The sequence below is a fragment of the Salmo trutta genome, chromosome 22 (genome assembly GCF_901001165.1).
Source record: "Salmo trutta chromosome 22, fSalTru1.1, whole genome shotgun sequence".
NCBI lineage: Eukaryota > Metazoa > Chordata > Actinopteri > Salmoniformes > Salmonidae > Salmo > Salmo trutta.
Window position 1 is genome coordinate 11019822 of NC_042978.1, and position 120764 is coordinate 11140585.

Consider the following 120764-nt stretch of genomic DNA (forward strand, 5'->3'; position numbering starts at 1 on the left):
TCCTGTGTATTTTATCTAAGATCATGGAAAAGATTATGTTCGAGCAGATTGATATTAGCAGATATTTCCTTACATAACCTACTATATGAGCTCCAATCTGGCTTTAGGAAATCCCATTCCACCAATACTTGCCTACTATATCTAACTGACTACATCAGGAAGGAAGTAAATGGAGGGAACTTTTGTGGTATGGTTATGTTAGCTCTCCAAAAAGGCGTTTGATACAGTGGATCATGAGATTCTGTTTAATCAAACTAAGAGCCATGGGCTTTAATAACTTAGCCGTAAAATGGGTTAGCTCTTATCTGCAAAGAAGAAAACAGATGGTGAATGTGGATGAGACCCTGTCTAAACCCAAAATCTTGAACTGCGGAAAATCCCAAGGGAGTGTGCTGGGTCCACTTTTCTTTTTGTTGTATATAAATGATCTGAAATCTGCCTGTACATGTGACCTTTTCCTCTATGCAGATGATTCTCCGCTGTTGGTTTCCCACAAAGACAAAAATGTGGTTGAGAAAGCCCTCAGTGCTGAACTTCGGAATGTCAGTAAATGGCTATAAGCTGTCACTTCACTTTGGAATGTCCATCTTGTTCGGCTCCAAAGTGAAAAATCCCCTGATTTTAAGGTGGTAGTAGATTACTTAGTAGTCACAGCAAAATACTGTTAATTATCTTGGATGTGTGCTAGATAACCATCTGACAAAAGAGAGGATGGCACAAAAAATCTCCAAAGTGAACCATCAAATTTGGTTTCTGGCAAGAACCTCCAAATATCTGGATAAGAATGCAATGGTGGCATTGGCAGGGGCTCTTGTTCAGTGCCACTTCGACTATGCGTGCTCTTCCTGGTACAATAGTGCCCCACAGATAAAGGTAAAGCGTGATTTAATCTTGACCATTCCGACTTTGAAAGCCTTAGATTGCTCAAAGTGGAACGAGAGAGTCTCTCAGATTAAATTGTGTCTTGTCCATAAGATTGTCCACAGTATGGTCCTCAGGTACCTATGTAACTACTTTAACTTGGTGAAACTGAAAGAGTGAAACTGATATTGTCCATTTTAGATTTAATAGTGGTATGGGGAAATTCACTTTTTTTACTCAGCTGCCATTCTTTGGAATAGTCTTCCAAATAATTTGAAACTTATACCTTCAATGGGTAGTTTCAAGTTCTCACTGAAAAATTTGCTAAACAGTAGCATGTCTCGAAAGTGAGTAGAAAGATAATAGTACGTGGCTGAGAAAGAAATGCCCGGGATAGCATATGGTCTGCCTTTTGGTGCCTATTGTGTGTCATATTGTGAATGTCTTGTATATATATTAGGGATTGATTGTTTTATATATTAAGGGTATGTGAGACAAGGGAGATGTACCTATAGTTGTTTATTAGGAATGGAACTGTACTAATTAGCTCATTTTATGAAACAAACAACAATTCTGTCTGTCATTGTCTGTTGCAACTACAACTGCCGCCTAAACATGCTGCATCCCCCGTTCCCCTTCCAAAAGAACCGCAATGGAAATAAGCTTTTAAGCTTAGTGTTATCCTTGATGATTTTCTTAAATTGAATGTGGAGGCGTCACCAGCTGGAGCACCCTTATGTACAGTATGTATTTAAAAAAATTGACTAATAAATGAAATCAATCAATCAAAACTGTTGCAAAAGCAGCAGCTACTCTTCCTGGGGTCCACACAAAACATGACATAATACAGCACATTAATAGACAAGAACAGCTCAAGGACAGAACTACATACATTACATTAAAAACGGCACAAATAGCCTACATATCAATACATACACACAGAATATCCCAGGGACTTCCATCAGATTCTGTTCCCCAGAGTGTTTTATTGTAATATAAGGCTTTGCGCCCCATCATATAGATATTGTTCCACCATCACATCAAATCAAATCAAATTGTATTGGTCACATACACATGGTTAGCAGATGTTATTGCGAGTTTATCGAAATGCTTGTGTTTCTGGTTCTGACAGTGCAGCAATAGCTAACAAGTAATATCTAACAATTCCACAACAAATACCTAATACACACAAATCTAAGTAAAGGAATGGAATGAGAATTCCTAAATATATGGATGAGCAATGTCAGAGCGCATAGGCTAAGATGCAGTAGATAGTATCGAATACAGTATATACATATGAGATGAGTAATGCAAGATATGTAAACATTATTAAAAGGGCATTATTAAAGTGACTTGTGTTCCATTTATTAAAGTGGCCAATGATTTCAAGTCTGTATGTCGGCAGCAGCCTCTCTGTGCTAGTGATGGCTGTTTAACAGTCCGATGGCCTTGAGATAGAAGCTGTTTTTCAGTCTCTTGGTCCCAGCATTGATGCACCTGTACTGACCCCATCAGATCAGCCTACAGTCCATTACCCTGAGTAGGTTACGTTGCCCTGATTGCACAATAGTGCTTACAAATGCAATGTCATTACAAAAAGTTTTTTTTTTTTTAAACCTGTCACACACACATATTTCTGATTTATTGTGATATGAATGAAACACAGAAACATGCTAATGGAAGCCTATCGGCATAATGCAAATCTTTCGAAATAAGGTTTTAAATATAACAACGTTTTCTTGGTTCCTCATTTAAAAATCTAGTATGAAAAGTTGACAAAATTACAATTTAGCTCACAGTTTTCCTTTATAGGAAAGACATATAGGCTACCCCATGTCATTTTTTTCATATGCAATAGAAGGCTTTGCATATGAACGAAACACAAAAACATGCTAATGGAATCTTATCGGCATAATACACATTTTTGGAAATAAAGTTTTCAATTTAACAACGTTTTCTTGGTTCCTTGTTTAAAAATATAGTAAGAAAAGTTGACATAATTGCAACTTAGCTCACAGTTTGCCTTTATAGGAAAAACATATAGGCTACCCCATGTAATTTTTTTCATATTCTAGTAGAAAACTGAAAAGGATTGCAATTTTATCAACTTTTGTTATGATCAGAAATGTATTCAAATGAACCCCTCAATAATGTCATGCACTTTTGGTCAACTTTAGACTGAGTTTGGTAAAAGGAAGGTACAACCGGCAATATGAAGAATCTGCCAATGTATTCCTCTTTTTGACCACTAGATACCGCCCAAGCTCTGGATAAGCAAGCTGGACCTCAATGCTGATGGGATGAAATCAACATTTCTGTGTAGGCTGTTGAATAACATAAATAAAAGCCAGTACGTAGTTTTAGAAAACATAATTAAGATTGGCTATACATAATTGGGCTGCAAACACTACAAAACATTAATTCTTCCACTGTGAGAATAGTGCTGCAAGTGCTGGCCCACTGTGCACAGATGTCAATTCAACATCTATTCCAAGTTGGTTCAACGTAATTTCATTGAAATGATGTGGAAACAACGTTGATTCAACCAGTATGTGCTGAGTGGGGGTGAGCATATGGGGGTCTATAACTGAACCATAGGCACTCTGAGCCATTTCCTGCTCTTCTGGATTTTATTACAAAAGAATACTGCATGAATCCCAGTGAGGATACCACAGTATGGCAATAAGGGCATCCTGGGAAATAACCATCATCTCAAGTTTGATAACTTCATGTGCTTAAAGAAAGATCGAATGAAGTTCCTGTCCTCCTCCATGTTTCACACCAACACTATTTCCCTCCTTTGCCAAGAGAAGGATTATGTCTGTGCTATATATGTTATATGTTATTCAATGTAGGTGTCATGGACAATGCATTCATTGTGTCTATCTGCTGAAATAAATGAGAAGAAATGGGGAAAAGTGGACTAGTAGGTGACAAAGAGACACTTCACAAACATAAGAGCTGTTGGATTCTGAGATAATGAACCAACAAGCGTAGGTAATGATGAGAAACTGGGCGTAAGGACTGAATATCAAACAGTTGAAAAAAGCGATGTTTGTGAACATAAAAACTGTACTTCCAGAGGGGACATGTTTCCATGGTAACTGTGTCTGTTGATCCAAATAGGCACAATTATCTTGTTGCCTGAGTTACTAAGAACCAGACAGGCCCAATAAGTGTCAGCACTGATAAAATCCAAGTACTGATTGGTACAAAAAACAGTGGGGGGGGGGGGCCTAAAAAGCTAAACACCCATGACCATCCCGTAAATTGCCACTGGGACGATGTTGACTGTTTTAACAGGATTGATTTAGTTAAGAAATTGTTTTTCTGTGTGATTTTTGTACATTTTTTGTTTAAGTATGGGAACTGGCATCGAAACTGGTTGTGACGTTGCAGTGCCATGAGTTTGTTACCCATGCCCCCCAAAAAATCACTTAATGCCTACCCTTCATTTAGCCTCTGAAATTGTAATCCTTATTCAACTGTTGGTACACTTAAGCCCAAGCAGGAAATAAGTGACAATATCTTAAAATACGTCTTTCATTCAATAACTTCATGAATATGTATTACGACAATATGATAACAAGTGCTTTGTTTGGAAAAATAACACATAAATCGTGACTGGCAATGAATGGCAAACCCATGTTCTTCTGGTCTCATTAACATGAAGTGGTCTGGAAAACAACAAGCCACTTGATCTTGTCTAACACATAAAACAGGAACAAATTCATGTTTTATGTCTACAGAATAATAGATGCTCCTCAGATGTACAAATGTACATGAGGTTATTTTGTAAAAGATCCTGTCACACTGATTCTGTGTGTCATCTGACATGAATGCACATTATCCAAGGGAGACTAGCATGGCTCTTGTGCTGCCTAATAGGTACTAGTCTGTTTCTGCATAAGCCAATTCTATTGTCACTGTGTTGCCTATGTTCTAGAATCTGAAAATAAATGTGCCTTTTTCAAAACAACCATACAAGACTGTTTTGGTATTATACTACTGTGTGTGGGATGTAACATCACGTGGCTTACCCAACCTTGCCAGGATTCCTTTTCGGCCCTTGTGTCCATGGTACGAGCTATGTGTTTAACATCTTGCATTGTGCATTATTGCAAAATCCATAGTAAATTTTGTGTATAGCACAGTATAGAGCTGGATAGAGAACTGGAGTGTCCTCCTGTTGAGAAATGGCCCAGATCTGATGTTTTCATTATCAGACCACCATCACATAGTTCATCTTTCCAAAGGCAAGTCTGACTAGCACAACTGTGTTTACCTTGGCACTTCTCCAGCAACCAGACACTGGGTCAGAGTGTAAGTCAGCCTGGTTTTAGTTTGCACACATCCATTTCTAAAAAGTCCTGAAGAATGTGAGTCTCTTCCTTTACAAGATGGTGAAAATCACAATCTAAACCATCAGTTATAGAAACCACCTCTTTTGTGCTGAAATCGTTTGTTGTGCTTGTGATAAATTGGCATACAAATGCGTGCATGTCAAATTTGTATTAGTGAATTTATGAGATCTAGTTGCCTGTCCTATAGTGATCTTAAAAAGGCATGCATTGATGTCCATTTGACCAAATGTTTAGTTCCCTCGTTCACAGGGAGAAGCATACACAAGGACTTCTAGGTCATCACAAATTATGCAGCATGTTGTTCTCCAAGAGCAGAGAACACAAAGTACGGTACAGATTTCTGCTTAAGTAAGCATGCAAGTCTTGGCCAAGCATTTCATTCATCATTGCTTCAACTACTTTAACCAAGGCAGGAACATGGCAAAGCAAAGTTTCCATTCAATGGGTCAAGCTGGTACTTCCGCCTAAAATGCTCAGTTCCACCGGAGATAGCTCTTTAATCAACCCATCTGCAGCAGGCAACAGGAAAGCAAGCATAACTTCGGTGTCACTTTGAATACTCATGTGACCTCTGTATCCTGGCCATGTTGTTATTTAGAGACACAAGTGCTTGCTTTCCTCATTGATTTTCATGAGGAACTTACTTGGAACTTCAAACATGCATGGGTCAGCAAGCTTTGGTTAGGCCTCAGAGATCTGGGGGAGGGCAGGGGGAACATGCAAGAGGGAACGTGAGCACACGGGTAATTGGAAAAAATAAACACCCTACCTCCCTTTTACTCCCTTACATTTGTCTCTCTTGACACATTTTCAGACATTTACTGACCAATAATAATGATTGTTTTAGAAGTGCACTCACACAAAGAGTAAACTGGCGAGCATTGTCATGAAATATTACAAGTCAATTGTAAGGCAGTGCCGGCTCAGCCAATAAGCGACATAAGCAGTTATTATTATTTTTGGGAACTCAGCTGGGGTCTCAACTTACTGTAGAGGAATGATAATAATAGAATCCGCAAGATGCAATTTTGAAATTTGGTAGTGCATCAGTAGTTCTCCTCTTGTTATGTCAGACACTGACAGTCAGTCAAATATCCCATGTCAGCTAAAATGTTTAGATTGCTAGGTAAATTAGTCTAGCCAGCTATTTAAAGTTTGTAGTAATCATGGCCAATTTACTGACCGGGCACAAAGGGCACCTGCCCAATGGCCCTGACCTCTATGGGGCCACCATTGATTTTGTTAGTCACTCAGAGATCATATGAACATGGAATAAGTCATGGGAAAATATGTAGAATTGCAAGAAATTAGCTTTAAAATTGCAACATTTTCTCTGCACCCTATGGCAAAGTCCCGAAACTGGGACGGTTGTTGCTAAAGTGCGCTAATGAGACTAGAATGATGTTGTATACAACAGCCAACTTTCCGGGACATAGACATGTCTTATATGGGCAGAAAGCTTAAATTCTTGTTAATCTAACTGCAGTGTCCAATTAACAGTAGCTATTACAGTGAAAAAAGACCATGCTAGTGTAACCGATGTGAAATGGCTAGTTAGTTAGCGGTGGTGCGCACTAATAGCGTTTCCATCAGTGACGTCACTCGCTCTGAGACCTGAAGTGGTTGTTCCCCTTGCGTTGCAAGGGCCGCGGCTTTTGTGGCGCGATGGGTAACGATGCTTCATGGGTGTCAGTTGTTGATGTGTGCAAGGGTCCCTGGTTCGAGCCCAGGTTGGTGCGAAGAGAGGGACGGAACCTACACTGTTACATTGATGCTGTTGACCCGGATCATTGGTTGCTGCGGAAAAGGAAGAGGTCAAATGGGGGGTGAGTGTAACCGATGTGAAATGGCTAGTTAGTTAGCGGTGGTGCGCGCTAATAGCGTTTCAATCAGTGACGTCACTCGCTCTGAGACCTGAAGTGGTTGTTCCCCTTGCGTTGCAAGGGCCGCGGCTTTTGTGGCGTGATGGGTAACGATGCTATGTGGGTGTCAGTTGTTGATGTGTGCAAGGGTCCCTGGTTCGAGCCCAGGTTGGGGCGAAGAGAGGGACGGAACCTACACTGTTAGACTATTGTTTGAGGAGAGTGCACAACAACAAAAAACTTTTATCACAGCAACTGGTTTGATACATTCACCTCTGAAGGTAGATAATGTACTTACATTCAGTAATGTTGCTCTGATTTGTCATCCTGAGGGTCCCAGAGATAAAATGTAGCATAGTTTTGTTTGATAAAATCTATTTTTATGTTCAAATGTAGGAACTGGGGTCTACAGAAAGTTATTGTATAAGCTAATGATCCATCATGTATGACATTCCTGGGAGTGTGTAAACTTAGATTTTTCATTACCATAGCATTTTTGTATGTTCTCTATAGTTATTGTACTTGAAAATGTATCAATTGACCAATTTGGCACATTTGGGCAAAATCCTGGCAGACTTGATACAAAATATTGTGCAGTAATGTAATTCTTCACTGGATCAGTCTGAAACTTTGCACACACACTGCCGCCATCTGGTGGCCAAAATCTAAATTACACCTAGACTCCTATGTGAAAGTATGGCCTTTCTCTTGCATTTCAAAGATGATGGAACAAAAAAGAAAAGAAAACACATCATTTTTATGTTTGTATTATCTTTTACCAGATCTAATGTGTTATATTCTCCTACATTAATTTCACATTTCCACAAACTTCAAAGTGTTTCCTTCAAATGGTATCAAGAATATGCATATCCTTGCTTCAGGTCCAGAGCTACAGGCAGTTAGATTTGGGTATGTCATTTTAGGCGAAAATTGGAAAAAAGGGCACGATCCTTAACAGCAACATTTCTCTGCACCCCTTGGCAAAATGTTTAAATATGCAGCTAATTAGCTATAAACTTATTTTACTTTAATTTTTAGATTTGTGTGTATTGTATGGACTTGTTAGACACTATTGCACTGTTGGAGCTAGGAACACAAGCATTTCGCTACACCCGCAATAACATCTGCAAAATATGTGTACGTGACCAATAAAATGTTGTTTGATTTGAACTATAATATCTTCTCTCCGCCCCATGGTAGAATGTGTTGAATCGCAGTTGATTAACTTTAAAGCTGCACATTTTTCTCTCCACTGCCAAATCTCGCTTAGAGCCCCCAAAAGGCTGCTTGCTCTGTTGTAATGTATGCTGTAAGTATAAACTATGAGGAATTCTCATCCAGTCTTGTCGTACAAACAAGAATCAAAATCAGGTGTGCTGGAGTGGAGAGCGACAACCCAAACCCGGACGACATGCCCCCTGGCAACCAGGGTTCAAGCTCTGTCTTGGCCATGCTATCTGTTTCCCAATTCACCCCTTTCTACTTTTCCGATGTCCTGTCTGACAAAATGAATAAAAATATGAAAGGAGGTCAGAAAACCAGATCCCCTTTACAAAGAAGGGGGGAGAAGATAGTCAAAAGCAGGTGTTTTGTTTTAATCAACAGAACATAATACACGGGGGAAAATATGCTGGCACTACAGATATGTTGTTCAGATAATCATTGTGTTGGAGCCCAACAGTTAAATTAGCCCTCCACATGAAACATAGCCTGGTCCCAGATATTGTTGTGTTGTCTTGCCAAATCCTATAGTCATTGGCAAAACAGCAAAATAAGATCTGGGATCAGGCTGTATGAAACGACCCTGGGTCAACCAACATCTGCTGAATCATGGGGGTCCCCCCCCATAAAATTATTGAAGTGGAAGTAAAAAAAACATCAACTCTAGATAGCAGCTTCAGTTCGTCTAAGCAAAACAGCAAAGACTTGTGCCTCCCGTTCCAGAGGCCAGGAAATATCCCCAGCACAAATCATTGTCCCCAAGTCAAAGATGGGTGAACATCTGCAGAACATCCTTCTTTGGTCTTACATAATTTACACCATTTCTTCACGACAAGGTTAATGGTCATTGGGATCCAGTATGACACTTCAACACAACTCAAGGCTCCCCACAGGAAAGCTCTTTAAAACGGAAAAGCACTTCAAGTGTTAGCTGCAAGAGATTTATCTCCTTTAATTGCCTCGGAAGATGAATAGTCTGAAGCAGCATAAGTTGTCCAGTTCATTCCCCTTTAATACCACTATCCACCATGTCACAGGACAGTGAAGAAAGAGGAGCAGCTCATGTGCTTCACCATGTACAGAAGTGTAATGTACTCTCATTAAGGTTTTGAGTGTGTGTCACAAGTGACATTGACTCTTATTCAACTAGAATCTGCCATTGTTTTTATATTACTTATCAGCAGGTCTTATTATTTTATATAATGTCTATTTATGAGTGCCTTTTAATCATGTGTGCTGTGTGTTGGTTTTCCTTGGCTTTGACTTATTAATGCATGACATTCTCACCTGTGAAATTGAATTGCATGAACTATTTGTTTGATTGCATGGTGTGCTGTGATCCCCCAGATTGGCATAGACTACGTTGACTTGAGACAGTTGTTGCCAATTCCTTATCACCTCCTACCCAAACTAATTGCTAAACATTCCTCAGAACTAGAGTCAAAAGGAACATACCGTCAGGACGCCATTCAGACCAGGGGAACTTCTCGACCGACAGACGTCCACCTCGTTGCTGCTGCATGCCTACTCTGTTAAAAATATACAAATCTATAGCACTACTAAAGGAAGCACTTGTTTCAAACGTGTGAGTGTGACTCCAATTGTTGGCCAGTACATGCTTTAATTGTATGTTTTGTGTCCCCCACGACTACAGACACGGGGGATAGGCCTGACACACCTGCGAGAGACAACACCCAACACTACAACCCAGCAGGCCTGGCGTAGAGCGAGAGAATGCCCAGCAAGCAGCCACCGACAACCGAACCTGCCATTGATGACCGAACCAGCCATCGACTAGTCATCAACTAATGACCCCTGCTTGGGAGGAACAGCCGAATCCTGCTCAGGTAGAGCCAAACGAACAAACCCTGCTTGGGTAGGGCCGAACAAATGAACCCTGCTCGGAAAGAGTAGGACGAACATTGGCCACCACTCCATGAGTGAATCAACTGCTGTGTTAGTTTGCCCGGTGCTCATAGCCCTACATCCCAGCCTTTTTACATGTAATAATACTCTGTATGTTCATTGTTGTACTTTGGCCTGTCTCTGTGGTTGTTTGCTGTGGGATTTTAGAACTCTGCTTGTGACACGTGTGTTATTAAAGTACATGTTCTGTTAGCTAAACTCCATTGATTTTATCATAGCTAATTGGTGAAAATGCTTTGTACATCTGATTATCTACTTTGAAAAAGTCCTTTCTGGAACTCTTAGAGTAAGGCTGACCCTAGACTGGCCAAGTGCATTCTTGAACAACACCACTATCAATGCCCGCCCCACATGCCCAACCTTTTCGTGGCTGTTTATTTACCACCACAGACAGAGGCTGGCACTAAGACCTCACTCAGTCAACTGTATAAGGAAATAAGCCAACAGGAAACCACTCACCCAGAGGCGGCGCTCCTAGTGGCCGGAGACTTTAATGCAGGGAAACTTAAATCAGTTCTACCTAATTTCTATCAACATGTTAAATGTGCAACCAGAGGGGAAAAAAATTCTAGATCACCTGTACTCCACACACAGAGTCGTGTACAAAGCTCTCCCTCGCCTTCCATTTGGTAAATCCGACCACAACTCTATCCTCCTGATTCCTACTTACAAGCAAAAATTAAAGCAGGAAGCACCAGTGACTCGATCTATAAAAAAGTGATCAGATGAAGCAGATGCTAAACTACAGGACTGTTTTGCTATCACAGACTGGAACATGTTCCGGGATTCTTCCGATGGCATTGAGGAGTACACCACATCAGTCACTGCTTTATCAATAAGTGCATCGAGGACGTGGTCCCCACAGTGACTGTACGTACATACCCCAACCAGAAAGCATGGATTAAAGGCAACATTCACACTGAGCTAAAGGGTAGAGCTGCCACTTTCAAGGTGGTGGACTCTAACCCAGAAGCTTATAAGAAATCCTGCTATGCCCTGCGACGAACCATCAAACAGGCAAAGCGTCAATACAGGGCTAAGATTGAATCATACTACACCGGCTCCGACGCTCGTCTTATGTGGCAGGGCTTGCAAACTATTACAGACTACAAAGGGAAGCACAGCCGCGAGCTGCCCAGTGACACGAGCCTACCAGATGAGCTAAATCCCTTCTATGCTCGCTTCGAGGCAAGTAACACTGAGGCATGCATGAGAGCATCAACTGTTCCGGACGACTGTGTGATCACGCTCTCCGTAGCCGACATGAGTAAGACCTTTAAACAGGTCAACATACACAAGGCTGCGGGGCCAGACGGATTACCAGGACGTGTGCTGAGCAACTGGCAGGTGTCTTCACTGAAATGTTCAACATGTCCCTGATTGAGTCTGTAATACCAACATGTTTCAAGCAGACCACCATAGTCCTTGTGCCCAAGAACACGAATGACTGCCTAAATGACTACAGACCCGTAGCACTCACGTCCATAGCCATGAAGTGCTTTGAAAGGCTGGTAATGGCTCACATCAACACCATTATCTCAGAAACCCTAGACCCACTCCAATTTGCATACCGCCCAAACAGATCCACAGATGATGCAATCTCTATTGCACTCCACACTGCCCTTTCACACCTGGACAAAAGTAACACCTATGTGAGAATGATATTCATTGACTACAGCTCAGCGTTCAACTCCATAGTACCCTCAAAGATCATCACTAAGCTAAGGATCCTGGGGCTAAACACCTCCCTCTGCAACTGGATCCTGGACTTCCTGACGGGCCGCCCCCAGGTGGTAAGGGTAGGTAGCAACACATCTGCCACGCTGATCCTCAACACTGGAGCCCCCCAGGGGTGTGTGCTCAGTCCCCTCCTGTACTCCCTGTTCACCCACAACTGCATGGCCAGGCACGACTCCAACACCATCATTAAGTTTGCAGACGACACAACAGTGGTAGGCCTGATCACCGACAACGACGAGACAGCCTATAGGGAGGAGGTCAGAGACCTGGCCGTGTGGTGCCAGATTAACAACCTATCCCTCAACGTAACCAAGACCAAGGAGATGATTGTGTACTACAGAAAAGGATAACTAAGCACGCCCCCATTCTCATCAACTGGGCTGTGGTGGAGAAGGTGTAAGTTGCTCTGGATAAGAGCGTCTACTAAATGACTAAAATGTAAAATGTAAGGTTGAGAGCTTCAAGTTCCTTGATGTCCACATCAACAACAAACTAGAATGGTCCAAACACACAAAGACAGTCGTGAAGAGGGCACGACAAAGCCTATTCCCCCTCAGGAAACTAAAAAGATTTGGCATGGGTCCTGAGATCCTCAAAAAGTTCAACAGCTGCAACATCGAGAGCATCCTGACTGGTTGCATCACTGCCTGGTACGACAATTGCTCAGCCTCCGACCGCAAGGCACTACAGTGGGTAGTGCGTACGGCCCAGTACATCACTGGGGTTAAGCTGCCTGCCATCCAGGACCTCTACACCAGGCGGTGTCAGAGGAAGGCCCTAAAAATTGTCAAAGACCCCAGCCACCCCAGCCATAGACTGTTCTCTCTACTACCGCATGGCAAGCGGTGCCGGAGTGCCAAGTCTAGGACAAAAAGGCTTCTCAATAGTTTTTACCCCCAAGCCATAAGACTCCTGAACAGGTAATCAAATGGCTACACGGACTATTTGCACTGTGCCCCCCCAACCCCTCTTTTACGCTACTGCTACTCTCTGTTCATCATATATGCATAGTCACTTTAATCATATCTACATGTACATACTACCTCAATCAGCCCGACTAACCGGTGTCTGTATGTAGCCTCTCTATTTGTATAGCCTCGCTACTGTATACAGCCTCGCTACTGTTATTTTTCACTGTCTTTTTACTGTTGTTTTTATTTCTTTACTTACCTATTGTTCACCTAATATATTTTGTTGCACTATTGGTTAGAGCCTGTAAGTAAGCATTTCACTGTAAGGTTTACATATACACAACACATAATGAGGGAAATGAGAACAAGGTGTGTGGGAAAACGAGACAAAACAAATGGAAAATGAAAAATGGATCGGCGATGGCTAGAAGACCGGCGACGTCGACCGCTGAACACCGCCCGAACAAGGAGAGGCATCGGCGTCGGTAGAAGTCGTGACAGTACCCGCCCCCCGACGCGCAGCTCCAGCAGTGCGTCAACACCGGCCTCGGGGACAACACGGAGGGCGAGGCGCAGGGCGATCCGGATGGAGACGGTGGAACTCTCGCAGCAGAGAAGGATCCAACACGTCCTCCACCGGAACCCAGCATCTCTCCTCCCAGACCATACTCCTCCCAGTCCACGGGATACTGAAGGCCCCTCACCCGACATCTCGAATCCAGTATGGAACAAACGGAGTACGCCGGGGCCCCCTCGATGTCCAGAGGGGGCGGAGGAACCTCCCGCACCTCAGACTCCTGGAGTGGGCCAGCCACCACTGGCCTGAGGAGAGACACATGGAATGAGGGGTTAATGCGGTAATCGGGGGGAAGCTGTAACCTGTAACAAACCTCGTTCACTCTCCTCAGGACTTTAAATGGCCCCACAAACCGCGGACCCAGCTTCCGGCAGGGCAGGCGGAGTGGCAGGTTTCAGGTCGAGAGCCAGACCCGGTCCCCCGGTCGTCTCACTACGGTGATGGTCTGCGCCAACTTTCTGGCTCAGCACGGCGCGCTGAAGGTGAACATGGGTGGCGTCCCATGTTTCCTCCGCACGCCGGAACCAGTCGTCCACCGCAGGAGCCTCGGTCTGCCAAGGAGCCAGAACCGGCTGATACCCCAATACACACTGGAAGGGGGTGAGGTTAGTGGAGGAGTGGCAGAGTGAGTTCTGGGCCATCACTGCCCAGGGAACGAACGCTGCCCACTCCCCCAGCCGGTCCTGGCAATAGGACCACAGAAACCTACCCACATCCTGGTTAACTCTCTCCACCTGCCCGTTACTCTCGGGATGAAAACCCGAGGTAAGGCTGGTCGAGACCCCCAGACGTTCCATGAACGCCTTCCAGACCCTCGAAGTGAACTGGGGACCTCGATTAGACACTATATCCTCAGGTACCCCATAGTGCCGGAAAACAAGGCCTCCGCAGTCTGTAGGGCCGTAGGGAGACCGGGCAGAGGGAGGAGATGGCAGGACTTAGAGAAACGATCCACAACAACCAGGATCGTGATGTAACCCTGTGATGGGGGAAGATCGGTCAGGAAATCGATCGACAGATGTGACCATGGCTGTTGTGGAACGGGTAAGGGATGTAACTTCCCTCTGGGCAGGTGTCTCAGAGCCTTACACTGGGCGCACACCGAGCAGGAGGAAACATAAACCCTCATGTCCTTAGCCAAAGTGGGCCACCAGTACTTCCCGCTCAGACTGTGCACCTTCCGACCGATGCCTGGATGACCAGAGGAGGGTGACGTGTGGGCCCAATAGATCAGCCGGTCACGGACAGCAGACGGAACGTACAGACGTCCAGCGGGACACTGGAGGGGAGCGGGCTCTGCACGCAACGCCCGCTCAATGTCTGCGTCCAGCTCCCACACCACCGGCGCCACCAGGCAGGAGGCCGGGAGTATGGGAGTGGGATCCATGGGCCGCTCCTCTCTGTCATACAGCTGAGACAGTGCGTCTGCCTTCACGTTCTGGGAACCTGGTCTTAAATAAAGGGTTAAAACAAAACGGGTGAAAAACATGGCCCACCTTGCCTGGTGAGGGTTCAGTCTCCTCGCCACCCGGATGTACTGCAGATTGCGGTGGTCAGTCCAGATGAGAAAAGGGTGTCCATGCCTTCAAAGCCTTTACAACAGCCGGTCCCCCACGTCATAGTTCCCCTCCGCCGGGCTGAGCTTCTTTGAGAAGAAGGCACAAGGGCGGAGCTTCGGTGGCATACCCGAGCACTGAGAGAGCACGGCTCCTATCCCAGCCTCGGACGTGTCCACCTCCACTATGAACGCCAAAGAGGGATCCGAATGAGCCAGCACGGGAGCCGAGGTAAACAGAGCCCTCAGGTGACTAAAAGCCCTGTCCGCCTCAGCTGTTCACTGCAAGCGCACCGGGCCCCCCTTCAGCAGTGAGGTAATGGGAGCCGCTACCTGACCAAAACCTCGGATAAACCTCCGGTAGTAATTGGCAAACCCTAAGAACTGCTGCACCTCCTTTACCGTGGTGGGAGTCGGCCAATTACACACGCTGCAATCTGGTCACTCTCCATCTACGCACCAGGTTGTGAGCGCTCCTGAGATCTAGTTTGGTGAAGAAGCACGCCCCGTGCATTGACTCTATCGCTGTGGCTATGAGCGGTAGCGGGTAACTATACCTCACAGTGATCTGATTCAGACCCCGATAGTCAATACACGGGCGCACACCTGCCTCCTTCTTCTTCACAAAAAAGAAACTTGAGGAGGCGGGTGAAGTGGAGGACCGAATGTATCCCTGACGCAGGGATTCAGAGACATGTTTCCATAGCCTCCGTCTCCGCCTGTGAGAGGGGATACACGTGACTCCTGGGAAGTGTAGTGTCTACCAGGAGATCTATCGCACAATCGCCCCGTCGATGAGGTGGTAATTGAGTCGCCTTCTTTTTAGAGAAGGCGAGAGCCAAATCGGCATATTCAGGGGGAATGCACACGGTGGAGACCTGGTCTGGACTCTCCACCGTAGTAGCACCAACGGAAACCCCTAAACACCTACCTGAGCACTCTCGCGATCACCCCGTGAGAGCCCTCTGTGGCCAAGAAACAGTGGGGTTATGACAAGCTAACCAGGATAGGCCCAGCACCATGGGAAATGCAGGAGAGTCAATAAGGAAGAGACTAATTCTCTCCGTATGACCCCCCTGCGTCACCATGCCCAAAGGAGCGGTGACCTCCCTAATCAACCCTGACCCTAATGGTTGACTATCTAAGGCGTGAACGGGGAAGGGCACATCCCGAAACTATGGGCAAATGATCTGGTAATAAAATTCCCAGCCGCGCCTGAATCAACGAGCGCCTTATGCTGGGAATGTGGGGGAAACTCAGGAAAAGTAACAAACAAAAACATGTGTGCAACAGAGGGCTCTGTGTGAGAATGGTGCCTTCTCACCTGGGGTGACGCCAGAGTGCCCTGCCTGCTGCCTCAAACCCTAGAGGAACCAACACGGCACCGACCAGCAGTGTGACCTCTGCGGCCACAGATGGTACACGTGAAAGCCCCTCCTCCGGTCTCCCTGTGCGCAGCACCTCCCAGCTCCATAGGCACCGGAGCGGTGGTGCTGGGAATGGGAATCGACAGAGCCCTCTCTGGACATCCACGGGTGACCAGCAGGTTATCCAACCGAATGGACATGTCCACCAGCTGGTCGAAGGTAAGAGTGGTATCCCTGCAGGCCAACTCCCGACGGACATCCTCGCGCAGGCTGCAATGGTAGTGGTCGATGAGGGCCCTGTCGTTCCATCCCGCTCCGGCGGCCAAGGTCCGAAACTCCAGTGCGAACTCCTGGGCGCTCCTCGTCACCTGCCTCAGGTGGAACAGACTCCGTGAAGTCCTTCAACGCCGCATCTCCTTCTCCCCACACGGCGTTGGCCCACTCCAGAGCTAGAGGAGGAAATGAGAACCATGTGTGTGGGAAAACGAGACAAAACAAATGGAAAATGGATCGGCGATGGCTAGAAGACCGGCGACGTCGACCGCCGAACACCGCCCGATAAAGGAGAGGCATCGACTTCGGTAGAAGTCGTGACACTATTTGCTTTTTCAACCCTTATTCAGGAATAAGTACAGGGCTGCTTACATCGGAAACCAATAAAAGCACACTCAAATCAAGAGGTATAATTTAAAGAGTCTTTATACAGTGCATTCAGAAAGTATTCAGACTCCTTGACTTTTTAAATATTTTGTTACCTTACAGCCTTATTCTAAAATGGATTCAATCGTTTTTTTCCCTCATCAATCTACACACAATACCCCATAATTATGAAGCAAAAACAGGTTTTTAGAAATTGTTGCAAATCAACAACACAGAGTTACACATGGAATAACAAGCGTACAGTCAATGACACAATAGAAAAAAAGAAAGTCTATATACAGTGTGTGCAAATGGCATGAGGAGGTATGGCAATAAATAGGCCATAGTAGCAAAGCAATTACAATTTAGCAGATTAACACTGGAGTGATAGATGAGCAGATGATGATGAGCAGATGGTGTGTAAGTAGTGATACTGGTGTGCAAAAGAGCCGCAATGTAAATAAAAACAATATGGGGATGAGGTAGGTAGATTGGGTGGGCTATTTACAGATGGACTATGTACAGCTGCAGCGATCGGTTAGCTGCTCAGATAGCTGATGTTTAAAGTTAGTGAGGGAAATGTAAGTCTCCAGCTTCAGCGATTTTTGCAATTCGTTCCAGTCACTGGTAGCAGAGAACTGTAAGGAAAGGCGGCCAAAGGAGGTGTTGGCTTTGGGGATGACCAGTGAGATATACATGCTGGAGCGCATGCTACGGCTGGGTGTTGTTATCGTGACCAGTGAGCTGAGATAAGGCAGAGCTTTACCCAGCATAGACTTATAGATGACCTGGAGACAGTGGGTCTGGCGACGAATATGTAGCGAGGGCCAGCCGACTAGAGCATACAGGTCGCAGTGGTGGGTGGTATAAGGCGCTTTGGTAACAAAACGGATGGCACTGTGATAGACTGCATCCAATTTGCTTAGTAGAGTGTTGGTCTGAGTCCGTTGGGTGCCTTTTGACGAACTCCAAGCGGGCTGTATTTGTATTTATTATGGATCCCCATTAGTTCCTGCCAAAGCAGCAGCTACTCTTCCTGGGGTCCAGCAAAATGAAGGCAGTTTATACAATTTTAAAAACATGACAATACATTCACAGATTTCACAACACACTGTGTGCCCTCAGGCCCCTAGTCCACCACTACCACATATCTACAGTACTAAATCCATGTGTATGTATAGTGCGTATGTTATCGCGTGTGTGTGTGTGTGTGTGTGTGTGTGAGTGTGTGTTGTGTATGCATGTGTCTGTGCCAATGTTTGTGTTGCTTCACATTCCCCGCTGTTCCATAAGGTGTTTTTTTTAATCTGTTTTATAAATCTAATTTTACTGCTTGCGTCAGTTACTTGATGTGGAATAGAGTTCCATGTAGTCATGGTTCTATGTAGTACTGAGTGCCTTCCATAATCTGTTCTGGACTTGGGGACTGTGAAGAGACCTCTGGTGGCATGTCTTGTGGGATATACATGGGTGTCCGAGCTGTGTGCCAGTGGTTTAGACAGACAGCTCGGTCCATTCAACATGTCAATACCTCTCATAAATAAAAGTAGTGATGAAGTCAATCTCTCCTCCACTTTCAGCCAGGAGAGATTGACATGCATATTATTAATATTAGCTCTCTGTGTACATCCAAGGACCAGCCATGCTGCCCTGTTCTGAGCCAATTTCAATTTTCCTAAGTCCTTTTTTGTGGAACCTGACCACACGACTGAACAGTAGTCAAGGTGCGACAAAACTAGGGCCTGTAGGACCTGCCTTGTTGATAGTGCTGTTAAGGCAGAGCATCGCTTTATTATAGACAGACTTCTCCCCATCTTAGCTACTGCTGCATCAATGTGTTTTGACAGTTTACAATCTAGGGTTACTCCAAGCAGTTTAGTCATCTCAATTTGCTCAATATCCACATTATTTATTACAAGATTTGTCATGTGCCTATTACTGAGGAGTGGCTTCTGTCTGGCCACGCTACCATTATGGCCTGATTGCTGGAGGGCTGCAGTGATGGTTGCCCTTCTGGCGGATTCTCCCATCTCCACAGAGGAAATCTGGAGCTCTGTCAGAGTCATCATCGGGTTCTTGGTAACCTCTCTGACTAAGGCCCTTCTAAAATGCAACCATTTCAAGGATTTTACTGAGTTACAGTTCATATAAGGAAATCAGTTCATTGAAGTAAATGTATTAATCGCTAATCTATGGGCATAGGCCCACCCACTTGGGAGCCAGGCCCAGCCAATCAGAATGTGTTTCCCCCCAGACAGAAATACTCCTCAGTTTCATCAGCTGTCCGGGTGGCTGGTCTCCGACGATCCCGCAGGTGAAGAAGCTAGATGTGGAGGCCCTGGGCTGGCGTGGTTACATGTGTTCTGCGGTTGGGAGGCCGGTTGGACATACTGCCAAATTCTCTAAAACGACGTTGGAGGTGGTTTATGGTAAATAAATGAACATTCAGTTCTCTGGCAACCGCTCTGGTGGACATTCCTGCAGTCAGCATGCCAATTGCACGGTACGTCAAAACCTGAGACATCCGTGGCATTGTGTTGTGTGATAAAACTGCACATTTTAGAGTGGCCTTTTATTGTCCCCAGCACAAGGTGCACCTGTGTAATGACCATGCTGTTTAATCAGCTTCTTGATATGCCACACCTGTCGGGTGGATGGATTATCTTGGCAAAGGAAATGCTCACTAACAGGGATGTAAACATATGTGTGCACAAACATTTGAGAGAAATAAGCTTTTTGTGCGTATGGAACATTTTTGGGATCTTTTATTTCAGCTCATGAAACATGGGACCAACACTTTACATGTTGCATGTATATTTTTGTTCAGTATAAATCAAGAGCAGTATTTTCTACCCCATGAATGTCAACAGTAAATGTATCTCAATGGAACCGCTTGCAAACACTAACTCATTCCACAGAAGGACTTTGCTGGTTATTTTCACATTCAGCACTGCATTACTAACCCATACTCTTTGGATCCCAAAATAGGCCTACACCCAAGGAGCTCCTCTTCACACCTAAAACGGGTCTCTCTACATTTGGAAGACCGCAGTGGCCTGGAGAAACCTTGTCTCTTACTTTGCCACCTCTCTAAGACAGACCTCAATGTTCCATTTGCACCTCCCCTACTCTCTCACACATCTTTGTCCTCTGGGTATTAACAACCCTGACACCCCTCTTTCCTTCTGGAGCCAAGCTTTGGGACTGTTTCCATGGTGACTAGCCATTATGGAGGAAAGGGAAAAGAGAATCAATAGACAATGTGCTGAAGAAAGGAGCTGAGAACATGATACAGGCTTGTTAAAGCAGTAACGCTTGGCCCTCATTTATCCGCCCTCGTTTGTTTGCCCTATTAAGCACATTGAGAACGACTATCAGTGTCTATGGGGGCTCAATATGTGCTTGATTCACGACATCAATGGCTATCTTTAAAGACAGAACATGGAAGCTCATGGACACCAACGATGTTGAAACTCAATGATTCACCAGTTTAGTTTGGTGTGACACTTCCCCAGCCAACTAGGGGCTCTATTCAACCTGTCTCACTGAAGTGTTACAGATTGCGTGATAGAAATGTAAATGTATTTTCCGATTCAACCAACATTTGCAGCATTCACCCTGAATGCAGTCTCCGCTAACGCGGGAACATTGCCATTACGTTTTCAGCACATTTCAATCATGCTGTAAAGCTGAACTGCCGTGATACGGATTGAATAGAGCCCTAGGTATGAGGTAAATTTCATGAAAATAGAGCTCTTTGGCCCCGCACATCAGTGGTGGGTGTAGAGTCTAAATGAGAATGCATTAACAGCAACCCCATACCTACTGTAAAATATGGTGGTTGATCTTTGATGTTATGGGGCTATTTTGCTTCCACTAGTCCTGAGGCCCTTGTTGAGGTCAACGGAATCATTAACTTTACCAAATACAAGGACATTTTAGCCAAAAACCTGGTTGCCTCTGCCAGGAGGCTGAAACTTGGCCGCAAGTGGATCTTCCAGCAACACAATAACCCCAAGCACACATCCAAATAAATGGTTAATTGGTCGCAAAATCAACTTTTTACAATGGCCATCTCAGTCTCCGGACTTGAACCCCATTGAAAACCTGTGGTTTGAATTGAAGAGGGCAGTCCATAAGAACAGACTAAGTATATCAAGGATCTGGAAGGATTCTGTATGGAGGAATGTTCTAAGATCCCACCAACTCATAAACGTCTCAGTGCTGTTATCCTCGCAAGGTGAGATATTAAAAGATATTGAAAACAGGGGTGTCAATCATTTTGACCCCTGACTTTTTTAGAAAACAAAATATTATTTGTTAAAATAAATCTCTCTCTGAATAATTGTATTAGTATATAATAATATAATTTCCCAAAAAAATTGAACATACAATATAGCTAAGGTTTTTATTATTTATTTTATACAGTCATTAATGCTTAGCTTTATCAAGGGTGTCAATAATTTCAGACTGTACACTTCTAACATCCGTTCATTATTGACCCGTGACAATTTTCAAGTACGTTATCTTGTTGTCTGACTAGCTAGCCAAATGGAATGAATAACAAGGCTGCAAGCCTGTAGCTAGCCAAATGGAAGGAATAACAAGGCTACAAGCCTGTAGCTAGCCAAATAGAAGGAATAACAAGGCTACAAGCCTGTAGCTAGCCAAATGGAAGGAATAACAAGGCTACAAGCCTGTAGCTAGCCACTGCCAGCCATAGCTAACGATTTGTCCACATGTTTTTAGTAAACCAAGTGCTTGTCACGCCCAAATAGGCCATTGTGATTTTAGTCCCATGACGAATGTTTCCAGTTAGCTACATCATTGTATTTAAACCAGGGACTCGTGTATCCACCATGATGACACAATGACACTCTTACACGAGTCCTCTGGATTACATTTGTAACTTTTCTTAATTTAAACTCTTAACATATTGTACGAGTAAAAGGTAGGAACTGCCTTTGTTTAAAATTCTATACATTTTTTTTCATTTTTTATCTATAGATTTTTTTCCCAAAAAAAGTTTTTTTTCAATACTTAAAGATGCACTCCTGGATCTTAAGCAAAAGAAATGTGTAACATATTGTACAAATTGGATTCTTAATATATTATACGAATTGCAAAAAAAAAAAACACATTTATAATAATTTGCAGGACGTAACATATCAGACTAAATGGATGACATAGTACACAATTTGATGACATAGTACACAACAAACGGGGACCACTGTTGGCTTGTGAGCACCACTTTCAAAACTACTGGCTGAAATTATACAAAACGTTCAACAACAAAAAAACTATACAAACGTTCAATCTTTAAGGTGTGAAATTGAACCCATACCTAGGACTCTCTGAACTTGCAATCAGATTTCGAAAGCCAAGTGGGGCGCTTTTCATTAGCTTTTCACTATGTAATTGAGAAACTCAATGTTCCCTGTAATTAAGAATAGATACTATAATTAAAAGAGGTTGAGTTTTTCCTGAAAGCTGTGGTCGATTCAATACATTGGTTAAGATATCGATTTGAGTTCATAGTCAAAAAAGATTTTTCCACAACAAGGCTTGATCACTGACTTGAATTTCAATGTTTCATATCCATTTGCCCTTCTCCATCCTCACCTTGGATTGCAAGTGGGAGACAATCACAAAAGTGAGGAAAGAGAGTTTCGCTCTAACTAGTCACAGCACTCATAGTACTACTTCCAGGAACTGAAAGTGAAATTCATGCTGAACATGCTGACTCACACACAAGCCCCCATTAATTGTCTTCACTTCCCCTGGCTTCTCCACTGCAACGGGAGATCCCAAAACCCAAAGCTACTATTTCAATGAACAGCTTTTAGTTATGGAAATAAATATTTATTAATAATGAAACAAACTTACAATTCAAACACAACTCACAGAAAATAGGGAAAAACTTTTCACCGCTTCAATAGTGATTACGAATAGTCATAAACAAAACAAATAAAGTTATATACAGGCTTTGATTAAAAAAACAACTGCTTTTTAAACACGTACCAAACCGGCTCTCATATCCCACAAAAATTAAGTAAATGGTGGGGAACAAAAATACCCCACACACATTGCAACCTCTCCACACATACAAACACTTCTAATAAGGGTAGCCCACATTAGAGACCTATATAACAGTCAAAACAACGAGGCAAATACGTGTTGCTTTCATATTGTATTACATTACCACAACACTGTCTATTCCTTTCCTTGGGAAACCATTGTGTTGTTTCTGACACACATCATACTGATATAGTTCAAAGTTCATATATACAATGTCAATACATTGTATTCACTTTTTTTAAGTTCAAGTTCTTATCACTGCTAATTTCATTGTATGATTTAGTTTGAAGAAACGTAACATATTGCATTCATCCTACTGTTGTGACACTTAGACATCAATGGGTTTAAATGAAAGCTGCCAAGAAATTATAAAGGAGCAAATTACAGTGAGATGCAGTTAGATTATTACACCTATTACAGATTTTTTGCGTCGGTTTCTATAGAAATGGGAACCTAAGGCCCAACGGATATACACCGTAAAACACAAACATACACACTAAGTCAATGGTTGACGCATACACACATATCCAGAAGACCCCACATCCAACCACAAAGGTGCGTCTCTATTTCTTACCCTGCTCTAGTCACTTCCAAAGGTCATAAGGCCTTGTCCTCTGTCCTTTGACTGAGGTCGTGTCTACACTTGACACTTACATGCGACTTCTGCTATCAGAATACGAAGATCGCATTGAAAAGACTGGTCTAGATGCACAAAAGTTTCTTTGTGGTCTGATTGTGTTCAGATCGAGAGGCACCTTTTCATTGTAACGTTATAGGAAATACGTTCCTAGCGTGCGAGGAACGTGTTTGCTGGCCTCAAAAATGCTAGCCAACTAGCTAAAATTTAGAAAATTTATTTTTTGTTTGACTAGAGATATGCTAACCCATTTGCAATCCCTTTAGCGTTGCTTGTTAGCTTGCTGTCTAGCTACAGACGTTAGCTGGCTAGTTAGCTAGAGTAGTTAGCTACTGCCATCAGTTGTTGTGATATTTTCATATTTAGCTTATTCCACCGTTTGTAGAATGCATACTGACATTTGAATATAGCGCAGGGAAAGGGAATCCGGACACACTGTGGACACAGTAGACACATTTATATGTAGGTACAGACGCATGACACGTTCGGAATTCCATGATCAGAACTCTATGATCAGAATACTAAAGCTGCATGAACTGTCAAGACTAGACACTGCCAAAGGCCTGGACACGGGACAATGGGCAAGCCTCTCGTCTGTACCCTTTCAGGCAAGGAGTTCACCCCAGGTGAGTCTGTCCCTTGGTATGTCTTTACACCAGGAGGGTCAAAGTTATTTTGCCTGAGGAACCATTTTTAGACAGTACATGTTCATGTTGGTCGCACAAGTGGGGGCTGCAATCTGGCTCCCGGGCCACAGGTTTTAGACACCTCTAGTCTATGCAGTGCCGGGCTTACACTTGGCTAGCTCATAGGAGCCCTTCCTCCTGGCTCTCCTAAGATTGTCCAGGACTAGGACTGTGGTGGTCACCATCATACCCACGCAGACAGCAGGAATGACTATCTGGTTCCAGTCGGGTGAAGGACTGGAGTGCTTCTCTGTAGGCAAAGGGAAGATGGGAAGAACAGGGAGACAGTGAGGACGAGGCATACTGGCCAAAAATAGCATTTTATGTTTTTACAGCTTTCGAGTCAAACGACACCAGTGTTTGTTATGGGTGGATGGAATTTTCTTGACTTTTTAAAGCTTCACTGTTCTCAAATTCCACTGTTGTTTGTTTTGGGGAGATAGCGATATCTCCGTTCTCTGTTTCCAATTTCTCAGTTGAACATGGGGTTCAAAGCGGTGAAGGGAAATAAAGTGCTCTCTACACTGAACCATTTCACTCACCCATGACGTTAATGCTGAAGATCTTAGTCTCGTAGCCCAGATCATTGGTCACATTCACCTGGTATAGGCCTGTATCGTTGGGCGTAAGGTTCACCAGCAGGAAGTTCCCATCCAGGGAGTAGAGCTCTGTGCCATTGTCCAGTTTTCTTAAAACCACAACAGGTGGGGGGAAACTAACAGAGCGACAGCATATGGTGACATTTTGGCCCTCCTGAACCTCAGTGGACGGATAGACCAGAACTGTTGTATTCCTAGGAGGTGCTGGACAAAAGTTAAATAGAACACACTTGAATACTGAGGGAAAACACTGCCTTGAGAAAACAAATTAAAAACAAATATGAATATGGTGCAGTGCAGTGCAGTTATAGTGCGAAATACTGTAAGACATTCAGTCTTTTAGCAGTTTGCAATACAACATAACATTACCGTCCGCTATAAAGTAGATTGCTGAGCAGAATGTGTGAAATTACTGACAGCAATGTGTGAAATGTCAACGAGACAAGCTCTATAGAACCATTATCTAGAATTACGTTATGCCATTTCATGTTGTTGAGTTCCTGTGCAGTGTTAAGTGTCATATGGTGTGACAACACTACAGCCAATGGCTAACTTAAACATCATGTTCTTAGATACCGACAGCTGTGACATGACAAGGAAAAGGCCACGCTCCAACCCATGAGAGAAAACAATACTAAACAGGAAGTGAAAACAAAAAAGGTCTGTCGGTGTAGAGAACAGTAACTTAATTAAAGAACCAAAAAAACGAACTGGGGTTAGGGAAAGTTTCCTGCGGTTGCCAGTACGAATGCATGGTAGTGAAATAAAAGAAGAATGTGGTGTGTGTGTGCCGGAAGCCTGGCACCCACCTTTGACTGTAATGTGTGTGCTAGCTCTCTGGCTGCCGTGCTCATTGAAGGCCTCGCACTGGTAGAGAGCAGAGTCCGCTAGCAGGGCAGAGGACAGGGTGAAGGAGGTGGAGGAGCCGTTGTGGGACTGGAGCTTTACATCCTGGTCCTCAGAGAGTCTCCTCAGCACCATCCATCCCACTGGAGCGCCGTCTGACAGGCAGGACACCGTCACGCTATCCCCTTCCTTCACCTCACTGGCTGGGCTCACTGTGATGGTGGTTCCCCTGGGGGCATCTGCACAGCAAACATCAGACTCAGTTTAGGTTTCGAAAAACACATATAAGGCTTCCGAAAACCGCACTACACAACCGCCATTAACACCTCAAGGACGAAGTTCGGCATGACAGAATCCCTAAATGTAAAGCTCCAAGGGCAGTGTGTGGACACCCCAGGGTAAACACAAGTGATTTAAGCAATCAACTGTTCATGGTCCTCCATTCAGAACACAATGACTGGATCAGGTGTGTTATGATGCTGGGGTGGAACAAAGGCCTGCACCACCCTGCGGCTCTCTAGGACCATCAAGAAACGTATCCACTCAATGGCATCAAAAATTCATGATTAGACTTCAATAATATGTACAACCACTTACAGTGGAGCTCCAGTACAGTCACCGCCTGCCTCTCTCTCCGGCTTTGATGGACTACGTCCATCTGAAGACCGACTCTGCAGGTGATCCGTCTCCCCTGATCCTCCGGTTTCACCAAAAAAGATAACGTTGACGTCGCATTCTGGAGCTCACTGGAGTTCTGACCCACCCCGGAGCGTAGCTCAGTTTCCCCATCGAGCCATTGAATCTGCAAGTGACTTGCTGGGTAGACATCGGCTACAGAACAGTATAAGGTGGCCTTCCCGTCTTCCAGAAAGGGTCCAGGGTTCTCGATGATGGGGTCCGAGGGGAAAGCTGGGGGAGGAGAGAGAAATGGGTAGATGAAAATATCAATATGTGACTAAAAGTACATAAGACCAGATAGAGCTGTGAGCGAGTTAGTCAGTCATGTTAATGGGTAGACTCTTCACTTTGAAGGTTTAGAGATGGGGTGTTTCAGATTGTGACGTGCCGATATGGGGAACTGACACATTTCCATAAGATAGCAGACTTTTAAAAAGACTGCGAGTAAGGGAGGCATTAATCAGCATAACTTGTGGAACAGCCATTTCCATTGAATCATGTGAGTCAATGGCCTAGAATGCACTAAAGCTTATACCCATTTTATTGCAATGACAACACTTCTGCGAAACTCTGCATTTCACCGACGGGAAATATGAGAAGTCTTCAGTGACCCTGGAGTACTTTTTATCATTCTTAACTTTATGTTAATCTCTCTCCCACATTGAACCAGACCACTGATACCAGTGCATTCCGGCAAAAAACAAACTGGACTTCTGCCCATGTTGTGTGGGAGAGCAGCATGGTTTCGAGTGATCATTCAGGCTTTAAGTCTTAAGTTTGGTTTCATAAGAGGATGCTTATTCTTCCAACCTCCTACAAAGGGTCACTGTACTCTTTCCAAGTCAGTGAAGTGAACCTTAGCATTACCCCACACTGAGCAAAACAGTTGCTATATCAACATAAACCTGTAGAATGTATTGTGCCACGCTTTGGTACCACTGAACAAGTGTAAGGCAAATTCCAATCAACCCCGACTAACTTTGTTTTCATCTGGACATTTTCAAACAAAACGTAATAAATTATATCAAACTGGCATTGGACTTCTGTAAAAAAGTGGCCAATGACAAGCACATTTATTTTATTTATTTCTAAGCACATTTCTTTCTTGCTTCTCATAACATACAAACTCACAGTAAATACATTGAACTAAACGAAGCCAAGTCATCTTTCTGAGGATGTACAGTATACCCACAGAAGACCTTGACCTCTGCTTGCTTGGCCTTGATGACAGAGCCACACTTGGCCTCACAGGTGTAGGCTTGCTCATGGGCCAGCCCAAGTGGGCCCAGGTGGAGCTGGGAAAGGGAGTCCTGGTTGCGTGCGTGGCTGTGGACGGGCATGTCCAGCATGCTCCTCCAGGAGAAGGCTGGCTGGGGACAGCCCGAAGCCAGGCAGGAGAGCACCAGGTTGGATCCTATCTCAGCCATCACCCCCGATACCATCTCCACCTCCAGGGGATACGCTGAGAAAAAAGAACCACAGGAGAGAGGATAGATGACTCCTCTGCTCAATTCAGTTGAATAGAAATCAAGTTCTGCTCCATTTCAGTTCAATTCAGTTCAGTTAATCAAATTCAATTAAAACCAATTCACTATCCCGCAAAGAAAATCTCTTACCGAAATCAAATCTAGCCACAACTTAATCCACAACAGAAAAAAAACGAAGCAAACATAAGAGTATATTAAAAAGAGTCAAACTACATCGCAAAGGCAGGTATCATTATAGAAGTCAGCTGATCGGTAAAACAATGAACATTTACCCAGAGCCCTCTACTCCACATGATCATGATCATTATTATAATCTTTATCATCTACTACTTCATCCCAGTAATGGTTTTAATTATTACTCTGAGTATCTCCTGTATTCAAACCCACTCATGTCATCATACCCGGAGGTGGGAAACACATACACGGAGTAAAAATAACAGCAATCCACATTGGAGTCCCTCAAACGTCTGTATGCATGTGTACAGAACATTGGCTGTTTCTGTTATCTGCCGTGTCACTTTTCTAGGGCTCTTGTACACAGAAGAGGGTGGTGACTCAACACTCAGTTTGCTCCCCAGGGAAATTGGGTTTCAATGCGTTTACTAAGACACATTTCCCCTTTTCTTCAGGACATTTCTCTTACATGATTTATCTGTACATTGTTATAGTTCAACTGAAGGAGTATTTTTGCAGAACAACAGTACAGCTTTAGGTTACACTTTACATTTAAATATATTATGCAGTTACATGGGTGTAATTAGGCCTACATGTAATAAACTCTAACTATACTGGCAACTATTTTGAAACATCATTTTTCCAGTTTCCATTATTAGAATCCAGCCATTGTTTCATGTACAACGCTACAATTGTGTAATTCTAATTTGGTTACCAAAAGTAGTTACAATAACTACTGCACAAAGCCTAAGGTCAACTTACAATGTTATGTTACCCAAATATACATTTAAAAAAAAAAATCTCACCTTCAACGGAGAGCAAGGTGCTGACTTTCTGGCTGCCGTGCTCATTGAAGGCCTCGCACTGGTAGAGAGCAGAGTCCGCTAGCAGGGCAGAGGACAGGGTGAAGGAGGTGGAGGAGCCGTTGCTGGACTGAAGAGTTACATCCTGGTCCTCAGAGAATCTCCTCAGCACCATCCGTCCCACCGGAGCTCCGTCCGACAGGCAGGACACCGTCACGCTCTCCCCTTCCTTCACCTCACTGGCTGGGCTCACTGTGATGGAGGTGTTTGTTGGGGGAGCTGCCAGAGGGCAGACAGAAGTTGAGCTCGCTATTTAAGAGGTTGTTTTATTGCGATTGCTCCCCCAAACAGACTTTTAGACAAAGCTAGAAAGATGACTCCTTACTATTACACTATCATAGAGTGACACCAAACAGAACTTATCCAAAATACAAGACCGAGGAGAAATTCATTTTCATTTTTAGAAAGTCAGGTAGTTATTATCCTACCTTCAACAATGACGTTCACGCTGGCTGTGATGTTTCCAATGGTGTTGCTCGCCACACACTCATATTGACCAGAATCCACCAGTGTCATCTCGGTGAGGACAAGCTCCTCGCTCTGCCCCACTATGACAGCCTGTCCGTGCGGACCGATGGCCTTCCACCGTATCTCTGGTCTGGGGTTCCCTTCAGCATGGCACAACAACGTTGGACTGGAGCCAACTCTCACAACAGTCAGCTCAGATATTGACGTAATCTGTGGTGCATCTGAAAAACAATATATAGAAATGATGCTGTTGTTGTAGGCCTCAGTTGTGAACTATGGATGACATTTGGTCGTTGCAGAATAACTGCCTAAACAACACTGACTTTAAGATCAGCGCTTATATGGGTCATTTGATATTAATCATATGTCAACCATGCATCAATGCATCACTAGCAGCTTCCCTTTGCCTAACAGTCACGCTGCAGTAGTAACTTACAAAGCACTGTGAGGGAAACAGAGGTTTCCTTGGTCTTCTCATCATCGGGCACACCATCCTGATCGTGAGTGGCTCTGCATGTGATGCTCGCCTCTTTGTCCTCGGGGGTGGGCACGAACGTGTAGGTGGACACAACAGACTCTGCATCTGTCTGGAGCGTGCTGTCCCCTCGCAGCCACTCAAGCTTCAGGTGCTCTGCAGGATAAGCATCTGTCACCTCACACGTCAGAGTGTTGGTCTGGCCCAAGAGAAGTCGGTCATGGCCTGATATGACAGGGGCCTCTGGAAATGCTGGAACATCAAATTGCGATCTTATTGCATGCAGTGTTTGAAATTCAAATTCAAAGGCCTACTTTAAACATGTACATTTGAAACGGATTAAACTGGACTGATTTAATTCCGTAATTACTTTACAATACATTGCATGATTATTAAAGCATTAATAAACAATGTATTAATACATTTGTATTTCGTGTACAAGCATTTAAGCATGATAAGCATTACAATTCATAAGCATTCAGAATATGTATAACAATGAATAAAGAACTTATAAGCATGTATTATACATTTCTATTGGCTTATAACAATGGCTGATGCTGGCTTATTCTGAATGAAGTTGATTGGACGTACAGTATACTTTGACAACCGCACGGTGTTGTTTGGTCGATTCTCCGCAACTGCCTTTGCAGAGAAGTGTGTCATCATGTGCTGTCGCCACAGGGTCAAAGACCGCCACTGATTCCGACCCGGAGGTGTGTATTTTTGCAAACATTGGCTTATCCTCCAGCAAAGCCCAGGAGATGGAAACCTTTTCATTGCAATCCTTCACCGAGCATTGCAGCTCATGCCTATCACCAACTTTCAAAAGTGCACTCTTTGGTTTGAGCTCCATGTGAAATGCAAATGCTGAAATGAAAAATAACAATGAATTAGAATTCACATTCATAATTAATAACATATTTCAAAACTATAAAGTAGGTTAAGGAAACTTCATGATTGTTTATTATTTTTTTATTCAATTTGAATTCTAGGTTATAAGCCTATTAGTAAATGATCATATTTCGCCTACTACGGCTGCATTTAAATATGTACATGTCGTTAAGTACAATACTGACATTTTCAGGTGAGTTTACATCCCAAGGCTACCCACAATCCTATTAAAATGCCATACACTGCCACACAGTAGGCTACCTACAGTACATAGTTTGAAGGCATGTCACATTGATTGTGAAATGTTAATGATAAAAATAGAATCACTGCTTACCTGTTACTGGTAGTATCAATACCCATAACAGAATGAGATACATTTTTGTGTTGGATAGGCTGAATAAAAAAAACTGTAAGGAACTGATTTGAGCTAGACTGTAACTTCCCTTAGTCCTGCTATGCTGTGCTGTGGATGATGGGTCTGGTCAGCCCAGAGTCCAGAGTCTGTGGATTTATAAATTGGAATAGGGAGGGATACCAACAGGGTGAAAAAAAAAATACATTTAACACACCCACTTACAATTCCAAGTATGTCACGGAGGAATTACCCCACTACTGGCCTCTCATTGCGTGGCCTTTAGTCAGTCTCTCTCTCTCTCCTATGGTTGTGAATAACAACCCCCTCTGCTGGTTTAAATCAAACTCAAGATGGTTTCCTTAAAGGTCCAATGCGGCAGTTGTTATCTCAATATCAAATCATTTCTGGGTAACAATTAGGTACCTTACTGTGATTATTTTCAAGAAAAAATGGTCAAATAAAAACAAATATTGCTTTTTATAAAAGAGCAATTTCTCAAAACAAATTCTAGGACTGTCTGGGAGTGGTCTGAGTGGGGAGGGGAAAACTGAAAAGTAGCTGTTATTGGCAGAGAGGTTTGTTGATTAGCTAATTAGTTAATATTGGTCTATTAACTAATTTACCACATGGTGACATCACCGTGGAAGGACAAAACTCTATTCCACTACAACAGGCTGAAATTTCAGACGGCCTTTTCAAACAGCTCTTACACATAAGGGGCATTATCATAATTTTCAGAATTTCACAGTATTATTCCAACCTCATAGTGTGGAAACATATACAGTTGAAGTCAGAAGTTTACATACACCTTAGCCAAATACATTTGAACTCAGTTGTTCACAATTCCTGACATTTAATCCTAGTAAAAATTCCCTGTTTTAGTTCAGTTAGGATCACCACTTTATTTTAAGAATGTGAAATGTCAGAATAATAGTAGAGAGAATAATTTATTTCAGCTTTTATTTCTTTCATCACATTCCCAGTGGGTCAGAAGTTGACATACACTCAATTAGTATTTGGTAGCATTGCCTTTAAATTGTTTAACTTGGGTCAAACTTTTCAGGTAGCCTTCCACAAGCTCCCCACACTAAGTTGGGTGAATTTTGGCCCATTCCTCCTGACAGAGCTGGTGTAACTGAGTCAGGTTTGTAGGCTTCCTTGCTCGCACACGCTTTTTCAGTTCTGCCCACAAATCTTCTATAGGATTGAGGTCAGGGCTTTGTGATGGCCACAGTCAATACCTTGACTTTGTTGTTCTTAAGCCATTTTGCCACAACTTTGGAAGTATGCTTGGGGTCATTGTCCATTTGGAAGACCCTTTTGTGACCAAGCTTTAACTTCCTGACTGATGTCTTGAGATGTTGCTTCAATATATCCACATCATTTTACTTCCTTATGATGCCATCTATTTTGTGAAGTGCATGTGTCCCTCCTGCAGCAAAGCACCCCCACAACATGATGCTGCCACCCCCATGCTTCACAGTTGGGATGGTGTTCTTCAGTTTGCAAGCCTCCCCCTTTTTCCTCCAAACATAAAGATGGTCATTATGGCCAAACAGTTCTATTTTTGTTTCATCAGACCAGAGGACATTTCTCCAAAAAGTACGATCTTTGTCGTCATGTGCAGTTGCAAACCGTAGTCGGGCTTTTTTATGGCGGTTTTGGAGCAGTGGCTTCTTCCTTGCTGAGCGGCCTTTCAGGTTATGTCGATATAGGACTCGTTTTACTGTGGATATAGATACTTTTGTACCTGTTTCCTCCAGCATCTTCACAAGGTCCTTTGCTGTTTTTCTGGGATTGATTTGCACTTTTCACACCAAAGTACGTTCATCTCCTTCCTGAGCGGTATGACGGCTGCGTGGTCCCATGGTGTTTATACTTGCGTACTATTGTTTGTACAGATGAACGTGGCACCTTCAGGCGTTTGTAAATTGCTCCCAAGGATGAACCAGACCTTTGGAGGTGATAATGATTTCAAATAGCCTATCAGAAGCTTCTAAAGCCATGGCATCATTTTCTGGAATTTTACAAGCTGTTTAAAGGCACAGTCAACTTAGTGTATGTCAACTTCTGACCCACTGGAATTGTGATACAGTGAATTAAGTGAAATAATCTGTCTGTAAACAATTGTTGGAAAAATTACTTGTGTCATGCACAAAGTAGATGTCCTAACCGACTTGCCAAAACTATAGTTTGTTAACAAGAAATTTGTGGAGTGGTTGTAAAATGAGATTTAATGACTCCAACCTAAGTGTATATAAACTTCTGACTTCAACTGTATAAAAACACAGGAAAGTCAAGTTTTTGACTGCACTGGACCTTTAAAAACATGTAATGAAATGATCTTTTAGCTGAGGAGAATCACATTTAAGATCCCTTTGAAAATCATAGACATGCTATGTTAATTAAAATATAGATATTCCAAACATGAACTATATGGATTTATTTTATCTTTGCCTGCTTGTCTGTCATATACAAGACACATATTTTGCTCAAGTCAATCTCCATTAGCCTGAACACATCAAAGTATAGCACACCCATAGTATATAAATGGAATGTATTTCTACGACCACACCAATGCATCTGAGGACAAAGACACCCATGTGATAAGAGCAGCGTGCTCTCCAGACTGTAGTGTTCTCCCACATATGCATGGCCTCTATTGTGGGCCATGTAACAGGTTCCATTGCAGACCCATTCATGGTGATGGAGACACCACATGAAGCCGGTCACTCCTTGTCCTGTGAAGAGGCAGGAGAACATGACATATGATCAATCCACTTCACTCTGTCACTGAAATACTGTGACCTAGAGAGAAAGCTGTTCATGTGGTCACAGTGAAACAAACAATCAATAGGACAACCTTGGAAATCTAGATGTGTGTGTTTCAAATAAAACAAGGCATATTAGGGAAGATTAGTGGTTGATATTTTATTATTTGATATCTAGAAGCCTTCAAATTCAATACAACAGTGTTGGAGCTCCAGATCCAGACTTGCATAGATACATCAGAAATGGTGAGCACATTTAGTTTAAATCATGTGTAAATCATTGATATTCTTTCTGTCCTCACCCACACCAGCCAAAATGGGACAGACGTGTTACCGACAGTAATATAACACACACACACACACACACACACACACACACACACAATACCAAAACAAAGCATACTTTATACTGTACATAGTGTACATTTTTTCAAAGACCATACTCTGATGTAGCATAAACATTATATTTTGTCAATTACAACTATCCTCAAAAGAGCTTAGGTTGAAAAAAAGTCTTATGAGGGAACTCTATTTAACATAAGTACCATCATAGTTCAGTTAAACGTTATGTAAATACTGTTGATCTTGGTGGTATAAAACAGAACCATTCACCAACTTGATTAAACTCATCTCAACCCCCATTTCTAAATATAGTCTAAAGTGCACTTTCGTTTTGACAAAGCAGAGTTATGCAACCGGGACAGCATCAGAGGAAAGTCCAAGCATATTGTATCAGAGTAATGACTATTAGTGTTCCGTGGGTCAAGGGACAATGGAATTTGCTATGAACACTGTGGTTCTATCAACAAATAGCTGTCCTCACAGACATAATGTGATGAAGTGGTGTCTGATACTGCCAAGATTCTGTCTCCTTTCACACCAATGGTTGTTTTGATGAATAAGAAAGGGTTTCATGAAAATAATGCTGTTAAATTGCTGAGGTAAAATAGTTTAAGAAATACTTGATTTTTGCTGTTATAGAACTATCCCACTGGGGACAAAACAGGTTGAATCAATGTTGTTTCCATGTCATTTCAACAGAAAATATCTATGTGAGGACATTGAATCAACATGGAAAATGTATTGGATTTGCAAAAAGTCATCAATGTAAGGGCATTGTCTTTTTTTCACCGAACTTTGAACCAAAATCCAATGACATGGTGAAATGTTTTGTTGATTTCATGTTGAATTCATGTTGTTGACAACTCAACCAAATGTAAATCAAAACTACACGCTGAACTGACGTCTGTGACCAGTGGGTAGTTTATATAAAACTATACTGAACAAAAATATAAACGCAACATGTAGTGTTGGTCCCATGTTTCATGAGCTGAAATAAAAGTTCCCAGAAATGTCACACTGGTGTAAAGGATTTGGAGACAGGCGCAGGAATACATCATCGGGGTTTTTAATACACCCAAAACAAACACGTATACAAAACACTGGGATGTACCCAAACAAAAGAGCGAGGGTAAACCTCGTAGAACGACACGGGACGAGACCCGTAAAAACACAAATGCACAAAACACGCAGCACAGGCTGAGACAACGCATAGGTACTCACACGACCAACAGACATGGGAACAATAATCAACAGCCAATGGGGAAACAAAGTGCACATTTACACAAATACAGTCAGTGAGGAATTGGAACCAGGTGTGCGTAATGACACAGTTCATTGCAGCCTAGAAGGCCGGTGACGTCGACCTCAGGAACCGGTGAACAGAATGAGCAGCAGTACCGGGGGGATCCGTGACAAGAAATTTGCCATACACACAAAAATCTTATTTCTCTCAAATTTTGGGCACAAATTTATTTACATCCCTGTTAGTGAGCATTTTTCCTTTGCCAAGAGAATCCATCCACCTGATAGGTGTTGCATATCAAGTAGCTGATTAAACAGCATGATCATTACACAGGTGCATCTTGTGCTGGGGACAGACTCTAAAATGTGCAGTAATGTCACACAACACATGCCAATTGGCATGCTGACTTGCAGGAATGTCCACCAGAGTTTTTCCAGAATTTTCTCTACCATCAGCTGCCTCCAACCTCATTTTAGAGAATTTGGCAGTACATCCAACAGGCCTCACAGCCGCAGACCACGCTTAACCACGCCATCCCAGGACCTCCACATCCGGCATCTTCACCTACGGGATCGTCTGATGAAACCTTGGGTTTGCACAACCAAATCATTTTGGCACAAACTGTCAGAAACCGTCTCAGTGAAGCTTATCTGCGTGCTCGCAATCCTCACCAGGGTCTTGACCTGACTTCAGTTAGGCGTCGTAACCGACTTCAGTGGGCAAATGCTCACCTTCAATGGTCACTGGCACGCTGGAGAAGTGTGCTCTTCATGGATGAATCCTGGTTTCAACTGTAAATCAAATCTTATTGGTCACATACACATGTTTAGCAGATGTTATTGTGGGTGTAGTGAAATGCTTGTGCTTCTAGTTCCGACAGTGCAGCAATATCTAACAATTTCTCAACATATAGAATATATAAATATGGACAAGCAATGTCAGAGTGGTATAGACTAAGATACAGTAGAATAGGATAGAATACAGTATATTCATATGAGATGAGTAATGCAAGATATGTAAACATTATTAAAGTGACATTATTAAAGTGACTAGTTTTCCATTTATTAAAGTGGCCAATTATTTAAAGTCTGTGAGGCAGCAGCCTCTCTCTGTGCTAGTGATGGCTATTTAACAGTCTGATGGCCATGAGATTGAAAAATAGCTTCTATCTCTCGGTCCCAGATTTGATGCACCTGTATTGACCTTGCCTTCTGGATGATAATGGGGTGAACAGGCAGTAGCTCGGGTGGTTGTTGTCCTTGATGATCTTTTTGGCCTTCCTGTGACATTAGGTGCTGTAGGTGTCCTGGAGGGCAGGTTGTTTGCCCCCGGTGATGCGTTGTGCAGACCGCACCACCCTCTGGAGAGCCCTGCGGTTGTGGGCAGTGCAGTTGCTGTACCAGGCGATGATACAGCCTGACAGGATGCTCTCAATTGTGCATCTGTAAAAGTTTGAGGGTTTTAGGTGACAAGCCAAATTTCTTCAGCCTCCTGAGATTGAAGAGGCGCTGTTGCGCCTTCACCACACCGTCTGTGTGGGTGGACCATTTCAGTTTGTCGGTGATATGTACGCCGAGGAACTTAAAACTTTCCACCTTCTCCACTGCTGTCCCGTCAATGTGGATATGGGGGTGCTCCCTCTGCTGTTTCCTAAAGTCCACGATCATCTCCTTTGTTTTGTTGACGTTGAGTGAGATGTTGTTTTCCTGGCACTACACTCCCAGATTCCTCACCTCCATGTACGCTTTCTCGTCGTTGTTGGTAATCAAGCCTACTACTGTTGTGTTGTCTGCAAACTTGATGAATGAGTTGGAGGCGTGCTTGGCCACGCAGTCATGGGTGACCAGGGAGTACAAGGAGGGGGCTGAGCATGCACCCTTGTGGGGCCCCAGTGTTGAGGATCAGCTAAGTGGAGGTGTTGTTTCCGGCCTTCACCACCTGAGGGCGGCCCATCAGGAAGTCCAAGTACCAATTGCACAGGGTGGGGTTCAGACCCACGGCCTCAAGCTTAATGATGAGCTTGGAGGGTACTATGGAGTTGAATGCTGAGCTATAGTCAAAGAACAGCATTCTTACATAGGTATTTCTCTTGTCCAGATGGGATAGGGCAGTGTGCAGGCGATTGCATTGTCTGTGGACCTGTTGAGGCGGTAAGCAAATTGAAGTGGGTCTAGGGTGGCAGGTAAGGTGGAGGTAATATGATCCTTTACTAGTCTCTCAAAGCACTTCATGATAACAGAAGTGAGTGCTACGGGGCGATAATAATTTACTTCAGTTACCTTTGCATTCTTGGGTACAGGAACAATGGTGGCCATCTTGAAGCATGTGGGGAGAGCAGACTGGGATAGGGAGAGATTGAATATGTCCGTAAACACATCAGCCAGCTGGTCTGTGCGTGCTCTGAGGACGCGGCTAGGGATACCATCTGGGCCGGCAGCCTTGCGGGGGTTAACACGTTTAAATGTCTTACACACGTCAGCCACGGAAAAGGAGAGCCCACAGTCCTTGGTAGTGGGCCGTGTCGGTGGCACTGTAACTACCCTCAAAGCGGGCAAGGAACGTGTTTAGCTTGTCTGGAAGCAAGACGTCGGTGTCCGCGACGTGGCTGGTTTTCCTTTTGTAGTCTGTGATTGTCTGTAGACCCTTCCACATACGTCTCATGTCTGAGCTGTGGAATTGCAACTCCACTTTGTCTCTATACTGACGTTATGCCTGTTTGTTTGCCTTGCGGAGGGAATTACTACTCTGTTTGTATTCTGCCATATTTCCAGTCACCTTGCCATGGTTAAATGCGGTGGTTTGCTCTTTCAGTTTTGCACAAATGCTGCCATCTATCCACGGTTTCTGGTTAGGGTAGGTTTTAAGTCATAGTGGGTACAACATCTCCTAAACACTTCCTGATAAACTCACTCAACATCTCAGTGTTTACATCAATATTATTTTCGGAAGCTACCCGGAACATATCCCAGTCCACGTGATCAAAACAATCTTGAAGCGTGGATTCCGTTTGGTCAGACCAGCGTTGAATAGTCCTTAGCACGGGTACTTCCTGTTTGAGTTTCTGACTATAGGAAGGGAGGAGCAAAATGGAGTTGTCAGATTTGCCAAAAGGAGGGCGGGGGAGGGCCTTGTATGCATCCCGGAAGTTGGAGTAACAGTGGTCGAGTGTTTTAGCAGCGCGAGTACTACAGTCGATATGCTGATAGAATTTAGGCAGCCCTTTCCTCAAATTTGCTTTGTTAAAATCCCCAGCTACAATAAATGCAGCCTCAGGATACGTGGGTTCCAGTTTGCATAAAGTCCAGTAAAGTTCCTTGAGGGCCGTCGTGGTATCGGCTTAAGGGAGGATACATGGCAGAGACTATAACCAAAGAAAGTTATATTGGGAGATAATACGGACTGCATTTGATTATGAGGTATTCTAGGTCGGGTGAATAAAATGACTTGAGTTCCTGTATGTTATCACAACTACACCATGAGTCGTTAATCGTGAAACATACACCCCCGCCCTCTTCCCCGAGAGATATTTATTCCTGTCAGCACGATGAACTGAGAATCCAGATGGCTGGACAGACTCCAACAGTATATCCTGAGAGAGCAGTGTTTTTCATGAAACAGAGCATGTTACAATCCCTGATACTCAGAATCGGTGGGAGGTGTGGACCAAAAGACCGCTCCGAGTACCTCTCCTTCACCGACGTTGTTCTGGGTCGGCCTCTGGAATCAGTTCAATTGCCCTGAGTGGTGCGATCAAAGGATCCGCTTCGGGAAAGTCATATTCCTGGTCATAATGCTGGTAGTGCTGGAAGTGCTGGTGAGTTACCGCTGCTCTGATATCCAATAGTTCTTCCCAGCTGTATGTAATAACACATAACATTTTCTGGGCTAGCAATGTAAGAAATAATACATAAAAAAACAAAATACTGCAAAGTTTCCTAAGAACTAAAAGCGAGGCAGCCCTCTTTGTCGGTAGCATTTTTAGATATCGGGCAGATGGCAGACGGGTGGGCGAGCGGATTGCTGATGTCAACGTTGTCATCAGAGTGCCCCATGGTGGCGATGGGGTTATGGTATGGGCAGGCATAAGCTACAGACAAGGAACACAATTGCATGTTATCAATAGCAATTTGAATGCACAGAGATACCGTGACGAGATCCTGAGGCCCGTTCTCGTGCCATTCATCTGCCGCCATCACCTTATGTTTCAACATGATAATGTATGGCCCCATGTGGCAAGGATCTGCACACAATTCCTGGAAGCTGAAAATGTCCCAGTTCTTCCATGGCCTGCATACTCAACAGACATGTCACCCATTGAGCAAGCTTAGGATGCTCTGGATCGACATACTGACTGTTTTTCCGAAGAAAAAAAAAGATATGTGACAAACAGATGCATATCTGTATTATTTCAATTGACTGATTTCCTTATATGAACTGGAACTCAGTGAAATCTTTGAAATTGTTGCATGATGCGTTTATATTTTTGTGTATAAATAACAAATAACAAAACACTGGCAGCTAAAAATACAGTTGCTCATCTGAGAGAAAAGACACTTCGATCTCTTGCTACTTGGTAGGAAACAACTGAAAGGAAAAGGACCCCTTGAATGTCTTGCTTCTGAAAAAGTCTCTTCCTTCAACGTTTGTGCATCTAGATTACTCTTCATACACCCATGTGCCTATAATATTCTTTCTTTGAAACATATACAAATATAAGAAGTGTATGTTTGGGTTGGGGGATGGGTGCCTATCATACTTGCAAAAGATATGAACTAGCATTAAAGTAACACCCATGCGCATGTTGTCATAGACTGAGTTTTAATTACTTCTGTTGAAAACAACCAGCAATAACCATTACATTTAGTCAGTATATTAATTTCATGAAAAATATGTAATTTATTTCATAACAGCTTGTTATCATTAAAATAGATACAAATATCAATATGGACAATACCATACAGACCAAAAAAACATTTCCTTTAATTAATGAAGCTGGGCATCTGAAAAGGACTTCAGTCCTTAGTCGTGCAGACCATTGCAATATCTATAGTTTCTTAGAACAACTAAACAAACAAATTGCTTCCTGGCTCACTCTTCCACCCACAGTGATTGGTGACCATATACACTACACGGCCAAGTGTATGTGGAAACCCCTTCAAATTAGTGGATTCGGCTATTTCAGCCACACCCGTTGCTGACAGGTGTATAAAATCGAGCACACAGCCATGCAATCTCCAAAGATAAACATTGGCAGTAGAATGGCCCGTACTGAAGAGCTCACTGTCTTTCAACGTGGCACCGTCACAGGATGCCACCTTTCCAACAAGTCAGCTCATCAGATTTCTGCTGCTGCCCCGTTCAACTCTAAGTGCTGGTATTGTGAAGTGTAAACATCTAGGAGCAACAACGGCTCAGTCGCGAAGTGGTAGGCCACACAAGCTCACAGAACGAGACTGCACTACAGCATACAATGACATTCTAGACAATTCTGTGCTACCAACTTTGAGAAAGGCCTTTCCTGTTTCAGCATGACAATGCCCCCGTGCACAAAGCGAGGTCCATAGAGAAATTGTTTGTTGAGATCGGTGTGGAAGAAATTGGCTGGCCTGCACAGAGCCCTGACCTCAACTCCACCGAACACCTTTGGGATGAATTGAAACGCCAACTGCGAGCCAGGCCTAATCGCCCAACATCAGTGCCCGACCTCACCAATGCTCATGGCTGAATGGAAGCAAGTCCCTGCAGTAATGTTCCAACATCTAGTGGAAAGCCTTCCCAGAAGAGTGGAGACTGTTATAGCAGCAAAGGGGGGACCAACTTCATATTAATGCCCATGATTTTGGAATGAGATGTTCGAAAAACAGGTGTCCACATACTTTTGGCCATGTATCCTGCCTGTTTGGCCCTGTCCGGGGGTATCATCGGATGGGGCCACAGTGTCTTCTGATCCCTCCTGTCTCAGCCTCCAGTATTTATGCTGCAGTAGTTTATGTGTCGGGGGGCTAGGGTCAGTCTGTTACATCTGGAGTATTCTCTTGTCTTATTCGGTGTCCTGTGTGAATGTAAATATGCTCTCTCTAATTCTCTCTTTCTTTCTTTCTTTCTCTCGGAGGACCTGAGCCCTAGGACCATGCCTCAGGACTACCTGGCATGATGACTCCTTGCTGTCCCCAGTCCACCTGGCCATGCTGCTGCTCCAGTTTCAACTGTTCTGCCTGCGGCTACGGAACCCTGACCTGTTCACCGGACGTGCTTGTTGCACCCTCGACAACTACTATGATTATTATTATTTGACCATGCTGGTCATTTACGAACATTTTAACATCTTGACCATGTTCTGTTATAATATCCACCCGGCACAGCCAGAAGAGGACTGGCCACCCCTCATAGCCTGGTTCCTCTCTAGGTTTCTTCCTAGGTTTTTGGCCTTTCTCAGGAGTTTTTCCTAGGGAGTTTTTCCCAGCCACCGTGCTTCTTTCACATGCATTGCTTGCTGTTTGGGGTTTTAGGCTGGGTTTCTGTACAGCACTTTGAGATTTCAGCTGATGTACGAAGGGCTATATAAATAAATTTGATTTGATTTGATTTGATTTGATGTAGTGTGTGTAGTACAATAACTAGGATTAAACTTAAGTACTTTCAGTATTAGCCTCTATACATTGCTTATTACAAGCATAGCTGCCCATTGCAGGCAAAATTACGTTTTTCCACATTTTTATATCATATCGTACAGCTGATGAATCGAACGCTGTAAAAGTATGCCAACCTTTGATCAGAGTTATTTCCTGATCGGTGGCGATCGGTGCCTTTTAAGATGAGGGAGGATTATATACTGCTCAAAAAAATAAAGGGAACACTTAAACAACACATCCTAGATCTGAATGAAATAAATAATCTTATTAAATACGTTTTTCTTTACATAGTTGAATGTGCTGACAACAAAATCCCACAAAAATAATCAATGGAAATCCAATTTATCAACCCATGGAGGTCTGGATTTGGAGTCCCACTCAAAATTAAAGTGGAAAACCACACTACAGGCTGATCCAACTTTGATGTAATGTCCTTAAAACAGTCAAAATGAGGCTCAGTAGTGTGTGTGGCCTCCATGTGCCTGTATGACCTCCCTACAACGCCTGGGCATGCTCCTGATGAGGTGGCGGATGGTCTCCTGAGGGATCTCCTCCCAGACCAGGACTAAAGCATCCGCCAACTCCTGGACAGTCTGTGGTGCAACGTGGCGTTGGTGGATGGAGCGAGACATGATGTCCCAGATGTGCTCAATTGGATTCAGGTCTGGGGAACGGGCAGGCCAGTCCATAGCATCAATGCCTTCCTCTTGCAGGAACTGCTGACACACTCCAGCCACATGAGGTCTAGCATTGTCTTCCATTAGGAGGAACCCAGGGCCAACCGCACCAGCATATGGTCTCACAAGGAGTCTGAGGATCTCATCTCGGTACCTAATGACAGTCAGGCTACCTCTGGCGAGCACATGGAGGGCTGTGCGGCCCCCCCAAAAAATGCCACCCCACACCATGACTGACCCACCGCCAAACCGGTCATGCTGGAGGATGTTGCAGGCAGCAGAACGTTCTCCACGGCGTCTCCAGACTCTGTCACGTCTGTCACGTGCTCAGTGTGAACCTGCTTTTATCTGTGAAGATCACAGGGCGCCAATCTTGGTGTTCTCTGGCAAATGCCAAACGTCCTGCACGGTGTTGGGCTGTAAGCACAACCCCCACCTGTGGACGTCGGGCCCTCATACCACCCTCATGGAGTCTGTTTCTGACCGTTTGAGCAGACACATGCACATTTGTGGCCTGCTGGAGGTCATTTTGCAGGGCTCTGGCAGTGCTCCTCCTGCTCCTCCTTGCACAAAGGCGGAGGTAGCGGTCCTGCTGCTGGGTTGTTGCCCTCCTACGACCTCCTCCACGTCTCCTGATGTACTGGCCTGTCTCCTGGTAGCGCCTCCATGCTCTGGACACTACGCTGACAGACACAGCAAACCTTCTTGCCACAGCTCGCATTGATGTGCCATCCTGGATGAGCTGCACTACCTGAGCCACTTGTGTGGGTTGAAGACTCCGTCTTATGCTACCACTAGAGTGAAAGCACCGCCAGCATTCAAAAGTGACCAAAACATCAGCCAGGAAGCATAGGAACTGAGAAGTGGTCTGTGGTCCCCACCTACAGAACCACTCCTTTATTGGGGGTGTCTTGCTAATTGCCTATAATTTCCACCTGTTGTCTATTCCATTTGCACAACAGCATGTGACATTTATTGTCAATCAGTGTTGCTTCCTAAGTGGACAGTTTGATTTCACAGAAGTGTGATTGACTTGGAGTTACATTGTGTTGTTTAAGTGTTCCCTTTATTTCTTTGAGCAGTGTATTATTTTTAATGAGCATGGCCATATTTCTATTACAGCATATTGGATGACTGTCATTCATATTCCATTCATCCAGCTCAATGTAACATCGATAGGTTTAGGCTACAACATGATACTAAAATGTTTCCTGTACCCATCATGAGGTTGCTACAACCTAGCCAATGAATGAAAGTGTACAATGTAGGTGCAAATGTTGAGAGAATTTTGAGTAATCAAGGTGATCGTGTTACGCTCAATACCACCTTGCACACTCTTGCCTGCATCTAGCTAATCTAGGGTGTAATCATTAGTCCAACAGTTGCAAACAAGAGTTTATATTTGACAAATTCAGGTATGTTTATCCCCATTTCATTGTTTGCTTCCATTTAAGAAATGTTTTCCAACAGAATCGTCGGAATGAAAACACACCAGATCACACGCAAACAGTTCACTTTCATAGCAGCCACAAAAACAGCATGCTCACTTTGCTTGTTTTATATATAATTCCTTCTCGCAACTATCTATGCACTCTCCTCCTCTCACGTTTCCCCTTTGCTTGTGGACTTCGATGAACAACTCGTCAGCCCAAAAAAACTTTCCAAGCCAAACCTTCATATCATGACCGCTAACCGCTACACACAGCCTACATCGTTGTCACGTCATAGTCAACTAGAACTACTAGAACTAACGTGTTAGTAAACCTGGTACAATCATGCAGTACAGTGTACAGTCAGAAATTAGTTTAGCAGTTATACCGGTGGGCCCCAGTGGCAATAAATTAATCAAACCAAAAGCTTACCTTGACTTGTGTTGGATAGCCATAGCCAGCTAGCTAACATAGCATCCCTCTCGGTTTGAGCCGGGTGTTTGAGTAGGCTAAACTAGTTAGCTGCATTTGCTAGCTAAGTGAAAGTTTAAACACAATAATACAATCAAAGCTCTCTGTCTCACAATTTTTTATTAATTTTGGAAGAAATTAATGTTCAAAACGGTTTTCTTTTTCTCTCTCTGAGTCAACTACTCACCACATTGTTTGCACTGCAGTGCTAGCTAGCTGTAGTTTATGCTTTCAGTACTAGATTCATTCTCTGATTGGGTGGACAATATGTCAGTTCATGCTGCAAGAGCTCTGATAGGTTGGAGGACGTCCTCTGGAAGTTGTCATAATTACTGTTTAAGTCTACGGAAGGGAGTGAGAATCATGAACCTCCTACATTTTGTATTGAAGTCAATGTACCCAGAGGAGGACAGAAGCTAGCTGTCCTCCAGCTACATTTTACATACATTTACATTTTAGTCATTTAGCAGACGCTCTTATCCAGAGCGACTTACAGTAGTGAATGCATACATTTCATACATTGTTTTTCCCGTACTGGTCCCCCGTGGGAATCGAACCCACAACCCTGGCGTTGCAAACACCATGCTCTACCAACTGAGCCACACGGGACCGCTACACCATGGTGCTAACCTACAGAGTGCTGCTGAGGTTACTATAGACCTGAATTGTGTTTTAATAAATTATTTGTTGACATGTGAACATATTTAGTTTAGTTTTATCTTAAAAGGATAACTTTTAAAGTTTCACAATTTTTATGAAATTCATTGAGGATGGTCCTCCCCTTCCTCCTCTCAGGAGCCTCCACTGTTCCTGATAGTTGCTGTTTGAAAATACATTGAGTATACAAAAACAAGTTTGGATTTCCCTCTAGGTTGGGTTACGGCAGAGTCCAAGGGAGATGCTTTCTTCTGAGGGATGGATGGATGAATGCTCTTGACTGCAACAATATCTTGTACAAGTGTATAACAATAGTCTAGAATTTACGCTGCTCTTTCTGTGACAGACTGACCAGGTGAAAGCTATGATCCCTTATTGACGTCACTTGTTAAATATACTTGAAATCAGTGTAGATGAAGGGGGAGACAGATTAAAGAAGGATTTTAAAGCCTGGAGACAATTGAGACATGGATTATTTGTGTGTGCCATTCAGAGGGTGAATAGGCAAGACAAAATATGTATGGGGGTATGGTAGTATGTTCCAGGCGCACTGGTTTGAGTCTGTCAAGAACTGCAACGTTGCTGGGTTTTTCCACACTCAACAGTTTCCCATGTGTATCAAGAATTGTCTACCACCCAAAGGACATCCAGCCAACTTGACACAACTGTGGGAAGCATTGGAGTAAACAAGGCACAGCATCCCTGTGGAACGCTTTCAACACCTTGTAGAGTCCATGCCACAATGAATTGAGTCTGTTCTGCCGGCAAAAAAAGGTGGAATTCGATATTAGGAAGGTGTTCCTACTGTTTTGTACACTCAGGGTACAATCTATACAGGAGCTTCTAATCATCAGGTTTGCATGGGCAGGAGTTTGGGCTTTCCGTGGTAACATCACCATGCGGTAAATTGGTTAACAGACCAAAAACAAAGAGTTCCAAACCTCTCAACCAATAACAGCTCGTTTCAGTTTCCCGCTCCCAATTCAGACCACTCCCAGACAGTGCTAGCAAATTTCTTGCTCGATTTTTTTGCTAAAAAGATATTTTTGCCCATTTGAATGGAAATCTATTTCAGTAAGGTACTTAAAATTATTACCCAGAAATGATTTGATATTGATATAAAAAACGGCTGCATTGGGCCTTTAAGCTTCTTCGCTGTATGAATTGTAAATGTTAATAATCCGGTGGCCATTTTGGTTAATCGTTCAGCAGTCTTATTTATGGCTTCTACCACCAAGCCATAAAACAGACAAAAAAATTTACCAAAATGGCCACCGGATTATTTACATTTACGTGTAGTCACTTTACCTCTACCTACATGTACAAATTACCTTGACTAACCTGTACCCCCGCACATTGACTCGGTACCGGTACCCCCTGTATATAGCCTCGTTATTGTTATTTTGTTGTGTTACTTTTTACTTCAGTTTATTTGGTAAATATTTTCTTAACTCTTTCTTGAACTGCACTGTTGGTTAAGGGCTTGTAAGTAAGCATTTCACGATAAGGTCTACACATATATTCGGCACATGTGACAAAGTTTGATTTGACTGTAGGCACTATGGATGAGACTGAATGGCTCAAGAATAAATCCCACACAACGAGGTGATTTAAGGGAACATCAGTTGAGCCATTTAGCCAGCATGAATCTTGCCACGGACCCTCCAGTGATTCCGCTGACCAGACAGCCAGTCATTGTAGCTGCCAACTGAGTGGACGCCTTAGACTCGGGCTATGCTGCAGGGACAAAAGAGGGACACCAGTTCGATAACATGGCATTTCAGGGAATGCGGTGCAAAACATGCACAAGCCTGTATTACTAAGATGTTTAAAGATGTAGAACTGGCAAGATTAACAGCATTAAGCTCTGACTGGTTAGTCTTCCAGGTTAAAACCTGTTTCCTTTTTACAATTGACTAACAATTCATAAATCAGTACTCTTTGACCACTTATTTCCTTGATACCGTTTGCTATCATAATACTTATACATTTGTATAAAATGCTATGCTTTAAGGAATTTATATCAATTTATTGATTGAGGAAATTATTACAAGGCAGCAAATACAGTATGACAATATACTGGTGGCTACTTCGTACCTTGTACAGAGGCATTAAAAAATGCTCCCTCTGTATTCCCACCGTGGTGACTCACTCTACAATCGGATGCCTTTGTGGTGCTTTTGGAAGTTCTCAATGATTGAATGGCTGTTTGTAATCATGGCCTCTTTGGGTAGTATCATATCTGGGATCCTGGTCCAGACGTGTACTGCTTGGCTTTGGGGTGCATGTCCGACAAGCAGGTCAGGTTCAGCTGAACCTGTAGGAAATGGTCTGCAACGGGTAGGCCTGGATACTCGTGTTCGCTTATCCGTCTACAAAGAGCGCAAACAGGCTGTGAAAAACAACATAAGTGATATGGAAGCATATACCTGTCAAAATGCTATCATTTTAAAATGCAAATTGTAAAATGATTCATCAAAAGATGCACTGTCGTAAACAACGACCGTTAGGGATATTATTTCCAATACCATCATCAGATGAGGCATGCATACGCTTAGAGATGTTGCACCCCTGGATGTTTGCACTGATTAAAGTAGTAAGTAGTTGTACAGTTACGTTGCACCTCCAGTGTCATCTCTTCCTTGACTCGGACAACACATTCTTGGCCACACACTGGTAAACTATTGAAGCCAGCCCGAGACGGTTCCATTTTTGTGTCGGTGAAAATTCTGGGGCAAGTGATTCCCTTTTCTCTCCCACTCAATGGTAAAAGGGGGGTGGCCATCCCTGCTGCTCCCAGATGAGAAAGCACTGATGGTGACCTCAGGTGCATCTGGACACACAAGGACACTGCACCTAGTCAAGTGTAATAGGCAAATGTGACAAAATGTTGGTTTTTTTGCACTTTCATTTTCAGCTTTATTCAAATGAACACATAAGCGGATTTACAATTTGCATAAAGGCTTAGTACAACCATGGTGCATAAAAATGTATATAGAAAAATACATGAATATAAACAAAAACGAATTTGATACATAATGTTTTACAAACTATTTGTTCATTTGTTGAGCTTTCTTCTGGTTGACCTACAATTTATTGCATAATGGCACTACATAATAATACTAATAATATTAATAATAATGATTATACCTTAACAGCATCACTAACGTTTTACAAATCTGAGCAACCAATAGCGTCATTTTCAATTGAGTTGCCAGGTAAGCTTTCTAAAACACTGTAGGGTTTGTATCCTTACAGGGACCAATGTCATTGCAGTTCAGATGCTGTTCAATTTATCTCAGCCAAAAATGCCCTTCTACTGTTTTGTCTCGGCAGAAGGTGAGATATTGTATTAATTGTGATGGGCTCAACCCCAACTGTAGACCCTCTCCAAAATTCTCCCTTGAGCACGGATCTGAAAGATTTTCTAAACTCCTCGTTCTTCCACGTGTAGAGAAAAGGGTTTGTAACAAAGAGAGTGCAGAAAAACATCCATGAAGAAGTCCTTAGTGCCAATGGCACTGTGGTAAAAAGTGCTACTGATAACACCCAGAAAAGAGGCTGTGTAGTGAGTATGAATATGAAACACACTGCCAACACGTAGAACCCCAAACGTTTGTCCTTTCTGGGGAACGAATAGGGAAGGTTATTTACTATAGGAAAATGTAATATGCTGACCCTCTTCACACTGATCTGCACCCTTCGAAAGATTTTTAAATAGCAATACAGAACAACCATTGTCTGACCAATAATAGTCAACGCCAGGGTACCAGCTGCAAATGGGTCAGAGAAAATGGGCTTCCCTCCTTTGAGCAGTGATGCTGCGGAAGCCGGGAGATATGAGCATCCTTCCTGTGGGTAACGTAAAGATGTGATCCAGGGTAAAATAAATCCCAGCGCCGAAAGCCACGACGCGCTTATCATCCATTCTGTGCGTCTTTTTTGGTAGATGGACAGATAGGTCACTGGTGATTTGGTAATCAACACGTATCGGTTGACGGCGATCAGGGAATGGGAGAGAAGAGAGACAGTGATGCCGAGGAATAAGAGTGCATCTTTGAAGGCTTGGTACCCAGCCGGGAAAGGGCTTCCAGAATAAATTCCCACCGCCTCGTTCGGCATCCAAAATGCGCACACCAACAGGTCGGCTATACAGCCGTTCACAATAAACGCATTGCTAGCCGTCCGAAGTTTCTTAAATGTCACGACCAGGTAGACAACCAAAAGGTTTAAAATGGTCCCAAACAGGCACATGAGAGAATAGAGTACCGCAAGACTGATTTTGGCATTGTGTCCCACATCGCAGTCTGCCAGTTGCGCCGAGTCGTTTTGCATGTTCGAAGAATAAAATATGTTTTTCATACGAAAAAACGGTAAGTGGTCATTTTGCAATATTGTTGATGTTAGTCTGTTCTCCCTCAGTGGAAATGAGTTTCCATATTGAGGCAGCAGTCAGTTGCATTGAGCGCCTGTGGTGATGCTGCAGACACTAGATCAACAAAGACGTATGAGAAGACTGGAGCAGAGAGCAGGTTCATGATAACACCTACCCTAAACATATAGCCTACTGCATGTGGCGTGTTAATAAACATTGAATGATTTTCATGTGCTATTTCCAATAATTATGATGGAAATGCAAATAGGCCTATATCATACATTAAAGGAATACAGCATAGGCTATCCTACTAAACTTGAATAAGGAAAATCCATAATATGTGATTATATAGGAGTTGAGTCACAAAACCAATGCATCCACATAGAATGGCTGGCTGCCTGACATTTAATGAGGAGAGTCAGAGAAGCCTTTTGAACATCTAGCCAGGCTAAAACATCCATTTGTTGAAAAATAATATATTCTTAAATTTAATAAAATGGAGATTGACTGTTTTCTGTAATCCCTTTTTATTATAGGCCTAGAATATTAGTCAAATGTCTTTCCACCAACACCAAGGCTGGTTTTCAATCAGTTGCAGATTGGCCATTTCCAGAAAGCGTTTTGAAGAGTGTTTGATTTGATACAGCAGGATGTCCTGGAAGGAGGCCGAGGGGAGTTAACACTTGATTTAGAAATGGGCATAACCTGTTCAGTTGATGGCAAACCTGACTGAGAATTCATCCAGCGCACAAAAATGAGACAGACCCGAATACCTAACTCTCCCTCCATACTGGACTAACTGCTGTGCAAATCTAATGCACTTATGCAAGCAAAACATTTGAAATGCACCATTTGCCAGATTGAAACGCGGCCTATATAACAGGATGGAAATGTGAACACCACTGATTTGATAGATCATTGAAGGGTGTATACAAAGGCAAAACCCATACCAGTCAATGGCATTCCTCTTATTATCCACCATGACTGCAGCATTTCAATAGCTACAAGACACTTATATGAAAGATTATCAACATGGCCTGGATTGGAACAAACTGAAATGGGAAGGGCCCCATGCATTTGGATGTTTTAAATGATTCAACAAAGGGTTTCGAACCATACAGTAGCTCACACAAAACAACTTTGTATAAAAACACACAAATAATCATACTGCAGTGTACATTATAGGTTACACCTTACACAATCTCCAATGGCTGATTTAGAGCAAATTATGTTCTCTAAAAATAAAAACCACCAACAGTCCTATTATGTGTACCTCATACAGGTAACCCCTTGTATATAGCGTCGCTAGTGTTATTTTATTGTTGCAACTTAATTATTTTTCAATAAAAAGATATAAATGTTACTTCAGTTTATTTAGTAAATACTTTAACACTTTTCTTTCTTAACTGGATTGTTAGATAAGGGCTTGTAAGTAAGTATTTCACTGTAAGGTCTACACCTGCAGTATTCGGTGTTTGTGACAAATACAATTTGATTTGATTCCTTTACAAGGCAGTTTCACGTACACAGGAAGACTCTCTAAACATGCTGTAATGAGAAACGGAAACTGTCCAAGTCACACCCAGGAAATTATCTAAGCTCTCACTATAGTTTTCTACAAAAACAAAAATAAACAAAAACAACCACTTTATTAAGGGAGAAAAGTCGAGAGAAAACAGGAAAGAACAAGAAAAGTCAATTTCACATATTTTTTTTTGTTATAGTTATGTAATCAAAACAGGGCTGTTTGGCACCAAGCTATGAAGCTGTGAAAAACTAAACGTCATTAGCAATTCAAACACATGCAGAATTCATTACTGACTTGTCCCTTTATAGACTGTGCTCAGACACACACACAGGAGTACCAATTGGTAAAAGGACAGGCAGAAACAAAAACTATTTAAAAAAAAAAAAAAAAACCTCCGTCACTGCTGTATAAAGGGAACGTTCACCAAAAAAAATGCAATGCTTCCTTATCTTGAAATGTATCTTTATGAACCATAAGAAACTAATTGACTCTTGATTTATTTAGTAATGAAATTAAAATCATCACATGTACACATATGGCAAATATAGTTAGACTAGAAACAATGCTTCCAAAAAGTTAGTTTCTTCGTTCAATATTTTACAATTTTGTATTTGGTCATCGAAGATAACAATTGTCTCTGGCTGTTTCCAATCTCTTTCAAGATAAGAAATTCAGGTGAACTACCCTGCCTAAGCAAAGATGATACAAAGCCCTTTATTGCAATAGAAGGCTCTGTGTTGATGTGCCTAGCTAGTCATTTGAAATAAGTGCACTATTTTTAAAAAATATGCTATGTTCGGTTAGCGTTTTCAAACAAATTATTCACCTGTTTGACAGCTGAAAGGCTATACAGCTGTGAAACCAAGACAACCAGAATCAGTCAGAGCTTGTGTTCCTTCCTTCCTTAAAATACAAATGTATTCTTATCTGTCAAGATGGCAAGTTCTGAAGAGAAAAAAAGGGCAAGTACAATAAATAATTTACAGAGGCAAGAATCTTTAAAATGCGTTTTTATTTTGTTACTTCCTTTAGAAACCTGCATTAACTGTAAATGTAAAATATATACACTGAACAAAAAATATACAACGCAATATGTTAAGAATTGGTCCCATTTTCATGAGCTGAAACAAAAAGATATCAGAAATGTGCTATACGCACAAAAACTTATTTTGCTCAAGTTTTATGCACACATTTGTTTACATCCCTCTTAGTGAGCAATTCTCCTTTGCCAAGATAATCCATCCACCTGACAGGTGGAGCATATCAAGAAGCTGATGAAACAGCATGGTCATTACACAGGTGCACCTTGTGCTGGGGACACTTTAAAATATGCAGTTGTGTCACACAACACATGCCAATTGGCATGCTGACTGCAGGAATGTCCACCAGAGTCAGTGAATTGAATGTTCATTTTCTCTACCATAAGCCACCTCCAACCTCATTTTAGAGAATATGTCTGTATATCCAACCGCAGACCACGTGTAACCACGCCATCCCAGGACCTCCACATCTGGCTTCTCACCTGCGGGACCGTCTGATGAAACTGTGGGTTTGCACAACTGAAGAATTTTGGCACAAACTGTCTCAGTGAAGCTTATCTGTGTGCTTGTCATCCTCACCAGGGTCTTGACCCGACTGCAGTACAGCGTCGTAACCGACTTCAGTTGGCAAATGGTGACCTTCGATAGCCACTGGCACGCTGGAGAAGTGTGCTCTTCATGGCTGAATCGCAGTTTCAACTGTACCGGGTAGATGGAAGACAGCGTGTATGAAATCGTGGGGGTGAGCGGTTTGCTGATGTCAACATTGTGAGCAGAGTGCCACATGATGGCGGTGCGGTTATGGTATGGGCAGGCATAAGCTATGGACAATGAACACAATTACATTTTATCGATGGCAATTTGAATGCACAGACATACTGTGACGAGATACTGAGGCCCATTGTTATGCCATTCATTCGCCGCCATCACCTTATGTGTCAGCCTGATAATGCACGGCCCCATGTCGCAAGGATCTGTACACAATTCCCGGAAGCTGAAAATGTCCCAGTTCTTCCATGGCCTGCAGACTCACCAGACATGTCACCCATTGAGCATGTTTGGGATGCTCTGGATTGACATGTACAACAGCGTGTTCCAGTTCCTGCCAATATCCAGCAACTTCGCACAGCCAAGCCATTGAAGAGGAATGGAACAACATTCCACAGGCCACAACAGCCTGATCAACTCCATGCGAAAGAGATGTGTCGCGCTGCATGAGGCAAATGGTGATCATACCAGATACTGACTGTTTTTTTTCTGGTCCATGGCACTACCTATTTTTTAAAGTACAGTATCTGTGGCCAACAGATGCATATCTGTATCCCCAGTCATGTGAAATCCATAGATTAGGGCCTAATGCAATTATTTCAATTGACTGATTTCCTTAAATGAACTCAGTAAAATCTTTTAAAATGTTGCGTTTATATTTTTGCTCTGTGTACATACAGTAAGCATACTAAAATGCAAATGTGTCTACTGTATGAAAAATACTGATCTAAAGTTATAACATTTTCTTTACATACTGCTTGAAAAAATATATGCAAGTAAGAATTTTTCTGCTATTAAAATTGTACATTTCATGGAGGTAGAATACCTGCATTAAGATTCTCCCATTTTGAAACAAAATAATTTCACTGCCAGGAATGTAGAGGCCTAAAATAATAACAAAAATGATAAAATCAGTGATAAACAGACGCTTCTGTACTCATTTTCTTTTTTTTACCCAAATCAACTTCAATATTCTACTACATAAAATAAAAAAATAAGAAGCATCCAAATATATGGATCCATTGTTACAAGGTCCAACAGAAAATGTACTTAGTTGGGCCACAGTATGCCATACTCATTGGTAGAAAACCAGCTTTGATAATGACCGCTGCATTGTGCACCCAATGACATCCAGCATGACATTCTAAAGAAAGCATTTTTGGGGGAACAGTTGTGCTTTTCAGTTTTTCTTTTAGGAACCTCTACCTGCAAAGCTGAAAGGTTCTCGCCATCTACAAGCTAAACTAATTATAATACACACAAGCCAGGAAAAAACAGTTTCTGACTTGTTTTTACATTCAACACAAACACGCCACACAACATGGAAATATTTCAGTAATAGCGATGAACTTCCACTGCGTCTTAATTATAAAACAACTAACATAATTGGTTCTACAGTAGTGTGTGTGTGTGTTTAAAAATAGGCTGCCACGAATCAAGTTTCGTAATCTACAGCGAGTCAATGTGGGCCGAATAACACTGAAAATCTGCTCATTAAAATCAAACATTTTCCCTTTAAAAGAGCATGATTGCAGTGGAATCCTGTGTCTGTGGAGAGGGTTGCTGAGCTGCCTGGCATGAACAGTATACTGTAGGGACTGAGGCTTGCGTGGTGTCAGTCCAACACCACAACTCAAATTTCCTCTAGTAATGACCACGGTTTGAATCATCCGTTTAGTTCGTCATGCTAAGCATACAGTACATAGTCACAAGGCCTACACAACGCTGCTTGAAGGTATGACTTTAGTTATCATATCATGATAGCATAAATACTATCGTTGCCCCATTTATATGCAAATCTCCTGTAGGCTTGCAACAGAGGAGAACATTATTAATTAGTTCCAATTGAAAAGGGGGTACCAAAACCCACCAGTCGATTGAATTGATTTAATCAAAAACAAACAAAAAATATTTTTAGAATAGTGAAGAGACAGCATTCATTTCTTCCCTATATGTAATTCTCTTCCATTCACATCTCTTTGCTAGATCCCATCACCAGAGGACTGCACACATGATCTCTAGACAACCCCCTACACACACGGTCACCACTCAATCTCTTTCATGCACACGCGCAAACACTCGCTCACATGGGCACATATGTACATATTCTCATAGTCTATGGTACGTAGATGCTACGACTCGCACACGTGGACGTACACCCTCAGAAAACACTATCGTAAATAGGAGAGCACTTTACCCTGAGCCTGGTCCTGTAAATACTTTGTTGATAAGGAACACGGCTCGCAAAATACCGTACGCCGCCTCTCCATTAATCGCACATATTTTGATCTAGATATATTGTTAGTGAAGTAGTTACACTCAGAGACAAAAATAGAATTGTCATAAACCAAAACATGTTCTTTAACCCACTTCTAAATAAACATTTCTTTATCCAGGCAACAAAATTGTCATATTTCATGTATAAAATCCTTTCTCGTCTAAAAAAGAAAATACATTTTTTTCCCTCCCAGTACAAGTCATGTGTTGTGTATACAGTATTAGCACATAAACATATAAAAGAAAACAGATATGTGACGCAGGAAAGCCTAGAACCTACAGCCTACGTATATGGCCGGATCTCAGCTTTAAAGAAAGAGCACTCACATAGTCACAGCCTGGCCACGCCTAATTATAGCGCCAGAAACAAAAAAGAAAAGAAAAAAGCTAAGTAAACAAATTGCCCTTTGTAAGCATTATCCAAACAGTGACTGCAGTTAGGGTGGATCGAGGCCGTCTGAAGCAGACAGAAGAAGCCCAAAACTCAAAGTTCCATGAGCCCTTGGGAGTTTGTGGCTGTCGATGTGCCTGTCTCCAAAGACCACACCCATTCAGATGTCAAGGTTTATTAATTTTCCGTTCAGTATGCGGGAGAGAGTGGGGGAGATATTGAGAGAGAAAAAGGGGGTGGGAGACTCCATCCCATCCAGGTCAGAGGTCCAGTGTCAAGGTGTCTGTCCGGTCTTGGTCAATGCAGAACCACCGCTTTAGTATTGAACATATTCAGATTGAAGGGACTGCAAGAGACGGAGAGGGGAGACAAAATATGACAGTGAATCACAGTGGATTATAACACAGCCTCTGGCTCTAATGCAAATAGAAAAGCAAATCACTGCATCTAATTGTTCAAGTGTTGACGACAAAAAAAACAAAAGGGTGAAGGTTGTTATCTAACAAGCCTGTGTGAAATATTCTATTCCTAACAGGTTACACTTGAACAGTTGGTTACAAAGGTATAGAAAAGCCATTAAAATAGACATCATTTAAATGTCAAGTGCATTTTCCTGGACTAATGAATAGATTTATGGTGGACAAGACCGACAGGGTGTCTGTGTGGGCAAGAGTAGGAAGCTGCGAGGTAGAGAGCAGGAATTAGCAGGACTGGCAAACAGATGGGGATGAGATGAATTGTGCAAGAAGGGAGAGAAGGACATGGGATTCTGATAGGGTTTTGGAATTCTGATAAAGGAACAACTCCACTGGCTGGCAAAACAAGGAGACATTAATACAATATTCTCCATTCTCAACCAGCCCCTCTGCAGTGATGTAAAGTACTTAAGTAAAAATACTTCTTAAGTAGTTTTTGGGGTATCTGTACTTTACTCATTTATATTTTTGAGGACTCTTACTTCACTTCATTCCTAAAGAAAATAGTGTAGTTTTTACATACATTTTCCCTGACACCCAAAAGTATTGGTTACATTTTGAATGCTTAGCAGGACAGGAAAATGGTCTAATTCACACACTTATCAAGAGAACATCCCTGGTCATCCCTACTGCCTCTGATCTGGTGGACTCACTAAACATACATGCTTCTTTGTAAATTATGTGTGATGGAGTGTGACCCTGGCTCTCTGTACATAAAAAAAACAAAAAACATTAAAATAATAATTTACTTTACTTTTGATACTCAAGTATATTTTAGCAATTACTTTTACTTCTGATATAGTGCATTCTGAAAGTATTCAGACCCCTTGACTTTTTTGTTACATTACAGCCTTATTCTGAAACATATTTTTTTGTTAAATCCCCTTATCAATCTACACAATACCCCATAATAACAAGGCAAAAACAGGTTTTGCAAAAACATTTTGAAAATGTATATAAAAAAAGAAACTACAATATCACATTTACATAAGTGTTCAGACCCTTCACTCAGTATTTTGTTGAAGCACCTTTGACAGCGACTACAGTCTTGAGTCTTCTTGGCTATGACGCTACATGCTTGGCACACCTGTAATTGGAGAGTATCTCCCATTCTACTATGCAAATCCTCTCAAGCTCTGTCAGGTTGGATGGGGAGCATCGCGGCACAGTTATTTTCAGCTCCCTCCAGAGATGTTCAATCGGGCTCCAGGCCTTGGCTGGGCAACTCAAGGACATTCAGAGACTTGTCCCGAAGCCACTCCTGTGTTGTCTTGGCTGTGTGCTTAGGATCATTGTCCTGTTGGAAGATGAACCTTCACCCCAGTCGGAGGTCCTGAGTTCTCTGGAGCAGGTCTTCATCAAGGATCGCTCTGTACTTTGCTCCGTTCAGCTTTCCCTCGATCCTGACTAGTCTCCCAGTCACTACCGCTGAAAAACATCCCCACAGCAGAATCTTATTTCTCATGGTCAGTCCTTTAGGTGGTTTTCGGCAAACTCCAATCGAGCTGTCATGTGCCTTTTACTGAGGCGTGGCGTCCGTCTGCCCAGTCTACCATTAAGGCCTGATTGGTGGAGGGCTGCAGAGATGGTTGCCCTTCTGGAAGGTTCTCCCATCTCCACAGAGGAACTCTGGAGCTCTGTTAGAGTGACCATCGGGTTCTAGGTCACCTCCTTGACCAAGGCCCTTCTCCCCCGATTGCTCAGTTTGGCCGGGCAGCCAGCTAGATCAAAGAGTCTTGGTGGTTCCAAACTTCTTCCATTTAGGAATGATGGAGGCCACTGTGTGAACGGGAACCTTCAATGCTGCAGACATCTTTTGGTATCCTTCCCCAGATCTGTGCCTTGACACAATCATGTCGCGGAGCTCTACGGACAATTCCTTCAACCTCATGGCTTGGTTTTTGCTCTGACATGCACTATCAACTGTGGGACCTTATATAGGCAGGTGTGTGCTTTTCCAAATCATGTCCAATCAATTGAATTTACCACAGGTGGACTCCAATCAAGACGTAGAAACATCAAGGATGATCAATGGCAATAGGATGCACAAGCTCAATTTCAAGTCTCTTAGCAAAGGGTCTGAATACTTACGTAAATAAGGTATTTTTTTAATTTTAATACATTTGCAAAAATGAAAACAAACTTTTCGCATTGTCATTATGGGGTATTGTGTGTAGATTGATTAACATTTTTTATTTAATACATTTTAGAATAATGCTGTAATGTAACATTTGGAAAAAGTCAAGAGGTCTGAATACACTGTACTTAAGTATATTTAAAACCCAAATACTGACTTTTACTCAAGTAGTATTTTACTGGGTGACTGTTTTATTTGAGTCATTTTCTATTAAGGCATGTTCACTTTTACTCAAGCATGACAATTGGGTACTTTTTCCACCACTGTCATAAGCACTGTCTGTCACATCACTTGTTACCTTCTTTTCACACCGTTTGTGGGCTGGTGGTTGTGGCTGCTAGTATGGTATGTGTGTTACCATCACCTAGGAAGGGTGAGGGGTGTTTATTGGAAGATATTATTCATTAATTCATCTATCCTTTACTTATTTAGTAGGCATAGGCAAGGTGATGGGGATTGAACGTGAATTAACTTGATATCTGTGCAAGAGTAGCAGGTTTTGAGCCAGTCAATCCTAAAATGTTAAATGAATGATAACGGTGCAACAATCTAGGTTGGCTGAGAAGCAGTGGGTGAGAATTCTGGCACTGGCGTTGCTGGCGCAAGTGTGGGAAGTTCCAGGAACTAGCCTCAGATGTCAGGCTCTTGTGGTCAGGGCCTATGAAAGGCCTTCATGAGTTCATGGTAAAGGAAGGAGGAGAATTACTGGGCTCGCATCTCAGGAAATGAGTGAGCTCTATAGTATGACTGAGTCTGGCACTGGACCACAACTAACAACTGCTTTTTGGAAGGGAGGTTAGGATTTCCCTCTGGGTTGGGCTAAGACAAAACTGAGGGAGATGCTTCCTTCTGAGGGATGGATGAATGCGCTTTACTCCAATAATAGCTTCTACAAGTGGATAACAACAGTTTAGAATTTGCACGGTGTACAAAACATTAGGAACACCGTCTCTTTCCATGACAGACTGACCAGGTGAAAGCTATGATCCCTTATTGATGTCAACCATTAAAATCCACTTCAATCAATGTAGATGAAGGGGAGGAGCCTGGTTAAAGAAGGATTTTTAAGCCTGGAGACAAATCAAATGTTATTTGTCACATGCGTCGAATACAACAGGTGTAGACCATACTGTGAAATGCTTACTCACAAGCCCTTAACCAATTGAGACATGGATAGTGTATGTGTGCCATTCAGAGGGCAATGGGCAAGAAATAAGATTTAAGTGCCTTTGAATGGGGTATGGCAGCAGCTGCCAGGCCCACCGGCTTGTGTCAAGAACTGCAACGCCGCTGTGTTTTTCACACGCAACAGTTTCCTGTGTGTATCAAGAATGGTCCACCACCCAAAGGACATCCAGCCAACTTGACAACTGCGGGAAGCATTGGAGTCAACATGGGCCAGCATCCTTGTGGAACACTTTCGAGGGGGGGACACGTGGGCTGTTGAGAGAAAAAACGATGAAAAAAGGTTTGGCCACACTAAGCTTGCAGTCACACAGATCCACAGCGTAATTGCGCTCCCCTTGCGTCTATCAAACAGCAACACGCGTTAGAAGTTAGTGTCATGTTTAAAAAGTGTTGTTAGATGTCTCAGTTATTACATTTCCTTATGTTAAAGCCAGAAACCTGAAGGTACCTCATTGACATCCAGCCAATCAGAAGGAACCACATTGACATACAGCCAATCACCCAACCAGGAGGAACCATATTGACATCCAGCCATCACCCAACCAGAAGGAACCAGCCAATCACCCAACCAGGAGGAATCATATGAGGCCAGTGCACAAAAGCCCTTTGTTTATACAAAATCAACCTGGTTAGTAGTTAAAGCGCATTTCCAGTTTAGTGTTTTTTCTGTTGCGGAGCTTTATTATTTTTAAATGGTATGTGATGCTAGAATCCCCTCAATAGAGGTGAATAAGATGAAGGGATAGTTTGGGATTTTGGCAATGATTCCCTGTATCTACTTCACCAGAGTCAGATGAACTCGTGTACACCATTCTTATGTCTGTGTCCAGTATGGAGGAAGTTAGAGGTTGTTCTGCAAGCCAATGTTAACTAGCGTGTGCTAACGCTAGTTAGCAATTGCGCTAGAGTTATTTAGCAACTTCCATCAACGGCAGGCAGAGACATACAATTTTTATCCACAAGTTCTGGGGAAGTAGATAAAGGGCCTCATTGCCAAAATCCCCAAGTATCCATTGAACAGGTCAGAAAAGAACAAAGTGAATTAGCAAAATGTCTCCCCACCAATACACAATGGAAGAGGAACTTCATTGTTCATAACACTAATTAGGGTTCTGCCCAAATGTTCCAGTAAATGCTTTCAACTCTAGATGGGTGGCTGGTGGGAAATGGCCTAATAGCCGTAGTTGGTATGTATGAAGTAGGCATTTAGAGTGGAACTAGGCCATTGTAGGTCCTTATTCAGCACCATGAAGACAACAGACAAGGAATAGAGTTCAGTGGAGCCGCCAGAGAGTTAGACACACAGACAGCGGAGAAGCTACAGCAGCAGCAGGAAGAGGACGACTGGCTACGATCATAACATGACAACATCCACACAAAAAGGAAGGAAACTCGTGTTTGACGGAGAAGTGCAGAGGGGAAACACAAGAGGTCAAAAAAAGGGTCACAGTGGAAATACCAAAAAGATGCTACTGTTGGAGTTTTGTTTTTTCAGGTGGTGAGCACACACACTTACGGGGATTGAGCGACTGAGGTAGCGGCCAGAGGGTCTGCTCAGGCCGGAGTAGCCCCCTTTTTGGGATCTGTAGGGGCCATACTCCTCAGGCCCGGGCCCCAGCCTGCCTGCAGCATTGTGTGGGGCCCCCGCGAGGCCACCGTGGCTGAAGATCCCGGCGGGGGGGGAATTATACTGATTGTTGTTGGCCTCGTGGTGGTGGTAATTGGTGCCACGCGTGCCATTAGCCACGTAGCAGGAACCAGGAGCCGTCCGGCCCGATGGAGTGATGGTGACGATGGACGAGCTTGAAGAGGAGGGTGGTGATGAAGTGGGAACGAAAGGCGGCTTCTTATTGTCCTCACCGCCGTTGGCTGCATACAGGTTGCCTAGGGAGCTGGCTAGCCTGGAGTTGATGGAGGAGCTGAGATGTGTGGGGGGGTGGACAAATATATGGAGGGAAAGGTAGCAGGAGTGGGAACATGTAAATACACAGGGACACACCCCAAACAAACACTGACAAGGGGATAGCCACTGCCTTTGCTTTCACAGGCTAAGGAGAGGGCAGCTGCCTTTGGGTACATTGGCTCTGATAGGCGACTGATTAACACACAACCAGTTTATACAATCAGCTAACAGTGGAATAGGGGATTGAGTCAGACATAGACAATCTATATTGTCAACATGCAGTCTGATACAGGAGCCTGACTACCCCATGTTAGTGTAATGCACACCTTCGGCACTGCAGGCATTTTGCCAGATTCACCAGGGGGGAATCTGGAGTTCTCATTGCCATGGCTACCTACCTACACATTCACAGTTATATCACGCAGTAGAATAGAAAAAGAAACATTCACAAATCCTCCACAGAGCAAAGTAGATCCGGTACTGCTCAAGGGGGAGAGGTTGATGATGCATCTTTTCTCGGTTATGTGCATCTGCCTGTGCCGGTCCCTTGCACAGCAAAATGCGGGGGATTTAGATTCGGTCTGTTGGGAAAGCGCACTGCCTGCAACACATCAACCCTCTATGTGAATCGGTCTAGTGAGCCCCCCACACACACACACACACACACACACACACACACACACTGTTCTGCCCTGCATATCCTTCCACTGGTTCTCAGGGCATTGGGTAGTCACAGACAGGCAGAAACACAACCAGGGGACTGAGACAGCCAAGAAAGATATGACAGGACAGGAAAGAGCAGGAAAGAGGGGGAAGAGAGAAAGGTTATAGAATAAACCAATCTACAGGAGGCAAGAGAAAGGGTAAGTGGATAAATGGAGGGATGGGAGGCTACGCAGGATGAAAAGGGAAGAAAGAAAGAAGTGTTTAGATTTAAAAAAAAAAAAAAAAAGGAATAAAGGGTAAGAAGTTTCCGGGGAGGGGTGCGTAGGGGGGAGGGTGCAGGCTCACCTCTTGAGGTTGGACGCCGAGGAGGAGGAGCTGCTGCCGATTCTCTTGGCGCTGGCCGAAGCAGAGGATGATGGGACTTTGGAGGACTTGAGAGGGGAGATGGTGCCCTGAGTGCCCACTCCGAGGTTCATCCTGCTGGGAGAAAGAAAGAGAAAGATGATTTGGACGCAAATATTGTGAGGTGGAGTAACAAACTAAACAGCTGTTAACAGAAGTAACAACTTTTGCCAACATACACAATAGTTTCTTCTACTACACACATAGAAAACATGATCTTGGTCGGGCACACAAATTGGATAGTGTACACCCCTTAAAGACATTAAGGACCTACAGTGCAAATCCCATTGTTAGAAACAAACAACGTATGGGCAAGACTTTAACGACGACACCCAGTGAAAGATGTACCCAGTAACACCAGACAATGTTACAGAACGGTATCTGAAGGACTATTTATTAGGTAAGGCACTTCAACAGCACCATAGTTGAATCTTTGATATTAGTATAATATAATTGAAGTGTGAAGGGAGTGGGAACGAATGAGATAATAGGAGACAGAAAAAAAGCTGGTTCTGGTACGAGGCATCACTCCCAGCTCCTTCATAAAAGCAGTCTGTCTTTGCTGCTCGTGGTCATCTGTGAACTATCAGTCTGTACTGGGCTGAAGGACGCTCTTATTTCAGGAGAGTACAACAACTAGAGGAGATGTGCTAGCGTGAGTATCCTCTGCCTTTCAGTGACACACACACGGAGACACACACCTTTGAGTAGGTGAAAGGAAGATGGCTAAAGTAGTGGGAGGAGAGAGCTGTCGAAGAGCACTCTTCGCTCGCTCCTCTTTGAGGAACACTTATTAAGGGCTGTACTCTAGCACAAAAGAGGGAGTTCAATTTCCATCCCCTCTTTTCACAATCCAAGCCGCCTCTCCTTTCCAAATCGGTCACATACACGTGTTTAGCAGATGTTATTGCGGGTGTAGTGAAATGTTTGTGCTTCTAGTTGACAGTGCAGCAATATCTAAAAAGTAATATCTAACAATTGCACATGTACCCAATACACACAAATATAAGTAAGGAATGGTATTAAGAATATATAAATATATGGACGAGCAATGTCAAAGTGGCATAGACTAAGATACAGTAGAATAGTATAAAATACAGTATATACATAGATGAGTATCGCAAGATATGTAAACATTATTAAATTGACATTATTAAAGTGACTAGTGTTCCATTTATTAAAGTGGCCAATGAAGTCCGTGTATATAGACAGCAGCCTCTCTGTGCTAGTGATGGCTATTTAATAGTCTGACGGCCTTGAGATAGAAGCTGTTTTTCAGTACCAGCTTTGAAGCACCTTTACTGACCTCGCCTTCTGGATGATAGCGGGGTGAACAGGCAGTGGCTCGGGTGGGTGTTGTCCTTGATGATCTGGTTAGGGTAGGTTTTAATCATTCCAGTGGGTACAACATCTCCTATACACTTCCTGATAAATTCAGTTACCGTTTCAGTGAATTCGTCAATATTATTCTCGGAAGCTACCCGGAACATATCCCAGTCAAAACAATCTTGAAGCGTGGATTCCGTTTGGTCAGACCAGCGTTGAACAGTCCTTAGCACGGGTACTTCCTGTTTGAGTTTCTGACTATAGGAAGGGAGGAGCAAAATGGGGTCGTGGTCAGAATTGCCAAAAGGAGGGCGGGGGAGGGCCTTGTATACATCCCGGAAGTTGGAGTAACAATGGTCTAGTGTTTTAGCAGCGCGAGTACTCCTGTCGATAAGCTGATAGAATTTAGGCAGCCTTTTCCTCAATTTGCTTTGTTAAAATCCACAGCTACAATAAATGCAGCATCAGGCTATATGTTTTCCAGTTTGCATAAAGTCCAGTGAAGTTCCTTGAGGGCCGTCACGGTATCGGCATGTGGGAAGGTGTACACAGCCGTGACTATAATCAAAGTAAATTATTTTGGACGGTAATACGGTCGGCATTTGATTATGAGGTATTCTAGGTCGGGTGAACAAAAGGACTTGAGTTCCTGTATGTTATCACAATTACACCATGAGTCGTTAATCGTGAAACGCACATCTCCACCCTTCTTCACGGAGAGATGTTGGCGCGATGAACCGAGAATCCAGATGGCTGGACTGACTCCAATAGTATATCCCGAGAGAGCCATGTTTCCATGAAACAGAGTATGTTACAATCCCTGATGTCTCTCTGGAAAGAAACTCTTGCCCTGATCTTGTCAACTTTGTAATCCAGGGACAGAACATTAGCGAGTAATATACTTCGGAAGCGGTGGGTGGTGTGCACACCTCCTAAGTTGTGCCAGAAGACCGCTCCGAGTACCCCTTTTCCGCCGGCGTTGTTTTGGGTCGGCCTCTGGAATCAGTTCAATTGCCCTGGGTGGTGCGAACAAAGGATTCGCTTCAGGAAAGTCGTATTCTTGGTTGTGCTGGTGAGTTACCACCGCTCTGATATCCAATAGTTCTTACCAGCTGTATGTAATAACAACATTTTCTGGGCTAACAATGTAAAAAATAACAGAAATAAACTAAATACTGCAAAGTTTCCTAAGAACCAGAAGCGAGGCAGCCCCCTTTGTCGGCACCATCTTAAAAAGTTACTCGGCGTACACATCACTGACAAACTGAAATGTTCCACCCACACAGACAGTGTGGTGAAGGCGCAACAGCGCCTCTTCAACCTCAGGAGGCTGAAGAAATATGACTTATCACCTAAAACCCTGAAAAACTTTTACAGATGCACAATTGAGAGCATCCTGTCTGGCTGTATCACTGGTACGGCAACAGCACCACCCACAACCGCAGGGCTCTCCAGAGGGTGGTGCGGTCCACACAACGCATCACTAGGGGCAAACTACCTGCCCTCTAGGACACCTACAGCACCCAAAGTCACAGGAAGGCCAAAAAGATCATCAAGGACTACCTCTCTGTCCATCCAGCACTGTGCTGGATGTAGTCTAGTTCGAGCTTCAGTTGAGTTGTGCTTTACTTTGCACTGAATTGAATGACCGAGATGTTAATGCCACTTACAGTGAGGGAAAAAAGAATTTGATCCCCTGCTGATTTTGTACGTTTGCCCACTGACAAAGAAATGATCAGTCTATCATTTTAATGGTAGGTTTATTTGAACAGTGAGAGACAGAATAACAACAAAAAAATCCAGAAAAACACATGTCCAAAATGTTATAAAATTATAAGCATTTTAATGAGGGAAATAAGTATTTGACCCCCTCTCAAATCAGAAAGATTTCTGGCTCCCAGGTGTCTTTTATACAGGTAACGAGCTGAGATTCTCAGCTTGTTACCTGTATAAAAGACACCTGTCCACAGAAGCAATCAATCAGATTCCAAACTGTCCACCATGGCCAAGACCAAGGATGTCAGGGACAAGATTGTAGACCTACACAAGGCTGGAATGGGCTACAAGACCATCGCTAAGCAGCTTGGTGAGAAGGTGACAACAGTTGGTGCGATTATTCGCAAATGGAAGAAACACAAAAGAACTGTCAATCTCCCTCGGCCTGGGGCTCCATGCAAGATCTCACCTTGTGGAGTTGCAATGATCATGAGAACAGTGAGGAATCAGCCCAGAACTACACGGGAGGATCTTGTCAGTGATCTCAAGGCAGCTGGGACCATAGTCACCAATTAAACAATTGGTAACACTACGCCGTGAAGGACTGAAATCCTGCAGCGCCCGCAAGGTCCCACTGCTCAAGAAAGCACATATACATGCCCGTCTGAAGTTTGCAATTGAACATCTGAATGATTCAGAGGACAACTGGGTGAAAGTGTTGTGGTCAGATGAGACCAAAATGGAGCTCTTTGGCATCAACTCAACTCGCCGTGTTTGGAGGAGGAGGAATGCTGCCTATGACCCCATGAACACCATCCCCATTGTCAAACATGGAGGTGGAAACATTATGCTTTGGGGGTGTTTTTCTGCTAAGGGGACAGGACAACTTCACCGCATCAAAGGGACGATGGACGGGGCCATGTACCGTCAAATCTTGGGTGAGAACATCCTTCCCTCAGCCAGGGCATTGAAAATGGGTTGTGGATGGGTATTCCAGCATGACAATGACCCAAAACACACGGCCAAGGCAACAAAGGAGTGGCTCAAGAAGAAGCACATTAAGGTCCTGGAGTGGCCTATCCAGTCTCCAGACCTTAATCCCATAGAAAATCTGTGGAGGGAGCTGAAGGTTTGAGTTGCCAAACGTCAGCCTCGAAACCTTAATGACTTGGAGAAGATCTGCAAAGAGGAGTGGGACAAAATCCCTCCTGAGATGTGTGCAAACCTGGTGGCCAACTACAAGAAACATCTGACCTCTGTGATTGCCAACAAGGGTTTTGCTACCAAGTACTAAGTCATGTTTTGTAGAGGGGTCAAATACTAATTTCCCTCATTAAAATGCAAATCAATTTTTCACATGTGTTTTTCTGGATTTTTTTGTTGTTATTCTGTCTCTCACTGTTCAAATAAACCTACCATTAAAATTATAGACCGATCATTTCTTTGTCAGTGTGCAAACGAACAAAATCAGCAGGGGATCAAATACTTTTTTCCCTCACTGTATATTGATGAGACTGTGTCAATTGTGTGTTTTGTGACAGCAGTTCACTCTGTGTGAGTGAAAACTGGGAAAACAGACAGACAAACAGCAAAGTCAACACAATTGTAATGGTACCTAAAAGGTTGGGACGGTGACCTGGTGTGCATTTTCATGTCTTCAAGTCTGAAAAAGAAAGAGGGAGACAAAGATGGAGGGTTCACACGTCCAAAGGCAGCATGTTTGCACACGTATATTTACTTGGAGCATAGAGAAGGGGGAAAGTAGTGATTACTAAGTCATTTTGGAAGAGAGCATCCAGTAGGCTACATGACTAAAACAAAAGCTTAAAAATGACTTTCTAGAAGAAAACCAAATCGAGTATTTTTCAACAGAAACCCCAGCGTGAAACAGAGCCATTATCCTGAAAATCCTGCCCTGCCTGGCAGTGCCTGTGTTATTTCAGCTAGATAACCATGGAAACCTGTGCCCCAAATCAGATCAGAGCCACAGACTGTCTTACTTGCTGGAACAGTGATCCCACATCTTTTTTGAACCGTGGCCCACCTTGACATGATATAAAATTCTGCAGCACACCTAAAACGTCCCAATTAATATATATATATATATATATATATATATATATATATATATATTTTTTTTTATTTTTTTTTATATAGATTAAATACCTTTTATTTGAAATATTTTCATAGTTCCTTACTCATAATGGTTAATGTGTGTACCTCTTTAAGAGTGTCCTGAAATCTGCGCCAGAATGTGCCATTGTTTTAGGTCAGGTAAAATAAGTCTTTAGTAAGCAGTTTATGCTAGAGACTAGCAGTTTTCTTCATTATAAAAGGTGCAACCACAGACAAAGTCATGTTCTGTTTCTTTCTATGGCAAGAGGCTGTGGTATAGAGTAAGAAATAAATGACTCGGGTTCAGCCTAATCAGACGTGCCCCTGTGCTAACGGTTTTCACAGATGAAGTAAAACAATACAGACTACTTCGCTCGTGATGCGCGCCCATCAAATGATACAAATGTAATAACAGCCTGAGCACACTGGACTTACAGGTGTAACCATGTACCATCGAATGTATTATCTGACTGGCACTCGCGCTGCCAAGTCAACATTCTATGTGCATTCCACATGTGCTGTTTATAAGTGAGCGTTTAAAAAAAATCACGATTAGGAAAAGTTTCGCGGCACACCTGAGAGTTCCTCGGTTGGGAACCACTGAGCTAGAAGACGGTGCTAGACAGATAAATTCAAATCATTCCACAGTTTACAACTGTCCGCCAGCGGGGTGGTTTTCATGCCTCCCAGAATTTTTTCCATTTGGGTTATAACCTTAAATATGCATTACTTTCCATAGTGAAGAGGACAGAGTTCATCAAAACGTGGAAAGCTATACCGCTAAGGGAGGAAAGGCTGAATTCCTCAACTGAGATCTCAAAAAGGTGCCAACTAATAAGGCTGGAGGATCTTAAAGGGGAAGTTTGAGGTATCCATGGCAATTCTTACCTTAGGGCTCCCGTTGTGGCCGACCTGGGCTGGCGCCGGCCCTTTAAGGCACGCAGTTTATCTCCTTGGGTCATGCAGAGCCCGTTTTCCCCAATGTAGTCGTTCTGTGGAGACAACGCATGAACCCGTAAGATGTGCGCCTAAGCATGTACAGTAGATCACGATGAAACAAAGCAAAACATGGCCGTGTTGTGTATAAGAAGAACAGCCGTCTACGGAAATAGTGCTCCCAACCCTATAGTATGTCTAGTGCTGGTTTGATAAATAAACTCAGCAAAAAAAGAAACGTTCTCTCACCATCAACTGCGTTTTTCCCCAGCAAAGTTAACATGTGTAAATATTTCTATGAACATAACAAGATTCAACAACTGAGACAAACTGAACAAGTTCCACAGACATGTGACTAACAAATGGAATAATATGTCCCTGAACAAAGGTGGGGTCAAAAGTAACAGTCAGTATCTGGTGTGGCCACCAGCTGTTTTAGGTACTGCAGTGCATCTCCTCCTCATGGACTGCACCAGATTTGCCAGTTCTTGCTGTGAGATGTTACCGCACTCTTCCACCAAGGCACCTGCAAGTTCCTGGACATTTCTGGGGGGGGGGGGGGGGGGGGGAATGGCCCTAGCCCTCAGCCTCCGATCCAACAGGTCCCAGACGTGCTCAATGGGATTGAGATCCGGGCTCTTCGCTGGCCATGGCAGAACATTGACATTCCTGTCTTGCAGGAAATCACACACAGAACGAGCAGTATGGCTGGTGGCATTGTCATGCTGGAGGGTCATGTCAGGATGAGCCTGCAGGAAGGGTACCACGAGTGAGGAGGATATCTTTCCTGTAATGCACAGCGTTGAGAGTGCCTGCAATGACAACCAGCTCAGTCCGATGATGCTGTGACACACCGCACCAAACCATGACGGACCCTCCACCTCTAAATTGATCCCGCTCCAGAGTACAGGCCTCGGTGTAACGCTCATTCCTTCGACGATAAACGTGAATCCGACCATCACCCCTGGTGAGACAAAACCACAACTTGTCAGTGAAGAACACTTTTTTCCAGTCCTGTCTGGTCAAGCGAAGGTGGGTTTGTGCCCATAGGCGACATTGTTGCCGGTGATGTCTGGTGAGGACCTGCCTTACAACAGGCCTACAAGCCCTCAGTCCAACCTCTCTCAGCCTATTGCGGACAGTCTGAGCACTGATGGAGGGATTGTGCATTCCTGGTGTAACTCAGGCAGTTGTTGTTGCCATCTTGTACCTGTCCCGCAGGTGTGATGTTTGGATGTACCGATCCTGTGCAGGTGTTGTTACACATGGTGTGCCACTGCGAGGACGATCAGCTGTCCGTCCTGTCTCCCTGCAGCGCTGTCTTAGGCGTCTCACAGTACGGACATTACAATTGATTGCCTTGGCCACATCTGCAGTTCTCATGCCTCCTTACAGCATGCCTAAGGCACATTCACGCAGATGAGCAGGGACATTGGGCATCTTTCTTTTGGTGTTTTTCAGAGTCAGTAGAAAGGCCTCTTTAGTGTCCTAAGTTTTCATAACTGTGACTTTAACTGCCTACTGTCTGTAAGCTGTGTCTTAACCTCTCTGGGGTATGTGGGACGTGACCGTCCCACCTGCGGGACACACTATTCAACAGCCAGTGAAATAGCAGGGCGCAAAATTCAAAACAAAAATCTCATAATTCAAATTTCTCAAACATACACTTCTCGTTAATCCAAGCACATTGTCCAATTTCAAAAAGGCTTTACGGCGAAAGCATAGCATTAGATTATGTTAGGACATCACCTTGACAAGAAAAACCACACAGCCATTTTCCAAGCAAGGAGAGGCGTCACAAAAACCAGAAATACAGCTAAAATGAATCACTAACCTTTGATGATCTTCATCAGATGGCACTCATAGGACTTCATGTTACACAATACATGTATGTTTTGCTCGATAAAGTTCATATTTATATCCAAAAACCCCATTTTACATTGGCGTGTAATGTTCAGAAATGTTTTGCCTCCCAAAACTTCTGGTGAATGAGCACATCAATTTACAGAAATACTCATCATAAACGTTGATAAAATATTAAACTGTAATTCAAAGAACTATAGATACACTTCTCCTTAATGCAACCGCTGTGTCAGATTTCAAAAAAACTTTACAGCAAAAGCACACTTTGCAATAATCTGAGGACAGCGTTCAGACACGAAACCAAACCCGCCATTGTGTGGAGTCAATAAAACTCAGAAATAATATTATAAATATTCACTTACCTTTGATGATTTATCAGAATGCACTCCCAGGAATCCCAGGTCCACAATAAATGTTTGTTTTGTTCGATAAAGTCCATAATTTATGTCCAAATACCTCCTTTTGTTCGCGCGTTCAGTCCACTACTCCAAATGCAGGAAGCGCGCGAAAATGTCACAACGGAAAAAAAAGTTATTATATTATATTTACGTTCGTAGAAATATGTCAAACGATGTATAGCATCAATCTTTAGGATGTTTTTAACATAAATCTTCAGTAATATTCCAATGTCTTCAAAAAAGAAAAGGAACACAGCTCACACTCACGTGAGCACGTGCCTCTGAGCTCATGTCATTTCCTCACTCATCTGACTCCAGGCCCTCTTGTTCGCTCCATATTCACAGTCGAAGCATGAAACAAAGTTCTAAAGACTGTTGACATCTAGTGGAAGCCTTAGGAAGTGCAAAATGAACCCTAAGTCACAGTATTAGGGAATCACTTGGAAAAACTACAAGCCTCAGATTTCCACACTTCCTGGTTGGATTTTTCTCAGGTTTTTGCCTGCCATATGAGTTCTGTTATACTCACAGACATCATTCAAACAGTTTTAGAAACTTCAGAGTGTTTTCTATCCAAAACTACTAATAATATGCATATCCTACCTTCTGAGCCTGGGTAGCAGGCAGTTTAATTTGGGCACACCTTTCATCCGGACGTCAAAATACGGCCCCCTACCCGAGAGAAGTTAACCACCGTTCCACAGGTGCATGTTCATTAATTGTTTATGGTTCATTGAACAAGCATGGGAAACAATATTTAACATCTCTGGTACAAGTGTTCCGCAGGCGACCCACCTCGACAACATCCATTGAAATTGCAGAGTGCTTATCTGAGGACAGCGCCCTGCTTACAAAATCATACAAACCTTTTCCAGCCAAGTATAGGAGTCACGAAAGTCAGAAATAGCGATAAAATGAATCGCTTACCTTTGAAGATCTTCATCTGGTTACAGTCACAAGAGTCCCAGCTACATAATAAATGTTTCATTTGTTCGATAAAGTCCCTCTTTATATCCCAAAAACTCTGCTTTGTTGGCGCGTTTTGTTCAGTAATCCACAGGCTCAAAGGCGGTCAAAACATGCAGACGAATACATCCTAATAGTACCGGTAAAGTTCGTCGAAACATGTCAAACAATGTTTATAATTAATCCTCAGGTTGTCTATTGTCTAAATAATCAATTATATTTCAACCGGACAATAGCGTATTCAATAGAAAGGAAAAACAACGAAGGGCACGCATTCGGTCACGCGCGCAAACCAGCACTGCTTGATTCTACAGTCCACTGACAAAATGGTCTCATTCTCCTTAATTTTTCAGAAAACAAGCCTGAAACAATCTCTAAAGACTGTTGACATCTAGTGGAAGCCATAGGAACTGCAATATGGGTCCTAACCATTTAGATACTCTATAGGCATTCAATTGAAAAATACCCACATCAAAAAATCCCACTTCCTGGATGGATTTTCCTCAGGTTTTCGCCTGCCATAATCAGTTCTGTTATACTCACACATTATTTTAACAGTTGGAAACTTTAGAGTGTTTTCTATCTAAATCTACCAATTATATGCCTATCCTGGCTTCTGAGCCTGAGTAACAGGCCGTTGACTTTGGGCACGCTTCTCATCCAGATGTCGAAATACTGCCCCCAAGCCATAACAAGTTAAACACTTTACAATGAAGATCTGAGAAGTTATTTGGACTTTTACAAATTATCTTTGAAAGGCAGGGTCCTGAAAAAGGGACGATTCTTTTTTTGCTGAGTTTACATTAGGTACGAAATAATACACCCTAGACGTCTCAGATTTTCTTCAGGTCAACAGTTGTGTGTGATTCCTTTGATAGAAATAATTTGACCCTGGGATAAGACTACAAGATCAGAAGCCTTTAGAAGCAAACATCTACCGTCTGTCCTCACAGCCCCCAGAACTTACGGACAACCACCGACTACGCACAGACGCTCACATGAACACACACACTCTGCAGGGAAATCGAGTCAGCCTCCACAAGAGTAGACGATACTTAGTCATCCGCACGCTACAGCTCCAAACACTGCATCACTAACGAGAAGAGAGGGTAAGGGTGTGTGAGGGTAAGGGAAGTAGGCCACCTATAACTGAACATTCTAGAAGGAACACTAGAATGGTTTTACGTCAAAAGTGGGGGAATAGCTGTAGCCTCAGATGTTTCACATCCATGGGGAAATGGGGCATTATCAGGGTCGGGTTCATTAGGCGCCAAAAAGAAAACAGATTAAAAACAGGGTTGAAACAATTCGGAATTTCCTAAGTGAACACAGGGTTGTATTGATTAAGGTGAAACAAGTGTTTCTTATTGGACAAGTTTAGATACTACTTATTCCTTTTAGTGCCTAACAAACAGGACGCTCGGAAGGGTTGTGGGATGGCACTGACCTCTTGGAGGCGGTCGATGCTGTGGGACTTGAGGATGCCAGCAGGGCTGGTGGTGATGGTGGTGTGGGTGGGGCCGAGGGCGAGGTCATCCATGCTGGAGGTGAGGTGAGACACGCCCCTCGGCTGCTTCGGCTGCGAACGCTGCACGTCTCCTTGCATCCACATGGCTGCTTGCCTCCTGACAGAGAAACAGATCGGAGAGAGCGACGAGCAGGAGACGAAAAGGGAGAGAAATATGGAAAGGTGGGGGGGAGTGAGGTGGGAGAGAGAGAGGTGGCATTAGGACATACTCACCGACCGTGTGACCATAAGTCTATAAGACCATGTCACTTGTGGCCTGACCAGAGAGAGACAGTTTTCATCCCAGGACAATGGAATCGATGCTAAGAGATAATACTACAACTGCTGTTGAAGGGCTGAATGGAGGGGGGGGGACGGACAGATTTGACCAACAATTTACCCCATTTAATCTTTACCCCTTTGTTCACCCAGAACATGGCAGACAGCTTTGGAGAGACAAGGACCAACAACAAGCTGTGGATAACCAGGACAGGAATCTGTTCAGCTTCACAGATGATGGGTGGACTGGGAACAAGACCCGAGTACTGTTTAAAACACACCCGCAAACACACACTCTTCCCACAAAACAGCAGTTGAGCAAGACCAAAAAGCTGTCCGAGCATCCTACTGGTATGTGTGTAAGATCTTTCATCTGTCCTTGCATTTCCTGTTAGACTCTCCCCCACGGAGGAGTATGTTTTCCCCCTTCACAACACACACGAGCGCCAAACTTTCTGGTTTAGTCAGCAAGTTTAATAAAAAGTGGTCAGCCAACACATTTGGATGAACTGGTATAAAGATTAAAGAACACTTAAGAAAAATAACATTATAAATTCTCCCCTGACAAAATCTACAGCAGAGCATGTTATCAGGCCATAACCTGAGGCACAAACGTTTCATTGGCTCTGAAGATTTCCATGGCCCCCCCCAAATTCCCCCTCGACTCTGAATGAACAAGACAAATTGCCAATCAAGGGCACAAAGACTACGTCAAGACAGTTGCTTGCTTGAGAAACTGTGGATTGTAACAATTGCTCTTACAAAGGCTTATAATGTATTTGAATGACAAGAAGCTAGAGGAAAATGATCTAGGACCAGCTATAAGGAATACTTACTCCTCCAGGAAGTGCTGCTGAGGGCCGATGACGGAGCCTGGTCGGCAGAACCTGATCCAGGCGATGGTCTCTGCTGCTGTAAAGCGGTAGTGCTTCATCAGGTAACAGCCTATGAGAGTGCCTGTACGCCCAAGGCCAGCTGATTGATGGGGAGAGAGAGAGATAAAAGTGATACATAAAAAGAGAGATGAAATAAGAGAGATGAGAGATAGAGACATAAAGAAAGAGATGACCTTATAATGTCATCATCAGATTTGTTCTATAAATAAGACTTTTAGGAACATAGGATTCACCACATAAGACATAGGTACAGTATCACTGCACTATGGTAACACTGGTAAGTAATACGCCTGACAAGGGGCATACATTGAACAACACTGCCCCCTAATGTAAGACCTGCAGACCTGCGTTCGGTGGCAAAGAATACAAAAATATAGCCTACAGTTGAGCGTTGCATTACTGATCAACTCCGCCAACTTGGCAGCCAAATAACATTCCAATGGAGAGTGAACTCTAAAATCCCTCTTACCAGACATAAAATATGTAAGGTGCGTTTGATTTAGCTTGCCAGACACAATGGAAACAGTCCAAATAGTGCAGTCCCCATATGCCAGGCAAGCCAAATCAAGCACACCTCAGATATCAGATATTTTAAATATCTCAACATATACTGCAGTGTGTGCGCGCGCATGTCTCACCTTTGCAGTGGACGGCCACGGCTCCGTCGGTGCTCTCGCAGATGTGCAGGAAGCGGCGGGTGATGACGTCGCTTGGCGTGCTGCCATCTACAAAGAACAGGTCGTAGTGGTCGAAGCCGGCATCCGTGAAGCGCTGGGCATCGTAGATCTTCTTGTTGAGTCGGACGACCGAGGTAACGTTGTGCTGTCGGAAGTAAGGGAAGTATGCTTCTGGAGCGTGAAGAGGGTAACCTGGTTTGGGGGGGAAGAGATTAAGGACAGTTAATTTGTGTAAAACTTAGGTAAGGACAACTAATTCTAGACCTGCCGGTGAAGACAAAAAGTAACCAAAGCCTTGTTAAACTCAGAGCAATCTTTGGTTTGTTGTCAAACTTATTACTATGCCAATGACTCCATCTGCTGTTACAGAGGAGAACAGACAAGGGAAAACAGATGCATAGGGAAAGTCTACCTAAATCTCCAATCTAAACCCGAACCTTGTCAAGGTTCATTGGTCGAGACAACACTATTAAATTACTCTGGAACAGCTGTTGATTCTTAAAGAAAAAGGGTCCATAAAAAGGTCACGGAGAGAATCCAAAACCCGTCTCACCATTTTCTATTTTACTTTTGGGATGGGGTCCACTGAAGGCCAGAAATTTCCCAGGCACGATCCAGTTGAAGTCTCCATTTTCCACTCGCTATAACAGAGAGAGAGAGAAGAGGACTCAACATATCCAACAGGGGCCCAGAAGAAAAGGGATATGGATATTTTGCTCTGACTGAAAATTCTACTTCAACACTAAATGCTTTACTCAGACTTTCCAGGCTGGCCAGTTAGTAGCCATCTTCAGTATCAACCTAAACTGATGGCTCCCACTAGCCTGGTCCCAGATCTGTTTGTACCGCCTTGCCAACTCCTATTGCCATTGTTAATCCATGGCACAAACAGCTCTGGGACCAGGCTAGACTGCCACATCAACATTATCAAAAAAGTAATTTTGTGACTACGTGCCACACACTTTAGTAGTAGACAATATTCTGTCCGGTTTTGCCTAGTCGGGTCAAAATAATTGATGTCACTCACACAAGACGTTCTCATTAAAATAAAAAGGGCACGTCAGCTCATCAGTCGACCGCAGCGTTGCGTAACAGAGTGGGATTGTGACTATTGTAGGGGTGCTGCCGTTCACGTTTTACAGATGCTCTGCCGTTCAAACTGATGGGTGGACGCTTACAATTGGAGCAGGTCCAAGGTCAACATGTCATCATTACCTCGTAGTGCTCGTATTCGTCCACATCAAACGTCTCAAAGTCAAAGAATCCATGCTGCAGGGCCTGAAGAGGAAAGAAAAGAACAGAGAGTTTAATATATGTGTGTTTGTGTGTGTCTCAATTCATTCATGACCAAGCAAAACTGAAGTGACCTAGGCAGCCCTAGAACTAGATTCACCTCAAGCCTGCGGTCCACCAGAAAGCCTGACACACAAAAGCCTTTGCAGGGTCATGATGACCGATTACAATCTGCGTCGCTCAGAACAGATACTGTTACAGCGGAGGACGGCAGTGACCCAGACAGTCATTATCAGCTGCATCAAACTAAGCCATGTTGATGATAATGTGGGCTTACAAGGATAGGGATAATAAAGCAACAATAACATAAGTGGGTTACCGGCATGACAAAGTGACGCATTTGCTAGGTGCAAGGCTAAATTACTAAGGATAATTTATGTGGGCACTTTAACCCGCCAACTCAATTATAGTGTTGGTGAGGATAGATGCATAGTGAAGTCAGCAACCAACCAAAGTCTTGAGGGTCATTGTGAGTAGAGAACGTGGAACCACCGTGCTCCTTCCCAGTATTCTACCCCACACCACTGTGTGTCTCCTGTCTAAGGCCTGTGACATTTGCAGCATGTGTGTCAAATAGGGACTTGTCTGATTAAGCGTGTGAAGTCGGTACTACACTGTACCAGCCATACACTGTAGAACTATCATTGGTAAGCATTAGGGGGTTGTGATTTGCAGAATTGTAAAATGAAGTTGAAATTATTTAGTGAATTTTATGTACAGTGAGGGGGAAAAGTATTTGATCCCCTGCTGATTTTGTACGTTTGCCCACTGACAAAGAAATTATCAGTCTATAATTTTAATGGTAGGTTTATTTGAACAGTGAGAGACAGAATAACAACAAAAAAATCCAGAAAAACGCATGTGAAAAATGTTATAAATTGATTTGCATTTTAATGAGGGAAATAAGTATTTGACCCCTCTACAAAACATGACTTAGTACTTGGTAGCAAAACCCTTGTTGGCAATCACAGAGGTCAGATGTTTCTTGTAGTTGGCCACCAGGTTTGCACACATCTCAGGAGGGATTTTGTCCCACTCCTCTTTGCAGATCTTCTCCAAGTCATTAAGGGTTCGAGGCTGATGTTTGGCAACTCGAACCTTCAGCTCCCTCCACAGATTTTCTATGGGATTAAGGTCTGGAGACTGGCTAGGCCACTCCGGGACCTTAAATGTGCTTCTTCTTGAGCCACTCCTTTGTTGCCTTGGCCGTGTGTTTTGGGTCATTGTCATGCTGGAATACCCATCCACAACCCATTTTCAATGCCCTGGCTGAGAGAAGGAGGTTCTCACCCAAGATTTGACGGTACATGGCCCCATCCATCATCCCTTTGATGCGGTGAAGTTGTCTTGTCCCCTTAGCAGAAAAACACCCCCAAAGCATAATGTTTCCACCTCCATGTTTGACGGTGGGGATGGTGTTCTTGGGGTCATAGGCAGCATTCCTCCTCCTCCAAACACGGCGAGTTGAGTTGATGCCAAAGAGCTCCATTTTGGTCTCATCTGACCACAACACTTTCCCCCAGTTGTCCTCTGAATCATTCAGATGTTCATTGGCAAACTTCAGACGGGCATGTATATGTGCTTTCTTGAGCAGGGGGACCTTGCGGGCGCTGCAGGATTTCAGTCCTTCACGGCATAGTGTGTTACCAATTGTTTAATTGGTGACTATGGTCCCAGCTGCCTTGAGATCATTGACAAGATCCTCCCGTGTAGTTCTGGGCTGATTCCTCACCGTTCTCATGATCATTGCAATTCCACCAGGTGAGATCTTGCATGGAGCCCCAGTCCGAGGGAGATTGACAGTTCTTTTGTGTTTCTTCCATTTGTGAATAATCGCACCAACTGTTGTCACCTTCTCACCAAGCTGCTTGGCGATGGTCTTGTAGCCCATTCCAGCCTTGTGTAGGTCTACAATCTTGTCCCTGACATCCTTGGAGAGCTCTTTGGTCTTGGCCATGGTGGAGAGTTTGGAATCTGATTGAGTGATTGCTTCTGTGGACAGGTGTCTTTTATACAGGTAACAAGCTGAGATTAGGAGCACTCTCTTTAAGAGTGTGCTCCTAATCTCAGCTCGTTACCTGTATAAAAGACACCTGGGAGCCAGAAATCTTTCTGATTGAGAGGGGGTCAAATACTTATTTCCCTCATTGAAATGCAAATCAATTTATAACATTTTTGACATGTGTTTTTCTGGATTTTTTTGTTGTTATTCTGTCTCTCACTGTTCAAATAAACCTACCATTCAAATTATAGACTGATCATTTCTTTGTCAGTGGGCAAACATACAAAATCAGTAGGGGATCAAATACTTTTTTCCCCTCACTGTAGTTCGGCTGAGCCAATATTTTTTTTAAAGTTTTGCTTCTCCAAGGCAGCAAGCCAAAGGGCTATTCAGCTCCAGTCCTGGTAGTGTCCCAGAAGAGTTGACTGGTTTTCTTTATCCACCAGAAATCAATTATCAACTGGTTTAATTGATCAGCCACAAGAGTTCATAGTTCTGGATTCCCATGTCTAGATGAGTCACAGATTCTAAAGCCAGAAGGATAGCCAAAGAGATATTAAAAACAATTTGATCTATTTTACTTCAACAAAAGTTCAGATAGGAGAGATCTGGTCTTTACTGTCCAGGTCTTTATTCTTCAATCAAAACCGGTTAAACTAATTATCGCATTTCATGTCACCAGTTGAGTTCTAAAGAAACCACCCGATCCAGCTCTCCAGCCTGTGAATTAACAGTAAATCAAAGTAACACAGCTACTGCAAAACAGACCTCCACGCCACTCACATAACGCATACAATAATACGATAGTGTCCATGTAGAGTATATTGTGTACGCGCTCTTTCAAGGATAAGTTTGTCCTTGGCTCAGAAACGTATCCTACTGCATTTAAAATCACTACATACTAAAAGAAATCCATGGAAAGGTAGAAAGGAGGAGACTATCCATTTGAGACAGGGAAACTGAGATGCACACAAACATTGGACACGTGAGCGTGCAGTGGGCATGTTCACTGTGCTGACAGCCTCTTTCCATCCCCTCTTCTCCGTCAGGTCTGTAGTGTTGACAACTGTCTGAGCTGCTCTCCCCCCAGGTCTGTGTTACGCAACTCTTCTCAGTTCTCCTGAGCAGCAGGTTTAATAGACAATTAACCTCTCAGCATACCAGGGTTAACTATGGTGAAAAATGCCTCTTTCTGTACCACGCTAAGGTTTAGAAAGAAGGAAATCCCTTTGAACCATTTATACTGTGTTGACCACCCGACTCACCTGTCTGTGAGGGTACATACCTACAGTGCATTCGGAAAGTATTCAGACCCTTTGACTTTTTCCACATTTTGTTACGTTAGTCTTATTCTAAAAAGGATTCAAATGTTTTTTCCCCCCCTCAAAATCGACACACAATACCCCATAATGACAAAGCAAAAAAAGGTTATGAATTTTTGCTAATGTATTAAAAAAAAAAAAACTGAAATGTCACATAGTACTGAGTAAAGGGTCTGAATACCTATGATGAAGAACCTTTGGCAGCAATTACAGCCTCGAGTGTTCTTGGGTATGACGCCAGAAACTTGGCATACTTGTATTTGTATTTGGGCCATGTACCGTCAATTTGTAAGTCGCTCTGGATAAGAGCGTCTGCTAAATGACTTAAATGTAATGTCATGTAAATGGGGAGTTTCTCCCATTCTTCTCTGCACATCATCTCAAGCTCTATCAGGTTGGATGGGGAGCTTAGATGCACTCCTGCATTGTCTTGGCTGTGTGCTTAGGGCCGTTGTCCTGTTGGAAGGTGAACCTTTGCCCCAGTCTGAGGTCCTGAGCGCTCTGGAACAGGTTTTCATCAAAGATCGCTGTACTTCGCTCCGTTCATTTCCCCCTGCTTGATACCAACTAGTCTCCCAGTCTCTGCTGCTGAAAAACATCCCCACAGCATGATGCTGCCACCACCATGCTTCTTGTCCCATCGCGCTCTAGCGTCTTTGTGGCGGGCCAGGTGTACGGTGCTTCCTCCGACACATTGGTGCGGCTGGCTTTCGGGTTAAGTGGGCATTGTGTAAAGAAGCAGTGCAGCTAGGCTGGGTTGTGTTTCGGTGGACGCATGGCTCTCGACCTTTGCCTCTCCCAAATCCGTACGGGAGTTGCAGCGATGGGACAAGACTAACTACCAATCGGATACCACAAAATTGGGGAGAAAAAGGGATGAAAATGTAAACAAAAGAATGATGGAGGCCACTGTGTTGTTGGGGACCTTCAATTGTACAGAAATGTTTTGGCACCCTTCCCCAGACGTGTGCTTCGACACAATCCTGTCTCGGAGCTCTATGGACAATTCATTTAACCTCATGGCTTGGTTTTTGCTCTGACATGCACGGTCAACTGTGGGACCTTATATAGACAGGTGTATGCCTTTCCAAATCCATCAATTGAATTTACCACAGGTGGACTCCAATCAAGTTGTAGAAACATCAAGGATGATCAATGGAAACAGGATGTACCTGAGCTCAATTTCAAGTCTCATAGCAAAGGGTCTGAATACTTATGTAAATAATGTGTTTTATTTTAACACATTTGCAAAAATGTCTAAAAACCTACTTTCGCTTTCTCATTATGGTGTATTGAGGAGGAAAACATTTAAATTGAATCAATTTTAGAATACAGCTGTCACGTAACAAAATTTGGAAAAAGTCAAGCGGTCTGAATACACTATGTACCTTTGTTTGTGCGCACCCTGCACACCTGTCACATAAGAGTGTGTGTCAAGTGATTAATTCATTAGCACAGTGACATGCTAACGGGGGCACCGGGTCCCTCTACTAGAGCAGAGCAGTCAGCCAAACAGCGAATCATGGAACAGATCACAGTGATTAGAACAGAAACAGCCTGTAATTAACACAGTAGGCAGCCACCTGATCCAACACCATACATTACTGAGACTTACTCACTTAGTAGCATTACAGGGCCATAAAGAGATGGGGAAATGGCTGCTTAACACTAGAATGGTCAAGGGGATCATTTTGACCCAATATTTATTTATTTATTTATTCAATTTATTTCACCTTTATTTAACCAGGTAGGCAAGTTGAGAACAAGTTCTCATTTACAATTGCGACCTGGCCAAGATAAAGCAAAGCAGTTCGACAACATACAACAACAGAGTTACACGTGGAGTAAAACAAACATACAGTCAATAATACAGTAGAAAAATAAGTCTATATACAACGAATTAATATGAATTTACAATATGAATTTACAATTTAAATAGCTCTGCCATTTTTAAAGATATGCTCCACTCCGTCCTGGACTTTTCCTAAATATGTCTGTATTTCACACACGTAAGTTGTTAGAATTTCAAATGTGTTAAGCAGTTAAGAGGACAAAAAGGCTACTTTTTCAAATCAGCCTACAGAGAGTCACATGCAGGTAAGACGTTTTGATTTCTATATAGTATCAGAAAGAGCAGATTCTGAGCTTTCCAAAACACTTACCATTGCCAAATGTAAAATATTATTTTGCAAAAATAAATAGTTTAAGACTAACCACTGTTCCATGCACTCCACATGTGACCACATGGCAACAGTAACAAATTGGCCAAATAAAAATACGATTGTGTCTTTGAAATCATGTTTTTTTTTGTATTCTAATGTTACCCAAGACCTCCATAAATGAAACCAAAGTATTATTTTTATGATTGCATACATGCAATGTATTTATTAGGCTGTTAGAATGTTGAGTCAAAATGACTCCTCATTGGCCTGAAGGGGGGTCCAAAGAGGCCAGGTTTTTCTAGTGTTTAAGAACCAGCAATACAGTAACAGCAGAAGTAGGAAAGTTGTTTTGAGGGATATATACCAGACTTGGTGCCAATTTCATTCAGGAAGTGAATTTAAATTACCCAAAATCCTTACTGCAAATATATGGGACTGGAGTCTAAGGTTTCAATACTGCCACAGACTAACTTGTTGTTATTCCCTGCCTCTCACAATGGGAAGGGAAATTCCCAGGGTCTTTGGGCAGTGACGTAGTGTGTGTGTGTGTGTGTGTGTGTGTGTGTGTACTAGGGCCTTTTGTGGAAGATGACGGAAAATACTACAACGTGCCAAGAAATCGCAGACATTCCTATATGATGGCTGTCTGACAAGTCTTTCCGGAATGACACTGCTGGCACACTAAGTCCCCAGCGTGGCTGATGTAACCTAAAGAGTGGTTATTGTGGGTTTTTGCCTTTGTCACTGTACCTGCAGTGCCACATGAGACTGTGCTACCTTCCTACCGCTCACCTACAGGGTTACATAACTGTCCCCCCCATACAGAGACAAACTAGCACACGCCCTTCATCACCCAGAGACTGCACAACATAAGTCTCCCGCTGCCGGACTACAACACTCTGCCCTCAGTGTGGGATTGCCGTCTAAATGCTAGGTCAGGATGCTACGGAGAGACAGACAACTGCTAACATGCTAACCTTATCGACCACGTTGAGTGCGCTAGCGTCGCAAAAGAAAAATGTACACATACATGTTATTCAATCATTTCACCCGCGCGTGAACGAGCGTCTGTGTAGCCAAGCGCTAAAATAGAACTTGGATCTATTTGAGATGCGCCACAAAACCCCTCCTTATTGGATACTAACTAGGTTTCCCTTTTTACCTGTGGATTGAATTGGAGTAGAGAAAAACACAACTTTGTATGACTACGGATCAAAATTCTACAAAGAACCAGCTAAAAAAAAATAAAAAAATAAAAAAAGGGGACCATATGCATGTCAGGTAAAATAACAACCTAGTGTTCATCTTCCAGAATAAACTAGCCAGCAAAAGCTAGCTAGCTAAATGTCCATGAATGTTACACGTCTGTTTGGACCTGCCCACAAATGAATATAGTTGGTTATGATGGACGCAAACGAGTGGCCTGTGTAGTCAGCAAGTAAGTGTTGGCTTGGCCATGGATATAAGAAAGTCTGTAGAATGGTGATAAAGAGGGAGGAAAAGAGGGCGCAGAAGGAAAGCAATCAAAATCAGCTACACAAAAGATGGCTTTCTATTTAACATTACGATTTACTGGAAATTCACTAAGTCCATAAATACACAAAACTCACCTTCCGGATTCCTTGTAAGCAGTCGAGAATAGTCAGGTTGTATGTGCAACTTCCAAATGAGGCGTCTCTGAAAATCAAAGAGATGAAGGAGTGAGTGAGACATTAATTGAAAGATGAGTGAGTTATCAAGTGTCGCAATTACCACATTGGAGAGATTGGAACGACAATATACTGAAACACAAACAAATATGGAACAAAAATAAAAACGAACATGTAAAATGTTGGTCCCATTTTCATGAGCTAAAATAAAAGATCCCGGAAATGTTGAATATGCACAAAGTTTCTCAAATTTTGTTCATATCCCTGTTAGTGAACATTTCTCCTTTGCCAAGATAATCCATCCACCTGACAAGTGTGGCATACCAAGAAGCTGATTAAACAGATTACACAGGTGCACCTTGTGCTGAGGACATTAAAAGGCCACAAATGTGCAGTTTTGGTCACAACACAATGCAACAGACGTCTCAAGTTAAGGGAGCGTGCAATTGGCATGCTGACTGCAGGAAAGTCCAACAGAGCTGTTACCAGAAAATGTAATGTCCATTTCTCTACCATAAACTGCCTCCAACATTATTTTGGATAATTTGGCAGTACATACAACTGGCCTTACAACTGCAGACGACGTGTAATCATGCCAGCCCAGGACCTCCTCATCCGGCTTCTTCACCTACGGGACCGTCTGAGGGGGGCTGGCTATGCCCACCCATGGCTGTGCCCATTCCCAGTCATGCGAAATCCATAGATTAGGGCCTAATGTATTTATTTATATTGACTGACTTCCTTCTATGAACTGTAACTCAGTAAAATCGTTGAAATTGTTGCATTTATACATTTGTTCAGTATGTGTATTTTGGTGTTTTGCGGGTACTATTTAATTAAGCTGCCAGTTGAGGACTTGTGAGGCATCTGTTTCTCAAACTAGACACTAATGCACTTGTCCTCTTGCTCAGTTGTACACCGGGGCCTCCCACTCCTCTTTCTATTTTGGTTAGAGCCAGTTTGCTCTGTTCTGTAAAGGGAGTAGTACACAGCACTGTACGAGATCTTCAGTTTCTTGGCAATTTCTCGCATGGAATAGCCTTCATTTCTCAGAACAAGAATAGACTGACGAGCTTCAGTAGAAAGTTCTTTGTTTCTGGCCATTTTGAGCCTGTAATCGAACCCACAAATGCTGATGCTCCAGATACTCAACTAGTCTAAAGAAGGCCAGTTTTATTGCTTCTTTAAAATCAGAACAACAGTTTTCAGCTGTGCTAACATAATTGCAAAAGGGTTTTCTAATGATCAATTAGCCTTTTAAAATGATCAACTTGGATTAGCTAACACAACGTGCCATTGGAACACAGGAGTGATGGTCGCTGATAATGGGCCTCTGTACGCCTACGTTTTCTATTTCATAAATAAATCTGCTGTTTCCAGCTGCAAGTCATTTACAACATTAACACTGTCTACACTGTTTGATCAATTTCATGTTATTTTAATGGACAAAAATGTTTGTTTTTCTTTCAAAAACAAGGACATTTTTTAGGTGACCCCAAACTTTAGCTAGTACTCACCCCTATCAAAACACAGCAAACATCCCCATTGCACATACACAAATCAGAAACCACTGGTCCATATTAGAACATAAAATCCAAACATTTCATCATCTCATCTTTTGTGGGACATGGGCATCAAGAGGAATGCTCCAATTGAATAAGTCCTTGAGCCAGGACAAGTGATGTCACCATCCACTTCTCAGGTGACACAGTGACCTTGGATACTAGATAGGCCAACGACAAAGGAGAACAAAAAGACATTACTTTGGGAAAGAACGCTTGAGACAGGGCAATGGGGAGATCAATGTATATATTCATGGTGAAAACTGAAAACATAAAAGACATTCGTCACGTTCTTAAGGAGATGTTGCGTGCAGAGAATTGGCCCTAAGAAAGGAGACCAGTGAATGTGGGAAGACATATCTTTCTAGAGACAGCTTTTCACGAAATCAAAGCACTTGCATTGCGGCCTCAGCTCATTTGGCATTCTCCAATGCTGACAAAAAAAAAAAATGTATTAATCTATAAAACACAGCTTCCCTGTTTCACAAACACACAATTTCGCACGCACAAAATCTCAAATAGCACATTATGCGCGCATGTACTTAATTCCTCATTTCATAGGCATATTGTAGCTGGCAGAAGAATCTGGGTCAAATTCAGCTGTTTGTTCTCGTTCCTCTCTCTAGGTCGGAGTGCTGCTGCAGGCTGGGAGCGCTCTGTTACTGACAGGAGCATCAAAGTGAATAGCAAAGGTTCAACCAAGAGCCTTCAAGAGGCCACCTACACAAAGTGGTGTGTCAGAGACACGAGGAGTTCAGTTACCGTGACACCACTCACAACACAAAACAAGGTGTTTCAGACACAAAAGGCGGAAACTGTTTGTGTATGTGATTATATGCCGTAATGCAGGGGTCTCCAACTGGTAGATGGAGAGCTACCAGTTGCTCGCAGCCCACCTATGAGTAGCTCACAAAATCATTCTGAAAGTACATGCATTTTTTTTTTTTTCATGGTTTCCATTGCCAACTATCAAACAAATCTCACAAGTATTAGACACCTCAAGCTCCTGGCTACTACCCAATCAAAGCCACACTGACATTATCCCTCCCCTGGTTAGCCCCCACTGGCTTAAAAACCTAAACATAATATCTGCCAGCAATATTGCCCCCGTCTGTCTGTTTGGTGCACGCATTTGTCTATCACTCTGTGTGTAGCCAATTAGTGATGCTAAATGATACGTCTTGTTGGTATAAAGACATTCCCTAAAACCTTCTCAATTAAGTGTTAACTGCAAAGTGGGCTTACCTGACAGTACTACAGTGTCAGTCAAAAGTTTGGACACCTACTCATTCGAAGGAGAATGCCAAGAGTGTGCAAAGCTTTCATCGGCGCAAAGGGGTGGCTACTTTGAAGAATCTAAAATATATTTTGATTTAACACTTTTTTGGTTACTACATGTGTATTATTTCATAGTTTTGATGTCTTCACTATTATTCTACAACGTAGAAAACAGTAAATATTAAGAAAAACCCTGGAATGAGTAGGTGTGTCCAAACGTTTGACTGGTAGTGTATATCGTGATTATTGGTATCAACTGGGTGGTGATGTTTTTGCATAACATGTTTGTTTTGCCATAACATGTGCTGCAGCAGTAGGCATAACAGCAGAAACATTGCTAGACCGACACATTCCACTCTCACTAGATAGGCAATTAAAAGGGGAATAACAATTTAAAACAGACCTAAAAAACATCAATTTGTTGTTCTCTATGAAGAATTGTAATCTTGAGAGTAAAAAAAAAAGAAAAATGGAGAAAAAAAATCCCAGAACAGGAGAAAGCTAACTGGGGGAGAAAAAAAAGAGCAATTTTGTGTTAGAGCATTAATTTAAAATGGATTACATTTAGATTGTGTCACTGTCCTACACACAATAGCCCATAATGTTAATTCTACTTTATGTTTTAGACATTTCTACAAATTAATTAAAAAAAAGAAAAGCTGAAATGTCTTTAATCAATAAGTATTCAACCCCTTTATGACTGCAAGCCCAAATTGGTAATACATTTGCTTAACAAGTCACATAATAAGTTGCATGGACTCGCTCTGTGTGCAATAATAGTCAACATTATCTTTGAATGAATACCTCATCTCTGTACCCCACACATACAGATAATTGTAAGGTCCCACAGTCGAGAAGTGAATTTCAAAACACAGATTCAACCACAGACCAGGGAGGTTTTCCTACGCATCGCAAAGAAGAGGACTTATTGGTAGATGGGTAAAAATAAAAATGCAGACATTCAATATCCCTTTGAACATGGTGAAGTTATTAATTACACTTTGGATGGTGTATCAATACACCCAGTCACTACTAACATACAGGCGTCCTTCCTAAAGCAGTTGCCGGAGAGGAAGGAAACCACTCAGGAATTTCACCATGAGTCCAATGGTGACTTTAAAAAACAGTTACAGAGTTTAATGGCTGTGATAGGAGAAAACTGAGGATGGATCAACAACATTGTTGTTACTCCACAATACTAACCTAATTGACAGAGTGAAAAGGAAGCCTGTACAGAACACAAATATTCCAAAACATGCATCCTGTTTGCAACAAGGCACTAAAGTAAGACTGCAAAAAATGTGGCAAAGAAATGAACTTTATATCCTGAATACAAAGCATTGTTTGGGGCAAATCCAACACATCATTGAGTACCACTCTTCATACTGTATTTTCAAGCATGGTGATGGATGCATCATTTTATGGATATGCTTGTCATCGGTAATGACTATGGAGATTCAGGTTAAAAAGAGAAACGGTATGGAGCTAAGCACAGGCAAAATCCTAGAGGAAAACCTGGTTCAGTCTGCTTTCCAACCAACACTGGAAGACAAATTCACTTTTCAGCAGGACAATAACCTTAAACACAAGGCCAAATATACAACACTGGAGTTGCTTACCAAGACAGTGAATGTTCCTGAGTGGCCGAGTAACAGTTTTGACTTCAAATCTACGGCAAAACTTGAAATGGCTGTCTAGCAATGATCAACAACCAACCTGACAGTGCTAAAGAAAACACTTTATTTATTTTTTAAATTGGCAAATATTGTACAATCCAGGTGTGCAAAGCTCTTAGAGACATACCCAGAAAAACACAGCTGTAATCACTGCCAAAGTGGTGTGAATACTTATGTAAATTAGATATGTTTTAACTTTGTCATTATGGGGTATTGTGTGTAGATTGGTGAGATTTAAAAAAAAATATTTCATCCATTTTGAATTCAGGCTGGAAGAACAAAATGTTGAAAAAGTCAAGGGGTATGAATACTTTCTGAAGGCACCGAATACTGACAGAAAACATCTGTTGTACACCAAGGACACAGGGGAAAATTGCAGGGTAGAAGAGAAGAGTGTGCCTATTTGAAAGTCAAAAAAACTAGTAGCTTGCAAAGTTTAACATTTTTTTAGTAGCTCTCATGCTAGAAAAGGTTGGAGACCCCTGCCATAATGTGTGCCTACAAACCGTAATGCAGGGGTCTCCAACAGGTCGATTGCAAGCTACCAGTAGCTTGCAACCCACCTATGAGTAGCTCGCCAAACAACTCCGAAAGTATACTACATTTTTCATGTGTTCCATCGCAAACTGTCAAACAAATATCACAACTATTAGACACCGCAAGCTACTGTGTAATCAACACAATATTGACTTTATCCCACCCCTGGTTAGCCACTATTGGCTTAAAAAGCCAGACCTAACGCAATATCTGCAAATTCATTTCCAGCAACATTGCCCCCGTCCGTCTACACATGGTGCGTGCATTTGTCTATCACACCGTGTGAAGCCAGTTGATGTGATAACTGTCTTGTGGGTTGACAGAAATACTTTCCCCAAAACCTTTCAAATTAAATGTTAACTGCAAAGTAGGCTTACCTAGCAGAAGTATATCATGAGTAAGTATATCATTTGTATCTATTATTTGCAAACTCTGCCATGAAATGAGCAGCAGCAGTACAGAACCGTCACTAGACAGGCACATTGCTCACTCGCTAGATTGGCAATAAAAAATTTTTAAAAAAGGGACATTACACACAAAAAACATCAATTTTTTTCGTTTTTTTTTCCCAGACCCCAGCCCTGAAAAAAAGATTGTGATTTAACAATTGACATGGCCTAAGAACATCCAATTTCATTGTTCCTTTACAAACAATTGCAATTGGAAAAAACAACTCTTAAACCAGGAAATATACAACTGAGAAAAGAAAATTTAGAAGAAAAAAATGAAAAATACCCCTTAGAGTGGTTTATTGACAGAAAACAGCATACAAGAGAAAGTAGTGCACTAAGGACCAAGGGAAGAGTTGCAGGGGAGAAGAGAAGAACGTGCCTATTTGAAAGCTAGAAAAATACATTTGTAGCTTGCGACATGTTTAAACATTTTTTTAAAGTAACTCATGCTAGAAAATGTTGGAGACCCCTGACGTAATGTGTGTCTATGTACTACTGTGAGTGTGTGTAGGTCCGTCCATTTCCCTCTCATAACATTGTAACAACCCCATCCAAAAACCAAACTCCAGTCCGCACAGTCAGCTACTAACTATGGGAGGTGAGGATCAGGGGAGCATCTGTGTCCCACTGTTCTCTACACACACACACACACCCCCCTCTGGAGGGAGCCACTGGGGAGAGGTGGGAGGAATAAGGTCAAAGGCCCAGTTAGAAATAGACTTTCTAAAAGTAGCCCAGCGATACCCATCAAATCAAGTTCAAAGGAAACTAAATTGTGCTGGCAACGCAGAGTGGTGGGAGGAGGATTGGTCCAGCCTTCATTACACAAGTACATAGAAATAGGGCTGTAGCGGAGCTGGGAATGCTCCCAACTAAAGTGCGGGACATGAGAGCATAATTATCGAATGAGAACACCATCTCCCCTCTTCGCCAATCTCTACTCGTTCATTCTCCACCCAACACAACAAGTTACATAAGTGCCATCCCTTTAGCTAGGGGCCATTAGAGCTTATCAAGTAAACTGACAAAGCTCCATTCTTCTCCATTCACACAGCCCCGTGGCCCCGGCAAGAAGGCCATCTTTGTGGGCGACACAAGGCCCCAATTAAACCAGAGAGCGCCAATAGAGGCATCGGCACAGACAGGAGACAACGGGGCTAACTGCAAACACTGCAGCGCCTATGATTCTTCTATGACCAGGAAGACTCTCCAAAGTCGTACACATTGTATTCAGATCGGTATTTTCTTTTGGTGGATAGATACAATGCTTCGTGGTAAGTTAGTGAGTAAATAAAGGAGTGGAAGGGTAGTCGGAGAACATAGGAATGTCGTGACGATAGGGCTAAATTGTAACCAAGCACTGACAAGAGAGAGAAGTCAGCAAGGACAACTAGGTTCAGTGAGATATCCTAATCTCTCATCTGTTTGCTACCAACACAGGGGGAGTCCATGGGACTATATGATATTATTCAGCTTCAACTCACCAAACACACTGACAGGTTGAGACAAGCCCTAAGGGTGGATATCTGTCACAATCATAACTCAGGCCAACAATGCCCAAAATCGACCATAGAGCCTGGCTGCTGACCCATGTCACACAGCAATGAATCACAGACCATGTGTACAAGACAGGTACAGAATGCAATCACAGGTCAATGTAGGGGCAGAGAGCAGATACAACAGCTCTTGACACAACAGCTCTTGACGTGCCTTCACTTTACTTACCCACCCTCTGTCCCGTTCCTGCTCCCACACATCACATCTATATATCCCCAACCCCATCACTAATTCCTCGCCACCATGTGAAATTGAGTTGGAATGCGGATGGGACTGATCATGAGGGTGTGACTCACTCCACAGTTCAATAGGAAGGAGCTGATGAGGTAAGGCTATTCGCTACCGAGCACGTACGTACACACACGACTATAGCCTTGTTCCTGTTCTGTGGCCTGTTCAATGCATAGACGATCAAACAATGGACAATTCCGTCAACAAACCGTGACCACGTCGACTGACCCCAAATGACCAGCTGGGATTACAGAAGCCCCACCTGACCCAGTATGGGGCGGCAGGTAGCCTAGTGGTTAGAGCGTTGGTCTAGTAACCGAAAGGTTGCAAGATCGAATCCCTGAGCTGACAAGGTAAAAATCTGTCATTCTGCCCCTGAACAAAGCAGTTAAACCACTGTTCCTAGACTGTCATTGAAAATAAGAATTTGTTCTTAACTGACTTGCCTAGTTAAATAAAAGGTAAATAAAATAATAAATAATAGTACCAAATTAAAGCAGCGGCGCTAATCTAATCTAGCCTGACAACTCACACTAAATTCTTCCACTGCTCTGCGGGTTCACTACACACTTCAAATGACTTCAATTAAGGCAGTATGACTGAGATGAAGAGGGGCATTTTACAAAACAGTCATCAGCGATTGGATTGTCTCTAACCAATCAAAGTATCAATTCGCGTTCGCATTCGGTGAAGGGTCAGGGACGTACTCTGATCCAGACTTATTGCGGAGAAGCTGCTAATGTCCATGGACGTGGTTTAGCGTTTGGCCTGAGCAAGGAGTCTGGGTAGCCAGGCAAAATCTAATCCAGCTATCCATTCTAAACCGTACACTCCCTCCAGATGCATGAAAACTGCTTGTTTGTTTGTGTTATATGACAAGTGAAACCAACCAGGCTAACAAAGATTAAACCATTTTACACACCTAACAATGGCGAGTGAAGGGAAAAGATTTGTTTATTCAATTTTTGTCACGCCCACTCTAAAAATGTAGCACAATCCTTTTAAAGAGTGAGTCCGCTGATCCACAACAGGCACAGATATCTTATGCCACGAGAAAGCAGATTAACTACATGTTATGCTGGGGAGAGAGAGAGGATGTGTGTGTTCATGGAGTGGGTAGAATATGCAGAGTAAAACAAATACAGTTCTGTTTTGGAGAAGGCAGGCATAATAACTGACTAAAAACAATTGGAGGCTAAACTTGTAGAATCTAGATTTTTTTTGGTCAATGCCACAAGCCTGGGACTACCAAAAGACCTTACATACATGAAGTATTATTACAATCCGAGAGCACACCAATTCGTCTGCTTTTTCCAGGTCTAATAACTGGTTTTGATGGACACGAGAAACTCCGGAAGTTATTTTAGCCTCACATGTCATGCGTCATACATATACACACAGGCCCAATCTATTGTAAGACATGCACCCTGTTAATAAGAGGATTAAGGGAAAATGACGACGAGGATGACAGAGAGGGAGGCGTCACAGGGGACTGATTATACTGTGGAGCTGTGACCCATGTCTGTGCTGTCGGGTTGCATGACAGAGTTATTACAGAGTATCAGATGTCCCAGGGACAGACAGGGCGTCACAGTTTCAGGTGACACAAACAAAAACTGGGGAAGCCTCTGGAGGTGGAAACCAGACAAGGCAGGGAAACAGACCAATGAACCAGTCCCATACACTAGGCAGAGCAAGCACAGTACGAAAGGTACGCGAGCTGCTTAAAGCCCAACAATAAGGACTGCAGAGACACAATGTAAAACAAAAACACCTCTAAGCTCAACCATGATACAAAAGGTAAGGCAATTAGCCAAGATGTGCTTCCAAGGCAAATATCCAATGATGGTTTCGGTGGTAAGAAACCATGCTGCTGTGTGATAGTGTGGACATGGCTTGTCTTACCTGAAGGGAAGGTATGAAGAATTGGAGCCTGAGATCAGAGCCCTGTAGGCCTCCTCTGGAGTCTTCTTCAGGTATATGACCTGAGAGAGGGAGAGGGAGGGAGAGATGGGGAAGCAGTTCATAAACCATGACTGAATTACTGAAACCACACAGCTTTCATTCCAGGATTTTGGTAATCCTCCAGCTTCCCGATTTATTCAGGTTAAAGCACTAACATAACATGGACGGGAGACAAGGACACAGAATGTGTCACACAGATGAGATTCCACAGGCAACAGCATAGGGGCCAGTAGGCCACGTCTCAGCACCAGGGGTTCTCCAAATGGAGGACATAAAAAGCACACGCTAGGTAAGTCATCCATTCATGAACGTGTTGCTCTCCCAGCCGTGTCAGCAAAGCAGGTAGCTCATCTGAACCAACGCTAAAAACGAAACACCGCGGAACTCAACACCTCAGCGTCCCACATCCATACAAGGAGTAGCACGTCAGTACAAGGTGTGTTCATAACATTTGGATGTAGAGGACCAGATTTAGCTAATTATTACATGTAAAAAAAACATAATTTAGAGGCTTGCAAAAAAATAACTCTGGACAAAGTAAATAAAGACAATGTGAACATTCCTCTGGAAACAACCGGTGAAAACTGCCCTGGGACCGGTTGGTCGTAACTCTACGTCCGACATAGAGTCCGAAGTAAAATGTGTTCTACGGCAGACATAAAAATGAAACCTGTTGCACAACCTGGGCGTTAGCCCGTCTACGTGCTACGCCTGGGGGCGTACATTCTATGTCTAGTAGAGAGAAGGTATAGGGCTTTCAACTGGGACAATCTTTCATGACACGCACAGAAAATAGCAATCTATATTTTCAAAAGGACGCGAGTTTCGTATTCATATTTCACAACCTCTGTGGGCTTTTTGAGTTGCCTATACGCGAGTCAATCGCAAAAATAACACACTTGATTTATACGCTACATTACAGCACGCTAAATGTGTCTGATCAGATGTCAGCAAACTAATAGATCCAATAACCAAATACAGACGGAGATTCAGTGAAACAGAATCACGTTGATTGATCATCAGACAAGGGTTTTTACTCGGAATATAGCCCAGGCTACTACATGAGTGAAGAGCAAAACGATCCACCTGTTATACTAGGCTAGCGTAGGCTACATTACATGCTAGCAAAATGTTCTGACAACTGATAGACAAGCAAACTAGATTATCATCATGACCGCGCTCCTGAATTTGGCTAACATTTTCCCAGCCTAATTGGAACCAAATACTCAAAACGAAGATTCTGTGAAAAGTCCCCCCACGGTTGTCTCAAAGCAGCGCGATAACGCTGTCCCAATCATAACAGTGCTGAAATTACCGTTGACAACACACGGCTGTTGCTTTAAAGTATCTAAAACGGTTGGATGACTTTGGGAGTTTCAGTAAGCAACACGATAAATGCCTTCAATGGCAGTCTACTTATTTTCGTAATTCAGTGATAGTCATTACCATGGTAATTACTGATTGATCCATACAGTTGTGGTTAAGAAAAGTCATGCATTGTGGTGGGCTTTACGAAGTGATGGGACATGCCTCGCAAAGTTTAGAACTGCCACGAGGATGGTACGGCCGCTGCCTAGCAACCATCAATATGAAGCATGAAATCTCATGAACGCGCATTGCTTACGCCGGACTTAGCTACGACTAGTCTTGTTTTTGGTTGGTGCAACAGGTGTCAATTCTGATCCCAAGTCAGACGTAGCTACGCCACCGACCTCGCATTTAAGACCAACTTTCTTACACCCAACTGCTGTAACAGGACCCTGGCGTGAACAATTAGCAAATCTGGCCTAGAGTGCCAATTTTCAAAGGTTGACTGGATGATTAGTCTCGACTAGGGGGCATGTATGGGAGAGTGGGCTTGTGAATGCAGCTTGTGTGTCAGTGGGTCTGGTGACATGGAGGCCAAACAGTGCATGAAGCCGGCGGCTTCTCAGCAAGTAGAACAGAGCTTTGTTATTCCTGCTCCCGCTTCATGAAATATTCACCAGTCAGACAATCGGATCCATCAAAAACGCACCAGATTAAACTATTCTGCTGGTGTGGGAGTGTGTTGTCCCACGTGATCCATCATACAGAATGTGGGCCAGCTGTTTGTCCCACATATAATCCTCTCGGGTTGAAAGCGGGTCATTTGTATTAAAGCGCAGCACCAAACTTCTGTAATGAGAGCAGGGCCAGGAGGGCTCAACAGAGCCCACACAATCACGTGACCGGATCAATGGAGACCCACTTGGAAGGAAAACACAGGGAGTAGCAGACCGCCCTGCCGTGTTCCCAGCACATTCTCTCCTTATTAAAAGTCAACACAATCCACATGATGTAGCTACAGAGGTTATAACAACGCAGACAAACATCACATCCCGTATCCCATCTAAATTGGTTAAATGCAGTTCATCAGGCACTATATTGATTTCTGAATGCTACTCCTCAGTGTGCATTTGAGAGCTAATGACTCGTGCAGCTGGGAGAAACTATATGGCCTGGTTGTGAAAGAGAACGTGATATTTCAGTGTCAATGAATGAAAAGTTCATATTGGGCATCGGTCAAGGTTCAGGCAAAATTTAGCTCAGCGCTTCGTTTTGTGCATCTACCCTGGAGAGATTGTCTAGGAAGGAATAAGTGATAGCAGCTTTAATTAGGGTCACCGAGTGACAGATTAGACACACCATCAGTGCAATACTCTTCCCACAACGTTATCAGTCTCCTATTGGCCAATACAGGAAATGTATTCTGCTGCCGCTCTGCACACACAAGCTTGTTAGCTATCTCTGGTTCAACGTTAAGCCAACGCTGTGAAGGATGCGAGTCACTGATTGGTGCTCTAGAAGCACTGATTGATTAATGTTGAGCTATATATAAAAACAGGTTTAAAAAGGAATGATATAAAATGTTACTTTATGGTTTGAACTGGTTCAGAACTTTTTGCTTGTTGGAAATGTGGAATGGAAGGGAAAACATGTATTGTTCCATTCAGAACGAAACTATTGAAAAATAATTTTCATTCCAACTCCGGCTTTGTTTACAAACAGAGTAAAACAGCTTATATAGTTTGGCTTCTGATGGGGTACAACAGTTAAACTAAGCTCATGAGGCATTTATAAGTTATAATTCTTCAAGAATCAATTGGTACATATCATTCATTTATAAATCCCTTAAATAGCTGTATCCCCATTAAAAGGAAAGTTTACCCAAAATCCAGAAACTCCCAAGTGATTTCATACGTCAAAACAAGTTCAGTGGAGTTTAATTCTTGAAGTTCGAGGTGTTATTGTGTTATTACCATTGCACCATGTAAACATAAGGCCTAGGTGCTCTACAGGTTAGCATACAGTGCACTCTGAAAGTAGTTAGACCCCTCGACTTTTTCCACATTTTGTTACGCTACAGCCTTATTCTAAAATGGATTAAATAAAAAATGTTTCTCAGCAATCTACACAGAACACCCCATAATAACAAAGCAAAAACAGGTTAAAACATTTCTGCACATTCATTCTAAATAAAAAACAAAACTACCTTATTTACAGAAGTATTCAGACCCTTTGCTATGAGACTCGAAATTGAGCTCAGGTGCATCCTGTTTCCAATGATCATCCTTGAGAAGTTTCTACAACTTGATTGGAGTCCACCTGTGGTAAATTCAACTGATTGGACATGATTTGGAAAAGCACACACCTGTCTATATAAGGTCCCACAGTTGGCAGTACATGTCAGAGCAAAAACCAAGCAATGAGGTCAAAAGGTATTGTCCGTAGAGCTCTGAGACATGATTGTGTCGAGGCACAGATCTCGGGAAGGGTACCAACATTGTTTTATAGCATTGAAGAACACACTGGACTCCATCATTCTTAAATGGAATAAGTTTGGAACTACCAAGATTCTTCTTAGAGCTGGCCGCCCAGCCAAACTGAGCACTCGGGGGAGAAGGGCCTTGATCAGGGAGGTGACCAAGAACCTGATGGCCACGCTGACAGAGCTCTAGAGTGCCAGACGGAAGCCAGTTCTCAGTAAAAAGGCACATGACAGCCCACTTGGAGTTTGGCAAAAGCCACCTAAAGGACTCAGACCATGAGAAACAAGATTCTCTGGCTTGATGAAACCAAGATTGAACTCTTTGGCCTGAATGCGTCATGTCTGGAGGAAACCTGGCACCATCCCTACGGTGAAGAATGGTGGTAGCAGCATCATGCTGAGGGGATGTTTTTCAGCGGCAGGAACTAGTCAGGATTGAGGGAAAGATGAACGAAACAAAGTACAAAGAAATCCTTGATGAAAACCTGCTCCAGAGCACTCAGGACCTCAGACTGGGGCAAAGGTTCACCTTCCAACAGGACAATGACCGAGGGCAAAAAAGCCAAAAACGCAGGAGTGGCTTCAGGACAAGTTTCTGAATGTCCTTGAGTGGCCCAGCCAGAGCCCAGACTTGAACCCGATCTAACATCTCTGGAGAGACCTGAAAATAGCTGTGCAGCGACGCTCCCCATCCAACCGGACAGAGCTTGAGAGGATCTGCAGAGAAGAAATGGGAGAAACTCCCCAAATACAGGTGTGCCAAGCTTGTAGCGTCATACCCAAGAAGACTCAAGGCTGTAATCACTGTCAGTTGTTTCAAAGTACTAAGTAAAGGGTTTGAATACTTACGTAAATAAGGCATCTTTTTTTTATACATTTGCAAAAAAAATCTAAATACCTGTTTTTGCCTTGTCATTATTGGGTATTGTGTGTAGATTGATTAGCATATATATATATATATATATATATATATATATATATTTTATTTTTGCATTTTCCAATTAAGAACATTCAAAACAAAAGTGAAAATATGTTAGACAACAAAGGACAAAGTGACGGTAACAGACGAGCGTAATAAAAAATTACAATTATAAATACGGGCATACATAATACATAAAAAACATACATGATACATAAATCATAATAAAATAAATAAAAATAATAATAATGAGACATTGATTCATATGGTAACCTGCTGTAAGCTACATATTATACATTACGTGTGAAACATTATATAAGAATTATATAGAGATTCAATCAATGTGATGTGAGGGGAGATTCTCCATATAGTCAATAAAAGGTTGCCAAATTCTGTAAAATGTCTTTAACTTATTCCTCAAGCAGTAAGTGATTTTCTCCAGTGGGATACAACTATTAACTTCCGATAGCCACATTGCCACTGGCAGGAGGGAATCCGATTTCCATTTCAAGGCAATACATTTCTTGGCAATCGCTAGCAATATTTCTGTTAGCTTTATAGTATGACTTTGCCTAAGATTGGTGTTAGTATAGTTACCCAGTAGGCAGACCTCGGGGTCTAAAGGGAATGCAACCCCGTGGATTGAGGATATGGTATCGCATACCCCCTGCCAGAAACCATGTAGTTTTGAACACTGCCAAGTGGAATGGAGGAATGTTCCTTCATCTGAGCCACATCTAAAACATAGGGAGGAGATATCAGGGTTGAACTTGTGCAGTCTAGATGGGGTGATATAGAGCTGATGGAGGAAATTAAACTGGATCAGTCTGTATCTGGAGTTCAATGTGGATGTAACACCATCCCTGCATAGGTCACTCCATAGGCCCTCATCAAGATCAATACCCAGATCTTTTTCCCATCTAAGTCGGGGTTTATCTAGCTCAGGCAGTGTTAGTACTGACATTAGAGCATCGTAAACACGGGAAATGGTCTTGAGTAGTGGTTGGTCTGCATGGCAGAGTTGTTCAATAGGTGACATTTTAGGTAGGTTCCATTGTCCCTTGAGAGTCACCCTAATAAAGTTTCGTAGTTGTAGGTAGCTAAAGACATCCCTGTTAGACAAGTGGTATTTCTGTTTCAGCTGCTAAAAAGACGTAAGAACTCCCTCCTCATAACAGTGTTCCAGAAGAGTGATCCCCTTATGAGACCATGGTCTAAAGTTACTATTCTGGAAAAACATAGGGATCAATCTATTGTTCCATAAAGGGGTTTTAGGGGAGAGAAATCCCCCTCGTCCGAACAGCTCATGCAGTTTACACCATGCCAGGACAGAATGTATGATTAAAGGGTTGTCTGTCCTGGTTTTTATAGATTTTCTGTCCCATTTGTAAAACAATTCTGCCCCCGTGTCATCATTCATCTCAAGCTTTTCAATGTTCAACCATGAGGGGGAGGGACCATTGTCAAACCTCTGAGCCAGAAACCTAGACTGTGCAGCCCAGTAGTACATTCTAAAATTGGGGAGGTTTAAGCCCCCTTGACCGTAATCCAGAGTCAGTTTGTCCAGGCTAACCCTCGGGGTTTTGCCATGCCAGATAAACCGTCTGGTCAGCTTGTCGAGAGAGGAAAAGAATGCTGCGGGCACAGGGATAGGGAGAGATTGAAACAAATATAGAAATCTGGGCAGGATATTCATTTTAAATCACATTGATTCTACCCAGTAGGGTGAGAGGCAAGTCCATCCACCTACCCAGGTCACCCTCCACCTTTTGCAACAAGCCGGCCAGATTGAGTTTATAGAGGTTGTTCAGGTTACCATCCACCATTATGCCCAAATATGTGAAGCCCAGAGGCGACCATCGAAAAGGAAACTTGTGCTTGATGGTATGATGGTCAAAGACAGACAGCGGTAAGACTTCGCTTTTATCGAAGTTAACCCTATATCCAGAGAAAGAACTATAACACTGTAGTAGGATCTGCAAGTGAGAGAGGGAGTGTTCTGGGTTTGTTAGAAATAAGATAAGGTCGTCCGCAAAGAGTGATAGTTTATGGGTATGGGGGCCCACCTCAAAGCCATGTATGTCAGGGCACGATCTAATAGCCTCAGCCAACGGTTCGATGGCGAGGGCAAAGAGGTGGGGGCTAATTGGGCAGCCTTGTCTGTTCCCCCTATAGAGAGGGAAAGAGGAGGAAGTGATCCCATTGGTAGCATTCCTAGCTTTAGGAGATTTGTAGAGTGATTTTATCAAATTTACAAACACGGTACCTAAACCAAACTTTTCCAAAACGCGAAAGAGGTATGGCCATTCAACCCTATCAAAGGCCTTTTCAGCGTCGAGGGAGACTGCGACACTAGGTATTTTGTTTTTGTTAGCAAGGTGAATTATATCAAAGAACCTTCTGAGATTATTGGAGGACAGTCTATTAATTATGAAGCCAGTCTGATCTGGGTTGACCAGCAGGGGAAGACATGACTCCAGTCTCTTAGATAGCATCTTGGTGACCAGTTTACAATCTGTGTTAAGGAGAGAGATTGGTGACCAGTTTACAATCTGTGTTAAGGAGAGAGATTGGTCTATAGGAGGCGCACTTCAGCGGGTTTTTCCCTTTCTTGTGGATTACAGTAATTACTGCTTGAGAGAAAGACTCTGGAAAGCAGTTGTCTTCCCCAGCTTTTTTAAGTACCTCCATGAGGTAGGGGGCCAACAGCTCCCTAAATTCTTTATAGAACTCTGGAGGGAAGCCATCCTCCCCAGGAGATTTATTAGAAGGTGAGGATTTAATGGCTTCCACCAATTCAGGAACAGAGAAGTTCTCACTCAGGCGCTCTCTGTCTTCCTCTGACAGGCATGGGAGGTTGAGAGAGGAGAGAAAGGAGTCGATCTCCGACAGATCATCGCTTGATTGGGAAGTGTAGAGGTCTTCATAGTATTTCTTAAAAGGTATTATTAATTTTGGTAGGGTCGAAAGATCTCATTAGTAAGGGTTTCTATAGCATTAATTGTCCTCTTACTTTCCTCTGCTTTCAGTTGCCATGCCAGTACTTTGTGAGCTTTCTCTCCAAGCTCGTAATAACGCTGTTTTGATTTAGTGATGGCCCTCTCAGCTTGATGTGTGTTCAGAATATTATATTTCAGTTTTTTATTTACCAAAAGCCTATATAGATCTTTAGTTGGGCCTCTTTGGTAGGTTTTCTCCAGCTCAGAGATTTCAGATTCAAGGACATTCAGTTCCGCACCGTGTTTTCTCTTCAACCCTTTAGTATAGGAAATGATCTGTCCCCTCAGATAGGCTTTCAATGTGTCCCAAAGAATGAAACTGTCAGGAGTGGAGGGTTTGTTTGTCAAAGTAAAAATATTGATCTGCTCTTTGATAAATGCACAAAATTCAGGTTGCTTTAGGAGTGTAGGATTTAGTCTCCATCTATATGCTCCATTTACCTTGTTAGGAAGCATATATTTTTTTTAATCCATTTTAGAATAAGTCTAACTTTAAAAAAATATATGTAAAAGTGGAAAAAGTCCAGAGGTCTGATTACTTTCCGAATGCACATACCCTATTCATTTATGACGGGGGGTGAGAGACAACCGACATTGTGCCACCTTACATTGCGATAAATAGACAAAGGCTATTTAATATTTTGGGCTAATATGAAAACAGAAACCAAGTAACGGTCCCGCTCAGATGTTTGTGATAAACAATCATTCAATAAAGTAAAGTTAAGCTACTTACTCATTAGATATGAAGAAGAAAAAAATCCAGGACACCAGGGTTTATGGGCATCAAAATCCCTGTGATTGCAAAAGCAAACTAACTGCTCCTCATCATTACGTATTCAACATAACGTATTCAAAATCTCTGCAGCACAAACATTCCTCATTCGAGGAATTGGAGCATAATTGCCAAAACAGCACCACCAGTCTGTTGATCCTGGCATGGGTTGGGTCAGTGGTGCAGCTACTGCTGCGGCAGCTAGGGCAGCGACGGCCAACTGAAGCTCAATTTGCCTCAATTCTTCATCCAAATACTCAGGCTCAAATAAATAGGGTTCGACGACACCGTCGGCAACTTTCCAGTAGAGTTCTTCACAACTTGCGAGTATTTTGTCGTCAGACAGATTTGTAGGTTGTTGTTTACCTTGTATAACTAATGTGTAACGCGGTCTACACTTCTCAGAAAAAAAACACATCTGGGAATAAGGTCATAATGTGAAGTTTCTACATAGCAGGGATTACCCCGAGAGCACACATGCACAGTTGTTATCCATCTCAGCTACTGTGGCAGTCGCCAACATAAAACAATTATATCAATTAGGGCAAATGTTTCAAGTGTAAAAGTACACATTTCCTGACTCAAAACCGCTAATACTTTTGAAAAAAATACCTAATTTGGATGTCAGACAGATTTGTAGGTTGTTGTTTACCTTTAAATAAAACAGTACACAATTTCTGAATCATCAATTCACTAGCAATGAAGCAGCGCGAGGCCTGCATCCAGCACCGTCACGAGTCACGTGACCCTTTTTTGCAGCTGTTTCAGTACAGCACTACATGGAGAGAGAGGGGGGGAGAGGGATAACTCCACTTAACTATGTACGGAATCCCTTGGTTTGTGGATTTTGGGTAAACTTATCCTTTAAGGTGAGTGGATCAAATCCTATTTGTTGTTAGAAAGTGCAGTACATCAAATTCTTTCGAGCATGGATAAATATTGAAGAGCATCTGACCATGTGTCAATATGGCTAGTGTGCATCAATATGGCTAGTGTCTAGACATGCTGAGAGGACAAAGCTAGCATGGAACCTTAAGTACAGCTGTGCATAGGACAGTAAATTATACAGGGTTTACTTCAGGGGTGTCTGTTGTTTGGGGAGGACCAACCATCTCCTGCCACTGTTATCCAGGACAGGAAGCCAAATCCAGATTATAATCCAGCATGCCCCCTGCTGCAACGCTACTTATTAATATCTCCTCCCAGAGCCATGTGGCCTGCCTGGGCTGCTATCAAGACAAAGAGTGCTATAGACAAAAGGCCCTATTCAATCTAACCCAGGCCAGCAATACAATATTACTTGGGGATTTAGATAGGCTAGCTAGTTAAGAAACTGTAAACATGGTTGAGATACACAACAACTGTGGTTTATCAATCATGCGTTTAGCCATTAAGGGCCAAAACCAGAATGAAGCCTGATATAGCCTATATCGTGCTTACCATAGAGGAGGGTCAAGTCCAGGTTTATTAAAGCTTCTAGATGCTGGGTATCACAATGGAAATATTCTGAGTAGGGCCTTAAGTTACATACAAAGGTTGTCATGACCGACGCTGACCCCCCCGTCTGTTCCCTTGGGGTAAGGACTGGGCACAGTCCACTGAGTGAAACACTACTGACCCACATTGCCGGAGATAATCATCATGTCATCTACGGCATCTGTCATAAGGCATGTCATCATCACAGCACAGCAACAGCAGATAAATCCCCTCGTTTACTGCCACGTGACAGAGCACCCAGCTGGCAGGGGATGCCGTCACACATTACAGTCAAAGCTGGTATCTGATTGGAAGCGAAAGGACAGCCTTCAACCATGGATGGCAGCAAGGGGCCAAATTAATAGGGCCTAGTGCAACAGGAGCTGCTGGGCATTCAAAAGGGCTAGAAGATAGGGCCATTATGGCAGGACATTGAGGACAATAGGACTGACTATATATATCAGCAGCTCCCATCCGTTTCTGTTCTGAGTCAGACCTGGCTGTAATGGTTAAAACTGCACTGGCTGAAAGAAGCACTCAAAAAAGGCCTTGAATGACAACAATAGCGCCAAAACAAAATAAAAACAATACACTAGGGGAAATGTGCAGTTGAGCTGCATTACTTAGGGAGGTGCAGCATGACATAATGCACCAAAATACACTATTCCCCTTGCATAACTTCCTTTCCCTGCAGAGAGTGAGAGAGAGGATACTCACAGCATAGGCACCGATTAAAACAGCAGCGTTAGCCCTTTTCCGCTGGTCAAAGCTGGTGTAGTGTACGATTCGCTTTCTGGTCAGTGTGAAGGACTGCAGACAAAAAGGAGAAAACACACATAAGGAAAAATACTAAACGATTAAAACATCACATTAAAGCTATTTAGATTAGAACAATTGATGAAGATATTCAAACACTGGATGAGTCACTCTACTAAACCATGTCTAAACAACAATGGTTAGGTGACCATAGTACTGTACAACCTATGCATGATCATGCATTTATATGTGGCATAAACATACGCTAGGCCTATATAAAACAGTTAGTGGCAGTAACTAGAAATCAACAACAATGAACTCGTCAGCTTCCTATTTTCTACTCAAGAGAAAGATGCAAGAACATGGCAGTTTTGGAGCTAATTAATAGACCTGAAAGCACATCTGGTTCTGGCTTGTATATGATATTACATTATATGAAAGGTTTTTTCCGCCATCGAAATCCTTGGGCGGGCCGCCTAAGTGTTTTCGGGCCGCCCAGGACAAACTGTAAAAAAAAAAAAGAGGAAAAAAACGAAAATAAACTTTTTTTTACAAGTAATTTTCAGGATGGAAAAAGGCTTTCAGTGTAAACTTAAAATGACTAAAATCAGATGTAAATTTGTTTTAGAATTATAATAAATCTTTGAGAACTAACAATCACTAGCTAGACAGTCAGGGAGAATTGAAAAAAATCCAAAACCAATGAATTTCGCAGTATTGACTTTATGTTTCAGCAAAAGAACAGCATTAGCCATGGCAAAATGCATAGAATTGCAGGAAATTTGCTTTAAAACTGCACAAATCTCTCAGCGCCATGGAGAAATTTGTAGAATTGCAGGAAATTGGCTTAAGAATTCACTAAATCCCCCAAGATGGGGGCCGACACACCCATTGCAGCGCCCACCACCTAAGCCCCTTTTTGATCCAGAAAAACCCTGATATGTACTGATGCAGACAGGACGTCACCACCGCTGGCAGGACAGGTGGGCTGCAGGTGTGTGTGACAGTGTCTGTGCCACTGTCAGTGTTTTCATTCAGAATCACTGCCCGAGGGGGCCAAAGCACTTGGAAGCAGCAAAGGCAAGCTAGAAGAGACACATCCATAGACACACATCCAGTCGGTGCTATATAGGCCTAACCAGAAATGTGAGGAGCACCATGCTCAAGTCTCTATACTAATTGAAGTGTGGTATGGAAATGAAACTGCAGAGGCTTGTAAGGATGACCTCAGTCTTTTCCTCTGAGAGGAAAACATAGGCAGCAACTTCCATTGGACGGGTGTGGGAGGAATATTTTACCATAGCAAAAGACATCGGGCCTGGTCATGAATCAATACCATCATCTAGGCCTGAGGGAAGTGATCTACTTGTTGCATTCATGCCACCAATATGCTAGTCTTAATAGAGAAAGTAAATTGCTATATGACAGAGAAATGTAACCACGAAAACATAGCCTATATTGGATTCGGGGGAAAACAGACTTAATCTGCTGTAATGTTTTCACTTCATATGTAAAATACTTCAGACTATCTAACCAGGTCTGCTAGAAGATGTAGGCCTAGACCTAAAATAGTAGGCCTAAACCTCCAAGATATTGAAGCAATACACGTGGATGGATTTGATTTATGGTTTTGTAATGTTAATGACATTTTTTGGGAAACGGATTGAATCTACTTGACTTCAAATGTAGTGAGTAGTGAACACAACAGATGTTTACACTTCCTTGATCCTCTCTGGGTAACGGTCAGGGTAAAAAAAAACTGTTGAAATGCATCACTAAACAGGTTAAGTTAGACGAAACTGAGGCCAGGCCAGACACATGCATGAGTGGTGAGAGGATGTGGAAACAGGGTAGGTGAGTGGGGGCAAAAACACAAATCAAATGGACTCAGGTCCAACAGGTGTGGGGATGGTCAAAGCGTAATTGTCAAAGGGATAACCTGACTCATTTCAGACATTTCAGCCTCCAAACTGTACAATTTCAGCATTTCTCAATCAGGGTTGTCCACTTTTCCTTGTCTTTTTCTCTCCAGACGATACTCAGCTTGTCATGCAGCGGATCCAAACCAGCGAGGTTCAAAGGAATGCCGTCCCTAAGGCAACAAGCTGTTCATAACAAACACCGGAGGGCGAAGCGCAGTGGCATGGACAGAAATGGGGGGGATGACAGTGGTAAAAACATCATGCTTGCTTGAGACTTTACCTTCAACATTGACCAACATCTACATATGACAGACCTACAGATTGTCTGCATCGACGGAAAATTGACAGGACAAAAAGACAGACGCAGAACCTCTATTAATGACACTGAGAGTTACATGCACAAGGTGGTAGAAAGACATGAGTTAGACAAGAGGTTCTCAACTGGTTTTGCCTCGGGACCCAAATTGTACCAAGTTGTTTCAGTCGCAAAAAATAATCACCAAAATACAATCTGAAAAACTATTTTTAATGCTATAATTGATGGTAAATGTAGCAATTATACATCAACGGAACAACATGCCCATCTCTTTCATTTTTAATAATTAAATGATACTAATATTCTTGATGAAGAATGTTAATAAACTCTGGTTTGAGACCACAAAATCAACCAAAATAGCACTGCTAACAGCACTATATTAAAAATACTGGGAATGAAGAGTGAACAAAAGTCTGAGGTAACTTTTTTTTTTTTATTATTCAGAATTTCTACACAATTTCAACCTGGTTTATGTCATTTAAGGTCAGACTGGAGTATTTGTTTTTAATAAAAATAAATACATGTTTTTTTTACTCAGACACCCTGGACCCATTCAGTTGAGAATAACCAAGTTAGACAAAAGCGATGGGACCTCCCCTTGACTAGGGTCTTGTGAAGGTTTTGGCCTTAAAAGGGCAATTGAAAACTAAAATTGAGTAGACCTAGCTAGAGCTTCACATCTCCTAGACCCCACTTAGATTTGAAGATAATTGAGATGGCTGAACAAGCAACATATCTGGAGAATTGATGTACCCTGAATGTCAACAAGTACTCATAAATACTCAGGTTAGCCTAACAAACTAACTTCATGTAAGATCTTGGCATAAAATGGAGTTATAAATCATAAACCGCAACAATGTAATGACTCCTGGATAAAAGCCAGGCCCTGATTGAACTCGAATTCTAATGCACATCAACAAATAATAACAAAGGTAAATCTATAAACAAAATGCCTCTCCTGTTACCAAAAGTGATAATAACACTCCGATTTCATTTGCACCAAACATGACAAACAGTATTATCTAATCATTATTTTTGGAGGCTCTAGAATAGACAAGAATATAGCTGTAGCTTATACTACAAGTTGGACTAGATTGTGGTGTTGTGTCAGCCCAATAAAACTGCTGACCAACTGGGTGCAATGAGGACCAGCTTATCCTGGCCTCTCCAATGACTCTCTCTGCCCGAGGGAAAGTGACATCGCAGCTTTGGGACAGGTGTAGGGTGGCTAAAAACAGAACACAAATAACTTTGCCAAAGCCCTAATTTACACGGTCTGAGGACTTTTGTTTTGTCCATTCATTCCATTCCTACCCTTCAAGTTTCACAATGCGAGGCACTGCCAAACAGAAAAATGTTTGGTAGGGCCTATGAATTTATTATTGTCCTTGCAAGTAACTAAACTCTAGGCGAGGGAAAAATGTGTGGGTTTTGTAATTATCTAATAACTAACCCCATAAACCACACTACTGTATGCGTTGCCATGTTTTCAAATGTCACAAACCTTGCAGTTGTTGTCAATTAGGGTGTGGGAGGTAGAATTCCACAAGTGGTTTTGTTGTCACAGATGCATATTGTACATTCTTACTGAGGGAGGTAAGGCTTGAGATAGAGGCACATGACTTACCTTCAGCTTTTTGTTGAGTTTACAACAGTATCTATACAGCATGGCTAGGTGGAGGGGTCCAAAATCTGCATAGAAGCTGAAATATAATGAACATTTAAAAATGTCAGACTACTTAAACATATTTCAATTCTTGATATTCTAAATTGAAATGTCTAATACAGAGATGACTAAGCTATCCTATTCAGTAATTAACCCCATCTGCTATATGTATTATCAATTAAATATGTGTGTATTGTAACCACAGAGTTGGTTTTACTTTTCTGTTCAGCGAGGAGGGTTAAACTTAGGCAAACCATTGGTCAACCCCAAGCAGAGTGGAACACAATGGTTTTATTAATCTGAATTGGAAAACGTATAATGAAAAGCTGTTACATAATTGCAAAGCTCCTCAACAGCCCAAGCGACTTGTTGCCGCTGCGCAATAAAGTGTAGCTAATCAAATGCACTGAAGCGAATGAAAGTGAGAAGAGATTCTTGGGAGGGAGGACAAAACTTACTTTTCATAGATAAATTCGTCATCCGTGCAGAAGTAGTGCGTGTTTGCAGTGCTTTTTGGTTTGCTTCTTAGGGTAGCAAAATATAATCGATCTGAAAAAAACATGGACACATTTAACAACAAACATTGCGGGACCATAAAAACCGCCATCCACCACATAATTTACAAAGGAAGAATGCGTTTAGGGCAACATTGTTTTTACTCATGCGACTGTATCACTCGCTTCCAGGAAGCCGTCATTAAAAAGTAGCTGACTTGCAGTACGAAGCTTGCTACGTTCAATCAAATGTCAGTTTTAAACTAAAAATGGCAGATTAATTCGCTAGTTTCATTTACTTTGAAAATATGAGTAATCAAGTTAGCAGTTCTCGAACACATGTGTCAATCACGTTGGCTCGCGAGGTGCAAAGGCTCGCTCGCGCTAACTAGTCAGTAGCCAGGTTGGCGAAATACTAACGTTATTGAGTTGGCGAACTTGATAACTGTTAGTTAACGTTAGCAAGTTTACACAACTACCTAATTTCCACTTACCTTTTATAAATTCAGAAGCTCCTATCAATTCTATGTCGTCTGCCATTTTAAACAAAGTTGAAAGAATAGCAGAATGTTTAAGACTGTCGAGAGGCATCGACACAGACACACGTTGCAAATAAGTTAACGAGTAAACTGGGAAAAAGTTAGCTAGATAACGGTATCAGACTATTCTATATATATATATCTTTTTTTTTAAGTACAGTAATGAAGTTAGCTGGATAGACAGAAGCTATCCTAGTTGCTAACCACGCACTTTGCTCTACTCTGTCTAGGCTGAAAGAATAAATTAGACGTCATTTGGACATTCCAATTCGAAATCCAGGCCCAAGGATAAAGTGAAGCCCTGCAACAAAAAATATTTGCATGCCTCTTGGTTTCATTCCGCGCTGCGTTAACAACGGAGGAAAATATCAACAAACAACAGACGTCCTCTTCACTTATTTCCGACACCGCACAAATCTTTTCCCTGCCATGATTGCGGATCGGGACGTCACATGGTAACCACCCAATCGCCACACAAAGGCACGTTGCCAGGTCATGTCTACCTCAACCAATCAGCGATCAGAATCCCTGTGCCTATACTCAACAATGGAGTTAAGGGCACAGTAAACAGTATAATAAAAACTCTATAACAGTATGTGTAAGTAACACTGTATAAACAGGCCTATATGAGTAACACACTTTGTATGCCTGTTCAGCATGGCCCAGTGAATTATTGACAAAGTTATAGCTGATAGGATATGCAAAATTACATTTTACATTTAAGTCATTTAGCAGACGCTCTTATCCAGAGCGACTTACAAATTGGTGCATTCACCTTATGCACCAATGAGAATGAGATGCTATTAAATCTCCCATGAGCAGATTCTGCATCCAACTGACCAAATTACACAATATTTTACTCCTGAGTTAACAAAGATTAATTAAGCAATATGGCCCGAGGGGGTGTGGTATATGGTCAATATACCACAGCTAAGGGTTGTGCTAAGGCATGACGGAGTGCTAGGACACAGCCCTTAGCAGTGGTATATTGGCCATATGTCACAAACCCCGATGTGCCTTACTGCTATTTTAAACTGGTTACCAACAGTGGTGGAAAAAGTACTCAATTTTCATACTTGAGTAAAAGTAAAGATACCTTACTAGAAAATGACTCAAGTAAAAGTGAAAGTCACCCAGTAAAATACAACTTGAGTAAAAGTCTAAAAGTATTTGGTTTTAAATATACTTAAGTATCAAAAGTAAAAGTACAAATAATTTAAAAAAATCCTTATATTAAGCAAACCAGACGGCACAATTTTCTTGTTTTGTATTTATTTACGGATAGCCAGGATCACACTCCAACACTCAGACATCATTTACAAACATGGCATTTGTGTTTAGTTAATCAGCCAATTCAGAGGCAGTAGGGATGAGCAGGGATGTTTTCTTGATAAGTTTGCGAATTGGACCATTTTCTGTCCTGCTAAGCATGCAAAATGTAACGAGTGCTTTTGGGTGTCAGGGAAAATGTATGGAGTAAAAAGTACAGAATTTTCTGTAGGAATGTAGTGAAGTAAAAGTAAAAATTGTCAAAAATAGAAATAGTAAAGTACAGATACCCCCAAAAACTACTTAAGTAGTGCTTTAAAGTATTTTTACTTAAGTACTTTACACCGCTGGTTACCAACATAATTAATGTTTTGTCATACCCATGGTATACGGTCTGATATACCATGATTTTCAGCCAATCAACATTCAGGGCTCGAACCACCCAGTTTATAAAATGCTATATAAACCGCCGAGAACTATTGGTCCATGGCAAGCAGAAAGATTTGTACACTTTTGGGTAGCAAAGGGTTAATCGTATTAAATTGTTCCCCACAAGCCCCTGACCAAATTGATATGATAACCTCTCCAACAAAGTAGCTTTCTATGTTTTTCACACTATTATATATGTTGTAGCTACAATAGAATGTTCGCCGGCTGATAAAATAATGTTGACACAAATTAAAATGTTCGCATACTAATTGAAAATGACTATTAAACAACAATAGAACATTCTACATACACTATATGACCAAAAGTAAGTGGACACCTGCTCGTCGAACATCTCATTACAAAATCATGGGCATTAATATGGAGTTGGTCCCCCCCTTTGCTGCTATAACAGCCACCACTCTTCTGGGAAGGCTTTCCACTAGATGTTGGAACATTGCTGCGGGGACTTGCTTCCATTCATCCACAAGAACATTAGTAAGGTCGGGCGATCAGGCCTGGCTCACAGTCGGCTTTCCAATTCATCCAAAAAGTGTTCAATGAAGTTGAGGTCAGGGCTTTGTGCAGACCAGTCAAGTTCTTCCACAACAATCTCTACAAACCATTTCTGTATGGACCTCGCTTTGTGCGGAGAGGCATTGTCATGCTGAAACAGGAAAAGGCCTTCCCCAAACTGTTACTACAAAGTTGGAAGCACAGAATCGTCTAGAATGTAATTGTATTCTGTAGCGTAAGATTTCCCTTCACTGGAACTAAGGGGCCAAGCCCAAACCATGAAAAACAGCCCCAAACCATTATTCCTCCTCCACCAAACTTTACAGTTGGCACTATGCATTCGGGCAGGTAGCATAGTGCATAGTCCCCTGGCATCCGCATTCTCCTCTGTTAGCCTTACATTTACATTTACGTCATTCAGCAGACGCTCTTATCCAGAGCGACTTACAAATTGGTGCATTCACCTTATATCCTTCTCCCGGATTCGTCCGTTGGACTGCCACATGGGGAATTCATCACTTCATCATTTCCACTGCTCCAGAGTCCTCCGAAACATGACACGCCTGCCCGCCTACTCCTGGCATCCGCGTTCTCCTCTGTTAGCCTTCTCCCGGATTCGTCCGTTGGACTGCCACATGGGGAATTCATCACTTCATCATTTCCACTGCTCCAGAGTCCTCCGAAACATGACACGCCTGCCCGCCTACTCCTGGCATCCGCGTTCTCCTCTGTTAGCCTTCTCCCGGATTCGTCCGTTGGACTGCCAGATGGGGAATTCATCACTTCATCATTTCCACTGCTCCAGAGTCCTCCGAAACATGACACGCCTGCCCGCCTACTTCTTATCACACTGCTCTCTTAACCCTAATGTCAGATGCACCAATGTGTCAGAGGAAACACCGCTCGACTGATGACCGGAATCAGCTTGCACAATTTGATAACATTTTACACAAAAAAAACAGGGACAACTTTTGGCTCCTGAGCACCTCTTTCAAAACTACTGCCTGAAATTATTTTTAAAAAGTTTGAAAGTGCTTCTTTAACGAAAGGTAAATAAATATGTTTGCTTTACATAACTTTTTGTTGTTGTTTTACAGCTAATTTCCTGCAATTCTACACATTTTGCCATAACTTACGCCATGTTAATATGATATCTGAATGAGAGTGACTAACAAAATTCATTGCAGTTTCCCTGGAGATCAGGGCCGCTGGGCACGTGCCCTGCGTGCCCGGTCGGTAATTCGGCCATGATTACTACAAGTTAAGATCGCTGGCTAGACTAAGTAACCAATCTCAAAATGTTAACTGACATGGGCTAATTGAGTGACTGTCAGTGAGTGACATATAACAAGAGGAAAACTGCTGGTGAATAACCAAGTTTCCAAATTGAAAGGTGTGCTCTGCCATTTGTTGAGTTGTCTCAGCATGATAATGCAAAGATTTAGGTAAACACAAAAGGAACATTGGTGATTCATAAGCTCTTCTGTCCCTGACCACCTTAAAACGATGCTCTGTAACCTTCAACCTTACATGTTATTTAATGAAGTATGTTACCTAATCATTTTGTAGCCATTAGTTCAGTGGCTGCTTGACACATTTAATTGAAATTATGCAACTGGTGATTAGAAAAAAAGCCAGCCTTTCAGCAATTGGATTATTGCTGATGCCCTTGACAACCCTCAGCAGCCACTAACCATTACATATTGCAGAAGCCCTAAACTAAAATATTAATTTTTTCCATAAACAGTGGAACTAGACATCATCTATAAAGGCTGAAGCTTTAATACTTCACTAGCTATGTGAGTTGATGCCCTCATTATCGGCAGTTTGTTAGAATGCAGTGTATATGACAAAAGTGTGCAAAGCTGTCATCAAGGCAAAGGATGGCTACTTTGAAGAATCTCAAATATAAAATATATTTTGATTTGTTTAACACTTTTTTGGTTACTACATGATTCCATGTGTTATTTCCTAGTTTTGATGTCTTCACTATTATTCTACAATGTAGAAAATAGATTTTTTTTTAATTAAGAAAAACCCTGGAATGAGTAGGTGTCTCCAAACTGTTGACTGGTACTGTATATAAAACAATTGCCATATCAAAAACAGCATGCTTTCAATATTAATGTTTATATTTTTCAATAATAATAAATGACTATAAGAAATTGTTATTGAAATCAAAACACTACTCATATTAGAGCAAGTGGTAAAGCTTTTCATGACACCAATTTTTGCTATGTAGCACCGACAGATGGAACTATATGGTGTCTTATTAAAGGAGGCCCGGGTAAGCCCAAAATGTCAAATGTTCCAATGTCAATTAATTATTTCTCAATTATGTTTTAAGATGCAAACGTCAAATATATGTCAAGAATCCTTCCTCCAAAGGACCCTTCTATGGATACAATTGTGAAAATCCCCAAAATCATGGTCCTGTTTTGTTCTAGTTTCGTGCGGAATCACCCACATATAACAGACATATTTGGGCATTTTGAAAATGGGCTGCTGGGACTGATTATAAATTAAATCTATATGCACCGAACAAAAATAGAAACTCAAAATGTAAAGTGTTGGTCCCATGTTTCATGAGCTGAAATAAAAGATCCCAGAAATGTTCCATATGCACAAAAAGCTTATTTCTCTCAGATGTTGCGCTCACATTTTTGTCATCCCTGTTAGTGAGCATTTCTCCTTTGCCAAGATAATCCATCCACGTGACAGGTGTGGCATATCAAGAAGCTGATTACACAACATGATCATTACACAGGTACACCTTGTGCTGGGGACAATAAAAGGCCACTAAGTTGTGCAGTTTTGTCACACTACAGAATGCCACAGTTTTGAGGGAGTATGCAATAGGCATACTGACCACAGGAATGTCCACCAGAGCTGTTGCCAGATAATGTAATGTTCATTTCTCTACCATAAGCCGCCTCCAATGACGTTTTAGAGAATTTGGCTGTCCAACCGGCCTCACAACCGCAGACCACATGTAACCACCCCAGCCGAGGACCTCCACATCCGACTTCTTCACCTGCATGATAGTCTGAGACCAGCCACCCGAACAGCTGATGAAACTGTGGGTTTGGACAACCAAAGAATTTCTGCACAACTGTCAGAAACCGTCTCAGGGTAGTTCATCTGCATGCTCGTCGTCCTCACCAGGGTCTTGACATGACTGCAGTTTGGCATTGAAACCGACTTCAGTGGGCAAATAATGCTCACCTTCGATGGCCACTGGCACACTGGAGAAGGGTGCTTTTCACAGTTGAATCCAGGTTTCAACTGTACCGGGCAGATGGGCAAGCGGTTTGCGATAGTCAACGTTGTGAACAGAGTGCCCCATGGTGGTATGGGCAGGCATAAACTTCGAACAATGAACACAATTGCATTTTGTCGATGGCAATTTGAGTGCATAGAGATATCGTGACAGGATCCTGAGATCCATTGACGTGTCATGTTGTAGCATGAAAATGCATGGTCCCATGTCACAAGGATCTGTACACAATTCCTGGAAGCTGAAAATGTCCCAGTTTTTCCATGGCCTGCATACTCACCAGACATGTCACCCATTGAGCATGTTTGGGATGCTTTGGATCGACATGTACGACAGCGTGTTCCAGTTCCCGCCAATATCCAGCAACTTCGCACAGCCATTGAAGAGGAGTGGGACAACATTCACAAGCAACAGCCTGATCAACTCTATGCGAAGGAGATGTGTCGCACAAATGGTGGTCACACCAGATACTGACAGATTTTCATATCCACGCCCATACCTTTTTTTCTTATTTTTTTCTCCCAAGGTATCTGCGACCAAAAGATGCATATCTGTATTCCCAGTCATATGAAATCCAGAGATCAGGGCATAATTAATTTTTCAATTGACTGCTTTCCTTATATGAACTGTAACTCAGTAGAATCTTTGAAATTGTTGCATGTTGAGTTTATATTTTTGTTCAGTGTAGCTAAAAAGCTTTCCCAATGGGGTTTCCTTGTTCTATTCTTGTTTCCTTGTATGACATTTGGTGTAGTTATCAGTTGGGGTACCATGTGTTGATAGAGCGCCACCCATGACAGCTCATTCTATCTTGATGTACCCCCATGTATGGCCTTTGAACCCCCAAGGTTGGCCAATAGAGATTATACCCTGATGAAAACAGCTTGGGTGTCGAAACATTGGAAGTAAATGATTGCTCCTAGAGTGTGCAGCTTTTCTTTTTTAAAGGGCCCATAGCCTATTGAGAGCCAGCAATTCATTTTTGTCCTCTCTAGTGAACATCAGTTCTTGGTTCGTATCGTTGAGGCCATACAGCCACTGTATTAAGTCCTGTTGTCCCTTTAAGAGGACATTCTAGGCTTTTCAATGATATCACGTGTGGGGGTGTGACCTTGAAAGCTTCATCTTCCTGGTTCTTAAAAAAATGGCTGAGGTCAAAATTAGCACATTCTGTGGACATTTGAAAAGAAGTGTGTGTAATTATCATTTTTGTGAGTTTGATGTTCAAATTCTTTCTGGTAAGTGAATATCTCAGGAATAGTTAAGAGAGTTGTCAGCAATGTGTAATACTTTTTTCCCATTAAATAAGAGCTTATCAAGAAATGTCCTCTGTAGCGGACACCCGGATGCCGCAACTGTTTTTCACCTACTGTACCCATTGACTTTAATGTTATATTTGTTCATATTTACATCCAGATGGCCACTACAGAGGACAATTTTGCACTTACAATAAAATTAAAATAACAATATTTATTCTAATTTCTTTCTTGGTAACATGTTTTTTTTTCACCCCAAACATTTAAGAATGATAATCATCACGGGTCTCAGGAGGATAGAGTCATTACCAATCCAATTGTTTCATACCTTAATTTGTGTTGTATTATGAAGTAAATAATGTATGAATTGCTTTAGTATGAGAAGATTGTTCCCTTATAATACAATATTTAATTTCATATGCTCAATATCCGGAAAGGGGTCATAACATGTAATGCAGTGAAACTACGTTTAGCTACCTCCTATAAGTGGTTATCATACCAAAATATAACCCACAGACATGGACCTTAATGAAAATCATCATTAGACTTTGTCACCCCAAAGTGGACAATTATGTTAAATTTGGCCCTCTGGCCCATGGACTACAGTATATAGGAGTAAATAAATATATAGGTTGAGCAACTGAAACTTAAGATAATATTGTAGCGACCTTAGCCAAACACCTACTTTGCAACCTTGTCAAGAAGTTTGCACCTCTTGGAGTAATGGCTAAGATGTTGTTTGCTGGACTTGGGATCATCGAGTCGGGGCTATGAACCGAATTCGCTCCCTTGGTCTCAGATGTGGGATGGTGCTTGTTTTATCTGATTAACTCAATGCAATACGCAACCAAGCTTGATCTCAGCTTAATCGCACCCTCAACATGGAATTTATCTTTATATAGAAACACACGTAAGTAAACTGTGACACTAGAATTAGGTATCATCCTCTCGTACCAGTGTTTATGTGGGTCACCCACAATGAGAGGATGTGAGTGAGAGTGGACTGAAAGCAAACCCGTTTTATTGCCATCATGCACACCCACTGGGCACAGACGCCAATTCAACGTCTATTCCATGTTGGTTCAACGTAATTTCATTAAAATGACTTGACTCAACGTTGATTCAACGTATTGACCCTATGTGCGTACTCAGGGTTATTTGTTACTTTATTTAGGTAAGCACAAAATCATATACATTTGTATTTTTAGTGAACCGTCCTTCAAAGAGGCTACCTCAGTAACGTCAAGAGTTTTTCCTGCCCAGATCACGGGTCATTAAAAATCAATTTCATTGTTGACCACACGTCTTTTTTCTCTTGTATCCATCAATCATGAAAACATGTATCTGTGATAGAATGTCATTTGTCATAGCAGCTGTTTGTTTCTCTTCATTCAATCTTAGACTGTAATAAATACTGTACCTTTTCTTCTCACAGAATAAAATCCCATAATATGGTTATTGCCAATCAATTGGAGCTAATGAGAGATACCACATTAAACAAATCCCAATCCCAGATGCTAGTAAAGGTTGATCTGGCAGCAATGAGATAGAGAATATGTTTTCCATTGATCCCGCTCACCTGCTATTAGAGAGATCCAGACCTGCTGAGGTGCTGATGCTGCAGGTTGGCTCCAGTCACTGTGCTCTTGGGCCCTCCAGGACACGACGTCTGACATGCCTACATTGGAGTACAGCAAAAGGGAAGGTTTGGGGGCCACCCAGGGCCTCAGCGACAACTCTGTGGATCACTGTGCCCCTTCCAATCCCAGAATATGATCGATGTTTACCAAACGATAAGAGGGGCTTTGTGAGTACTGTACCTCTGAGTGTGCCAGAGGAACGCAAAGCTAGGGATGGTGGGGTCAGGTAACCGCCTCAGGTTACTGCAATGTGATTGGCCCTCACATGGTGTTCCTGTTACAATGCAGCCACGGTGTGAATTTCAAGTTTCTCTCAGATTTATCAGTCGCTAATTTATTTCCTCTCTGTAGATAGATATCGATCTGCCCTATAAATGCTGGCCATTTTTCATTTAATTGCAGTGGTGTGCTGTGTATTATTTCACACATCATGCATTGATGAGTCTTGTTTGTATTTGGGGTCATGTGGAGACGACATGATACTCTGCCCATCTGACATCATGGAAAAACAGGACAAGTGAACCTGTAGCTGTAGGGAGAAGGCTTACCTGCACTACTCAACACGGAACTCAAAAAAGGGAATGGCTGTACATGCAGTTTCCTCTAATCTGTACAGTATATTCTAAAGAACCACCCGGCCATAGGAGTATTAGACCAAGGGATTTGTCTTGAGAGGGTGTTTTATGATGTACTGTAAATTGGTATACAACTCGGTATGTGAGCTTCCAATAAAAACGGCATTGTTTTCAATCTAAAACACAAGAGAGTAAAATTAGGGAGTTGGTGACTTCTATAAGCAACAGATGCACATGACTGTTGTGAATAACTAGAGATTGAATGAAGCTCAGTGGTCACAACCTCCTCACCAAAGAGATCTGCATAGTCATTCACATGGGCTAGACCCATTCTTTCCTCTCTATTGTCCCTGCATCTGGGGGTGGTGAGTCAAAGCGGTTAGAACAGGCCACAAAAGGAGCTGAGCAACAAGCCTTGCCATAAACCCTTAAGCCCTCATACATTCACCACTTACTTGCATAACCACTCAATGAGCAAAGCTAAAACATACAAGTTTACCTTCTCATTGTATTTTCATTACTTAGAGTTTGTTGAAAAGGTTCTGTCAAGTTGCCGCAGTCGGGAAGGAAAAAAGGTCAGCTTTGCCAGTAGTTACGTAAGGTTTTCCATAGGTCTACACTTCACAGAAAGTGTAGACTGCATGCTTTCCAGTCAGACAAACCTGCAACTATTTCTGCTAGTTATCTGGAATAAGATCACTATGCCCACGTAAACACAGCCTAAGCACCTCAACATTTGTAGTGCCAAAGGGTTCTTCTTGCTGTTAAATCATTAGGTGGCAAGTATAACAAGACCATGCTATCAAGCTGGGTCAGCTAGATAGTTATTAATATCAGATAGGCAACTCCATGCGATGTCTATGTAATTACTCTCAAGCACATCTAATTAGATTTTTGGAGCAAGTTATTGACTGGAATTAAATTGTTGCCAACCTGTCCTTAAAATATTACTTTGAATCACAAATTATATTTTGCATTATGACAGACTAAGAGTGATGAGTCGCGCCTCCCGAGTGGCGCAGTGGTCCAAGACACGGCATTGCAGTGCTTGAGGTGTCACTACAGGCATGGGTTCGATACCAGGCTATGTCACAACCGGCCGTGACCGGGAGTCCCATAGGGTGGTGCACAATTGGCCGAGTGTTGTCCGGGTTAGGGGAGGGTTTGGCTGGGGGGGCTTTACTTGGCTCATCACGCTCTAGAGACTCCTTGTGGCAGGCCAGGCGCCTGCAGGCTGACTTCGGTCATCAGTTGAACGGTGTTTCCTCTGACACATTGGTGTGGCTGGCTTCCCGGGTTAAGCGGGCGGGTGTCAAAAAGCGCGGTTTGGTGGGTCATGTTTCAGAGGACGCATGACTCTGACCTTCGCCTCTCCTGAGCCTGTTGGGGAGTTGCAGTGATGAGACAAAATAGCAATTGGATATCACAAAATTGAGGAGAAAAAGGGGGTAAAAAATAAATATCACCAATGACTAACTTCTAGCCACATATTTCAATTTATCCAGGTCTGTGAAAAATATTTTACTCAAAATCATCTCCTGTTCTGGGAAGGATTTTTATTTGTAAATGTTTACAAAAAAAGTGGCAAAAAATCTCCAAATTGTATTTTTTATCTTTTTTAAAAATCTTATGACTAATACAGTAGCCAACAAACCTCTGCAGTCTAGTCTGCATTACCTTAGTGACCATCAACAAAAAATGATATAATTAATTGACCTAAGAAAGGACAGCAGCATGGAACTAAAATGATAAACTAGGGACAAAGAACATGAAAATATGTTTGTCGTAAAAGCCAGTATGCACTATAAGGCGCTTCAACAAACTGCTGAAACATACACCACTTCTACGCAGAAATCGAAGGTTTTTATTATAACAGTGTAAGGCATTAATACCCTGAGTTATACAAGCTAAGAGGGTAATGATAGTTAATGCAATAGGGGGAAAAGGACAACGATGACCAACTCATGTGGCTGTATGTTTCTAAACCAATAATTAATTTGCTTGAATATCGAGCCACAAGGGCCATAAATCATAATATAAATAGAAGCAGCGTCAGACTATTCAGTGACGTCACAGTAGTGTATCGGCTATGAGTCCTCAAGTCTCTCCAGTGCCTCTTCTTCTATCCACGACTGCAGGTGGAGATGTCAACATAAAAGGGGTGGGGAGACAACACATGGGCGTGGCTAGAAATGAGGATTGGTGACACCCACTCCTTGGCATTCGATGATGTAGGTGTCATTGCTGGCATTCTCATCTTCTGCCTTGGTCACTGTAAACTTAGCCTGGGAATAAGGACAACACTTTCTATTAAAAAGTTGACTGGTTTTACAAAAGTTTATAAAACCATGAACATTAAAAAATGTGCGTCTTTGGAAATAAATTAAAAACATTTTTGGGACCCACCTGGGTGAGCTGCTCTGCCACATGGATGGCAGTCTGTGTGTGTAGGGTGACTGGGCCAGTGCGGATTCTGGAGGTGCCATTCGCCAAGGCCATGAAGAGGATGAGCTGCCAGAAAGTGTAAGACAAAGAGTTCAGTATGACTCTAAATAGAGTAAGTTCAAGTGGCTGCTGTTAGATGGAGAGTAAGGCAAAGACAGGGGTCAAGCACCTATTCAACTTGGAAGTTCACTTTACTTACAATTAGTATAGATCACTTACAGGACGACACCTAACATTGCGTTGTGAAATACCTGTTTGTGTGTGTGTGTGTGTGTGTGTCATTGCTAACCTGGTCCTGGAGAAACTCATCCACACAGCCGTTGTGCCTTATATTCCTGAGCAGCATCTCTGCAGCCTCGAAGCCCACTTTGTCTGCATATACACCTGAGGCACAGGAGAAAAGCATTAGTTGTCAAATTTTATTTTTTTAGATCTGGGCCCGTATTTTTGGTGTCTAATAGAGCAGAAGTGGGATCTAGGATCAGGTTCCCCCTTGTAATTGTTTTCATTATAATCTAAAAGGCAAAACTGATCCCAGATCAGCAGGCCTCTTATGGCGTATGCATGCTTCCCAGACAAAACAGTTCGGAAGAGTTTGCGCATATATTATGACAAGATTGTGTGACATTTTAGTTAGCGTTGGACTTCGGTAATGGTGTGTGTCTGTCCGGACACACATTTTCCCCTCAAGGCAAGCCGATGGCTACGCCCC

At 42.6% G+C, this 120764-nt stretch overlaps 4 protein-coding genes and 1 long non-coding RNA gene across 8 annotated transcripts in view; all 5 read right to left on the minus strand.

The window, feature by feature from the left end:
• Positions 1–22863: 22863 nt before the first annotated feature.
• Positions 22864–31501, minus strand: LOC115158063 (vascular cell adhesion protein 1). Its single transcript, XM_029706562.1, has 10 exons — positions 31240–31501; positions 30606–30881; positions 29976–30266; positions 29500–29760; positions 29015–29290; positions 27740–28009; positions 26467–26778; positions 25833–26108; positions 24967–25227; positions 22864–24674 (listed from the first exon to the last, which is right to left on the minus strand). Exons 1-10 carry the CDS (start codon positions 31280–31282, stop codon positions 24514–24516), a joined length of 2427 nt encoding a protein of 808 aa, XP_029562422.1. The 5' UTR covers positions 31283–31501; the 3' UTR covers positions 22864–24513.
• A 2185-nt stretch (positions 31502–33686) lies between these two features.
• LOC115158987 (uncharacterized) lies at positions 33687–37934 on the minus strand. Its single transcript, XR_003868797.1, has 2 exons — positions 37896–37934; positions 33687–34001 (listed from the first exon to the last, which is right to left on the minus strand). It is a non-coding gene; the product is annotated as an uncharacterized LOC115158987 (long non-coding RNA).
• Positions 37935–48377: 10443 nt separating this feature from the next.
• gpr88 (G protein-coupled receptor 88) lies at positions 48378–50033 on the minus strand. The gene has a single exon (XM_029706563.1). The coding sequence runs from the start codon at positions 49843–49845 to the stop codon at positions 48772–48774; it is 1074 nt and encodes a 357-aa protein (XP_029562423.1). The 5' UTR covers positions 49846–50033; the 3' UTR covers positions 48378–48771.
• A 5105-nt stretch (positions 50034–55138) lies between these two features.
• On the minus strand, positions 55139–109116 carry cdc14ab (cell division cycle 14Ab). Of its 4 annotated transcripts, none has more exons than XM_029706565.1 (16): positions 108604–109116; positions 108074–108164; positions 107577–107652; positions 103673–103765; positions 92940–93019; positions 83703–83769; positions 76529–76591; positions 75867–75954; positions 75275–75505; positions 74577–74715; positions 73402–73579; positions 68680–68783; positions 67292–67339; positions 62578–62709; positions 61180–61582; positions 56044–56208 (listed from the first exon to the last, which is right to left on the minus strand). In XM_029706565.1, exons 1-16 carry the CDS (start codon positions 108698–108700, stop codon positions 56179–56181), a joined length of 1920 nt encoding a protein of 639 aa, XP_029562425.1. In that variant the 5' UTR covers positions 108701–109116; the 3' UTR covers positions 56044–56178. The 4 variants fall into 4 exon arrangements, with proteins under 4 accessions (XP_029562426.1, XP_029562425.1, XP_029562424.1 ...); XM_029706564.1 differs by having other exon boundaries at positions 62578–62712; positions 108604–109115; XM_029706566.1 differs by lacking the exon at positions 61180–61582 and having other exon boundaries at positions 55139–56208; positions 62578–62712; positions 108604–109114.
• Positions 109117–119151: 10035 nt separating this feature from the next.
• rtca (RNA 3'-terminal phosphate cyclase) overlaps positions 119152–120764 on the minus strand; it is a 5350-nt gene continuing 3737 nt past the window's right edge. The window contains exons 9-11 of the mRNA XM_029706568.1: positions 120342–120436; positions 120014–120118; positions 119152–119892 (exon numbers count right to left, since the gene is read on the minus strand). Of these exons, the coding sequence (XP_029562428.1) occupies positions 119794–119892; positions 120014–120118; positions 120342–120436 (299 nt within the window). The 3' untranslated portion in view covers positions 119152–119793. The remainder of the gene's footprint in view (positions 119893–120013; positions 120119–120341; positions 120437–120764) is intronic.

Excerpts from the sequence above, each read along its gene's own strand:
- LOC115158063 (XM_029706562.1), bottom strand. The coding sequence starts at position 31,282 with ATGTATCTCATTCTGTTATGGGTATTGATACTACCAGTAACAG. Across the intron at positions 30,882-31,239 it reads ATTGATACTACCAGTAACAG|CATTTGCATTTCACATGGAG; the intron begins GTAAGCAGTGAT and ends TTTTCATTTCAG. Across the intron at positions 25,228-25,832 it reads CACACACATTACAGTCAAAG|CACCTCCTAGGAATACAACA; the intron begins GTGGGTGCCAGG and ends ACTTTTGTCCAG.
- gpr88 (XM_029706563.1), bottom strand. The coding sequence starts at position 49,845 with ATGAAAAACATATTTTATTCTTCGAACATGCAAAACGACTCGGCGCAA.
- cdc14ab (XM_029706564.1), bottom strand. The coding sequence starts at position 108,700 with ATGCCTCTCGACAGTCTTAAACATTCTGCTATTCTTTCAACTTTGTTT. Across the intron at positions 74,716-75,274 it reads CGTGGCCGTCCACTGCAAAG|CTGGCCTTGGGCGTACAGGC; the intron begins GTGAGACATGCG and ends CCCATCAATCAG. Across the intron at positions 68,784-73,401 it reads GCATCGACCGCCTCCAAGAG|AACGACTACATTGGGGAAAA; the intron begins GTCAGTGCCATC and ends TTGTCTCCACAG.